Source organism: Liolophura sinensis, chromosome 1 (assembly GCF_032854445.1).
Source record: "Liolophura sinensis isolate JHLJ2023 chromosome 1, CUHK_Ljap_v2, whole genome shotgun sequence".
Classification (NCBI taxonomy): domain Eukaryota; kingdom Metazoa; phylum Mollusca; class Polyplacophora; order Chitonida; family Chitonidae; genus Liolophura; species Liolophura sinensis.
Genome location: NC_088295.1, coordinates 78,558,033 through 78,702,211, shown reverse-complemented (window position 1 = coordinate 78,702,211; position 144,179 = coordinate 78,558,033). Strand labels below are relative to the sequence as shown.

The window sequence follows — 144,179 nt, the reverse complement described above, 5'->3', positions numbered from 1 at the left end:
CAACACTGTCCACAATTAGTATTTGTGTGGACAGTTAACCATCACCTTTTGTTTTCCGGATTAATGGATATGTACATTTTATTGACTTTCTAGATAAACGTGCGCAATGAATCCATCCCTGTGTACAGTTCTCCATATCCGCCGGTCTATTGTTCTATGGATATACAGGTATGTTGTCTCGTCTCTTTCCTAACAATGCGTTTTATAGTTTGATTTGTCTTCTTTAAGTCACGTTTACAATGTTCGATTTGTTGGAGCGATTTTGCACAGTTCATCAAAATTCGTGTGAATTGTCAGTTTTCTTTTTGGCATTTGGCAAGTCGTCTGATGGCAGAGAATTTTGGATCTTATATTAGGTTCTTGAATCAGTGTTTTAATCTGGCATAACCAGTTATGAATGATGTTTCTGAACACTTTTATTAATTCACGAAAATTGTAAGCTTACCTCGGCTAAGACCACTGAAATAATCGCGAACAGTTTTATGACTTTGAAACATGCTCTCAAAGGCTATTCAGCATAAAGGTTCTTCGTTTTCAATTTACATAAATAAGTTAGACGTGGAAATATAAAGCGAGAAATAAAGGCGAGAGAAATTGCATGCATTCAAAGCTTTAGTGGATTTGGTGATCTGGTGTTGAAGTGGTTCATTTATATGTAATTTCATCGTGACTTGAAATTTAGGACACAGAAGACGAGCTGATTTACGAGATGATGTTGCCAAGGACGAACTGGAATGTGAGTCTGGCAGACATGGAAGTGAGCAACACACTCATGACTCAGGGTAACTTTGGAGAGACTCGGCTAGCTCTGTGGAATCACAATGTGGACAAAAGTCTCTGCACTCACGTGGGTCTCAAGCGTTTTCCAGGTAAGATATGAGACATATGAACTGTGTAGACATTTGCGTACCATTGCACTCGGTGTAACCTTCCAGTTTGAACGGAAAATTAATATTTTCGCCAAGCCTGTCATTTTCGAAGAATTTTGTATATACCCTGTCTTTGGTTTGGAGAGATTGTGTTTATCTTTACAAAGACGGAATAATTTATTTACATTTTCTGCTTCATGAATCTGTATAATGGGGAAATGTATGTGGTAAAAGGACATGTTACAATGCTTTAGCAGTTAATTTCGCCAATTAGGGAAACGTTTTGATTTACCGAATGCAGATCTATTTTTTCATTCGTGATGAACGCCGTGCTTGAGAATATTTCACTCACGTGAAGGAGGTAATATTTATGAGTGGTGAAAACCGACGACATTTGCCAGGTGCTTTGCCAATCTCTAAATATGAAGCCGTCGCAGAATCGGCTACAGCTGGATTCGAACACGCGACCTGATAATCGCATTGCGTCAGCGCTTTAACCGTTGGAGTCAACACAGCCATACACAGGGATTGTCACATTGGTGTGGAAATACTTACTCCTGTTGAAAATGTCTTTTGCCGTAAACTTATTCCCTCAAAAGTGAATTCCTTATAGGTTATCAGTAAAAGACATTTAAAAGTGACTTGCCTTCAACAGATCAGAAAATTTATTAAGATACTCTTTGATCATACAACATATTTCACTGGAGATATATCTTAATCTGCTGTCTTATTGTGCATTGAAGGTTTAGAACACATGGATGGGCTGTAAATGTCACGAAGTGGAATTACAAGAATGGTGATGAAATTTGATATTTTCCAGGGAATGGCTCAGACGAACGGAAGAACTTGATAAACGGCCAGTTGGAGAAACTCAGGTCCCTAGATCGTTGTATTAATGTCTTGGCCGTATTAGGGGTTTCTACTGATCCGAACACTGGTAAGACGAAATGAAAGTACGTACACAAATTTATATCGGCCATGTTGGAGGCATATAAATGGTGAATTTCGCGTTAAATAGCGAAGCGGGTACGTCCTACACACGTGAATAGGCAAAGCCATTTGATAATTAAGTCCACTCTAAAATGACTGAAAGGTTTATGCAAATATATACATAAAGTTAAACAAACAAGTGTTAAAACACAAGAATCCAACAGTTTTTGCAGATATGAATTCCGGCAATCACTATTTGCTGATTTAAACCGAGAAAACTGCATTAATTCATACCATCGACGTCAGTGGAACATGGTCTCTGATTCAGATCACCATCCAGATTGGTTCAAGACTTCAGAGTTGTCCAAAATTGTAGATGTAAATTACTTTCAAATTAGCACAGGTTACCAGTTCTGTGCTGAGGCCACGGGATAATTTTACCTTTTTTATCCTCAGTTCCCGGGTCTAGAGCACAAGTATCTTCAGAAATGCGCTAGACGTCTTAATAATCACAACAACGACCCACTGTAATGCTTACTATTGCTAAGAAGTTGACACATTCCCGATTCTATGAGATTTTGGGGAGTTAATTAGTACCTCTTGTTGTATTTTGTAAAGGGGACAGTTTGCTGATTTTGGAGTGTAGTGAGAGAGGGTCTCTGCTGACCTACCTCAAACAAAACCGATTTGAAAGTTCTAAAAAAGAAGAACTGACAGAGAAAAGGCTGACCAAGCTGTGTCAGGACGTGGCTTACGGGATGAAATACATCTCCTCATACTCGGTAAGGCGGAGCATATATCGTCATACTCGGTAAAACGGAGCACATCTCCCCATACTTGGTAAGACGGAACACATCTCTCCAGTCTCGGTAAGATAGAGCACATCTCCTCATATTCGGTAATACTGAGAACGTCTCCTATTACTCGATAAGACAGTGCACATCTCCCCATACTTGGTAAGCCGGCGTACATCTCCTCATATTTGCTAAGACAGCGCACATCTCTTTTGTCTTGGCAAGATGGAGCACATCTCCTCATACTTGGTAAATACAGAGCACATCTCATCATACTTGGTTAGACAGGGGAACATCTCATACTTGGTAAGACAGAGCACATGTCCTCATACGCGGTAATACAGAGTACATCTCCTCATACTCGGTAAGATGGGGCACATCCCCTCATACTTGGTAAGACAGAACACATTCCCCACACTCGCTTAGACGGAGCACATCTCATCATACTCGGTAAGACAGAGCACATCCCCTCATACCCGGAAGGACAGAGTACATCTCCTCATACTCGGTAAGATGGACCACATGTCCTCATACTCAGTAATACAGAGCACATCTCTTCATACTCGATAGGACAGGGCACATTTCCTCATACTGGGTGTGTGCTCCGTCGGCTGGCTTGGTCGAGTTTTTAGATCTCATCCTTTGAAATAGACCATTCACTTAACGAGCGGCCTGAGTGGGAGACTACACGAAACCTGACGACACAAAACCCTACACGGTTGACTGTTTGCGGGATGTCGGAGCTATTGCCAATCATTGCAGTCAAATAAGTCTTACCTGTTGATTGTTTGATGATCTGATGTTAACATTTTAAAGCTCTGTTCCTTTATTTAACGATCTAATTAACTTTAATCGTGCTTAATTCTACAGATTACGAACGTGGACCTGGCTGCAGACACGGTCCTTATGGACAAGTTCCTGAACGCAAAGATCACTGGAATGGTGCATTTTCAGGAAAAAGATCAGACACAAGATCAGGTGAAATTACAATAGGGAGAAGATCTCTATAAAGGAATAGTGTTCTTTATCTATTCATAGATACATTGTAACAGTAAAATGGGAATTATATCTTTGATATCTTTCATTTCGAGATCTTCACTGCCCCTTTTTCTTCTTAGGTCATGGTGTTAAGGTTGGAATTTTTTAAGCATTTATGCTAACAGCTAGAATAAAGCTCTAAATGAGGTAAATTGACAAGAGGTGGGATTTTACCGGTGATGTGTGACTATTTGCCAACATCATCCTTGGATATACATAATTGTGTGTTGTAAAATATCGACTGTAGAAAATCCCATCAACTTAATACATTTCAAAGCTTTTTGGTAGAAGCGTTTTGTTATATATACTTAGGCGTATCTAAACATACCTTTCCAGGTCAGAGAAAGACAACGTTGGGATGCCATGGAGACCCTGGCTTCTGGTCAGCACACTGTACATAGTGATGTGTAAGTGGCCCTTCCTTACCTATCCACACGTATCTCTATGTCGTCTTTACAGTTGCCCACTTACGACATTTTGGTTCTTTCTTTTTTTTGTTAAGTTTCATAAATATTTCATTGGTTTCCAAATGAATTTTGAGTTTCAAGCTATTCTCACTTGGGAGAAAACATAGCTTACCTGCTCCAAAAGGGCTTTTAAATACATCGGCCAAAATACACGAGTAAGAACATGAATTCTGTCTATTAAAACAAGCCCTGACACACATTTTTTCCCAATGTTTTGGACTCTTGTTTCATGCGTGTTTGGAAACCAAAGAAAAAGCTATGGAACTTTGAAAAAAAAAAGGGCCGTATGTAGGCCAATGTACGCCGATGGTGACATACCTCAGAAAATAGTGGTGTGTTTCCACCGGGTTCTGCCGGCTTCCCGCCCACCATAATGTTGATTGCAGTCGTGTAAGTAAAATATTCTTGAGTACGACATGAAACACCAATGAAATAAATAAATAAATCTATAGTATGTGACTGAAGTGACATGATCAGGATCATTCCCGAGTCTGGTCATACTTAAACTTACAAAATTAGCAATCTTGATACATTCGTGCTGATCGGCAAGTTTTCAGATACTGTAACTGGGTGAGGTGTCGTGCTTGGTGTCTTATGGATCAAGAGAGGTGGCGCCATAGATATATCACAATGAGGAGTGGCATTCTATACAATACAGATACACCATGAGATCGGTTATCCATATTCCAACCACCACATCAACATGAAAAGTGTATTCTAAAAGCTAACCTGGGAATAATTGAAGACAGTAAAATCGTTTAATGACCAAAATGGCGTTGAAAGGGACGTTAAAACCACAACTAAACAAACAAACCAAAGGAAGAAACAATCAAACAAATAATGTGCAGCACTAGAAATACATGGATATGCAAGCTGTATACATCTGTTTACATGTATTGGTTGTAATGATATAGCCCTGATAGCCGTAACTGTTAAAATAGCCAGCTTTCCACCGTCTTCTGTTACAAGTGGAGGTACAGGGTTCTTGTCGCCTGACTCTCAATACAGGTATGTCTTGTTACAGGTAGAGGTACACGGTTCTTGTTCCCTGACTCTCTATCCACGTATCCCACTGTTTTCTGTTACAGGTGGAGGTACAGTGTTCTTTTCCTCTCCAGGTATTCTCACTATCCCCTGTTGCAGCTGGAGGTACAGGGTTCTTGTCCTCTCCAGGCATTCTCACTATCTCCTGTTACAGCTGGAGGCACAGATATCTCAATACAAATGTGTCTTGTTACAGGAGTTGGTACAGGCTTCCTGCTCCCTAACTATCCATAAACGTATCCCACTGTTTTCTGTTACAGGTGGTGGTACAGGCTTCTTACTCCCTGACTCTCTATCCACCTATCCAACTGTTTTCTGTTATAGGTGGAGGTACAGTGTTCTTGTCCTCTCCAGGTATTCTCACTATTCCCTGTTACAGCTGGAGGTACAGGGTTCTTGTCCTCTCCAGGTATTATCACAATCTCCTGTTACAGCTGGAGGTACAAGCTTCTTGTCTCCTGACTTGTCCAACTTGTTTTCTGTTACAGGGTTCTTGTCTCCAAACTCTCCCTCAAGGTATTTCATGATTTCATGTTACAGGTACAGGGTTCCTTGACTTTATCTACTGAATCAGTCTCTCCTATTACAGGTGGAAGTACAGGTCTCTTGTTCCCTGAGTTCATCCACTGAATACCCCTGTGTTCTGTTACAGGTGGAGGTACGGGGTTCTGATGTGGGAGGTGTTTAGTCTAGGAGAAACTCCATACTCTGACATCAGTGTCAAGGATCTTCTTCAGAAATTGGAGTCTGGCTGTAGGCTGGGCCATCCTGCAGACACTCGTACCATGACGTAAGTCTTTGATCAATCAAGGTGACTTGCATTTTCGAGTATCCGCTAGTTTCATTTGACAAACGCGTTGTACTGTCATTGCACGCAGGCGTCTTTTCGTTTCCTGTATAATATAGAACGACTATTGAAAGCTAAATCAGCTTGCATCTCTAATATGCATCTCTAAAGTTTCTTCTCTAATATTTTATAGTAACTATAATACGAGTGGTTAAACATTTTGAATGGCAGTGATTGGTATGATTGACGAGTTTGAACCTGATAGATTCAGTGTGTTGAAAAGCATTATCTGGCCTTTCTTATCAAATATCTGTTGGTCGGTTTTGATTATTTAAATTCCTATAGTTTTCTTCTACAGTGTTCTACTCCAGCTCTCGCTACGTTAGTTGAAGCTATATCAGGTACCAGGCGGTTTACCGACCATCGCCATTTACATACGAGGAAATTCTTGATTAGGCAACACTAAGATATAAATAAATAGATAAATGCAAGACGATACGTGTATACACCATAACGCCTATAAGGATACGTCTCTCACACCATGGTACTGGCCAGAGTGGTATAAGTGAAATATTCTTGAGTACGGCGTGAAACACCACTCAAATAAATAATATTTAAAGATAGCATTGACAACAAAAACCTTGTCTTCCCATTCAGATACGTACTGATGACAGAGTGCTGGAACACCGACCCAGCTTCAAGACCATCTTTCGAAACAATATTGTCGCGCCTTCGGGATATCCAAAAAGGCATACCTTTGGTGTGTATTGTTTATGCAACGACTGCATTATTAAGCTAGGAAATATTTTTGAAAATCGAAATGCCTATCATTGTAGGCGCTACTTTCCAAAGATCTCTTAATGTTATGTAATAGATTTGTTTAAATTGGACCAATTATCTAACAAGATCTCAGTATATACCGTGAAGGGTTGAATTTGTCTTTTTGCTTTGCAGTTTTCCCAGTTAAATCAAAGAGAACGATTGACGCTCTGTTCAATTTCAATTTGTGAATGTTTGGGACGCTTCCTTGTGAATGTTGGAACGATTCCTTGTGAATGTTGGATGGATTTCTTGTGACTGTTGGGCGGTTCTTTGTGACTGTTGGGACGGTTCTTTGTGATTTTTGGGACGATTGTTTGTGAATGTTGGGAGATTTTTTGTGAATGTTGGGATGGTTCTTTGTGAATGTTGGGACGGCTCTTTGTGAATGCTGGAACGCGCCTTTGTGACTGCTGGGGCGGTTCTTTGTGAATGACGGCTCTTCCGGTTAAAGGCGGGAAGACTTTCTCCGAGTTCCCCATTCAGATATACCGGGTGTCCCAGAAGTCATGCACCATCCTGATTTTCATTTTTTTTTTTGCTCTGTTTCAGATTTAATAATGATTTTAAATTTTTTCTCTCTTTCACACTTAATTATGGCTAATAAACTAACAGCACAAGAAAGACTTGAATTGGTTTTTATGTTTGGAAGAGCCGGAGCAACACATCGCTCTGTAGCTCAAGCATTCAACCTCAACCTGGATGGTGCACGACTTCTGGGACACCCCATATATTATGTATAAATTTATTACTCCTATATTTATAAGAATACTGCTGTTTACATGATTTTCTCTTCGTCTTCCAGTCACACGATGTGGTCACTCACCAGGATAGTGGCCTATACTGGACAGCTGAATAATATAGGAATAACCATCTATATCGTGTTGTCTGACAGATGCAAAGTATGTCCATATGCATGCAGCTCAAGTTAAAACCCCGAGAACAGATCATTCGGACATACACCTATATGGCAATGACCAACATGTGTCCTCGGATACGGATATGCTCAGCTGTGGTAAAAAACTACGACCCTTTTTTTCCATCTCAGTATATATATTTGTATTTCATTTAGTGTTAGTTCACTTATGTTTGTCATATTACTGAATATTGTTGTGTTCAATGGTTACTTCATGGTTATACGGTAATGACATAATAAAAATGAAATCAAGATATATAAAGGTGTTTGGTAGCTAATCAGTGGAGAACATAGAGTGCTGAAAAAATCGGTTCAAGCGGTCAACTCTTGTTCCTTTTTGTAATACGACACAATTTGTATATTGTTTTGCTCGTATGTAAAAAAAAGAAATAAACAAGAAGTATTAGCGCAACAGCCGAGAACGATTTTCACTTGGAACCTACTTATTTTGACGTGAAATGGTAGTCCCCATACAGTATAAAACCACTCTCTACTGCTCAGGTTATTTGCTCAACAAATATATGATATTAATGTACTCATGTATATCTACTGATCACAAATGTATAAGCCAATACCATCATTATACCATTGAACCAAGAACCGCATGTGCTTGGACACAGAACTGTGCCACGTCTGTGTCATAAAGACATCATGTTGTTTCCAGAAAATTTTGAATATGTATATATATAAAATTATAATATATTTAAGGAACAGGTGCCTAACAAACAAGTTAACAGAGTACTGTTATGTACAGATGTTGATAATGATTAAGATTGTTATACTGCGACATTGTGAATATTTAAACTACATTATAATTTACAATAATAAATTAAACAGAGAAAGCTGCAAAATTATATTAATAAAGTAATCTGAGTTAAATGATGCAGCTGAACGTATATGGTTATCAGAGCGTTGACATTCAGCTTCTCTAGAATCATACAATCTGGATGATTTTAATCTTTCAATCGCGCCTCAGAGTTTTGAAGGTGAATACATTCACAGAAGTCATCTATATATGTGTAACGCATTTGTGAGATAATGTTGGGAACAGTGTATGGATTTGCTTTTCTTATTTATCAACACATGCCTTTTTATAAACTCATATGTAAAATGTTTGTTTACTCAGTATATACCTTCGTGTATACGTGTGCATAATATTACAGACTCGTGAATAAATTCGTGCCCAATAAATGCTTGTTTGTACTGAATATTTTACATAAATCTGTTATTTCTTTATTTCTTTATTTATTTATTGATATTTAACGCCGTACTCAAGGCTTTTTCACTTATATAACGGCCGATCAGGTTTATGGGATGGAAAACAAGAGGATTGGGAGCAAACCACCGCCTCTTGCTAGGTTCCTGGCTTAAAGCTGCAGTCGAAGCAGAGAGAGCTTATGTGGATAGTCGTGGGTTTCCCCCGGGCTTCGCCCGGTTTCCTCCCAGCGTAATGCTGTCCGCCGTCAGACTGGGGATGAGGAGTTTTCTCTCCTTCCGTAAATGGGAAGGGCGTCCAGCAACCTGCGGATGGTGGTAGCTTTCCCCCGGGTTCTGTCCGGTTTCCTCCGCCATAAAGCTGGCTGTCGTCGTGTCAGTAAAATATTCTTGAGTACGACGTAAAACACCAATCAAATACATAAATAAATTATATGACGTCTGAGTCAGTTGATTTAACTATGAAGGAAGGAATTTCGAGGAATATGCATATAAAGAAAACATGCTTGGTCTTCAAAAAGGGCTTAGTGACAGTAAAACAGCGTCTGATTAAAAAACAAACATCCCTTAGATCTTCCAAAGTGACACACTTTCGGTTATCCCGGATTGGCCATTTGAAACCTTGAGTGAAAAACCTTACTTCGCCGGCGATCGATGGGTTAATATTTATCGCCCAGCGTTCAAATCACCGTAAAACCGTCCCAACGCCAGGGTATTCCCTCACTCCTTCTCCCATACAAGTGCTTGCCCATTTTATTAAGACACAATGCATAATGAGTGTACACTGTTACGTGCGTTTTTAAATGAATGGGTAACTATGTTGAACACTGTTTTCATCGGTGAGGTATGGAAGCCGGACAAGGCCATCATCTTACCACCGGCTCGTACCATCGCTTTGTGCCATCGTGCCATCGCTTCGTATCATCATGATATCACCGGGTGATGTAACCACGGTACGGTGGTACGATGATGACTTTATCCGGCTTCCATACTGGCATTTGGCCATGACACATTAAATATTCCAGTTCAATTACCGGATAAATTCCAAATTAAACTACAAATATTAGGGAACAATAAACATATGAAGTAGACGGGAAAATGACGTCATTATGTTTGTGTACCAAGCTGCAGGGTACCAAAAGTGAAAAGTCACGGTTAACAAAACGTACAATCTATTTGTATTGTCTTTGACCATTTTTCAGTATCCTTCCAGTAAGCCCAAATCGTTGTTTATCCGATAAGTAGATAAATAATTACCATTCAAAACTACACGGAAGATTGGCCCTCATTTCTGATTAATAGTTGTCTCCTTTTGGTGCTTCTGAGGACGTACTATGTACGCACCTTTACACCTCATATTTTTTGTGATTTATTTTGAAATTCTTACTTGTATGTACTGGACTATGTTACACGTGATCTTACCGATAACTACATGCGTAATAAACAAAAATTCGAGCTGTTATCAAGTGAGTACGATGGTAACCAGGCTAGAACATGTGCTTCTTTCTTTCTTAAATGTTGTTACGTCATGGATTACCTAAGTCAATATCGTGTGGCAATCGGGACTTGGTATAACTTTGTGTACTGTAAAAGTAGGGTACACCTAATCAAACTTATAAACTTGCTGAATGAATTAACAGTGATTTGTAATGCTACTGACTCTTTACTATTTTGTGTTATTATATGTATTCTTTGTATGTTAAACAACTTGAATTACGTTTTAATTGTCATTATTGCATTACTGCTGCGATGCGGAGATATACATAAAAATCCGGGACCACCAAGCTCGCATAATTTAAGATGTTGTCATTTTAATGCTAGGAGCCTTCTGGCTCAGTCTGATGATCAAATGTCATCATATTCTAAGTTAGACGAAGTCTCAACCGTACTTGTAAATGAACATGATTACGATATTATTTGTGTAACAGAAACTTGGCTTAGTTCTGCCATGCCAGATGAAAGAGTTAATATAGAAGGGTACTACATTATAAGGAAAGACAGAGATAGGCATGGTGGGGGTGTTGCCATTTATTGTAAGTCATCATTGAATATCACACGCAGATTAGATCTTGAAAATGAAAATGAAATGCTATGGATTACAATTGAATTGTTCAATAGAAGTGTATTAGTTGCTGTATGTTACTTCCCTCCTAACCAATCAACGGAATCACGGGATCTTTTTATTGATAACTTTGATTCTACTCTCACTTCTGTTATATCAGAAAACCCACATGCTTTACTAATATTTGGTGATTTTAACGATCGCTGCACTGACTGGAATAAATACCATGATAAGAGTGAATTAAAAATGAAACTTTTCGACCTTTTGGCTGGAAAAAATTTATTTCAAATACTGAATGAGCCGACAAGATATACGGAAGATAGTGCCTATTTATTAGATCTAATAATCACTGACAATATGAGATATGTAATAGATTACGGAGTGGCTTGTCCCATGGCTAATCTTGACCACTGCACGATCTATTGTAAACTGGATGTTCTGTGCAATGATAAACCTAAATCTTTTAAAAGACATGTATGGGACCTTAAATGTGCTGATATAGACCGTCTACGTAACTTACTGTCTGTCTCACCCTGGGATATATGTGACGTTTTCACTGATATAAATGACAAAGTGTATGCATGGTCAAATCTTTTTCTGTCATGCTGTAAGGAAGCTATCCCAAATAAAGAAATTACCGTGAGACCTCGCGACAAGCCCTGGATGACCAATGATGTGCGATATAAGTTACGAATTCGAAATAGATGCTTTAAAAAGTATAAAAGATCTAAAAATGAAAAAGATAAATTTCGCTTCTATATAGCCAGAAGGGAGGCCAACACAGCCAAAAGAGAGGCTATTCGTCGCTATGCTACACGTCTAAAAACCAAACTATCTGACCCAAATCTAGATACCAAGACTTACTGGTCTTCAATGAAATCAATGTTGGGTTCTAAAGCAAAACCTCCAATACCACCACTACTTGTAAATGGTAAAAATGTGTCCAGTGATATTGATAAGGCCAATGCTTTCTGTGCATTCTTTGCATCACATTCTGACCTTCCATGTCCTGTCCCCGACTTGCCGGACTTCTCCTTCGTTACTACAACTCGTTTAAACAGTATACAAATAACTGAAAAGGAAGTCGGTCAGTGTCTCAGTTCGTTAAATACAAAAAAAGGCATCAGGTCCGGATGGGATCAGTAATTTTATGTTGCAGAGTGCAGCAGGAAGTATAGCACCCTCGCTTACTAAACTATTTAACTCTTCATTACAAAACGGCGTCTTTCCGTCCGCGTGGAAAAGGTGCCGCGTTTGCCCAGTATTTAAAAAAGGTGATCGACATTGTATTTCTAACTACAGACCAGTATGTCTTCAACCATCGATATCCAAAGTATTTGAAAAAGTCGTCTATAAACATTTATATCAATATCTTACGATAAACAATATTCTTATTCCTCACAATGCAGGATTCAAAAGTGGTGATTCAACTATCTGTCAACTAACTAAAATCGTCCATAATATTTATAAAGGTTTAGACAACGGTAATGATATGCGTTTGGTATTCTTGGATGTGAGCAAAGCCTTTGACAAGGTTTGGCACACAGCTGAGGCAGATGGGTATTGGAGGAATGTTACTGGCGTGGATAAATGATTACTTATCTGATCGATCAATCTCTGCCTCAACGGTAAAGAATCTAGCTCGAATCCTATGTACTCAGGAGTTCCTCAGGGCTCTGTACTTGGTCCTTTGTTGTTTCTTATCTTCATAAATGATATAAATACTAATATTGAATGTGACATAAATATATTTGCTGACGACACATCCTTGTTAGAAGAAATTAAAGATTTACCAGTCTCAGAAACTAGACTGAACCGTGACCTTAGCAAGTTAGCATCGTGGGCAAATCAATGGTGTGTCACATTCAATGCTCTTAAGACAGTTCATTTACTTGTATCATTAAAGGGAAATCCTTCCTATCCCAAACTGTATCTCAATGGCATGGAGGTGAAGAGCGTTAAGTCCCACAAACACCTTGGGATCGTTTTACAACACAATGGGAAATGGGACGAACACATTAGAAACTTAGTTAATAAATGTAACAAAAAACTGAGTATTCTCAACCGATGTAAGAAATGCCTTACCCAAAAATGTTTGAAAACTCTATACTTCAGTCAAATAAGATCTACCATCGAAAATGGTGACATCCTGTTTGACAATTGCGGTATAGTGTTGTCTCAAAAACTGCTCTTCTCTGTTCTGGGGGCCTACGTCGGACATCGTATAGTAAATTATTAAATGAACTAAGATGGGAATCGCTTTATGTGAGACGTAGATCCCACAGAATTCTTCTTTACCATAAAATTATAAATGGGCTATCGCCTCCTTATTTGAAAAAATTACTACCATGCGGAAATGAAGCTGTCGTCAGTACATACAATCTACGAAATAAGCACAACATCCATCTTCCCAAAGGTCGTATCCAGTTGTACATGTCGTCATTTATTCCCCAAACAATTAAAGATTGGAATTCAATACCTCTCCACTTTCGTCACGACTCTCTAGAAAAGCTTAAATCCTATCTTAAACCTAGTTTTGTTGACAGCATTACTATTTCCGTACTGTACGATTCTTTTGTAACATTTTCCTCGATACTGCATTGTAGGATGCGGATGGGACTGAGCGCTCTTCACGCAGACTTATTTACCAATGGCCTTTCAGATGACCAGTCTTGTCATAAATGTAATTACAAATGTGAAAATTCTCATCATTTTCTTATTGAATGTCCCGCATATGCCGCTCAAAGGAAGCACATGTTCGACAGGTTTACTAAAACGATTTCTCCAAATGCTCACTTATCTATTTTCCTTCCGCATTGCTCAAAACATATCTCAAATATTTTACTTTTTGGATCAAATGACCTTTCTCTTGAAGACAATAAAACCATATTCTGTTCTGTGCACAAATTCATTCAAGATACTCGAAGATTTATCCATCGTACTCACCAAGTAGTTCAAACAAGCTCCTTTTAAGGTACAAAGTGCTAAGACTGAAACCCATTCCTAAATCTGTTATATAATCGGTACTTAATGAAGTATATGAGTGTGTGCAGTATTGGATGCCTATGTGTATTGTAAATATTGTAAATATTTTATTCTTCACTATCAAGTTTTGATTATATAAATGTATGATGTATATAAGTTTGAGGAGACCCCCTAGTGACCCATGGGTTGTGGGATATCCTCAGTAAACAAATAAAGAATTAAATTAAAGCTGCATCTGTGACGAAATCAAACATTTATGGTGTAGTCTATTTCTTTAAGAGAGTCGCCTACACGCTACCAAAATTGCATTTACTCAGTGACAACACAATCTCTACGCATGGATATGCTAGAAGTCCATATTCTTGCAAAAAAAATCAAACTAGAACACTTTTTCTAATTTATAATGTTAAACTGCATAAGCTCAGTTTCGATGCCAAGAACCCACTGCCTAGGGTGAGGCATAATAGCGAATAGAGTACACTACACACTCGCGAATAGAGTACATTGTTTTCTTTATAAGAAAATTGCCTAAGATCCAGCGTTAAAACCATACTGCCTTGAGATCATATACTACAACAGATAATATTAAATTCATTAATTAAAGTTATATTATATTAAAACCTGTATGGTTTCAAATATGGCAGTAAACAGGGTTTAAAGTAAAATCAAGAGCAGTTTTTAAGTAACCGGTATCGCCCTCCATCAAAAGATGTTAAACTCCGCCCAATACCCAGCACGCCTCTGGTTTTTTAATAATTATGACGTCCCCCCATGGTAATGGGTTCTTACGGTCGAAACCGAACTTATGGACTTTAACATTATGAATTAGAAAAAGTGTTCTGGCTTCGATTTTCTTGCAATAAACTGAACTTCAAACATATCAGTGTGCAGAGCTTATGTTGCTACTCGTCACTGACTGAAGGCAATTTTGACAGCGACTATGACTGATTTTACAGACAGTTGAATATAGGCGACTCTGTAAAAGAAACAAACTATAGCTGTGGGGCCATTGCTTTTGGTACCTGCTTAGACAAAAACTGAAACATCGTATGCTGCTGGCTTTATAGAAACTTGAGAAGTTTGGAATTTTACATCACGGAGTGGGCTGTAATCACGAGTTTAAGATGCTTGTCTTTCAATCGGTGGGATACACGAGACTCTGGTTCAAATCTGATCCTTGACAGGAAATTTGTGAAATTTCCGGTTCTCGCTGTTCATACTTTATATAACATGTACACCTCTAAGCCCCTTAGCTGTAATTTTTTGTCATTATGTGTTCTTCGAATGATGTAACTGCATATACCTGACCAAAACATGCCAAATTGGCCTCAAATAGGACAGTACTTCCATGGAAATGCCCTATCAAAGGCATCTGGGCCTCTGACCCAGCTCTTGCGATGTGAATCTAAGTGTCGAGTCCGATATTCATATATCTCATGTAGACCACGATGGGACGATCCGAGACTGGAGACTAGACACGCATTCGGTAAGTTATAGTGTATAAGATGTGTAACTATATTATATAATTTTTGCTGCTGCCAAGCAAAAATATAAGTCGTGCGGTGTTAGTCTCACCCTAGCCCGGGCCCTCTCTCACTGTTCATCTTGGTCCGCTCTCACTGCTCATCTTGGTCCACTCTCACTGTTCATCTTGGTCCGCTCTCACTGTTCATCTTGGTCCGCTCTCACTGTTCATCTTGGTCCGCTCTCACTGTTCATCTTGGTCCGCTCTCACTGTTCATCTTGGCCCTCTCTCACTGTTCATCTTGGTCCGCTCTCACTGTTCATTTTGGTCCGCTCTCACTGTTCATCTTGGTCCGCTCTCACTGTTCATCTTGGTCCGCTTTCACTGTTCATCTTGGTCCACTCTCACTGTTCATCTTGGTCCGCTCTCACTGTTCATCTTGGTCCACTCTCACTGTTCATCTTGGTCCGCTCTCACTGTTCATCTTGGTCCACTCTCACTGTTCATCTTGGTCCGCTCTCACTGTTCATCTTGGTCCGCTCTCACTGTTCATCTTGGTCCGCTCTCACTGTTCATCTTGGCCCTCTCTCACTGTTCATCTTGGTCCGCTCTCACTGCTCATCTTGGTCCGCTCTCACTGTTCATCTTGGTCCGCTCTCACTGTTCATCTTGGTCCGCTCTCACTGTTCATCTTGGTCCGCTCTCACTGTTCATCTTGGTCCGCTCTCACTGTTCATCTTGGTCCGCTCTCACTGTTCATCTTGGTCCGCTCTCACTGTTCATCTTGGCCCGCTCTCATTGTTCATCTTGGTCCGATCTCACTGTTGACCTTGGTCCGCTCTCATTGTTCATCTTGGTCCGATCTCACTGTTCACCTTGGTCCGCTCTCACTGTTCATCTTGGTCCGCTCTCACTGTTCATCTTGGTCCGCTCTCACTGTTCATCTTGGCCCGCTCTCATTGTTCATCTTGGTCCGATCTCACTGTTGACCTTGGTCCGCTCTCACTGTTCATCTTGGTCCGCTCTCACTGTTCATCTTGGTCCGCTCTCACTGTTCATCTTGGTCCGCTCTCATTGTTCATCTTGGTCCGATCTCACTGTTGACCTTGGTCCGCTCTCACTGTTCATCTTGGCCCATTCTCACTGTTCATCTTAGTATGAATGTTCACCCATACTCGTGTATATACATATATATATATATATATATATATATATATATATATATATATATATATATATATACTTGCATATACGTTTTGAAAGAACAACCATCTTACTTGTTTATATAAGAAGAAAACACATAGATGCAAATTATTACAGCAAATTTATGTAGCACAAATTTATATATGAATCACGGACGTGTACGTTATATTTAGGGTTTACCTGAGACATATACAAACCAAATACATATTTACAACTCTATATATAAACAGGCAGGTGTTGACGTTGGAAGATAAAATATATCTAAACACTCTTCCAAGCTTTTCTTTTATCAAGGAAATGCGTTACGCATACATATAGAAGCCTTCTGTTCATTTATTTGCATGCGCATATTACCTTACAGTTGACGATAATAAATGGTTAAACCCAACGTCATAAGGTGATTAAAATAACGATTTTATGTAAGTACTCAACACTTATCTGGAAATATCAGCATATGTTTATGTTTATAAATCAATTTTATCCTCAAATATTTGGAGCCTATTTGCTCAAAGCAAATTGACGTAATTAGTTTACAAATTTGTGAATGTGTTATATTTTATTGGTTAACTTCCAAGTAATACCATTTCGGAATTCATTTTTATTATCACATCACTATGGCACTTCTATATAAAACACAATCTAAGCACATAGGATAAGCCACCGTGTGATATGACTTTTGTAAGTCTAAATGACATTTATGATCTGAGAACAAGGAATATGTACACTGAGACACTAAATGTGTCATGGTTTATTCGGATTGTTCACACAAAGTTCCAATGTTGCCACAGTATATCCGTATCCCGGGATCCATACTGCTCATTTCCATTGCGGTAAATGTCCAAATGATCTGTGTGTGGGATTTTCGTCGGAGATATGACGTCTAGTTTTCTAGTATAGGAAAAGCAGGTAACGCCCGATATACATATTTTCCTGCACTATTCAGCTGTCCAGTATAGGCCACTTTCACGGTGAGAAACCAAATCATGTGACTGCAAGATGAAAAGAACATCGTGTAAACAGCTGTATATTCATTAAAAACAAGTCGAACAATAAATGCATGTATACAATGTATGCCTATATTTCAATGGCGAACTCTGGAAAAAAGCTTTGGCAGAGCCATTAAAAAAACCCTGTGGTGATGGTAAATAATCGGGCGTCTTTCCCCGCGCAGTAGTGACAAGGGTCCAAACTGAATTGGCCAATGCCCGCCTACACTGCCTGAGTAACACTTTGCCAGTTTGTCGACAAAATATCATCATATTAGAGACAAGGATACACAGCTTAGATACGAATAACTACTGTAAGCGGGAAAGTCTGGTCCATTCAATCATGTATGATCCTTCGCATAATCAGCCCGTCAAACTTTCTTATCAATTTCAAAGTTTTCACAATAACCTGAGCAAATATGAACTAGACAAAACATCCCACTTATATTATTAGATATTGCTTATATAATGGTACAATTTAAACAAAGCAAAATAATTGCAATCCCACAAAAGGCATTTAATAATTACTAAAATGTGTTAAATATACAATGACCTTTGAAAAGTAGCGTTATTGTAGACATTTTCCGGGTTTAATGTTTAAAATCTTTCATAGCTTTGTCATTTTGTAGTCAATACACACCAAAGGTACGCCCTTTCTTATATCCCGAATGCGTGACAACACTGCCGTGAAAGACGGCCTCGAAGTTGGGTCGGCGTTCCAGCACTCTGTCATCAGTACATATCTGAGTAGGGAGACAAGGTATATGTAGTACAGAGGTATATTATCATGCATTTTTCAATTTTTGACTGTCATTTAATAGATATACTCAAAGATTTTTCACTTAAATGATGGCGCTCAGTAATCCGCTACATTTCGACATATTCCTGACAAAGCCGCAGCCGAAACAATGAGATCTGGGTTTGAACACGTGACCTCATTGATCAAGGTCCTGGTAGTCAAATCGAAGCAGAGCTTTTTAACCGTCTAAGCCAGCGAAGACCCCATGAACACCATTAATAAGGTGTATATGATCAAACTTTATCTTCGCAGAGAACAGGTACATGTATGTTCACTGTGCACACTGTATCATCATGTCGTATCTTGGTATCTATAGACAGACAAGGTATATGTACCTATATCGTCATGTCTTATCTTGGTATATATAGACAGACAAAGTATATATACCTATATCAGCATGTCGAATCGTTGTATATATAGACACACAAGGTATATGTACCTATATCAGCATGTCGTATATTTGTATATATAGACAGACAAGGTATATGTACTTATATCATCATGTCGTATCTTGGTATATATAGACAGACAAGGTATATGTACCTATATCACCACGTCGTATCTTTTTATATATATACAGACAAGGTATATGTACTTATATCATCATATCGTATCTTGGTATATATAGACAGACAAGGTATATGTACCTATATCATCATGTCGTACCTTCGTATATATAGACAGACAAGGTATATGTGCCTATATCATGTTGTTTGATTTGATTGGATTTTGATTGGTGTTTTACGCCGCACTCATACGAATATTTCAATCATACGACGGCGGTCAGCATTATGGTGGGAGGAAACCGGGCAGAACTCTGAGGAAACCCACGACCATCCGCAGGTTGCTGGAAGACCTTGCCATGCACTCATCATGATATATTTTCGTATATATATACAGACAAGGTATATGTACCCATATCATCATGTCGTATCTTGGTATATATAGACAGACGAGGTGTATGTACCTATATCATCATGTCGTATCTTGGTATATATAGACAGACGAGGTGTATGTACCTATATCATCATGTCGTATCTGCGTATATATATAGACAAACAAGGTATATGTACCTGTATCATCATGTCGTATCTTCGTGTAGATAGAAAAGGGATATATACCTAAATCATCATGTACCTTTTATAAGGACGTAAGGTAATTTATAACATTAATTCGCAGGTTTATAAGAAAAGCATGTATATACAGTATACAGATAGCAATCTGTCACACTAACCTTAAAAATAGGTTCTGTACTAAACTAAATAGTTTAAACCAATAGATATGCTGCCTTTCGGTATTGTTTGGATGATGCATACTAATGTGATTCATGCCTATAAACTTAACAAGTCACACAGGTTGCATTATTCAAAATTCTTGACAACTCCAGTTTGAGAATATAAAATATTAGAGACTGTAGCAACTTCGTGTCTACAGGTAGCGAGAAGATGAAATGACTATAAAGCTCATTTGTCAAATACAATTTGGCGCTAGTTTGACTGTAAAGGTACGTCACTTTGATACGTCACTTACGCCATGGTACTAGTGCACGCAGGATGACCTAGCCTACAGCCAGACTCCAGCTTGTGGTGAAGATCCTGGACACTGATGTCAGAGTATGGAGTTTCTCCTAGACTAAACACCTCCCACATCAGAACCCCGTACCTCCACCTGTAACAGAAGACAGGGGTATTCAGCGAACGGAGTCAGGGTACAAGAACACCTTACCTCCACCTGTAACAGAACACCGTGGGATTCAGTAAACGAACTGAACAATGGGACAAGAACCCCGTACCTCCACCTGTGACAGAACACAGTGGTATTCAGTGAAAGAAGTTAGGGGACAAGAACCCCGTACCTCCACCTGTAACAGAACATTGTGGTATTCAGTGAAAGAAGTCAGGGGACAAGACCCCCGTACCTCCACCTGTAACAGAACACTGTGGTATTCAGTGAAAGAAGTCAGGGGACAAGAACCCCATACCTCCGCCTGTAACAGAACACTGTGGGATTCAGTACGATCCAAGTCAGTGGATGCAGAGTCTGGGGTCTGTTTCACAAAAACTCTAAAAGCTAAGCTTAGACAGCTAATTCAGTTAGCCGACTAGCAATTTTGTCTAACCCGTTTCAGAAACAAAATATCTGGCTAGCGACTAAAGCTTTTCGTCTTAGAGTTTGAAAGATAGCTCAAAATCTTTAGTAACGTTTAAAGGTGGCTAAGAGGAAAAATTTGGCGTTTGAAGTGACATGAGTCCCTTTCTTGAAAGTTAATTTATTCGATTTGAGAAAAATAGGAATAAATCGGCTTCTGTCAACAAATGAAGGTTTTTATAAAGCTCGCAAACCACTAAAACTAATCCGTTATTGTTATTTTCCTTCCAGTGTCTGTTGTGAGAGTTATCGCCCTTCGTTGGTAAACTGTATTAAAAACAAAAATTAAGAAGAAATTATCATCTTTTCCATTTATTTGTAGATAGTAATTTAATTTACTTACATTCTGAAGCCAATTTAACAATAATCATCTTGAACTCTACCAATCAGATTGCTGCAAAGCGGTCACATGGTAAGCTGACTAAGCTTTGGACAGTTTAACGTTAGGGAAACGACTTAGTCACTTTTTCGAAGCCAGCTTACAGTAGTCGGCTAAATGACTGCTTGACCTTAGACTTTAGACGGCTGAAGAAGTTGAAACAGACCGGAAGGCATGGAGAGCCAGTGGATGGGGAGTCAGGGGACAAGAACTCTGCCCCTCCATCTGTGACAGGGAACTGTGGGTTCAGCATCAACGGAAGGAGAGTCATAGAGTCAAGTCACTGGATAGAGACACAGGGGATGGAGAGTCAGGAAACAAAGTCAATAGATGGAGAGTCAAGTACAGAGTTGGAGGATAGGGAGTAATTGATGAGAACTACGCTTCATCTATATAGACATAAAACATTTAATTAATAGCTCTGCAAAGAACACTTACACATCACTGTGGACAGTGTGCTGGCCATCAGCAAGGGTCTCCATGGCATCCCAACGTTGTCTTTCTCTGATCTGGAATAGGTATATAACCAATTACGTGCACCGAAAAGCCTAGAAATATTGTATTGCATTGTATTGTATTGTATTTATTCACCATAAGTATATTTACAGTAAACTCTCATAGGGATATGACTCTCTAAATATTTCACAAAAGCACATATTATCTAACTTGTTTCATTCATATGAAACGCAACCAGCGATATGAAACTATGAGTCGAAACAGACTTTCGCATACCATCCGTCAATCAAAATGGACATTTTTAAGTCAATAATCATAAAATAAAATTTAATGTCAATTTTCGTCTGGGCCTAGAGTATGCTACGCTAATGGGCATCTTCTCCTAGAGGTGACTGTAGCTTGAGATGACTTTACCTTATCTATTGTCTGATCTTCTTCCTGAAAATGTACTATCCCAGTGATCTTTGCATTCAGGTACTTGTCCAGAAGGACCGTCTCCGCAGCCAGGTCCACGTTGGTAATCTGTCATAGATCGCCAAATTAAAAGAAAGGAACAGAACTTTGGAATTGTCAATAACAGTCCCTCAAATATCCACGCTATAGGTTTACTTTAAAGATTATCATCGCATTTGACGATACATCTGCATCAATTTCTTTTTTTTTCATTACTAGAGAAAGTCGAATAAAATGCTGTAGTGCTTAGCGCGTTGTCTTACCCTTAGGCCCCTTAAAACTAGATTGTATGGCGGGTAAAAATAATTCTCAAACTGCAAATACAGTTTTTAAAATCCCCAACCCGGTTTTGATCCCGGTCTTACCGAGTATGAGGAGATGTGCTCCATCCCGTTTGCCACGTCCTGACACAGCTTGGTCAGCCTTTTCTCTGTCAGTTCCTCCTTTTCAGAACTCTCAGATCGATTCTGTTTGAGGTAGGTCAGCAGAGATCCTCTCTCAGTACATTCTAATATCAAGAACCTGTCGCCTTTAAAAATACAAGAAGAGATGGGAATAAACTCCTAAATTCACATAGATGAATAGAGAATGAGTCCTCATCTCAGCAAAAGTGTGCAAAAAGTATGTCGTTGTTGTAACTGTTGATAACTGTTGTGGATATCTGATGATATATTCTCGGCACACGCTGAGCTGTTGACCTAGTGGGCCTGACTACAGTACTGGAAATCAGTGCAAATTTGTACGCCTCGGGTTCAGCCGCGCTTTCCACCTTATTTCGGACATATTATATTACGACGGTGTCTCTTTTTAGCAGGCAAGACCCATTGCAGATAAACGTGTCGCCTCATTGGAGCACAACGCCATAGATACCAGTCACGACGCCGCACCCTGACACAGTTCGCTGACAACATGCCACAACATTAGGCCTACCTTATTCTGAGAGTCGATGCTTTGTATACATCTATTATTTAAATGTCTTCTGAAGTTTTAGGCATGATGCAAACTGGACGGTAGTCTGAAACATTAAAGTATGATCCACACTGGATGGTAATCTGAAACATTCATACATGACCCATTTCGGATTGTAGTCTGAAACATCAAGAAATGGCCCAAATTGGATGGCTGTCTGAAACATTAAAGTATGATCCACACTGGATGGTAATCTGAAACATTCATATATGACCCATCTCGGATTGTAGTCTGAAACATCAAGAAATGGCTCAAATTGAATGGCTGTCTGAAACATTAAGGCATGACCCAAACTGGATGGTAATCTGAAACATTAAGACACGACCCAAACTGGATGGTAGTCTGAAACATTAAAGCATGACTCAAAGTGGATGGCAGTCTGAAACATTAAGACAGGACCCAAACTGGATGGTAGTCTGAAACATTAAGACATTACCAAAACTGGATGGTAGTCTGAAACATTAAGGCATGACCCAAACTGGATGGTAATCTGAAACTGAGACTACGGTGAGCTGTCGGCTGTGTTAGGGACTCGAGTATTAAATTGTTGTGAATGAATTTAAGCAAAAACACAGCTCAGATATTTACAGAATAAAGCCCTGTGATTTAAAACAATTGATACAAAAGTTGGGATTGTCAAGGTTATTTGCATCTGTCGCGTTTACATTTGTTTGTTTAAGTGCGAGCGAAATTCATATTTTACATGGCGCTAATGAACATGGATTGTATGCATACACATGTATGATTATCTGTAGCGTTTTAAGTCCCTGCCAAAATAAATAATTCTTGCGCTAAGAGAAATAACCTGCCTCCATCGTGTACTCAGGCTTTATCTCCAATATGGCCGACATAAGCGATGACAGATAATACTGGTTAATTACTGCGTAATTTGTACATTCTCACAGAAGACGCGAGACCTGAATAGACATGGCATCTCACCAGTGTTCGGATCAGTCGAAGTCCCTAATACGGCCAAGACACTAATACAACGATCCAGGGACCTGAGTTTCTCCAGCTCGCCGTTTATCAAGTTCTTCCGTTGGTCCGAGCCGTTTCCTGGACAAAATCAAAGGTCAAAATCAAATTTAACCTTTTCGTGAGCTTGTAGTCTTTAATACACAGCCAAGACGGTACATTGTCACGTACATGTGTCTCCAGTTAAGTATGTGCCGTTCAATATAAGATAAATGGAATAGCCTAGCACTTTTGATTTCCTGAGGACAACTCAGTGTTAAATTTACTGATAGCCTACATATAATATAATCCATCTTTGACCGCAATAAATAGTAATAAGTGGCTTCCACCTCCCCGTTGTATAAAACAAATCCGGTGATTCTAAACGTTCTACGAATTCATTTTTTTTTCTAACGAAATTAATCACTGGTGCATGGTAGCAGCTCCCTTTATATCACATATTCTTATCAATTAAACAGATTCATGAAGCCGGCAGTGTAAACAAATCCGTGGGCCTTTGCATGGATAAACCAAATACAACGTGTGTACAAAATTATTTGAAAATGCATGATGGTCTTGATGATAGATTAAGTTAACGACATTGTTATTGAAAATGACTACGGAGATCACAGCTTACCTGGAAAACGTTTGAGACCCACGTGAGTGCAGAGACTTTTGTCCACATTGTGATTCCACAGAGCTAGCCGAGACTCACCAAAGTTACCCTGAGTCATCACTGTATTGCTCACGTCCATGTCTGCCAGACTCACATTCCAGTTCGTCCTTGGTAACATCATCTCGTAAATTAGCTCGTCTTCTTCGCCCTAAATTCAAAGTCATCAAAATCATATGCATTTACATATACGTGTACTACTTTAAAAACTCGACCATCAAATCCATTCAGGAAATAAAATACCTGCCTGCATAGTTTATTTCTTACTTCATATTCTCAAGTGTAGCTTTACTTACATAAACTGAAATGATTTAGCCGAATGACCATTAAAACATGTGGGAAGAAATGCCATGAACCTATTCGCTATTATTTCATTTATGTTGGAGGATATAGTCGTACAATATTCGTCAGTTCACGAAGAGTCCAGTAAGATCGGTTATAACTGGATTATGTCAAATCAAAACAAAGAGTTAAGGATTAAAGATTTCAAAAGTGTCGACCTTCTACGCATTCACAGGATTTGCAGCTATTGACTAATTGACAATTCGCGCGATTTCTATAAATTTAGGGGAAGCGTACACTGTGAATGGGGGTTCAACACAGACAAAACACCACTGTATGAACTGGGAATCAACCGAGACAAATCAATACCTCAAAGACAAATAAAAGAGACCAGACAACGTACGTGTAAATCCATAGAGCCAAATGCCGACGGGTCTGGAGAACAGTACACAGGGATGGATTCATTACGGACGCTCAACTAGGAAGGCAATAAAATATACACGTCTTGTCAAACTTCATTAACCATAAGAACACAACACAGTAATAGTAAACTATCATCACATCAACATCAAACTAAGCGTTAAACAGGTACCAAAATGCCTGTTTCATCATTGGAAAAAGAACATATGAGAGGCATTTAAGAATCGCATTCAACCGTGACATATATGGTGAGGGCCAGGAAAAAATCATAGCTGTTTTTAATTTACACTCATTCAAAATTTGTGAAACGTAACACTGTTACATTTCACACACATATTTCAATATAGGGACAACTTTCATGACAATTTTAGCATGATAGATAAAATACTATTAAAAGAGCAACAAATGATAGATAAAATTTTATTAAAAGAGCAATAAATTTAAAGCTGCATGCCTGAAATGTACATTTACAATATCAGACAATGTGCTGCTGAAGTGTTCATGAAAAGGTGACTAATATCTATTAAATAATGATGGTAAAATATAAAAGTCTTATGTTTGAAACTTTTTGATTATTTAAAAAAATATTTAATGTACATTGTCAGAGAGAATGGCCAAAACTTTATCTGACCTCTGATGTAACTCTTCAATTGCCTAATTTACTTTAATTTACCGTAAACATGCGGTACAAACAACTGCTCACCGGAATTTCGTAATCACCAGTTCTATATACATCCGACAACCCACGACTGGGCGCCTTGCCATTCTGTTAAATGGAGACAACCACAGTTTTAATGACAAATGTCTGTAGAAATTCCCATATATGCAATGTAACACACGAAGAAATAAATTGTGACATGTAAATTACTTTTTTGATTGGTGTTTTAAGCCAAAAATTATCAACAAATCATTGTGTGGTCCACAGCAGCTCTGGTGGACTAGCTAGTTGTCTATGTTAGCTCAAATTCTTTACGTAAGATGCAGTAAGACAGTATAGGACAGTTATATAGTATAGGACAGTTATATAGTATAGGACAGGTGTATGGTAGATGACAGGTGTATAGTATAGGACAGGTGTATAGTGCAGGACAGGTGTATTGTATAGGCAGCTGAATAGTATAGAACAGGTGTGTAGTATAGTAGAGTATAGGTCAGGAGTAGGAGGTACACAACAAATGGAGGTACACAACAAGTGGAGGTACACAACAAATGTAGGACAGGTGGGGGTATAGGAAAGGTGCAGGATAGATGTAGGGAGTGTAGAACAGGTGCAGGAGGTATGAGTAGGGTACAGGGCATGAGTAAGGGTACAGAACATATGTAAGACAGGTGGAGGTACAGGACAGGTGTATAGTATAGGACAGTTGTAGGAGGTATAGGGCAGGTGTATAGTACAGCACAGCTGTGGGGGGTATAGGAAAGGTGAAGAACTGGTGGAGGTATAGACAGGTGTAGGACGTAGAGGACATGAGCAGGAGTACAGAACATGTGTAGGACAGGCGGAGGTGTAGGACAGGTGCATAGTATAGGTCACGCTTAGGGTAATAGGACAGGTGAAGGTCAGGTGGAGGTACAGGGCAGGTGTAAGAGATGAAGGGCAGGTGGAGGTACAGGACATGTGTAGGAGGTGAAAGACAGGTGGAGGTATAGGGCATGGGTAGGAGATACCTACCAACACCTGTAGGTGGTGATTCTAATATTTTCAAGACAGAACAGGTGAACTTCAGGTGAAGGACAGGTAAAGAAGGTACAGGACATAAGTAGGGGTATAGTACAGGTGTAGGACAGGTGTAGGAGGTATAGGGCATAAACAGGATAGGTACAGGAAGTATATGACATGTATAGGACAGGTGTAGGAGGTATAGAGCCTTAATAGGCTAGGTTAGGCAGTATAGGGCGTGTAGGAGTTATAGGACAAGTGAAGAATGTACAGGACATGTGTAGGGAATACAGGGCAGGTGTAAGAGGTATAGGAATGTATAGGACCGTGTAGGAGGTATAGGACATGTATAGGACAGGTGCTTGGAGTCTAGGACAGGTGTAGGGGGTATAGGACAGGTGTGGCAGTATTGGACAGGTATAGGAAGTACAGGTGTAGTACAGGAGATGTAGGACAGGTGCGGGTGGTATAGGACAGGTCTAGGTGGTGGAGGACAAGTGCAGGAGGTGTAGGAGGTACAGGTATAGGACAGGGGTGGACAGAAGTAAGAGGCATAGTACAGCTGTAGGACATGAGGTAAAGAACCCGTGTAGGAGGTATGCAGGAGGTACAGGATAGGTATAGGTGGTATAGGACAGTTGTACGTGGTAGAAGACAGGTGTAGAAGAGGTAGGATAGATAATATTTTAGACTTACATTCAAGGCTACAGGACTGAGGTAGCTGTCTCTCCTTGACAGTGCATTCTTTCGGGCTTTTCGCTGGTTACAGTAGAGATAGATCATTGTACAGATCACTATAATGGCCAGGATAAACAGCCCCATGCCAACTCCAATCCCAACAACCGTTGACAGCTCTTGAACACGCAAAAAATAATCGAATCATATATAAAAATTTAAAAGATACACAGAATACCGAAAGACAATAACCCTATGGAATATTACAAACCATTCGTATTAACTGAATTATTCTAAGCTTTTGACTGCGATTTTCTCTTCACAAGCATTACTTCGTTTCAGTTTTTCTTCTGAGGAGGTTATAATGTGTTGGGAGTTCAGGCATAACATTGAAGGAGAAGGAAACATAAAAATGATGCCAAAATGAGATGAAAGAGCGTCAATACTTATTTGCAAATATGATCTTTAATATCTTTTTTGGATTTTTTTTCAAGAGAAAAGGGTATTTGAAAGTATTTTTGTATGGTGGGTCTTTGGGACCAACTTTTGGTATTTATCGTTGTTGCATCATAATGTTCTAAATAAGGATGTGATGCTTATCTAATAAATTTATTTGAATGTAAATTTGTTGATTATATCGAAACATATGCATTTAACCTAAATTATGATAACAGTTATGAACATAATATAAATATAAATATGATCCAAATTGAGGTTAAATACATTTGTTAGCTGAAAAGAACAAATTCTAGTGCAAAAATATTTATTAAACCTGTGGTACATCCTCATCTATGACATTTTAAACAAAGGCTATAAATACCAATATCCACAATACAAAAAAAAAATGCAAGTGTCTTTTTCTCCTTAAGGAAAAATCAGAAAAAATATTGAAGACCACATTTAGGAAGAACTTTTCGCACCCTTTTATCTGAATTTTATGTCATTTTTATTTTTTGTTCTCCACCCTTAAGAGGGACCTCAATTGCTCAGTCGTTTAATGCGTACTTACTCTCGATTGCCATGAGTGACTGAGCAAAGAAGTATACTGATCCAGTTTTTCAGTTTGAGCAGAGTAATATTTTCTTAAAATTTTTTTAGCTCGTTAATGAAGTATGACTGTGAAAGATATGTATATAGGCAATAACTGCTTTTATGAAGTGGATTTTAAAACATTACATTGTGTACATAGGATACTGATTCAGCGTTATTCTTTTATTTCAAGACTAATTGTATGTGACCCAAACGACAAACATTGTCATTGTGTTGAGTGAAACGAAAAACAGAATATTTTCTTAATTTGTGTTAATAGACATCAATACAGCTGTACGTTAAGTTTTAACATCTTTTATTTTTAGTGCAGTGTAAGTCCGTGGCTTTAATCCAGGAGGTTGAAGGTCGGTTGTTTACTAATACAAATAAAATATTCTTAACTATAGAGTTCAACACCAATCGAAAAAACAAGTATATTAAGATGATGAAAGCTTGGTTCATAAATGTAGATGTCAATCGATTAGCACACTTACGCATTGTGGACTGGGCAGGCTCACAGAGGCTCCCATAAAATCCGGGCAGGCAGCCACCGATGCAGGTCCCGTCCCTCCGATCACACTCCTGATCCCCCCGGGCACAGTTATTACTGCAGTTCAGTTGACACTCCTGCCCCCATGTGCCCGCACCACAGGCTGTAATGTGCAAGATAATCTGACCATCAGTTCAGATCCAGATACATATATATGTGTGTGTGTGTGTGTGTGTGTGTGTGTGTGTGTGTGTATGTGTGTGTGTGTGTGTGTGTGTGTCTGTGTCTGTGTCTGTGTGTGATTTATTTACTTTACTCCGTCTTCAAGAATATATCACTTATACGGCGGCGCCCAGCAATATGGTGGGAGAAAACCGCGCAGAGCCCGGAAGAAACCAAAATATTAGATAAAACTTGCTAAAGTCTTCATCCCAAAAGCAAACTGCCGTGCAGCACTGATTTTGTTGCTGGAAAAAATAATGGTAATATTTACCCTTGCACAACGCGCCCGTATGTCCGGGCGTACACCTGGGCTCGGCCTCCGGGCACTCTCCGGTCTGGGGTTTACAAGAGGTCCGCCCGGTCGCACATCCCCCGCATTCCCAGGCGCACCCTGGGCCAAATCTTCCCAGGGGGCAAACTGTGAGAAAAGCATACAGTGTGTCAAGACAAGCACGATACAGCAAGCAAATTTTTACATTCCACAATGTAGAGATTGAAAACTGAGATGGACAACTGCAGATAGGAGCGATCAGACAAAGATGTACTCAAATCGTTATTTATGACATTTTATACATTTATAAATGTGGCCTCCGTGGCTCAGATGGTTAGCGCGCTAGCGCAGCGTAATGACCCAGAAGCCTCTCACCAATGCGGTCGCTGTGAGTTCAAGTCCAGCTCATGCTGGCTTCCTCTCCGACCGTACGTGGGAAGGTCTGTCAGCAACCTGCGGGTGGTCGTGGGTTTCCGCCGGGCTCTGCCCGGTTTCCTTCCACCATAATGCTGGCCGTCGTATAAGTGAAATGTTCTTGAGTACGGTGATGATGAGGTTTTTCCGATACTACTCGAGTGAACTTCTTTTTTAATCACAGCACATTAAATGGTTCTTAACATTCCATTTTGTAATCTACAAGCTAATATCTTCATATTCCACCCAGATGACAGATGTACGTGTGGATTTAGACAGCTGCTGGTACACCTGGATGCCTGGAGATTAATTGATTCATTAGCAAACTGATTTACGTCCTTCTAAAAAACTTTGATGGCGCTAAGAATCGTGGGAGAAAAAATCGAAACCACCGACCCTCGCCTGGTAAAGTCGAAGCTGGGGTTAATCAAGAGCTGGATTCAACCACGTGACTCATTGCTCAAGGGACCGATGCAAGCCATTGTTCTAACCTTTGATCTGAGCCATGCAGCGAGGCCCCTGGGCGTTTAAAGAAACTTTCATAGAGGTTTGTACCGTGTTGGAATTCTAGTGACCCAATCGCTTGATAGTTTGCGTAACGTAGGAGACATTTCTGACAATCATATGCCAATTGCTAAACTCTGGATGGATTTTACGCCTGCCTAAAGGAGTTATCAACCATCTTGTGTTAAACATTTGGGTTTACTTGTCAGTCCACTGGCAACAAAAGTCTTTAAAATTCAAAGTCCACTATAAAGTTCTTCTTTTTTTTTTCTTTTTTTTTGGAAAAATCGGCATGCAAAGGTGCTCTGTGGTCGAGGGAAGTCCATCTAAACAGACGATGTTCCTCTCCTGTGTAAAGAAATCACCTACGTATTGCACCGGTTTCGCCAAAAAAGGCGTGTTACATTTATTTATTTATTTATTTATTTGATTAGTGTTTTACGCCGTTCTCAAGAAAATTTCAAGAAAAAATCAAGAAAAAAGATGGCGGCCAGCATTATGGTCTGAGGAAACCGGGAAGAGCCGGGGGTAAACCCACGACCATCCGCAGGTTGCTGCAAGACCTTCCCACTTACGGCCGGAGAGGTACTCAGCATGAGCTGGACTTGAACTCACAGCGACCGCATTGGTGAGAGGCTCCTGTGTCATTACTATCCGCTGGCGCGTTAACCAACTAAGCCACGGAGGTCCCCGGGTGTTACATGATCGTTGCCCTGATATTAGTAGCTTCCCTTTAAATGTCACTAACATTCCTACACTTTCGTTTAAAATAAACGCTATACGTCTGTCCTCAGGGTGCATGTAAAACAGTTGGGCAAAAGGTATCAGAGAATACATATACAGTCAGTGTCCATCAGGAATCGGAAATAAGGAATGCTTGTACAAATTACTGAGCAGTTATTACTAAACAGAGCAAAAGAGTTAAATTTAAACTGACGGCCAAAAGAATCTTTACGACTCCGTGAGTTCAATTTAACCAGGCTTTTCAGCAAATTAATACGAACTTATTGTAGGAAAACATTGTACGATGCATATTCCCATGTGCGACATGCGTCATACACGCACATACGAATTTGTTTTGAGACAAAGAAGAAAGTTGAAAAATCAGGTGACCCATGGATGGCCGCAACTGTACATGTAATAAGTGTATAAAACCGTTACACGGTGTGCTGGACTTGCACACTGACTAAAAACCACCAACGTAATGCCTCGATTGACTCCAGAACAACGCGAGAGGGCCCTGGGTATGGTATCCATGGGAGCCACCCATGCCCCAAAATTGACCAAGATGGTATGGCTATTTTTCTACCCCTGCTCTGTTTGTTCACTTGTTAAAATGATTTGAGGGCTGCTTTGTCCGTTCTTACACAAGACTTTCAATATCTAAAGTCATTAGTCTTTTCAGTATATTGAACTTCAGTCATCCTGTTTTGGTGAGAGGCTCCTGTGTCACTGAGCCGCGCTGGGACGCTAACTACTACTAAAAGAGCCCCCCCCCCCCCACACACACACACACACTTCTAAACGAATTAAATAAAGAATGATGTCATATATTATCTTACCTTCTTTACACTGATCTCCACTGTAACCAGATTTACACAGAGGTTCGTCCGGTTTGCAAATACCGGTTTGTGGGCTGCATTGACCAGTCGCGCATGCGCCACAGCGCTCGAGACAGTCGGGTCCGAAGAAACCGTCACTACATTCTGTAAACATTCAACATTTTTACATTTAAAATTATTACAAATTTAATTTTTAATAATGTAAATCCTTTAGGCAGTACCTTATTATCAGCGATTAACCGCCTCCCGAAAGGGATGCTCTACCAACTGTGCTATCGGGGCCGGTGAGGAGTGGGAGTTTACAAAGCTTCACCGCGATGACACGATTTCATATTGCACTTTCTATTTGCAGCATGATAACATGAGAGCCCCCACCCCCACCCCCCAACCCCCGCTACCAGTGCTCACATCGTCCCCTTTCCATGTTGGCATCACCTTGAAAAGGATGCATTATATACTACTGTTTTATTATATTATATTATATTATATTATATTATATTATATTATATTATATTATATTATATTATATTATATTATATTATATTATATTATATTATATTATATTATATTATATTATATTATATTATATTATATTATATTATATTATATTATATTATATTATATTATATTATATTATATTATATTATATTATATTATATTATATTATATTATATTATATTATATTATATTATATTATATTATATTATATTATATTATATTATATTATATTATATTATATTATATTATATTATATTATATTATATTATATTATATTATATTATATTATATTATATTATATTATATTATATTATATTATATTATATTATATTATATTATATTATATTATATTATATTATATTATATTATATTATATTATATTATATTATATTATATTATATTATATTATATTATATTATATTATATTATATTATATTATATTATATTATATTATATTATATTATATTATATTATATTATATTATATTATATTATATTATATTATATTATATTATATTATATTATTGTTTCTTGCTTAATTCTGCTTCTGGCGAAATTTCCTTGATCTTATGAAGTTTATTAGTGTAAATCCATGGGAGCTGAGTAACACCTTCATCGCAGCCATCACAACATCGCCAGGGGTTGGGGTGGATATGGGTGGAGGTGACGATGACACAGGAACACCTAGGTGGGGGATGGGCGGCGTGATAGCATACTAGGCGATGTTAAAGTGACCAAATTTAACACTTTAGCACGATGCATGGTTTTCGGTCAAAGAAGATTATATTGGAATACATTTAACTTAATAGAACATTTCCCAATTTAAACACTTATGGGTGTAAAAACCTATGTTCTGTATTACATGCAGAGCATCGCAAAATATCATGACATAATTGATATCATTTATGTACTTCTAGGGATGTATAGCAATTTCTAAAATAAAAGACATCACTATAACAGGCTACATTAATGGCCTCTTTGACCTCCTTCGTAAATCCATGTCTGGAAAATATGTTGAATGAACTTACTTTGCCAGCAGGTATTTCCCTTCCATCCAGGAAGGCATTTTGGAGAATCCATCAAGCAGAATCCTGTGATCACGTTGCACTGAGCGTTTCCACCCGCACATTTTCCACACTCTCCGAAACATGAACGGCCATATTTACCTTCAGGACAAGCTGGAATTTAAATGAAACCGAACTGTAACTGTAACCTCATTAGCACAAAGTTTATTTATTTGTCTATCTATTTGATCAGTGTTATTTCAAAACAATTGCACAAAGAAGAACATTACATTATATATAGTTTTTAAACAGGGTGAATTCACTTCTGGAAACCTCCATTTTATACATTACTACATACTCAATGTGGAATATCAATTCTCATTGAAGGGAGATAACCCCTTACATTATTTTGTGCTATCAGGGTGGTTCCCCCAGATGGGAGCATAAGAAACAACTCTGGATAAAAAGACACGATTGGCCACATTTACATGGGTCAAAATTAATTGATGAAATAAATGTGGGTGGATATTTTCTGATATTGAATGGTGTAGTTTCATTTCCTTGAGACACGTGTACAATGGGACTAGTCATGCAATAATGACAACAACCTTCAGGTTGGGGTTAGATATCGCCAACTAGATTGATCCAGAGAACCGTCTCGGGGGAGGGGAGGGGATGGGTGTAGAGGCACTACCGTCTAGTTTTCGAAGCCATGAATGATATCTGGATTGTTGGCATCAACACAAATTGCACGTCTCCAAACAAAATAAGCAGAAAACTGCAGTGTCAGTTTGTTGACTATCTATCGCTGAAACATGTAACCTAAGTTTGTAACAAAGCGTTGTCAATGTTGAAAGTCCGTTATAAATGAAGTGGGTGAAATAAATACTAAATACAGAGAAATATACAGAGAAATTTTGACTAAAGCACTTCCCTTGCTGATCCCTAACAAGCCTGCACGCTATTCGCCTGGGGGTAAAGAGAGGAGCTTTTTGGTGGAAAGAATATGACGTGCAACAGTGCTTCAGAAAAGGTTGCAATTTTTCTAGCTAAAAGGTTGCAATTTTTCTAGCTGAAAGGTTTAATATATGGCTACCTCAGCAGTGAAATGTTCTTTGCAGCCACGAGTTTTAAGAAAGTTTCTAGTGCCACATGCGATGGCAATAACTTTAAGGAATCTTGTCCTGGAAACCAATGCCCGTGCTGTAGACAATATCATGCAATAGGCATCGGCTCAACTTACACAGACCTTTCTTGGGCCAGTTTAGGTCCCCCACCACCCCAGCGAACATATTGATAACAGGACATCGTTAGCCTCAAGTTTAGCCTTAGGCACTTGCTATTTCATCTTGATGATGCATAATTTTTTTCGTAATTTTGATATCTCACATTATTCATTGGCTGTATGAGGTCTGCCTGAATGTGTAAGTTCGTGAATGGGGTAAGTTACCAAATTCAATGAAAAGACTGTCCCTCTGAATACGATTTTATTATTCACTCATGAAATAGCAATGTAGGGTGACTGTTATATTCGTACTTAACAGACATGTGAGGAATGTAAATACTTTTTAAGTCTGTCTAGTGATTAATATAACTGAAGTGTTTGAGAAACATTAATCATAAGACAGACCAATCAGACTTTAAAAGATATAAATGTGCATATATAAATTAGACATGTTAAACGCCATGGTGAAATAAGCATTTCAGCAGTTTTACCTGAAAGATAGACATACTGCACTATATGTTTGGAACATGCAATCGTGGGAGTGATCGACTGACTATCAGTATTTATCAGTACATATTTATATCCATATCTAATCTGTCTGTTACAGACAAAAGTCAGACAGTTAATACATCGACCGTCATTGTCAGATTTTAAAAGTCATGTAGGTCTTGATTTACTTACAATTGCTACATTTTTCGCCGAAATACCCAGGCAGACACGGAGGGTTGTGTGGTGTACAGACTCCAGTGCTGATGTTACAAGTCCCGGCCGCACACTGACCACAGACCTGGGAACATCCCACTCCATAACGTCCATCCGGACATGCTGTGAATATAGCAAAATCATAACCATCGGAATTTAACCTTAATTATGAAAAAAATGCAGTCGGCTAGGCAAGTGGAAAACTTCGAGTTCCATCCTATCAGTCAGGTCTTCACCAGGCTCTACCCGGTGTCCTCCCACTATTATGCTGGCCGCTGTCGTTAAAGTGAAATATTCTTGAGTACGGCGTAAAACACCAACCAAATAAATAAATATCTGTCAGGTCCAGGCCAATGATTGCAGACTTCACTGGATACTTCATCAGGACAAACACATCAATTAAACATGTTTTCCAGGTTAGATATAGGCATTTTTTTGATTATTGTTTGGTAATTTGTAATTACGCTTTCTTGAGACAGGAACATTTTTAATAAATTGTGTCCTTCGGCCGCCAACGAATCTGGTGTACTGCACATACACAAGCCGTTCAACCATACTTACGATCACAGAAGCGCTCCCTGCAACACTGGCCTTCCGGAATACGATATTGTGGATTTGGACAATCTTCGGACGGAAGTGACACAGACGGAGGACAGGCAGAAACACAGCTTATGGCTCCGAAATTACAAGTGCAGTGTTTCCCACAATCTTTATATGTTTCGCCATGCAGCAACGTACTGTTCTCCAGGATGCACTTAGCCAGCGCTGTGAATAGAGCAGAACGTTAATTTCACACTTGTCCCATACATAAAACACTCTGCTCCAGGTAGTCACACCCAGAATCTTAGAATTATCACTGCTGAGTTGAATTTGGGGAAAGGTACAAAAAATTATCATCCTTACAAGCACTGGACATGTCCATGTAAGTAAAACATTTCTGAAAGATGGCATCATGGAGCAAAAGTTTCGGTTCTGGGGTCCAAAGAGGAGTTTTCGAAAATTGAACGCTTCCAACGAACTCTAGTGTATAAATTATGAAAGACTTCTGAAAGAAGAACGGTATTTTATGGAGGTAACTACCATATTATATGGTCTCTGGACGCTATCGCAGTTACGTGTATATGTAACGCTCATGTGGCCTTTTGAAGCTGACGTCATTGCAGTCTCAAGACATTGAGAATGATACCAAATGACCACACGATCACCCGTCCATTCGCCAAATGACCACACGATCATTCATCCATTTGCAGCATCGTGTCATTGGTTGGTACCTTTATATGGTCTCTTTGCGTCATCATCGGGCAATACTACGATGGTGTTATGGTACGATGGTGGCTTTAACATGCCACATGTAATATATTTAGTCTGCCGGAAACATTGCGCTTTTATACAAATTGATTCAGTAAATATGACTCTGCTCATCACCTTTTCCATTTACACAGAATTATTAGTATCATTTAATACAAGCTTCTCTCTGAAGATTTCTTTCTGAAGAAAGTCATGCAAGTTGATAAACATACGCTCAGTACACATATCTCCAACAAATCCAGGCAGACAGAGGGGCTTGTTTGGGGTACACACTCCACTGCTGATATCACATCTGTCACTAGCACATCGGCCACATTTCTTAGAGCAGTTGTCCCCATACCACCGATCTGCGCACTCTGTCGACAGAGTAAAAGTGTCATATTAACGTGGACTCAAATTATGGTTATAATACTGACGCTGTTCGTCCTCCGTTGTTTAGCATTCGGAATATACCGGCCGACCAAGTACGAGTCGGTCGAGTGATAATATACTGTTACTTGCCAACATTGTGTAATGTAATGTAATGTAATGCTTTATTTGTTTAACGAGGATTCCCCACAACTCAATTGCCACTCGGGGGTCTCCTCGATAACATACAACATATGTAGAGGACAAAACAAGGAATTGGTTACAAACATTAATAAAAGAAATGATACAGATAGATAATAGACCGAAAAGACTATACACATATGTATGTAATATATGCAACAACAATAGTATTTACACGACAAAAGAAGGAATCATACCATATGTAATAAAATGAGGCTATAATGAAAGGACATAATGACTGTTTACTGAAATAATATTTATCATTATCATTTAATATAAGAAGAAATTTCAATGCTACCCATCAGTTTAAAATCTCTTTTATTCTGCAATGAATTAATGTACAGTAACAATTTTTTTTTCATTAGGTTTTAGTTCATAGGATCCAAATAATACGACATTACAAATATATTTTGAACACGAATGAATAAATATTGTGTAGTTTACGTCTTTGTGTGCCATATTTGGGGCATTCAAGGAAATAATGAAGTACATTTTCACATAAATGAGTACAATTCGGGCACGCGCAAACATTGCTTAAGTTGTACTTAAAAAGATCGGCATTCAGAGCGCTAAGTCCCATTCTCATTCGGCAGAGTGGTAGGAATCGAACATACTGTCCAGTTGAGTTAGTTCTTTATTTTTCTTCAAAAACAAAGATTGTTTTATTATTCCAACTGAGGCATTACGGACATGAGACGGTGAAATGTTCCAATTTTTGATAGTTTTGGGAAAGAAAGTGGGGGAAAATAATTGAATGTGAGTTTTAAAAAGTCGAACATTGTAGATAAGGCCATTTGCAATTTTATGGAAGAGTAGAAATCTATGGCATCGACGTCGATTATGTAAAGATTCCCATTTGAATTCATTTAATAAAATATTACACGACTTCTGACGTAATCCTCCAGTGCAGAATAATGCCACGCGTCTTTGGATAGCTTCAGGAGAATTGCCAATTTAAGGGTACAGTTGTCGTACAGAACATTGCCATATTCTGTTAACGACCTTACTAGGCTTTGGACGTGAGTGACAAGACATTTTCTAGTGAGGGCTTTCTTTGCTCTTTAGAAAGTGCTTAATGCCCTGTTTGATTTCTTTACTACAGCTCGAATGTGTTCGTTGTAGGACCGAACGCTTTTTACATTATCACCGTTTAACATACTCTGAGTCACTCAAATTATTGATCTCTTCCAATAGTGACGCGTCGTCAGCAAAATTGTTAATATCACTTTCAATGTTTGTAATAATATCATTTACAAATATTCAGTAAAGTAATGGACCTAGTACAGAGACCTGAGGTAGCCCACAGGAAATAGGTTTGGCATCTGGTTCAGTACCATTAATACAGACCTTGATTTTTCTATCAGTCAGATGGTCATTCAGCCAAGAAAGTAATGGATCTCCAATACCAAATTGCTTTAAATTAAACAGAAGACCTTTACGCCAAGCTTTATCAAATGCTTTACTCACATCAAGAAAGCCAATACACATGCCATTTCCGTTGTCAAGGCTTTGATATATTTTATGTACTATCTTCAGTAACTGATATATGGTAGAGTCCCCTTGTTTGAATCCAGAGTTGTTAGAAGATCGTTACTGATACAGTATTCGTACAGGTGTTTATATACAACTTTTTCCAATACTCTAGAAAGCGAAGGTTGTGGAGATACTGGTCGATCGTTTGAAATGCCATGTCTATCCCCTTTCTTAAATACTGGACTAACACGAGAGTAGTTTAGTTAGAGATGGAGCAATACTTTCAGCACTATGTTTGAGCATGAAGCTAGGCCTACTTATACCATCACAACCAGACGCTTTTCTTGAATATGGCTTTTAAGTAAATAAGTCACCTCCTTCTCACAGGTTTGTGTGCAAAGAATTCGTGAGTTGGTAAGGTATGTAAGACGGGGTAAATCTGGCACTGTTTTCGGTAGAATTGAATGGGAGGTAAAGAAACCGCAGAATTCATAGGCTTTGTCGTTGTTGTTCGACACGTTTTTACCATTAAGATTCAGAGGAGGACATGGGAGCTTTGCTTTGCTTTTTAAAGCATCTGTTTCTGATCCGTAGTTTAAAACGAGCATCAGTCGTCATCCACGGTTTGTCACGAGGGCGAATTGTGGCAGTTTTGTTTGGTATACATTCGTTACAATATGATAGGCATAATTTATTCCAAACATAAACTTTGTCAATAATGTCAGCAAAGATGTCATCAATTATATCCCATGGCGTAACAGATAGGAGATGACATAAACCAACAAAGTCGGTACATTTGTAGTCCCAGATATGCCTTTTGCAAGTCTTAGGTCAGTCATATCGGGTCATTTGTAATGTATAGTAGATAGTACAGTGGTCAAGATTGGCAAGTGGTGCCGCCACACCATAGTCATCTATATATCCAATACTGTCAGTAATAACTAGGTCTAATATATAACCACTTTCGTCGGTATACCTAGTGGGTTCATCGATAAGTTGAAGAGGTTGTTTCATGTGATCAAGTCATACAAACTAATTTTTAGTTCACTCTTAACTTGGAAGTCAGCCCATTTGTCATTGAAGTCTCCCAAAATTGATAGTATAGTCTGGATTTTCTGTTAAAACAGATGTAATAGAATCATGTAGGTTATTAATGAAGAGCTCCCGTTCATTAGCAGACTGATTGGGCGGGTGATAACAGACAGCAATTAAAACATGTTTTTCAGTACAATCCGCATTGATCCACACCATTTCGTTTTCATTTTCCAAATCTTTTCGTCGAGTGACATTAAGACATGTTTTACAGTAAATAGCTACTCCTCCTCCATGCCTATTCCTACCTTTTATTTCTACAAAATATCCATCACTATTTATTAAGTCATCTGAAATTTCACAACTTATCCAGGTTTCACTAACAGAGCAAGTAACTCCTTGCATTAATGTGACAACACGACAAGTTATTTCGATGGGAAAGCCCTGGGTTACTGTCTACATCACCACATTTCAGCAAAAGGATCATATATAGAGTCAGCGAGTAGTTACAATTAGACAGGGCACTTAAAACACATAGTGCCAGAATACCAGAGTAAGAAGTTAATACAAAGAAGATAGATTTCATATCAGCAAGTAATTTAAAATACTTAAATAGATGTTGATACTGCTTAAAACATAAAAAATTGAACCAGGCCCCAATAGCCACCCTATACTAGCTTAAGTTACCCATCTTTGGCATGGCGTTGCAGAGAGTTACATGTAGTAGGGATTTCTCTATAAATGTGTCACGGGCCTTTTACAAGACACCGTCGTGGTCTTAGGGGAATGCTATTGACGACCATTACAATGAAACTGTCTCTTTGCTTTGGGCATTCAATATTTATTTCTATCACGATGATATACCTTTAACACTAGCCTGCCCAAGCGCCATCATATATTGTGGAGCTGACTCACTGAAACAGTATGCTAAATATACCAAACACGACACATCATAGAATTATAACATATTGACACCTGGCCCAGCCATCCTTGTGCTGTTACAAGTACCACCTTAGTGTTTTATATGTCAAAAGCCTCAATGATTGAATGACGAAATTAGTCTGAGGTCATAGGGAATAATGGTAACTCCAAAGAAAGTCAACGCTTTCATTGTTCTAGGTCTATATTTCGATATACACTTGTGCTATCGTCAGGAAATACAGGGCGTACAATTCAGACAACAATCAAATTTTAGGCTAACAAGAACAAGCTAGCTCTTAAAAAATATATTTCATATAATAAAGTGCACCACAATCGAGGAGAAATATATCATAACGTCTATTCATGAAGTCACATTAAACTTGCAGCCTTCAACAGCCAAATGAAAGGAAATCAGATATAGCTTTTGAAAGTCAAAAGGCAAGTATGAAGTGTACCTCCACTGTGGGAAAAGAAATATAATTATGGCATCGAGATGAATTTGGAAACAAAGCAATGTTAACCACGATCAAAGATCAGCACCATGTAATGGATGTATTGTTTGCATATATAAAGTAGCAATTACAGAGTTAGCATCAATTAAAGGAGCCTCCATGGCTCAGTTGGTTAGCGCTCTAGCGCAGTGTAATGACCCAAGAACCTCTCACCAATGCGGTCGCTGTGAGTTCAAATCCAGCTCATGCCGGCTTCCTCTCCGGCCGTAGGTCTGGCAACAACCTGCGGAGGAGCAATGGTTTCCCCCGGGCTCTGCCCGGTTTCCTCCCACCATAATGTTGGGCGCCATCGTATAAATGAGATATTCTTGAGTACGGCGTAAAACACCAATCAAATGAATAAGTAACAATTAATAGATCAGTATAAAGTAAGGCTGTAGTTGCTTGTCTAAAGGGTCAATAGACCACTGTGAAAGAATCATAGATGTCTATACATAGATGCCTATATATTGTACTCTGAACATTTCCCTGTCATTGAAGGTTGCAGTAACGTATTAAATACGGAGACCAGTAACTTAACCTCACAGACACGTTAAAATATGGAGACTGGTAACTTAACCTCAAAGATACATTAAATTTTGAGACCAGTAGCTTAACCTCACAGACACATTAAATTTTGAGACCAGTAACTTAACCTCACAGACACGTTAATATATGTAGACAAGTAACTTAACTTCAAGGAGACATTAAAATATGTAGACAAGTAACTTAACCTCTCAGACACATAAAATACGTAGACAAGTAACTTAACCTCACAATGACATTAAAATATGGAGACCACTAACTCAAACTCACATACACATTAAAATCGAAAGTACAGTAACTTGCCCTTACAAACGCATCTAAATACGGAGACCGACTTACTTTCGCAGAAGGGGACAGGACAACACTGACCCTCAGATACACGTGTGTTGTATTGTAGGCATCGGCTAGTAGGCAACAACTGTGCTGAAGGACACTTAGGCGGCTCTTTTGGTTGACAGCTCAGACTACCGTACGCACACCCACACTTCTGTGTACAGTTCTCAAACTGTTCTCCCTCCTTCAATGTCCGCTCCTTTAGTTTACATTCAGATGCGGCTGGGAAAATTGATAGATAATACAACTGAAACAACTACAACCACAGATTCAGTAGGGCATTTTTCCCCGTGCAGTGGCAACACCCACCTCGAGAACTTAAAGATTTCGCCATGTTATAAATTTTAATCAATCTTGCGCGAGTTATTTACACAATCCAAGAATGCAGTTGTTTCCACTGATAAGTCTTTTAACCTTATGAGCACGGGGTACGAGTGACGCGACATGCTATCTCTGGTTTCTCTGACCTCATGGCGTACCTCATGTCCCCCTCAATTCAAGATTAAAAGTTGATTTATAGGGTTACCAAGCAGGTCAGATGGAAATGTCCGTGGTCATTCAGGCTTTTCCCCTCTTATTCCCTGAAATAACTATAGGATTAAATTATTGGCGTTATTAACATGTTCCATAGGTGAATAACAGGCACTTAAATACATGTATACTGCCAGGTTTTGGCTATGGTTACAACATCATGCAGGTTATGGCTATAGGTACAACGTCATGCATTTTATGGCTATAGTTACAACATCATGCAGGTTATGGCTATAGGTACAACGTCATGCATTTTATGGCCAGAGGTACAACATCATGCAGGTTATGGCTATAGGTACAACGTCATGCATCTTATGGCTATAGGTACAACATCATGCAGGTTATGCCTTTTTGGCTACATATGTATATCTATGAAATATTAATTGCATGCATGATGCTATAGGTGAGCTAGAATAACTTTGTAAACACTGAACTGATTATCATGAGAATTCAGAAAGCACAAGATTAGTTTATAGGAAGATACACGTATACACACGTATCCATCATGAGGATTTGTATCAAGAGGTGTGCAAATTTTCACGGAAATCGGCACAGTACTTTAGGAATTGAGTGTGCAAAAGCCTGTTTACGCACACGGCCGACGGACAGACGGACGCATACAAATTCTTGAAATCTTTTTTTGCCGGATTTGATATAAAAGCAAAGAAATATGTGACTTACAACGTGAATTTTATTATGACGTTAGATCAACTCTCTTATGGCTTTATATTATATTATATATGTTCATACATTGATGTATATTTTGCAACGTAAAACTACAGTAGGTTTTTTTATATATATATATACTTGGTAAAAATAAATCTAGCTATCGAGCTTGTAATATGGCCGCTGTGCTCCACCTTAGTATTGTGTGATGACTTACGTTTTTCCGACTAAAGGAAAAAGAATTTACGGACACATTTTCAAAATATTTTCAGATAAGGAGTATGCATATACTTAAATTTCACTTGAATGTTATGAATGTCGCCTTACAGAATTATAAATTCCTTAAATTCACGGTTCGGGATGACAACAATAAGATTGAGCGTTTAGTATTTTAGTAAATTGCTTTACTGGAAAATAAAGACCACCAGAATCACCACTCCCACCCCCATCCACCACACACAGTCTTATAAAGAGATGTTACATAGTTATATACAGGGTATTAGTTAATACAAGGTATGTAGTAGAGAGTCTTTATCTTGCCATGCCCGTGTTCATGTGTACATATTGATTTTGTATAATAAAAATAAAATCTTTGATTTGAATTTAAAGATCGTAAGATCCGGTTCAGCGTATTTGTTGTCAGCATCATATGTTAGACTTTCTACAAAGAGGACCAGACAAAACAATACTCGTGTACATGTATGAACTGATGCAGAACAAGTGGAATGCATTTTTTTTATATACAGAGACATCTAGACAGAACCTGAATTCTACTTTAATTAAATCTTGTTAAATATCGCTGTATAGCCGGCCAGAATATAATTTTTAACGCCGGTGTTTATGCGAGTTTTCACATTAATCAACCCTCAAGAAGAAAATTTTTTTGCCATATATACACATTCAGGAATGTAGGTTTCTTGCAAGTAATGTATTGTTTCAACCGTAGTAAAACGCGTGCTCATCATACAAGCCTACGCAATATATATTGGCTTACAACTGTGTGTTAAAGTAACAAAAAATTAAACAGAAATTTAACAGAAGGTCTGTTGTCTGAGTGATGCTAGAATCTATTCTGTTATTGCAGCAGATTGCTCTGGTAAATATAACACACATCTGTTAAAATTAACAGACTGATTCTTTGAGTGAAGCACACGTACAAACAGTGTCAAATATACTTCATTCTTTTTATTGTGTGCATTGTACTTTGCGAAACATTCTTTTGCATATTTATACATATTTGAAGTGAATCATGGCATCATGTACAACAGACTTACCTGGTTTGACCAGTATACAGGACACAAGTACTAGTAGGTAAGGAAAGGTAGGTTCCATGGTGTTGTCTAGGCTACGACGCAGCTTCTATCCTCACTGGTCTCTTCGTCGCGTCGGGCTTCTTCTGGCATTGTATCTCCCTACTTCGGTCTATAAGTAAAACCTCGAATGGACTTTCGTCAGCGAGTTACTCAGGTGTATGTTTCGTCCCATTTCCTCTTCAGATGGATGATGAAGTAGACAGGGTGTCAGTAATTGTACGTACACTGCGGCACCAAAATCCCATCGAACTGGTTCCGCTTCGATAAGCTTCTAGTAGGTTTTAAAAACTCAAGCCAACCGCCTGAGGCTGTTAGACAAAATGACACAGCTGTTTTGTGTTAAATCTTGACAATATATCCGTGTTGAGACAAACAGAGCGACAAGTGCTAAACCACACACGACTCGGAGGTACACTCAAATCTGCAAAATCAGAACAGCTATTTCACATAACGTAGTTTTGTATACACTCTTGTGTAAATTTATTTCCGTGCCGAAATTTATTTCCGTCAACATCCATCACTTTGCCACTCAACTCTTATTTTTCTGTAAGTAGGTTTCATCTAGTTACACCTCTCATTAAAGTCTTTCTTTTTCTCCATCAAAGTCATCCTTCGTCCTCTTTCGTCAGTGTCTTTCTTCGCAAAAATCATCCTTCGTCAAGTTTCATCTCCAAGAATCATTTAGAAGAAACAACGTTCATCTTTTATAACAGATTATGTACTACTTTTTTTAAATCTCCCGGATTTAATTGTACAGATGCAGATATACAGTGGTAGTTGGCTGTAGTGTTCTGTGGATACAGATCAATGTGCGATCCGAATTAACACTTAAAGAGCGTGCTTCATTAGACTGCTTATTTCTAACCACGCACACATATTGTTACAACAGGGGGCCTCCGTGGATCAGTTGGTTAGCGCGCTAGCACAGCGTAATGACCCAGGAGCCTCTCACCAATGCGGGTCGCTGTGAATCCAGCTCATGCAGTCTTCCTCTGCGGGCCGTACGTGGAAGGTCTGCCAGCAACCTGCTTAAGGTCGTGGGTTTCCCCCGGTTTCCTCCTACCATAAAGGTGACCGCCGTTATGTTTGTGAATACTCTTGAATATGGTTAAAACACCAATGAAATGAATAAATAAACATCGTTTTTTTTTCACCTCGTGTATAGCGTGTTCCATGAACAGTGACTCAGATGTTCAATACAGTCACTTCACAAACATAACCATATCTAACATGGCCGAATCAGCCGTCTCACCCCGCGGGACGTCATGCTCAGCCACGTGTGACACGTCATTCAACTAAAAACTGCTTCTCTACCACTTGCGACCATTTGCATTAAAATAGCGAGGTCGTTACTGTTCAGTCAGCTATATATCATTATATCCGAAGGCAAATAAACTAATAATAATAGCTAAAAATTCGCCATGCAAATTTACTTTATTCATATAAACTGTTAAACTTTTAACAGTACAGTTATAGGCCTACAGTGAAATTTAAACTCGAGTGTAGAAAACAAAAATTTATGTTTATAAAAGAATGTTCAGGACCTGTCCAAAAGCTAGTGAACGAAATACACACGGCTAATAAGCAGTAGCTTTAAGAACGAATGGATGTTTACAGCTTATAGCTGCGCCCTCCCTTTCCAAAATAACCTTCAACAGCTGTCAGGTAATAGTCCTTATATATTTCCCTGTGTGACCTTCCATCTAAAATAAACCTTCAACAACTTTCAGATAATACTCTTTATATATTTTTCTGTGCGACCTTCTCCAAAATAACCTTCAGCAACTGTGAGATAATGCTCTGTATATATACTCCACTGCGCCCTTCCGTCAAAATAACCTTCATCAACTGTTAGATAATACTCTGTATATACTGCGTCCTTCCGTCCAAAATAACCTCATCAACTGTTAGATAATACTCTGTATATATTTCCTCTGCACCTTTCCACCAAAACAGTTGTCAACAACTCACCATACTAGCTATGTTCTGTCTATGCCTATGCTCCACCTCAAGTCTCAAACAGGCCTATTCCAGTCCTCCACCGCTGAGGACGAGTGGATAGCCAACACCCTCTGCTAATGGTAAGCACGTGTTACAAGATAACGGGATTGTTCAAGATGGAGGTAGATACTGGCTGGGACGTGAGGCCGGATTCTATTTGTTCTGTTGAATACTCAGAGATTAGTAACAAAATCTACTGATAAAACCCTACCCACAGAATAACAGGATGTGTTCAGTCATAATGATATTGTGCTATTTACATAAACTGGTCAAATGTATATGTGCCCCTTGATATACCAGATTATTTATTTATTTATTTATTTATTTGATTGGTGTTTCGCCCTACTCAAGAATATTCACTTATACGACGGCGGCCAGCATTATGGTGGGAGGAAGCCGTGCAGAGCCCGGCGGAAACCAACGACCATCCGCACTTTGACAAACCTTCCATGTACGGTGTGCGTGTATTATGTCTTATCGGGATCAACAGCCAGGCATCCGTTGTTCCTACAGACAGTATTTGACAGAATTAGTCGTATGATGGCGGTTATTCAGCGTGGCACATGTTGTACTTTTAATAATTTTTGCGGGACGTGAATGCCAAGACAAATAATCTTCCTGACTATGTTAGCGAGGAGCTCACTCAGTGGCACCATCACCTCATAATTACATTCCTGGTGTGCCGATTGAAAGATCGACACAAAATTTGTGAATGTCATTGCTAACTTCTGTTGGATTTGTGAAAAAAAATCATCGCTTAGAATTGCAAACAGCCGATGTGGGGAGGATAAAAGTATAGGGTAGTGCACATACATTAGTATTCAGACATTAGCCTTGTAGACTACGTTTTAATGTCTGCTTACAAAATTTAGAAAATCTGACATATGATGTGAATTTTATAGAGTTAAGTTATGTTGGGATAGTTCTGAATGTGATGACTTTAGGCAATTGCTATCAAGTGACAACTCTAGATCGAGACTAATGCTGGCACAAGATAGCCTATTAACGGATACATACCCCACTCCATAGAAGACGCTCTCTTGGCCATTGACAATGTCTTGGGGTACTGTTGTAGGGCCTTCAGCAGAATTAAAAATCCAACCCTTACTAGAACTTGGCTGGTCAAGCCCTCGTCACAATGGTTCACTGATGAATGTGATATTAAGCCAGAAATTTTTTTATAAGAGATTAAAGTGTTTTAGGGAAGAAAACAGTTAATATAACAGAACTGCTCAAGTGGCTGCTCGCTCTGAGTATAAGAGAGTTATTCGGAAAGTTAGACGCCGTTTCAAGAGTACCGAAACTATCAAGAAAGTTTAAGATTTTCAAATGGGAAAGGATATTGGAAGCTTCTAAAAAGTATGGTCCCTACGCGCTTAGCAGCTATCCCAATGTCTAATTGCGTGAGATATTTCAATGCCATTAATAACTCTGATAGTAATTTTTTTTATACCAGACGAGGATGTTGAACATGTGAGTAATTTTATGCAGGGAGTAATACAAATAATAAAACAAATAAGTCTAGAGGTGCTGATCGGTTACTTAATGAATATTTTATTTATGGCATAGATTTTCTTCAACTTGTAGTATTAGCGTTATTCAATGCGGTTCTGTCCGGTGGTTATTTTCCTCATTCATGGTCTGAAGGTTTCATTCTTCCTCTGCATAAGAGAAGTATTGTAACCGATATAGAGAATTTTCCCGGCATACCCCTTTTAAGTAATCTTGGTAAACTTTTTACACGCTTAATAAACAACCGTCTTGACGCATGGGCAGATAAATATAGTGTATATGCGGAGGCACAGATAGCATATAGGACCGGAATGGGTACAATTAATACTGTTTTTATTTTGAATTGTTTGATCAATCGAATATAGAATAATAAGGAAACATTATATTCGGCTTTTGTAGATCTTACAAAAGCTTTTGATGATATTGTTAGAGATCTACTATTGTTGAAGTTACTGAAATTTGGCATTCGAGATAAAATATTAAATATTTTGAAATCGATGTATGCATCTTTTAAAATCATGCGTTAAAATAAACAATAATATTAGCTAGCCTTTTTTCTGTGCTCGAGGAGTGCGACAAGGAAAGTGTTTGTCTCGGTTTTTTTTTTTTTTGGCGATGTATCTGAATGATCTTGAAGATAAATTGTTTCTTAAGGAGCTGCCGGTATAGGTGTTAATATGATGAAGCTGTTTTTACTTTAACATGCTGATGACATTTTTCTTTTTGCGGACACGGCCGTTGGGTTGCAGACGGCTTTACATATATTACAAAATTATTGCGACAGGTTGCAAATGATAGTAAATGTGAATAAATCTAAAGTTATGATATTCGGAAAAGGACAGATACATGCAGCCAATGATTTTTATTATGATCAAACAGGATTAGAAATTGTGAATAAATTTAACTAGGTATCACATTTATAACATGAGGCTCTTTCAGTGAGGCAACTAATGTTTTATCTGGTCAAGCCTTGACGGCTATATTCAGTTTGAATAAAATGCTGTTTAAATTTGACAACGTAACAGTTGTAATCTAAACTACAGCTATATGATAAACTTGTGCTTCCGGTTTGGAATCACGGGGCTGAAGTTTAGGGTTTCTCTAAAGGTGAAAGACTAGAAACTGTTCACTTTCAATTCTGTAACTCTGTTCTCGAGGTAAAGCGCCTACACAAAATGACTTTATCTATGGTGAACTCGGAAGGATTGATCTATTCAAAAGACATATGTTCATTACACTTAAATTCTGGACGAAATTGTTATTTCGTGTATGACCACCGCTCCGGCCGTACGTCGAAAGCTCCTTCAGCAACGAGCGGATGGTCGTGGGTTTCCCCTGGGCACTGCCCGGTTTCCTTCCTCCAGTAAAACACCAATCAAATAAATAAAATAAATGAACCAAATAAATTTTGGCAGTTGACAAAGTAGAACGACCTGGGATCAAACTCGGGTTGGGTTAAACCGAAGACTTTAAAAATAGTACTTGTTGATGCCTCGCTTTATTGGCGCTCAACACTGAGAGGTTAGGGCCAGGAAACAGGACTGGTCGGCTCGGTATCCATGTAATGTGATCGGGTGGAATGTCTTCGTCTGGAGCACTTTGACGGCATGCATACATTCGCCTTGCCACAAGAAGAGTGTATGTACACGCACCTATGACTCCTCGCCGTCCTATGAATACGACGTAAAACACAAAGCATATGAATGCATATACAAGATTTTCAAGCATACACTCCTTACTGCTCTCTACATTCGCAAGACATCACTGTCACCACCAGCAAACATTACCATAAGTGTGTACAACATGATTCTAACCAAAACCTGAAACAACTATTGATGAAAGCGGATGAACTACTTCAAAATGCATAAGGTTAAGTCTAAACAAGCCCGCGTGCGCCCAAACGCTTCAAAGGTTAGGCTTAAGTGGCAGTGATGTAAAGCGAGCGTATCTTCCTGTCAGCAAGGTTGATACTGTGCCACAGGCGTCGTAATCACGAATGATGACGGACATCGCTAGCCTGATTAAATGGAAGATGAGCGAGCGTAGAGAGCTTGACTATCAAGATGATATAATCAAGTGTACAAAGCGCATGCGCGCCCTGCCATCTTCGTAAGTCGATATAGATGTTAGACGTCATTCGTTAGTGTTTAGGTTTCATTCTGTGCAATCGTATATATATACTCCGAGTTGACAGTCTCGCTTATACTGCATACCAGGCTGGGAAAGTCACTAGATGCACATCCCAAGCACTTCTTTTCTCATTCGCGGATCTCTAAAACCACCTTCTTAAAGCATGTGCACAGTGGTTTGTGTCGATAATGCTGCATCCGGTATGCGTATGTAAAAACATAGTTTTCCCGTATACTTTTTCAGATCCTTGGAAGGAAATGCGCATTTCTTCGACTGGGAATTTTTTTCAGTTAACACGTGTAGCCATGCCATGCTCTGACATTTGTAGACCCACATCATCCATTGATAGAAGTTTATATATATATATATATATATTTGTATGTTTGGGACAAGTTTTCTTCAAAAAATATACGAAATGTGTACGATATAACGCTTATCAACTGGCACACCCGTGTAGTATGCCCTTAAGAAAATAGGCCTATACTGCGCCTCTTGACTTGTTCGCCATTATCTGTATGCTGATGAAATTGTCATCTTTTAGGTGGTAGAATCCGGGCTGGCCGTAGTAAATCCGTTTTTGGTAAGTTACTGACAACCTTTCTCCACTCAACATGTTTAACTATTGCTTATCTCCACCGTGCCTGTTTAACCTCTGTGGTAATAAACGAGTGGACATAGCAAAAGTGGCACAGACTGGTAAAAGACCACGTAAGTGGTCTTAAACGAACGCAGGACTCTGCGAACGGCCCTAAGCGCCTTAACCTCTTTACAATCTCCAAAATGGTGTCGGGACGGTACCCGATTTCCCCCGATTATACCATATAGTCTAACTTTGGCAATTCACTGGCGCACTTGCACACGCACTAATACACTTGCCACAATGGTATTCGACATCATTGCCACACGCATCCCCTACCCAAGGCCGGGTTTAAATCACTGACCTAACTAAATGCCCACAGTAAAACTGAATACGCTCTACGAATGCCACAAGTTCTACAGCGTTCAGGAGTTTTCACAAATTTAGGCCAACAGGAGACGCATAGGTCCTAAACGTATTTTGAACAGCTTGTCAGCCAAGTTACACGATTAGAACGTTCTTATAAGAGAGTATACTAGTATCCTGGCCGATCATCGGCAGATTGTGAAGAAAAACTACGCGACTTGTCGAGTTGGTGATTCAGAAAAGTGCTTTTTTTCAGGCTCTTAAGCACCATTAAGCTTTGCCGAACTTTGGAGGGAGACTTAAGTCATTCACTGCACGAGCGTCGTCCAATGCTTGTCACCAATGCTCGTGCGATCAATGGGAGCGTAGGAAACCACAAACTCCATGCTCAGGGAGAGGTTTGAACCCGCACCCATTGTGTAATCGAAAGGTGAGAATCCTAAACCCACCATTCACTTCACACCCTACCCAGTCACTGTTTGCATGACTGTCAATATGTCGTTCAAGATCGAAGCAATAGACCATCGATGTACTTACTTGATTGGTGTTTTACGCTGTACTCAAGAATATTTCACTTATACCACGGAGGCGAGCATTATGGTGGGAGAAAATTTGGCAGAACATGGGGGAAACCCACGGCTATCCTCAGTTTGCAGCAAGACTACTGATGTCGGGAATTTGAACACTAATCACACTATTAAACTGTACAGAGCACTTAAGGGTTTTGAAATATATTTAATGTGAAAATTGAGGACAGTTAATGACAAATAGCACAGTTATACATAAAACTTGATAGGATAGAGTCAGGACATCACACACATCGCCAGGGCTACATCGTTAATTCCTGTTAAAAGAAAAAACACAAGAGCTTTTGAACATGTTTAACACGTTTGCACTTTTGAGACACTACCTACACAGGTTTACAAATGCCTGTCTTTATTAATAACAGCTCAGAATAAAAGTTCTTCTGATTTCTATCAATGAAATAAGGAAAACAATGAATGTGCAGGATTTTTTTTTCTCAACTTACCTATAGGTTTGAATGAACACTAGAGAAGCCACTGATCTCAGATTTGGTTTGGCTTAATATTTCACGATTCTCAGCATTTATCGATAAGCCGGGGAAATGAAAGGTCATCACTGATCAAGGCTTGGTCGGAATGAACTTCAACCATGAACTAGCATGTTGGCTTTGCTATTAGAACTTTGGTCTTCACAATTTGACCTCTGTATGAACATTTCATGCAGTAACCATATATTCAAACTTACCATAATAGCATTTACAATATCATTGTTGTTATTTTTAAGGGCCTTGATTGCTTTTGCTTTTGAAACATTTGCTTGTGACTGGACTAGTTCAATGTCCTTGGCTTCTAGGCCTGTCTCGTCCACCTGCAATGACACAATCATACTTGTAAGTCAACCATTCAAACAAATTCTGCACAGATGATAATTTTTTTTTTTTTTTACAATGATCTCAGGATTGGTTTGGCTTGATATAGCAAATCTATCAGCATTTGTCGATAAGCTGGGGAAATGAAATGTCATCACTGATCATTGAGCAGAAAAAGACAAAAATACCAGCCACTCATCCCCTACCACAGGAATGAGAGAAGTATGCTCCACAGTAGGGCAAAGAAAAGCCACACTACCAAGACTGCCCAGCTTCTATGATAATAAAATGTGTAAACATGGTATAAAAAGTATACTAAGTAAAGAGCACCCAAACTGACAACTGATGACAAACAGGCAAGCATAGTGCAAGTTGTTGCATTTGTCCCCTTCATGTCAAAAGTTCATCTAATATTACCAGATAACCCACCTCCTCCTCTTCCTCAGACTCTTCCATTATAGGCTGCGACTTTGTGCTCGGTACTTCCACACCAGCTGGGTTTTCCTGGTTCTTAAACTTCTCCATCGCAGCCATTTGTGCCTGCTGGCTCAAATCTTCAATCTGTAAATCAGAGTTAGCTCCCTTGTCAACCAATTCTCATTCATATGGGTTCGAAGGTACCACTGATCCCAGATTTTACATGCCTATGGATCTAGTGTTTGAAATATATGTTGAGTAAGGTGCAGGATAAACCATTGATCTCAGATTTGGTTTGGCTTGGAATTTCACGATTCTCAGCATTTATCGATAAGCCGGGGAAATGAAAGGTCATCACTGATCATAAGGCTCCTGCTTTTCTGATAGACCCATGTCCAACATTACAAGTATTTCTGGAACTGAATGAAAACCTGCACATAGGACCTGCATAAGCAGCATTTTTGACATCAGAACACTAGGTATCAATTATCAAACATCTGACAAGTGTAGGTCCTTTATAGTCTGCACTATATTTTGAACATAATCGGTACTGAAAGAAGCTTGAAGGTATGGAGAAAGGAGAACAGATTTAAACTGCCCAGAGATCAAATGATTAGATTCAGGCCTATCTATTAACACCAGTCTCTTTCTGTTAGAAATAAAATGAAAAACCAGCAATTGAGTTAAGCACCCTATTGGCCTTGAGTTAATAAGTACTGTACCTTTGCCTCGCCGAATACTATGTGAGTATCTGATGCAGGACTTTTGTACACATCCGGCCTATTTATCACAAACAAGATGTTCTTTGATTTACGAATGGTTACTCTTGAAACTCCAGCCACAAGCTTTAACCCTGTCAAGGACAAACAGTTGAGGTAAAATAGATGACCAACAGTCAAATAAATGCATGGAGCAATATTTAGAGTGAAACTGACATCTACTTCACTTACATTATCTATATTCAATCTTTATTACCTCGACCTCAACCTTTTCACATGTGAAAGGGCATCTAAGTGCAATTTATGCATGTTTTTAATTTGACAAAACTACATTAGTTGGATTGGCCATTTTTAGGGCATTACAATGAGCACTATTTTATCAACCTACACAGAATAATGCCCATGGAATTTGCTGGAATAAACACCTTGCTCTACACTGCCATATGTAGCTAGAACCAAACACTGACCTAATTTCAAGATGGCTTTTCTGGCTTTCTTCTCACTTCTGCTCTGTTTAGCTTTACTGACCAGTTCCTCCTGAATGCCTGCAGCCTGGGCCACCTGTGTCAAACAATAGGAATCTTCGTCAATTTAAGAAACAAGGACACAAAAAAAGATCATTTTTTCAAGGGCAGACACACTCGTTCAAGCTCCCTGAAATACCTACGCCTTTGAATCATTAATAAACTGACGCTATACAGGTATGAAGAGAGGCAGAATTAACTGATCTCAGATTTGGTTTGGCTTGATATTCCAGCTTTGTCAGCATTTATCGATAAGCCGGGGAAATGAAAAGTCATCACTGATCACTGCCATGTCAAATTGTCAATTCAACCTGCGCAAACCAAAAAAATATCCATGCTGCTGTCAGAAAACCTGTCATTGCAGCTTTTTGTAATGGTAATCCAATAAAGTGTCGCTTAATGCATCAAATGCCTCCAGGTGGTACTGTTGTTTTTAAGACGGCCGCCATGTATTTAAAATGGGTGAATCCAATTTTAGGAACGTGCCCTAAAGCGGACGTTTTCAATATACTTTTTTCTACAAGTGATTCGGTTGGTCTTGTGCAATACTTGTGCAAACCACTATCTTGAAGTCCAGGAGTTGGCCTGTTGGTGATGATTTAAGTTTTCACGTGATCCGGTCAAATGACAAGGCAAATGGCGCTTGTGTCACTGACAACAGTACAGCCTAGAAGTACTTTATGAGTGAATGGATACTTTATTGTATTATAATAAAAGTTTTGTGACAACTGGAAGGGCATATGTTTCAATGTGGATTTGACCAGCTAGAGTTAGATGAAGTTGTTATTGGGGCCGCTACCCGTGCCACACCATTGAGAGAAATTTGCTTGACTGACTGTGGTTCAGCAACCATGAATATGCCTATCCAAATATTTCTCAACCCACAGTCAGGGTACTCTGACTAGGATGAGTTACTTCTTTTGTCAGTGAGTTCAATAGATCTAAGAATAGTTCCTTGAGGTTTGTATGGAAAGTAGAATATAATACTGGAAAAAAATGTACAATTAAGCCCCAAGTAAAGATCTTTATTTACATGTACTTCTAATAGTTCAGTATTTTCAGGAAAATTTTAGGGCAAAAATCAGTAATCAACTTTTCTTAGGCATAACAATAATGTGTATATCACCGATCTGACAGCTGCCAAGAGTTCTGCAGGCTTTGCGTTGCCATCTGCCTTTACCTGGCTCTGTTGTAGTGTGTCCTGATCTTCCAAGTCTGGCATGGAGTCACTGTCAGACTCTGTCCCTGACCCCGACACAGCCTCATCAGGCTTTGTCTCCTCCACAGGCTTCTCTACAGCGTCTGTTGGCATTCTGAAGCAAACAGAAATGAAAAAGGTGCTCTGTATAAATACATGCTAGAATTGCCAAGAATTGTGGGCTGCGATCATTTTATTTGGAACTGTCATCACACCAAAGAACACATCCATACTAAGTAAAAAACTGCTCAATTTTACAGTTGTCATTTTCACATGCTGATAATCGCTGAACAATAAATGTCCTTGTTAGCATGCCATGGCAGTATGCCATTAGTGCAACACCTACCTTACTCACATATGCACCTAAATGCTATTCCCTACTCTTTAATATATGCATGAATGAGTGTATGCTTGGCGTTTAACATGGTAGTGCTAGGACAATGAGGTGTCATTAGGTGTGTGTACACGCATGGTTTTTTCTTGCGGCAGAGTACGTTCATGCCTTTTAAATGTTGCCACCACTGAAGTATCATGCCAACACACCAAGCATGACATTCCACCAAGTCACATTATATGGACACGTGGCCAAGCAGTCCCCTTTTCCACGCTCTAACCTCTCAGCGATGAGAGCCAAGCGCCGAGCAACAAGTACCATTTTCACTTCTTTCTTCCAGCCAGCGAAGTACCCTGGTTCGGTTTGACGATACACACTTGTATGCTAAATTTTCTGATTAACTTTTGGAGGTGAATGTGTTAACCAGTGCAGTTCATATATTTTAAGAGTTGTGAACTCTAGGGTATTATTTACGTGTTGATTTCCAAATGCATTCGGATGTCATTCCCCCCAATTGAAAATTGAAAGGGGAGATGTTCAATTTGCACACAGAGAAAAACAGAGTATATAAGATCTTAATCTAGTTTCTGGCAAGTTTGTCATATGTGAGATTTCTGAGCAGTATTATGTGCCAGGGATGTCGTTTTCAGACATCTTTTAAGCCAGGCGAACATTGTGAGGATTGAATGTGAATGTGTGTGAGTCACATGCTTTTGTCACCTGGACAACATCTGAAAAGTGTCTCGTCAGGGAAACATGAATGAATCAACCTGAGTAATGATGTAGAACGCTGCACATAAATATTACCCTGGTCTTTATAACTGCCAATATTTTGAACAATCTCAAATTTTTGCTATTAATGACGGCTACAGTTTAGGTATGTGCTGAAGGACTTATCATGCTGGGGTTAGTTCACAGGAAACTGAGTTCCATGCACAGTATTTATCACAAGCTTTCCATGCTGTCCGACTTGGCTTTTTCAAAACAAAGGATTTCATAAGCTTCAAAGAGCTGTGCATAACAGAAGAAAAGTTTGACGGGGATCGATGTCTTCGACTTATAATGGTTGCAACGGCAGTTTTCCCTCAGCTACAATAAGCTGGAGGTAAAACTGTGTACAATCAAAACTATACAACACAGAACCATATCATTTGTATAAGACTAGTAGTATGTCAGTTCACAAAATACCTTTTCGCAATGAGCTTCTGACAAAGAGTTTAACCACTGTCAATGGAAACATCAAAGCAGCCTCTGCTTTACAACACCCTCAGAAAACTGCTGATAACTAGAGTAGTGGAAACATGCCTGATGAACTTCCCGCCTCCGTGACACACAACACGTGGGATTTACGATGCCATTACTTCTACATCGAGGGGTCTGATAAACTCGTTTGGTAAACACAGTGTTTTATCTTGAGTAAGTACGAACACTCGTTTTCAATACAAGAGAAAACACAACCCTCTCGAGAAACAGACATCTTGTTTGGATCACAACGTGGTTATTTGAAGTACCGGATGTTGCTCCCGTGTTTTCTCTGCCAGTCGACTTATATTGTTGGTTCAGATAACAACCTGTTTTTAAAAAATCCTTTTCTACAAGAAACACGATTCTTTGGCGGTAGATGGCTTCAAAATTATGTGATATTCACACACTTTTTTCTCACCTGTAAGCTGTCCGCTTGAGTCAGAAACCCCAATGAGATGGGAAAAGGAATTTCCAGACGTCACTTCCGTTAACATCCACGCGTGCGCATATTGAGAACTGAAGGAAGATGGCCACTTGACGACAACGTAAACAGTGCTGTTTGCTGTGGATGTTAGACATTTCTTTCGTGCTAAGGTGTTATATATCTCAACACGATTGGGCTTCCGGTAAGTGAAGAAGGATTAACATAAGTCTTGTAGTTTATCAGCTTTATTCTCTTCACTGAAATGAGTATCAGCAAAAGAATTGTATTTGTTGAGACGGGCACTGACTGGAGTCTCACCTGCAGGAGCTAAGGGGTGAGGCATGGAAGAGTATTTGCATGTATGCCATTATCGGTGGCTCCAAATTTTCATTACCTTTTAAGTTATTTTAGTGTGATAAATTTTCATACTTAATGTGAATTTTAAACAAATGTAAATAAGTAAATAAACAAATTCTTATCCGCTCAACAGATAATGTAGATACTGAGGTTCATCATTGTGTTTTATATACAGAAAAAAAAATAATGTGTGAAATTGAACCCTGTCAGAACCCTGCTTTGCCATTGAACAGCCGTGATTATATGCAGTGTTTCCAAATATGTCTCAACCAAGTATAGTCAATGTACTCGGACTGTAGGTTTGACAGAATGAGATAAACCCGTTATCAGTTTGATTAAATTGCATTTTGATAAACAATTAACTGAACAGATAGTAGACATATAGTACATAAATTTATAATTGGCAAAAAGTAAGAGTATTTAAGAGTAAGTAAGTATTTTTGTTAACTCTGAAAGTGCACTGAAGCTAAAGACTAAAGGGCAGAAATAGAACTTAATTTAAATGAACTCATATTTCGAGATATTTATCTATAAATTTATATATTTGATAGGTGTTTTACACTGCACTCGTGAACATTTCACTTATACGACAGCGGTCAGCATTATGATGGGAGGAAACGGGCATAGCTCGGGGGAAACCCACAACCATCTGCAGGTTGGTGGAAGGCCTTCCCACATAGGGCCAGAGAGGAAGCCAGCACAAACTGGACTTGAGCTCACATTGACGGCAGTGGTAAGAGGCTTCTGGTTCATCGTGCCATGCTGGCATGCAACCCCACTCACCCTATCTATAAATTAATCACACGGTGGCTGGCATTGTTGAAATGGAAGACTTATGTTAAAGGAAAGTTTTCACATTTTTACTGTTTTTCTTTTCTGTTCTCTTTCTTTCTTTTTCAGATGTTGATGTGAATTTTTAGGTAGAATTCACTGAGAGATTCAAAATGCCCAGTGCAGGAGCGATCTGTCCTCCACAAATCATACCTCTGAGGGAACCATACCCAGGTTTAGCCTCAAACAGAGTTGATTCTTCAACTTTCTTAGAGCTTTACTCAGGTAATTGCATTTGTAACCTATGCATCTCTAGTAACACCCTTTAGTTCTTAATTTTTTTATGATACAGATACATGTATACTATATATCTAGCTGTACATACGTATATATGAGGAAATATTTAGTCCTAAACAGAGACCAAACATATCCCAAGTTTAGCCGCTTTAACTATAACCTGATTCACAGATATATTTCATTATAAAGTGTCATATTATTCTTTGAAGAGGTTTAAGTTTGTCTCTTCAATTTCAGAGTCTCCCGGTGCTAAGATATATTTCACAACAGATGGAACCAAGCCTAGTCCATTTCAAAGGATAATTACAGGCAGAGAAGTTACCTTCAAATACATTGCCCCATTCACTCTTAAACCTGGAAAGAGGACCTTAAAATGTGTAGCAGTTTCCAGGTTGGCATTCGTTTCCTGTCTTGCAGACTTCATAACATACACATATATGAGAAAGTTATATTTCACAGCCTCATATATCTAGCAGTTATTTTTGTAGAGTTCGCTGAATTCTCTGTTTAGTCAGACCACCAGTTGGTCATATTTTGTAGTTAATGTAAATATGATGGGCTTGAAGGGTGATATTTCATCATCAGATTGTCAGACAGTGTCAGGCTGAAATAACAATTACACTTCATTCATATCCCTGCAAGGTATTTTGTGTTGTTACCACTTATTGAATTTCTGACCTTTGCCTGAACAGAGATGGAATGCGAGAAAGTGATGTGGTGACAAAGACACTGACAGTTGATGACATAGGATTTACAACCACAACATATACTTCTACCTCAGAATATGATTCCACTTCCACATGTGTTGAATCGGATGATGATAAACCTAGGTCTAGAAGTCGAACAAAACCTAGGAAAAAGGTACTGATACAATTCTGTGACACGGGAAACAATTCCATACTGTTGGATCCATGCATTGTATCTTCCCTTCCAAGCAACTTGCCTGCTCATAATTTAATTTTGCAATGTGAACATTTACAACACATATTTTTCAAATATGCTTTTCATCTGCATAACATAATTATATTGTAAGTAATATTTGGTGTTATTTGGTTTATGCTTTTGTAAGATGTGTGTTCTGGCCTGCTGGAGACTTCTTGACTCTACCAGTATTATACATTTTACTAACACAGGGCATGTTACAAATATTTGGATACCTTGTGTTTCTATCAAAAAATCAACGAGAGGTGATTTGTTTACAATTTGGTTTGTACGTCGCCAATAAGCTGAACATTGTCTGAATGTATCTGTTCGGTTTTCAGGGGTCACCCAGCCGCCGACCTTTGCAAACTACCCCAAGAGAGGCCTGGGCTGCCAGCAACACTCAAATAGACAGGGTGGCAGGCACTTCAGGATATGACAGCACAGGTAACTACTGGGTTTAGTTGTTCAAAAGCGTATTAATGTTGTCCTACTTAACTGCAATTACAAGTGGAATTTAAACCTATTTTGTTCATTTATTAACATTTGTTTAATGCTATACTGAAGAATTTTTGACTTATATGAAGGTTTATGGGTGCTCGGAATGCATGGAGTAAACACTGAGTTTTGGAATATTACTGGTGAACTTTCCCATAATACTTTCTCCCTGGCTCTGCCTGGTTTCCAACTGCCATAGTGTTGACAGCCATCGTATAAGGGGAATATTCTTGAGTATGGCGTTAAACTCCAATCAAATAAATAAATGAATCCCATGAATGCATGTGTTCTGCAGCATTCACATGTGCATTTTGTACATCAACAAAGACAACACATTACTTGCTGTGGGCCATGTGCCGCTATACTGGTGGAAGACGAGTGTTAGATCGCGTCAACAACCACATGAGTGTGATCAACTGCTTGTTGTTACTGAGACCCCACAAGCAGTGAGAACAGGGGAAAAGTCCATTTTGAACCTCATGTTTCTCATTGATTGGAAGGCCAGCACCTTTAGTTACTAGACCATGGCCCATTCTGTAAAGATGCTTTGTAAAAAAAACTTTTGTACCCACCGCTGAGATATGCAATGCTTACAGTGTGAAACATTATGTACTGGACCTTACTATGTTACTTGTGACATAACAAATATATGGATCAAAACTTCTATTTACTCAGTAAGCGACACATCAGTATAGGTACTAATACCGTTAACGAGCATAATGATCAATTGGTGACAACAATGGATATTTAAAGAGAGCGCTAAATTGCTGATTTCAGTATGTGAAGAATAGAAGAAACATACAACAGATTCACAAGATTGATGGTACAATGTTGATTAAGAAAATGAACAACAGATGAAGCATACAATAGACGAAACATACATAAGATAAACAATAGACAGTACCTATACCGAATTGTTGCTCACTGAGTAAATTGAGAAGTTGTGATCCATATATTTGTTATGTTATCCAACTCAACTTCTAAATGCCATTGAAAGAAGTTATTATACATGTGTTGTCATACTCTGTTCATATCCTGTTTCGTTGCAGCTGTGCCAGAAGGACCTTTCAATCCCACAAATTACTCTGGCACCCAGATAAATGTGTGGGGCTCGACATCTGGGCAGAGCATGCAGGTAAACCCCAATGGTACTGTCACCATGGGACCTGGCAACCCAACAGGGGCATCCCATCCCAACACCCAGTATGGATTCCTCACTGAGCAGATGATAAAGGTACTCTTTTTGTAGCAATAATAATACAAGTGTGTATTAAAAGTCAGTTAATTTTGATGATGAATTTTTCACCAGTGACATTCCTTCTAGGGGAAGAAGGGGTAGGTTTTCAGTTCATGTTTAGCTGAGGCTGCAGTGTAAGAAAATTGTGTTTTACATTACATTTTCTTGTTTACTTTTGTATTTGTTCCTTTCCTGAATTTAAAAACAATAACTTTCCCTGACCCCTTTTTAATTTTTATAGATTTAGAGAACAATCATTGTTGATACTGCTGATTAGCATTACAGTAACAAATTCAGTGAAACAGATTAAACTGAATTTAAAATCACAATGAATTGTCTAATCACTGTCATTGGGGCTGGTACAGTACCTCACAATTAGTTGTGATCTTTCGTGCCATTCACCATTTTGGTACCTATATTTGATTTTTTCCTGAATCTTGAAATACATACATGTATGTATATGCTCAACATACTGGTTAGGTTGTAAATGTCTTGTCATGGCTTCATATTGTCCTATATCAGAACTGCAAGCCTACAGATAAGTGCTTGACGGTGGGTGACCTGAGGAAAGCCTTGGAGGACCAGAAACCTAAAGAGCCTCCCCCATCTCCTGTCAAGGCCATTGAGTACCCTGTGTATAAGGATCCACCTGTGAATGCTATCAGTCCGGGCAAGGGTAAGTCATGCGTGCACTTACTATATGTACTGTACCTTCTCAATAATTACAGATGGATTTTCAGAAACTGTATACCATAGTGCCGTGCGAGGGCTGTTGTCTTAAGTAGTGGAGGAGTAGTGGATCAGTGACCGCTGCCCACACCTCTGTCAGGCCTCAGTGAGCCTCACCATCTTGGCAAGATGGGTAGGGGCCGAGAAACACACTTCCGGTTTTTTAAAGATTCACATTTTTCCTTTGAATGATTGCAAGAGGCAGGGATGGACTCAGTGTTGTTATGAATGTGAAGACGTAAAACAAAACAAAAAATGCCGAGTCCGTGTAGAGGGACTAAGCACATGCTCGTAATTACTGGTACTGTCCCAGCAAACAGTACGATTATGAGTACTTTGAAAGATGAAATCCTGCTCCCACCTGTATTTCGGCCTGCATTGTCGTAGGCCTACAGATCCTGCATTTGACACGATCAACATTCGGACTCTTGGATGAGTATGTAAAATAGCTAGCGAATAACCACCTTTTAAGTCTTTCCCTTACAGTTCTTTCAATTTTAAGGCCATTTCTATCACAACAACATGTGGTGTGAGTTGGCTGCAAGATCCTTTCATCTATGCCTCAAAACAGACATTCGTAGACCAGCCGTCATCCAATAAGGACGTTCCAGGTCAATCATCGCGCGGCCAGTTCCCAAAATGACCTGTAACCCAGCTGAAAGTTGGGGGTGACAGCCAGAAAGTACATACATGTAGTCTCATAAAGAGAACTAGAAATTTACATGTGGTTCAATTTACTACAAGAAAAATACTGACATACTTTGCAAATGTCAACTGCAGTAAGAAGACGAAATTTTGGACAGAAATTTCTTCTATATAGAGAAGGTACATGGTATTTGGGTAGAAAACATATATACCCAGAGATCGATATTCTCTCAAGGTCGTCTGGTTCATAATAATAGTATAAAGCCCAGTTTAGCTAATTTAATGACTTATATACATGAATGTACATGCAGTACTAACTTTTTCTTGAAATACCTGTGGTAATACACGTGGTCACTAATAAACGGGAAGTCTACCTACAAGTCGGACACGCACGTTTCCTGTATTTATTCTGATTCGTGATGCAGCATATTTAATTCAATGATCAAACGCCAGTCATCCATATTCCATTCTTTAATGGGCCTCAAACACGAGTCTGTAAGTATTGAGAAGGTACAGTATATACTGGTATAAATGATGATGAAGTGTAACACAGGACTAATCCGAATACTTTAGCTAATCATGAATTAAAATATTAAAGAACGGTACCTGAAACAACCTATTCAACAAAAACAAGAGTATGGCATAAAACACCAATCAAACAAAGAAATAAATCAAGAAAAAAAAATTGTTACAAATTACCTCCTGTGCCTGACTGATTTTAGAATTCAAACAAAATAGCAGTCAAAAATAATAACCGGTGTCATTGAAAAATTTTATCAAATCATGGTGATGGTTGCCTCTTGCAACAGCCAGGACTTATAACCATACCACTGCCATGATGATTGTAGTAATTATGTCCTTGAATATACTTACCAAAATTGTATGTCATTTGTTTATTTGTTTAACATTTCCACCCCTGATTTATAATGTTTCCACAACTTGGACCTAAACCTATTTGTTAACTTATTTCAACAGGAGAATGGAAGGAGCAAATACTGCACATTTATTCCCACATGCTTGAATATGCAAAAGGCCATACTGACTTCAAGATTAAAGTTTCTGAGCCCAAAATGGGAAAGGTGAGTTTTACTAATTTTGAGTCAGGTAAGGGACTTGTCACCTGGTTAATATGTTGTAGTCGTATATGCCACAAAAAGGGCGCTCAAACACTTTATCGGGAATGTGATTCATGTGCATGGCTACAGTGATGCAGAAGTCTCTTTTCTGCATCCCAGCAAAGGAGGGAAGTTCATTTCTCCTGATAAAATTGATTTGGTAGATGTTGAGTGGAGTCAGATTGTTGGTGTCCTTCCAAATCGTGAGGAATTACTCCAGGAAAGATTTTCATTTAGTGCAGACTTTGGCTGTAGATCTTGCAGACATGCACCAGCAGGCTTATTGTTGAGATGACATTTTTAAGTTACCATTGATAGTTTCATGGTGCACAAAGTTAAGTTTAATGTTGTGAGCATTATCTATCCAATTTCTTCTGAAGAAGGTTGGGATCTTCGTATTTCGAATGAAACATTGTGTTGCAGAGTTTATTGTAAAACTATTTTTTCATTTTTGTATTTCTCCTTATTTAAAGACCTAATAAATGGGCAAAGCCAACCTAGTTTCTTCTTGTAATCACTATTGGCAATAAAACTATACTACGGGCAGAGTCTCTCCATGATGGGGTGGCTTTGCCCACACAACACTTTTTAAAAAATAATCTATAAGATAAGGGTTATGAACTACATGTTATATTCGGCCTAAAAGTAGGCTTGTCCATTAGGATTGTCAGTCAGTAACTGATTGGTTGGAGCTAGACAGGTGGAATATTATGAGCTTTGAAATAAAAAAAATGGGCAGTTACCCTGGTCTTTGGTACTCATTATTCTTCATTCTGAGAGTTTCATTCATCTTTGCACAGGAATATAGGATGATATTCTACCAGAAAAATGTAAGTTTGTGCACCAAAAGTAGTGATTTATGACATTTTTTGCCTGTAATAATACACTGTTTGGAAAGAAATTGGGTCATTAACAGATTATGAATTTTACGTGTTTCAGATGTTGTCAGCTGAGATGGTTGATGAAGGCGATGGCTACAGAGTGTCCGTGGTTCTTGCCAAGCCAGGAGTTCCAAGTACGCCCTCTGATACAGAAATAACAGATGTGCACTCTGATGACTAATGTTAACAATTTTACTGAGCTGATACAAACACTGTGATATGCCAGACTATATTGTGATTTTTTTTTGATGTTAGAAAATGCATCATCCACACAAAGATTTGAGCCTATTTGTATGAACTAAGTTGATTTTACATTTTACATTTTATCACAAAATCATTAAGCACAAATATTCTGAATTCAACAGATAAGAGGCCATTAGATAGCCCTATTTATCAACGTGGTCATTTGGTATTAATGCCAACATTGAGTATGCAAATTTCTCAAGGAGCTAGCAACCAGGGCTGATCTTTCACCCACAGCATGGGTTGTTCGTGTAAATAAATGTGGTTGATTTAAAGGTGATAAAAAAATATTGCAGTTTTAACGATTGTACTAAATGACTAAATGTGAAAAACAAGAGATTCAGCTTTCGTCCAAGTAATGTTTGGTGCTGGGTCTTCTCAGGAGGAGCTGTGCGTAAACCACCCAAAGTTAAGGAGGCACCACCTCCGTCCACGACAAAGAGGAAACCATCAACATCATCGACTAAAGAAACCAAACCTAAGCCCAAACCCAAGGCTGATCCTTACTTTGACATGGAGACTGAAAACTTGAATGTGAGAAATAATTTAGATTAGAATTATAATACATCGCTTATGTGATATTTTTCCTTAATTTATATTCCCTCCTCACTAACATGAATCTCATTCCTTCGCATTTTAGTGTATACATGGATGTATACATGGACATAACAATGTCAGACTGAACAAGTGTAGGCATATAGCCCATAGAATATACTAGTATTCATTTGTTATTTGTTTTTGAAATAAACTTCACCTGACGAGATTGTTTGAGTTTTTGTGTCATAAATCATGATTTTGTATAATTGTGGTCATACAGTAGAGAAAAGGCTATAAGCAGTACTTTGTGGTAAGTGTAATAAACAGAAGTACGGTAGTCCCACAGTACAACTCCAAATTCACAAGCATTTGTCGGTTTATGTTAAGGAAAATCAGTGTAATATGTATTATTCTGATTTTAGACTGAAGGAACTGTCAAGCCTTACCCGAACTTTAATGCTGAACAAGATTGTGAGGTATTGCGGAGTGCTATGAAAGGAATTGGTGAGTTGCCGTGAAAAACTCAGGAGAAGACAACTAAGGAAGTTTTATTTGGTGTGTGCTTTCCTTTCAAGAATAATTCACTTTTATGTCCACACGTGAGCAGACACCTGCACACCTGCAGATGATCGATCGTGGGTTCCCCCGGGCTAAGCGTGGTTCCCTCCCACCATAATGCTGGCCGCTGTCATACAAGTGAAATATTCTTGAATACGGTGTAAAAGACCACTGAAATAAATAAATTACTTTTTATTTAATGAAAACCAGGGGGTGAGAAAAAAGGAGTGTGAAAGTCTTTAGTATATATAGTACCAAGTATAAAATTAACCTTCATGGCCACCTTGGAGATGACCTTCCCAAGGATGTTTCATGCAGCACACATGGTATGGATTGTGTAGCAGTACTTTGAGAGAGTGGTGTCCAAAACAGTTCTAAATAAATATTCAGCAGGGTTTTTTTTCCTCCCCAGGAACTGATGAAGAGGCAATAATTAACATTATGGCTTACAGATCCAGTCCTCAAAGGGTAGAAATTGTCAGCACGTACAAGACCCTGTTTGGGAAGGTAAGGTTGGCATCATTAAAATTGTCATGCACTTTACAGTGCAGCTTGGGTTTTTATTTAAAAAATATCTACTTTTGGCACAGTAGCTATGTTTTGGATATTGTACATTTAGTTCCCATATGAAGGTGCATAATTATGCCACACATGGTTTCTGCTCTTGGAGTTTACATCCTATTTTTGTTTATCTCTGCTTTACACATTTTACATGATCCATGTAGTATATACGTGTGTATCCGTAGATGCATCATGCTAATAAATTAAATCAAACAAGATTGAAATTTTATTCATGAGAAAAATATTACTTTACAGATATTAATTGATGTTATTTTGGACATAAGTTAGACTGTCTTGTTTAGCTAATATATCATATTTTTCAGGATTTAATTGAGGATTTTAAGAGTGAGCTGAGTGGCAACCTGCTGGAGACTGTGAAGAGACTGTGTCTGGGACCTGCAGCGTTTGACGCTAAGGAGCTCAGGAATGCCATCAAGGTAGGTCATAGTTTAGATGTACTTGGAACATACTACATACTTCCTAAAGAACACAGACATTTTAGCTCGTCTGTATACAAGACAGGCGTAGCTTATGTGTTACCCAGAGAATTGGTGTCGGTGTCCAATAATACAGACAGCAATGTTAAACAAAACGTTGAAAAATATTGCAGGTATTTAGCTCAGGGTTTGCACAGATGTGGAGCACAATAGCATGAGGGCAATATTCCATCGTTGATTGGATGTTTGCCTATTAAATACTGTATACTACCTTATTCTTAACTTAGTATATTGTGTATAAGAATCATTCTTTAGCAAAGTGTTAGGGTGGTTTTCAAAAAGTACTGCATTTATTGAGCCCAGGGTTTGCTCACATGTAGAGCACAATAGCGGGAGGGTGATATTACATTGTTGGTTAGTTGTGTGCATATTAAATACTATAAATTACTGAATTCCTGACTTAGTGTATTGTGTATTAGAGACTCTGTTAAACAAAATGTTGGGGCTGGTATCTTAAAAAGTATTGTATGTATTGACCTGAAGTATTACATATAAAGCACAGATGCAATGTTCCATCACTGATCCTCTCTGAGCATATTACCATAAATTATCAAATTCATGATTTCAGTTCTTTGTTCATTGAGCTGAAGATTTGCATTCATGCGTTTCACACGGGTGAGCTCTTTGGTCACCTTGCTATCAATTCTCAGACCACCTGAGATCAGGCCCTGGGGTCAGATGGCGATCTTAGACTTTAGTCAAAATTTTAATCATTAGATTTGGTACATTCCTTTCTGTTATGTAAGCTTAAATTTGTTGTGCAGTGACATCACATCAGACTGATATGTTAGATTTTTTTATTCATTGATCACAGTGTTTTACTCCATGTCTAGCATTCTGCGCAATGAGGCTATTCCACATCAGTAATCACAAAATGTTCCATGTATGTATACAGTTGTATATGTGAAGTACTTATGTGAAGTTGTATATGTGAAATACATATACAACTTTTTTTTTAGTAATCTTATTTTGTACTCTGCAAGCAACTCACAGAAACTATTACACAACCAAATTAGAAGATTGTCAATTAGAACCACATTCCATACCTTCATATGTATGAAAACCTGACACTTGTCTGAGTACCTAGAGTTCATATTCTGATATAGGTATCCTGGCCTGAAACATTTATGTACCCTTATAGCAGGGCTACATGTGAGTGGAATGGACTGAACACTACACAGATGTAGCTTTGTTGTGTCATTCATTTCAGGGATTGGGAACAGATGAAGATGTCCTCATTGAAATTCTCTGCACTCGATCAAATGCACAGATAAAAGAAATCATCAAGAAATACAAAGAAAGCAAGTTACTTGTTTCCTTTTTTGTTTTGTCATATTTAGTACATAATGTAGATAAAGTAATAATGTACATAATGATGTATGCTCCAAAAGTACAGGTATAGGTGCAATCTAATTTTCAAGTGAATTACATGTATTACATTACTTTATGATGATAAAACATCATCTCGCCTGTCAGCAACCTTCAGAGGGTCAGAGAGTTTTCCCCTGTTCTCTGCCCGGTTTCCTCCCACCTTAATGCTGGCTGCCGTCGTGTGAGTGAAATATTGTTGAGTACAGCATAAGGCACCAATCAAATAAAATAGAGTAATACACTACACTGTCCTATATATAGTAGTGTAGCAGCTGTAAACCTAGAGCAGTTGCCATCTTCATCTGACTTGTGATGTGAAATCAGCAGAAACTGTATATTTTTTGTGTTTATGTCCTATTTCAATGTGATCTTGTGAGGCCATCTGTCTTACTTTTCTAAAAAAAAAAGCACTTGTGTGTTTGTTATTCAGTGTTTAACAAAGACCTGGAGAAGGATATTGTATCAGACACGTCTGGACATTTGAAGCGATTGCTGGTGGGCTTGGTTCAGGCTAATCGCTCAGACAGCAGTGAGATTGACAGAAACAAGGCACACCAAGATGCCAAAGCTATGTATGAGGCTGGAGAGAAGAAATGGGGAACAGATGAATCTCGTTTTAATGTCATTCTTGTGTCTCGTAGTTACGCTCAACTCCGAGCCACGTTTGAGGAATATCGCAAGATTTCCAAGAAGGAAATAGAGGAAGTACTGAAGAGCGAGTTGTCAGGAGATTTGTTAAGGGGAATGCTAACTATAGGTAGGTACAGAGACTTACAGAAGGTCAAATATACCTGGAGAATTGTGTGATGTGACATTTGGAGAAAGATATTAAATACATATACCAGTGTTAAGGAACCCTTGAAATGAGAATGACCTGGAGATTTGGGCTTTAATACGCATACTCAACAAAATTACCTGTATAATTTGATACTTCAAAATACATGTACATACCCTAATTCTGTAACCCGTTCAACTGCCTCAGTAACCAGTATTTTGAAACATTCTGAGAGAAGTATGAGGTGTAGGGAAATAATTTGCACAATTTTGTGAAGCTTGCACCTTTAGTGACACAAACATAATATATTAGCGTCATTTTCATTTTAATTGTATGCATAAATGTCACTGAAAAAGGCCTTAGAGGTCAAAAAGATTGAAGATTTACAGTTTTGTAAAGGTTTGGTCATTTTAACAGTTTCCATGAACTAAATATCATTATGTCTGGGTTTCAGTACGCTGTGTGAAGAACAAAGCAGCTCACTTTGCCCGTCAGCTACAGAAGACGATGAAGGGGCTAGGGACGGACGATGACACACTACTACGAGTGGTCATCTCACGCTGCGAAATTGATATGGTCCAGATCAAAGAGGAATTTGAGAAACTCACCGGTCAAACCTTGGAACAGTTTATAGCTGTGAGTATCTTCCAGCAATATGTTATGTAGTCAGTGCCTTCATTTAAATGAATTCAGAATCGTTTCTGATTAACTGGCAATGGGAACAAGGTTTCCAGGGTTAAATCTGCAGCCGTGGTCAGACTTGCATAAATGTATCATACCTAAAATTCAGCTTAGACACGGCACAACCTGGACTTATCTAACTACCTGTCTCTCACACCAGCCAGTCAGAATTGATTCTGTGTCCCTTTAAGTTTTATACCCACATGTGCGTGTATTATAAAAGGGCCCATATTGTTTAGTATGGCATTCAGCAACTACAAAACAAGATATTAAAACAAATTATTACAGGGCCCAGTTGTAACAGTGACATTGAAGTGAACCTAATGTAAATTAACATGCCTGCCATGCTTGTTTCTACTGCTTTGCTTCAAGTTCTGATGATAAGAAACTTACGCTGAGTTTTGCCTCTCTTCAGGATGACTTATCAGGAGACTATCGTAAGATTATCCTGTCCCTGGTTGTTGGAGGCCCTCCCCCAGAGAGCAGTGCCAAATGTGAGTTATTACATCTTTATATCCCAATATCCAACAAAAAAACAACTTGTCTGAGCTTACATATTTTCTTTATACACGAGCCAAGATTCATAAAGGTGTGGCTATAAAATTCAGTCATATAGCTTATGATAACAAGAATACTAGTATACTACAAAGTACTATTAAGGTATTTTTAACTCCCTGTTTCAACATCGATTCTCTCTTCGGCATATGTAATGATAATAGGTGCACTAAGGGGAGGGAACTCACTCACCTGTGTCAACGGACTAAACTTTTGTTCCCATATCTTACAGAACAGTAGTGGACACACTATTTATAGGAGGGAGCAAATTCCTTGATATGAATTATATGAAGTAAGCTTGTAAAAACATGGAAATGTTTCATTGATTGTCGTCACCACCATATAACAGATGATCTTAAATTCTAAAGTAATTGACATAATGGGTAAATGAAAAATTTAGAGAAAACTCTGTGTTAATATCTCTTGGTTTGCCATTTCTTCTCAGCTGGTAAAGCCTTTGTACAGGCCACAAGGAGTAAGACGGATGAGCAGCTGGACGAGGAAGTGAAAATGGAGTCAGAGCCAGTCCAGGTAGTGCTTGAACATTCTACAGAAAAAATGAGAGCTTGTATGATAAGATGGATAATTTTCTATGTTATAAACTTTATGTACCAAGACCCAAACCTGCATCTCTCTCCCTACAGATAACAACATACACTAACCAAGGATCTCAGCTGTGATCTTTTAATACCGGGCTAGGCATGGATCACACAAGAGGAGTCTTCTCAGTTGAAATATTGTTATTTAAGAACAGCTTAGCGCAGAGAAAGCCTGTGCTATAAAAATCCGTGCAAAATGATCAATGCTTGCATTAACCAGGCAAAACTCCAATAAATTATGTTCACCAGGACATTCTCTGTTCCTCTGCCAAGTTTTTCTACATTCTGTAACCTTTATGAGCAGCAAATCCAAGATAGTTCAGATTTGTGATTTACTCTTCCATACCTATGGACAGCATGCCTGCCATCCATAGGTGGCATTGGGACATATTAAATTGGGTCATTGCTCCCCGCACATACATGGTTGACCTTTCACGACGTTTTGATAAGCTGGCTCTCAGTTCTGCGAATTTGCAATTGGCTAAATGCTATGGAGCAGAATGACGGGACTCCACAGTTGGTGTAAACTGTCAAATAAAGTTTGCAGTAAAAAGGGGGGTTATTTTCGACATCCTTTCCATTCTTAATTTCATGTAAAGGTCAACTGCTGCTGTGCATTCGTGCCTCACTGACCCAGATTTTAGTAACATTGCAGAGCATAGTGACCTGGTAAATGTGAGCCTATTTTCGACTTTGTCTAACATTTACATGAAAATGGTGATGTAAAAGCAAGTAGCAATTGAGGCAAAATGTGCATAAATATTTTATCTTTCAGAATTGCTCTGCTTGATATGTATTTAGGACGAATCTAATGTGCATGCATCAGAATTGAACGAGGGGGTAGCTCTTTGTAAGCATTAGTCCACATAGTTTTCGGGCAAAGAGTGGCCAGCAGTCCCCACATATCAATATATGTAAGCTGCTAAGCACACACATGCTTTTGTACAGTCAGGTATGAACTTTTTGAAAGGTCTGCTTTGAATCCTTGAATCTTAACGGAGCGTAATTCTGCTTGGCCTTGTTTTACAGGAAGATCCAACTGTTACACCAGCTGAAAATTTCAATGCAGAAACAGATGCTGAGGTACTGAGGAAGGCCATGAAAGGTCTAGGTAAGTCACGTCTTAGGTTCATCTTCAGGCCTGAGGATCACTCATTATTGTATTAAGTTCAACGCGAGATTTGTTTCTTCTCATCTACAGCCTTACTTACGTTGTTAAAAATACTACAGCCATATGGTACAGAAAACTCACCCTGAATGTATTGTGTATTATGTTGAGATTAACGAGTTAGTAAAGGTATATGATTTTGACTGTTTTTTGCGATGACAGTTAGATCAGTTTTTGAGTGGTTTACCTGCGAATCTAATATTTCTTGGTAATGAGGATCAGTGGCTTTTACAGACAGACATAAACATGTAACTATCAGCCAGAATATTAGGGTCAACATACTGTATATGAAATGGGATTTTTTTTTGATAAAACTTCACATGACAAATCAATGTGTTAACTAACTGTGACATTTACTTTACAGGGACAGATGAGGATGCCATTATTGGTGTGTTGGCATACAGATCAAATGAGCAAAGGCAGGAGATTGTGAAAACCTTCAAGACCATGTTTGGCAAGGTAACATGTTGATATAATATGTTTTTGGAATATGCAGATATCCCCGGGAGCCATTTAAGATATTTTTGTGGTGTACATTGGTATTCAGTTTTATAATATATGCTGACAATTAAGGTGTTTACCTCCCCTCCAACTCTCCACACACACATAGTGTTGAGTTATATGCATGTCATTTTTTCTGCACTGAGGATAGGACTTGTTCTGTCTGTGGCCTAATGTATAGATCTGTCACTTGAGAAGCTAATAATTCCTTAACCAGTGAAGTGGGATGTTCAAGTCCAACCACCAGTAGCCAGGATGAGCCCATACACCTGAAAGTCTCTCGGGTACCGGGTGGGGTGGTTTTCTGGTGCTTTTCCTCTGACGTGTCTGATCTGTATCCTGTGCATGTTTTCAGGACCTTATCAAGGAGCTGAAGGGAGAGTTGAGTGGAGGCTTGTGTAAGCTGGCCACAGGGCTCTGTCTGTCCTCTGCAGATTTTGATGCCACCATGGTGAAGAAAGCCATCCGGGTAAGTTTTCAAACATCAGCAAAACCATGGAAACCATGGAATGAATTAAAGATTATTTGTAAGCAGCATATTTACATCAAATGCGGTTAAAAATTTTAAATAAGCCCTGTACTTGAACATTCTACTGACAGTTACTGATTAATCTCTACCTCTGTACAATTAAGGATATTCATTCTCTGTTTAGCACCTCAGATTCTTATTTTCTTTATCAGTATCAACAGTGCTATGTTCTGTGATGTTTGTGTCACATGTCCACTCTTGCTCATTTTAATAATGTCTGTCAGGTTTTTAACACCTGGTAAGTTGCATAAGATGAGGTGTTCGTTTACCTTGTCTCATATGCCCGAAAGTTAAGTTTTACATTTATATATGCAACATGTACACGTTAATATTTCACACTGATTCTTCATTTTGCTTTACAGGGATTAGGCACAGATGAGAAGGTCCTTGTTGAAATGATCTGTACTAGGAGCAATGCTCAGCTGACAGCTATGAAGGAAGCATACAAAACATGTGAGTAGAGGCAAACGATATACAGTGGGTTTGTTCAGGGTACAAGGTCTATAAAATATATGTTTTTGAAACAGGCCTAATACCTTTAATGCTGACAACTGTTCATCTCCAACTTCATCTGTTTCTGTTCGTCAGGCAAAGTGGTTAGTTTGAAAAAGGAGGAAGTGTAGGTTTTTACAGGCTTAAAATGTAATGGCCTCCTGACTTTGATTTTTTTTTTTTTTTTTTTTTTTTTGATTGGTGTTTTACGCCGTACTCAAGAATATTTCACTTATACGACGGCGGCCAGCATTATGGTGGGTGGAAACCGGGTACAGCCCGGGGGAAACCCACGACCATCCGCAGGTTGCTGGAAGACCTTCCCACTTACGGCCGGAGAGCATGAGCTGGACTTGAACTCACAGCAACCGCATTAGTGAGAGGCTCCTGGGTCATTACGCTGCGCTAGCGCGCTAACCGACTGAGCCACGGAGGCCCCCTCCTGACTTTGAGAGATGGCAAAGCAATTTGTATAAAGTAGTTGTGATGGTGGAAAAATGTAGGATCTTCATTGCTTTCATTAGTCGACGAATTGGGCATGGTGTATATTGAGATGGTTTTTTGTGTGTGTTACAGTGTTTGGCAAGGATATGGAGAATGAAGTAGGCTCTGACACATCCGGCCACTTCAAACGTCTTCTCATTGGACTGCTTCAAGCCACTCGGGATGAGAGCAAGGAATTTGACAGAAACAAAGCTAAGCAAGATGCCCAGGCCTTATTGGATGCCGGTGAGAAGAAATGGGGGACGGATGAGTCTCGCTTTCACACCATTCTGGTCTCCAGAAGCTATGCACAGCTCAGGGCGACATTCCAGGAGTATGCCAAGATATGTAACAATGACATAGAGGATACCATAAGTTCAGAGATGTCAGGGGATCTCAAGGCAGGCATGCTGTCCATAGGTAAGTCATCCCATTGTTTGGGGATCTGAGGCTGATAATAAATTTCTATTTTTAAGGTAATCTGTTGCTTTTGGGATGTTGAAATTGAAAGTGGAAACATTTATATTTATTTATTTGATTTGTGTTTTACGCCATACTCAAGAATATTTCACTTATAAGACGACAGCCAGCTTTCCGGTGGGAGGAAACCGAGCAGAGCCAGCATGAGGTGGGAAAAATTTATAAATGCTGCAAGTAGATATATACTTACACAAAAACATCAAAATTGGAACTTTTGGGAACATGAAATGTGTATTGTATTGAGTTAAATTTGAGTTATTAAATTTCTCTGGCCTCAAATCACATTAAAATTGTTATTTTCATAACAATGTCAAAATATTACTTGACCAATGTGAATTTCAGCTAAAGTAATGGAAAAGAACATACCAAGTTTAAGGATTGAAATTTTGACTTAAGTCTAAGATCGCTTTGTGATCCCTGCCCTGGCTTCCTTCCAACAAGTGATATATTTTTAAGTGTAACATGAAACACAGAAAAAAAGGTAATGTTAGAGTATTCTTTTCACAAGTTGTTGCCACATTTACATATAGGGCTTTCAAGATTTCCTCCAGAACACCTGCAGATTTGTTTTTTCTGCGTACTCACTATTGCGTCTTTTATCCTCACTTCTAATACTTAGACACCTGATATTTTGCCTGCAGTGCGTTGTATCAGGAACAAAGCTGCCCACTTTGCCAATGAGCTGCATGGTGCTATGAAAGGGTTGGGCACAGATGATGACACAGTCTGCCGTGTTCTTGTGTCACGCTGTGAAGTTGACATGGTCCAGATAAAGGAGCAATTCCAACGACTTTACAAACAAACACTTGGCATGTTTATAAAGGTATTGTTTTACAATGTGTATCCCAAACATGTGCTATTTTTAAGACAGTACATCTGCGTGTAACACTTTAAATGCTGTTGAATGACTCCATGTGCCTATTGCAAGCACATTTCTAGTGCATTCCACAATTCGTATACATGTATCGATTGTAGACATCAAGCAAATGGTTTGCCCATGCTCTGTGGGTACAATCATTTTATACCTACTGTAATTCTTCAACCCTTTGTTTTAACTGATAAAATTATATTTTTTGTGAAGCCCTGGGACTGGCAAATCCAACAAATGTGGTCTCCAAAATCAAATTAAAAATACGCATGAATTGCACTGAAAGTTGCTCTTTCACATGCGAAAAGGTTGAGAAATTAGAGTAACTCTATTTGTGTATTAAGTGGACTGATCATTAGACAATGGAAAAACAGAATGCACTTCCACAGAACTTGGTAAATGAACTTTCTCCAGCCTTTTTGTGTTCCACAGTAAATCACTTTGTCTTCTGGCATTAAAGTCTGCATGTCAGTTCCAAAAAATTAGAAATTAAATTCAGTAGTTCTGTGAAAATATCCTTAGTGTTTCATATAATGTGCAGTCTTGGTAAATGATGTGAACTTTATAGAATTATGATATATTTTCAACCTGTTTGTCCATTACAGGATGATATTTCAGGGGATTACCGTAAGTTGTGCTTGGCCTTGATCAGAGACGAGAATGCTGCGAAGAAGAAATAGATATATATTCTCTTACTGGCAAGACGGTGCACAAAAATGCCCAAAATAGATGTATTCATAAATATAGATACGTATTAAAACATTTAATGTTATTTATTAATTTAGAACATTTTAAGAGATCTTTCAAATAGTGAAGAATTGAATCTGTCAAGTTTACATATTAATGTATGGAGTTAAATTTTTACAATTTTATTCAGAAATTCCTGTCAGGTGGCTTATATTTATTTTAAAAATAGAGCAAGTGTTTATGTGGCTTTGTACTTACTAGAGAGGTATACCTGTAAGTGGCCATACTTTTGTAGTCTCAGGTGATGTATTCTATTTTGAGAGTATTGTGCATATTGCTGGTGATATACATGTAAAATGATGTATGTATCAGGGCTTCAACAGTGCATTCTGTTCTTGACTGTAGCTTTACTTGACTTTCATGGCTAGTGTGTGTTTTTTACACATTGGATCAACCAGACATTTATCCCTAGTTCATGTGATGCACATCTGTCTTGCTATTTTAGCTATTGTCGATTTGTACTTGTTAATTTATTTGATAAATCATGTGCTTAAATAATATTACGCGTCAGCATGTTGTTTTGTTTTAACACGCTGTGATGCTAACAGTTGTGATAAAGTATTCGTATTTAGAGCGTGACAGCCATAGCTGGCACTGCATCTATTCTTGAGGATGCAGTTGTTACATTAGTATGATCTGAGTTTATAATCTGATACAGACTATTAATGTTGGAATGGAGAAACGGATACAGCCTGCCATATGTTGTATATGAAATACATGTGCGCTTAGTCCAGAATACAAATGTTATGTAGACAATTCTCTTCACAGCTTTAGGGTCTCTTGTGTCATATTTTAACATTCCCGTACCATAACATGTTGGTAGTTTTCCATGGAATGTATATGTAACCAGGGCTATATCTAGAAAAACATGTTAGCTTCTGATCCCAAACTTTAATGATGACATTGTGACTGTGCATAAAGAAATTTTAAAAATGCATCTCAAAATGATGTTTTCTAAGAGCTTTTAAATCTTTTTCATTTATATGAAAACTTAACTGTTTATAGGTAAACCATCATATTTTTGTTTTAATTACCTGTTAGTTTTAATACAGCTTGTTTAGTTTGGGCAGGCAGCAGTCTGGGAGCTTAAATGTTTTCCAGAACCAAAGTGACTATATAAGGCGCTGGTAACTAAAGTCGGATTGTACGTAAACTGCTGCACAGCAATGTTTTAACCTGCTCACACTATCCAGCATATACAATAGGTGATGCCACTGTAGCCAATCAGTAAAGCTCAGCCTGGGGAATCCCCTTTTGCAGATGAAACTTTTGTGTTGATTGGTCAGTTGTGGAGGTGTCCTCTCAAGGCTTCCGTCATTGCATGTCACCTGAGGTTAATTCACTGATTTCAGATCATGGATATCTATGGTGCAGTTTACATCCAATCTCACTTTAATTAAATTGAAATCACACATTAATATGAAAGATATGTATGTATGTTAAACTTTACATTCTGATTCACTTGTAATCACAGCACAAGATGAAAAGTTCACAAAACTTCGAAAGTATTCCGTTGCAGATAACATATTCATAACTTAATTATCTTTAAAACCTCTACACACTTTGAAACCATTTTTAAAATTTGTACTTATTATAATGGCCTTTCTCACCTAGAGTCAGGTTAACAGCTTGTATCACAATCAACATGGTATCAATAAAAAATATGCATCCTTATAAACGTGGATAAAATCTTTTTTCAATAAAGAAGTTAAGCAGAGAGTTGTGGAATGGTTTCTGCCAGGTACTTGTCCACAGCCTTCGTCAGGTAAGTTTTGGCAAATGGATAAAAGCATGTAAACTCCTTTGCACCGACTTTTCCCGGTTTAAAAGCGATGAGTGCAGCAGTTTTACCTGGTTCTATGACAGCCTCTATCTCACAGGTAAACTGGAGGACAGGTTTCTTAGCAGGTATGTCAGCCTTAAGCAAACCCTCTGTGACTTTCCTCTCCAGCTCCAGGCTGTCACAAGCTCCATTGCTGACCAGGTGTCTACGCACAGGTTTCCTGCCATTCCAAGTTCGGTACACAGAACTGCACTGAAGCCTTAGACATGGCAGGCGACCACTTGACCTCGTCAGTGCCAGGTCATGCTGCTCACGTCTGTCAGTTTTGGAGCAGCCAGCCTCTACCTTCTGCATGTCACTCACCTCTCCTGTACTCACGCTGGTCTCATTTTTGCACCTTTTCACTGAATCTGAAGAGATTTCATCCTCCTTCCTGCATCTTTTATTTGTGTCAGCTCGCTGAGCCGCTGAGTCACCTGGAAGACGTTGAGACACCTGTGCAGATGGATTTTCTGGGGACTCATTTCCACTGTCTGTTACAGCCATGGGTGTCTCACTACTTGGTCTTTCCACTCTATCAGCAGCAACAACACTAGTGGAGGATGCTTTGGGTGATCTCCCTTTGTCTGACTGAGATGTGGGTATCCCTCCTGAGTCTGCCTGCAGTTTGACGCTGTTCATAGCCTGGCTGCACACAGTCTCGGGTAACACTGCCTGGCCGTCCCATTCTACCGTACAGTCAAACAATAAGATGTCTGTGAGCATGATCTGTAGAAATCTACACACAGCTAACACCCACTCTACCCTGTAATCAGGGCAGCTGTTCAGGTATTTCACCATGCTTTCAGACATCTGAGACATCTTCAGGACAACACAGAAGGCATTTTGGATGGACTTCCCTTCAGATTTAGAGCCAGAAGTGTTCAGCTCTCCAGTAGCACCCTCTGGTGAGGAGTCAAACAGTAATAGCAGGCCCCATAACTCCTGCTTATCTGCAGGAGGCGAAAAAGACTCCTGACAAATCTGCCGGGCGTTGTTGAGCTCATCCACCAGTTTCAGTCGCACTTTGTCGTTGACATTCAGGGTGATGTTGTGGTCAAGGACAAATGGATCTTGCACTGATATTGGTCCTGTCTGAGAAAAGAAGAACATAAAATGGTGTAGAAGGCTGTGAAGAATGCGCTGTAAGTATTGAGGAAAGAAAATAATTGGGTTACATTTACTGTATCAATAACTAGCAGTGTGAATGGTTTGAATATTTGGGGAAGTAGATTCCAGTGCTCGGCACATGCCCAGAATGTAGAGAGATCCTCTTTATAGAACAGGCAAAACTGTGGATACCATTATGAAATAACAACACAGTGGCCGATTCCATAGCGTCATCTCGATTTTACTCATTCAAATGCTCAAATTTTGGTACTGGAAATCTAAAGTTTTACCCATTGGTTAGTTGTTTTTCACTTTAATTCCCAGGATTAAAAAAATACAGTTGTGTTTAAATCAGTTATATACAGCTTTTTGGAAACAGTCAGCCAGACCTACACGCAGTTCAAAAGCTGTGTTCAAACACAAAATAGATTAAGTTTGACTCCCTGGCACAGCCTTCACAAAACATCTATCAAGATCATTTATGCATTGGTTTCCATCAGAGATAAAAGCTTACCTTGAAGTATTTAGCTCTATCGTTCTTGCTTAAAGATTCATAAAATTCAGACACTGGAATGATCCGGCCTGTTCGTGTTGATAACACCACATTACTGAAGTCAATACTGCAGTAAAACTGGAAAAACTGCACCAGCAAGTCTTCTGGAATTTAAACAACATGTACACTTTCAATACAAATCTATATTAAACTACAAATTGAAGACTGTGAAACGTATGTATTCAGATCTCGCCTACTTTTACACTTTCATTACAAATCCATAATAAACTACAAATTAAAGACTGTGAAATGTATGTATTCAGATCTCGCCTACTTTTACACTTTCATTACAAATCCATAATAAACTACAAATTAAAGACTGTGAAACGTATGTATTCAGATCTCGCCTACTTTTACACTTTCATTACAAATCCATAATAAACTACAAATTAAAGACTGTGAGACGTATGTATTCAGATCTCGCCTACTTTTACACTTTCATTACAAATCCATAATAAACTACAAATTAAAGACTGTGAAACGTATGTATTCAGATCTCGCCTACTTTTACACTTTCATTACAAATCCATAATAAACTACAAATTAAAGACTGTGAAACGTATGTATTCAGATCTCGCCTACTTTTACACTTTCATTACAAATCCATAATAAACTACAAATTAAAGACTGTGAGACGTATGTATTCAGATCTCGCCTACTTTTACACTTTCATTACAAATCCATAATAAACTACAAATTAAAGACTGTGAAACGTATGTATTCAGATCTCGCCTACTTTTACACTTTCATTACAAATCCATAATAAACTACAAATTAAAGATTGTGAAACGTATGTATTCAGATCTCGCCTACTTTTACACTTTCATTACAAATCCATAATAAACTACAAATTAAAGACTGTGAAACGTATGTATTCAGACCTGGCATCATTTTGACAAATTCTCGACACTGTCATCCATAATGCACTTGACATAAATGTCACATCCCATGATCATGACTGGCCTCAGTACAGAGAACCGAAGCAACATTTAAACTGGTGGTAAATTTTCATGTTCCATTCGCCATCATTATGAAAGTGCCTTTTCAGTTTGAATCCTAGAAATGTGCATTCTGGGAACATAACTTTGATATGGTGGTGAATAACGCCGAAAAATTTTCAGCTGGCATTCATTTTCCATACCTGTGGAACTCAATACTGTGCAATTTCGGATGAGTTGAGATGAGATCTGTGTTTGAGATTTGTTTTTCGAGTCTTCTGGTGCTTGTTTATATACCATATTCCCAAACCATGTCTGACTTAATCCAAATATCAGCCTTTTTTCATCAAGTGAAAAGCTTGGAATAATTAAACAGCCTAATCTGCATGAAGAAAGAAGGGTTTAGTATCAGCAATTGAATTCTGGCTGTTCAACTTTCTCTCTTCATACCAGCAGACTGACCTGCTGAACTCTTGTTCTCCTCTCTCCCCTCAGGCTTTTGGCCTTGGAATGAACAGTCCCATCCATCTATCATTGTCCTCGAGGTATTTTCTAAAACACAGGTGTGTCAGCTACATGTAAGTATGGACTTGAATAAGTATGAGTATAACCCCACAGATATCTGCAAGCCTGCTGTGGAACTGTTCTTCTGGTGCAGGCTTGGTGATGGCATGACAGTCTGTTTTCAATCAACACAAAATGGGCACACATCCAAAATGTTTTTATTCTGAGCATGGATTGGCATTTTTGTTCATAACCTTTGAATAGTTTGGAATCAAACTAAGGACATTTATTAACTGTTAACTACATGTGGGAAAAGTCAAGTATGTTTTATGTATAATGTTTATCACACACCAATTGTGATTGCCATGGAAACCTGCGTGTTAGTGAGGTGAATAAATGCGGTATTGCCTGGTGAGGCTGATAAAGGCAGTTTTACTTGGTAAGGTTGATAAAGGCAATGTTACCTGGTAACACTTCTAACTCAGCCATAGTGGGTAATACGGGTGGCTGTGTGTTCTGCAGGAAGAAAACCACAAGGAGACTCAAAGCATAGTTTGTAAGACGTGGTCCAGACACAGGATTAGTCGATACTTCCTTGAGCTTCCCCCAATACCTCAGGGCGAACACAAGAGGGCGAACTCGGGGGTCAACGTTACAGAAAAACTTCAGAAGTTTGGTGTTTTGCAGCCCAAGTCTAAAAGGAAAAGGCAGTTGAGCTTATTATTTTGATGACAATTCTATGGTGAAATAAGTACATTGTACACATCTGATCAATTTTTGATGACACTTCTGTGGTGAAATAAGTACATTGTACACATCTGATCAATTTTTGATGACACTTCTATGGTGAAATAAGAACACTGTACACATCTGATCACTTTAATAAAAATAACACTGAACAATAATCGCCTACAGACAATCATGAGTGAAAAGAGAAGGCTTTTTGCTGCCAATTATTTGTCTGTCTTTCCGCAAACTTGTGGAAACACAAGGAATTAGATGAAATTTTGTGCACTCGTTGGCCTAAGGCTAAGGACCAGCCTATTACATTTTGGTGGTGATCCATGAATATTTTAAACCATTCTTCCCTATTTATAGAGAGGACAGAGTACTGTCCCTTTGGTTGCAATGAGTGGATTTGTACATTTAGCTGCGGAAAAGGTTTGTGCCTTTGTGGTGCCATCTAGATCATTTATGAGACTGGAGTTTCACAACGAACTTAAGAAATTTCCACTCTCGCGTTCATGACTTATTTAGAGATATAAGGGTAATCTGAGTTACCCTGATTCTTCAACCTTTTCTTCTGCCACTACAACCAATATTTTAAACATTCTGAAAGAGCTTTGGGGTGCAGAGAAAGAATTTACACATTTTTATGCACCTTGCATCTGTAGTTATACAAACAAATAATTATGGAGTCATTTTTGTAGTAATTGTATGCATAGATTTCACTGAAAAAAAGTGCTTTAGAGAAAGTAGGTGAACTGTGTGAAATAGAGGAAGTATTGTACCTGTTATTAACAGAGAGGTCACACTTGATCCCCGTTGGGGCATGACTGAATCGCACAACTGGACAGCGGATGCTTGGAATGACGTGAGCATCACTACACCCAGGGTGGAACTGAGTCAGAATTCGTCCCACCAATTTGACCTTGTCGAATAACGTGACCTCTGACAGACTTTTCGCAGACACAGGAAACTCTTTTCCTTCCAAAGACTTTATACCTCTTAGATGCAGTTGTGAATACTTGGGCTCAACATCTTCTTTACACTTTGGCTGAAAAAATCAATTCAACATGTTGTCCGCATTCACGTATCATGATGTTTGAATCATAAGGATATTGGTAACAGAATTTTTTCATTAAAATCATATCTGACTGCATCATCATTTTATGATGACCATCAGGCTCTTTCAAAACCTTACTTAATGAGGTCACATGGAGGTCTAAATGTCTGGTCAATCACTAGTCTTTAAAAGCTTAAAACAAAAATGACCTCACATTTATCCCCGGTCATCAAAATGATGACTTTGCATCATGCCTCACATTGAGCCCCGGTCATCAAAATGATGACTTTACCTCATGCAGTCAGACGCCTGACTGACTGACTCGGAAGAACTCAAAGTATCAAACATTTTGACCCGTCATAGGATCGAATAAAGCGTTTCTTCCACCTGTAAACCTGGCGATGATTGTACAAGTCAACCTTTCTTGAGTACGGTACAAGATTAAACAGCACTCTAGTATATAATCATTCTGGATTTAATTGTTACAATGTGTAGCCATTGACAAGAGGATACCAAATATATGTATCATAACAATACTCTTCTTACTTTTAAGATGGGAGGCTCCTGAGACATTAGATGCATACTCACACAATTACAGGAGGTGAGATTGATGACATGCACTGGATACTGGACTTTTCCAGACTTCTCCTTTTCCAGCCTCTCTGCAGTCCTCAAGTCAAGAAACAGGTCCATGTCACAACCCTTTGTGCCAAAACCATTGTCAGAGGAGCCAAATATATCTAACCTACAAGCTAATAAACAATGATCCATTGTCATAACTCCTTGTACTAAAGACACTGACAAGAAGAACCAAATATATGTATCCTTCAACCTAATAAACAATGGTCCTTTGTCATAACTCACTGTCCTGTAGCCATTGACAAGAGGATACCAAATGTATGTATCCTACAGCCTAATAGACAACGCTCCTTTGTCATAACTCACTGTCCTGTAGCCATTGACAAGAGGATACCAAATATATGTATCCTACAACCTAATAAACAACGGTCCTTTGTAATAACTCACTGTCCTGTAGCCATTGACAAGAGGATACCAAATATATGTATCCTACAACCTAATAAACAATGGTCCTTTGTCATAACTCACTGTCCTGTAGCCATTGACAAGAGGATACCAAATATATGTATCATACAACCTAATAAACAACGGTCCTTTGTCATAACTCACTGTCCTGTAGCCATTGACAAGAGGATACCAAATATATGTATCCTACAACCTAATAAACAACGGTCCTTTGTCATAACTCACTGTCCTGTAGCCATTGACAAGAGGATACCAAATATATGTATCATACAACCTAATAAACAACGGTCCTTTGTCATAACTCTATGTCCTGTAGCCAGTTACAAGAGGATACCAAATATATGTATCCTACAACCTAATAAACAACGGTCCTTTGTCATAACTCACTGTCCTGTAGTCATTGACAAGAGGTTACCAAATGTATGTATCCTACAGCCTAATAAAGAACGGTCCTTTGTCATAACTCACTGTCCTGTAGCCATTGACAAGAGGATACCAAATATATGTATCCTACAACTTAATAGACAACGCTCCTTTGTCATAACTCACTGTCCTGTAGCCATTGACAAGAGGATACCAAATATATGTATCCTACAACCTAATAAACAACGGTCCTTTGTAATAACTCACTGTCCTGTAGCCATTGACAAGAGGATACCAAATATATGTATCCTACAACCTAATAAACAACGGTCCTTTGTCATAACTCACTGTCTTGTAGCCATTGACAAGAGGATACCAAATATATGTATCATACAACCTAATAAACAATGGTCCTTTGTCATAACTCACTGTCTTGTAGCCATTGACAAGAGGATACCAAATATATGTATCTTACAACCTAATAAACAACGGTCCTTTGTCATAACTCACTGTCCTGTAACCAGTTACAAGAGAATACCAAATATATGTATCCTACAACCTAATAAACAATGGTCCTTTGTCATAACTCACTGTTCGAAAGTCACTGTCAAAGGAGTCAAATATGTGTAACCAACAACCTAGTACACAATGGTCCTTTGTCATAACTCACTGTTCGAAAGTCACTGTCAAAGGAGTCAAATATGTGTAACCAACAACCTAGTACACAATGGTACATGTACTGTCATGTCTTAACTCTTATTACTTCAACTATTATCAGAGGAAACAAAACTGCACACAGCAAATTGCAGAAGACCTCACCAGCAAAAAACTGTTCAAAGAGCTCATTCAACGTGGAAACAATCTTGGATCTGGCTTTAAGATCGTCCCGCTCCAGTTCCAACTCCTCACACAGAACCTTCATCTGGCCCTCCACCTAGGCGAGTAGAGGAAACAATTATATGTAAATTCATTTTGCCTTCATTTTTTCCTCAGAAAAATGTGAGCTAATAAATTTTGAAGAAAATAAACGTTTTGACAGCACAACCCAGCCCCTCCTATTTTATTTTCAAAATGAGACCGTCCAAAGCTCTGTGATGAGGACGGCAACTGTGCATAGATGATAAATTTGGGCACACTTCACTCAACATTGCTTTCAGAGTTAACCTTTTTCAAAGTATGTTAGAATTTACAATAAACTGACCTCACTTTTTGTGAGAAACTGAGAACCAAACAGTAAAAATATGCGGCCCCTACAGCAGCCACACAGCACTGCGCAGTAGCCTTGTGGTACTTTACAGCAGCCACACAGCACTGCACAGTAACCCTACGGTACCCTCCAGCAGCCACACAGCACTGCGCAGTAGCCTTGCGGTCCCTAAAGCAGCCACACAGCACTGTGCAGTAGCCTTGCCATACCCTACAGCAGCCACACAGCACTGCGCAGTAGCCTTGCAGTACCCTACAGCAGCCACACAGCACAGCACAGTAGCCTTGCTGTACCCTACAGCAGCCACACAGCACAGCACAGCACAGTAGCCTTGCTGTACCCTACAGCAGCCACACAGCAATGCACAGTAGCCTTGTGGTACTTTACAGCAGCCACACAGCACTGCACAGTAATCCTACGGTACCCTCCAGCAGCCACACAGCACTGCGCAGTAGCCTTGCCGTACCCTACAGCAGCCACACAGCACTGTGCAGTAGCCTTGCCGTACCCTACAGCAGCCACACAGCACTGCACAGTAGCCTTGCGGGATCCTACAGCAGCCACACAGCAATGCACAGTAGCTTTGGGGTACCTTACAGCAGCCACACAGCACTGCGCAGGATGACCGGACTGGACACTGGTTAAGTGCTGACCTTGTGCTAGGACTGGAGGCCCTTAAGTATTAACCATGGGACAGGACTAGAGATTCATAAGTATTGACTGTGTGACAGGACTGGATGCCCCTAAGCACTGACTGTGGGAAGGACTGGACACCCCTAAGCACTGGCTGTGGGAAGGACTAGACACCCCTAAGCACTGGCTGTGGGACAGGACTGGATGCCCCTGAGTACTGGCTGTGGGACAGGACTGGACAACCCTGAGTAGTAGCCTTGCCGTACCCTACAGCAGCCACACAGCACTGCACAGGATGACCGGACTGGACACTGTTAAGTGCTGACCTTGTGCTAGGACTGGAGGCCCTTAAGTATTAACCATGGGACAGGATTAGAGATTCATAAGTATTGACTGTGTGACAGGACTGGATGCCCCTAAGCACTGACTGTGGGAAGGACTGGACACCCCTAAGCACTGGCTGTGGGAAAGACTGGACACCCCTAAGCACTGGCTGTGGGACAGGACTAGACGTCGCAGAGTACTGACTGTGGGACAGGACTGGACAACCCTGAGTAGTAGCCTTGCCGTACCCTACAGCAGCCACACAGCACTGCACAGGATGACCGGACTGGACACTGTTAAGTGCTGACCTTGTGCTAGGACTGGAGGCCCTTAAGTATTAACCATGGGACAGGATTAGAGATTCATAAGTATTGACTGTGTGACAGGACTGGATGCCCCTAAGCACTGACTGTGGGAAAGGCTGGACACCCCTAAGCACTGGCTGTGGGACAGGACTAGACATCACTGAGTACTGACTGTGTGACAGGACTGGACACCCCTAAGCACTGGCTGTGGGAAAGACTGGACACCCCTAAGCACTGGCTGTGGGAAAGACTGGACACCCCTAAGCACTGGCTGTGGGACAGGACTAGACATCACTGAGTACTGACTGTGTGACAGGACTGGACACCCCTAAGCACTGGCTGTGGGAAAGACTGGACACCCCTAAGCACTGGCTGTGGGACAGGACTAGACATCACTGAGTACTGACTGTGTGACAGGACTGGACACCCCTAAGCACTGGCTGTGGGAAAGACTGGACACCCCTAAGCACTGGCTGTGGGACAGGACTAGACATCACTGAGTACTGACTGTGTGACAGGACTGGACACCCCTAAGCACTGGCTGTGGGAAAGACTGGACACCCCTAAGCACTGGCTGTGGGACAGGACTAGACATCACTGAGTACTGACTGTGTGACAGGACTGGACACCCCTAAGCACTGGCTGTGGGAAAGACTGGACACCCCTAAGCACTGGCTGTGGGACAGGACTAGACATCACTGAGTACTGACTGTGGGACAGGACTGGATACCCCTAAGTACTGACTGTGGGACAGGACTTGACATCCCTAAGTACTGACTGTGGGACAGGACTGGACATCCCTAAGTACTGACTGTGGGACAGGGCTGGACACCCCTAAGTACTGACTGTGGGACAGGACTGAATGCCCCTCAGTACTGACTATGGGACAGGACTGGAAATCCTAAAATACTGACTGAATGACAGGACTGGAGACCCTTAAATACTAACCGTGTGACAGGACTGGAGAACTCTCCTCAAACTCTCTGGCTCTGGCAAACAGTCCACCCTGAAGTCAAAGTCTGTCAGTAACGCATGACTTTCCCGCATCTTGCAAGCCACCGGCTGGAACACCCCTTGTCTCTTCTGTGGGACACGGGCCCCTGGGTCAGACGGCTTGGCCACAGGGGGCTTGAACTCCCGTGGCTTGATCACAATTTTATGTCCAGATATTACGTGATGTTTTTCCATGAAAATCTTTGACAAGGCATCCCCATTTGTGAACTCAATAATGGCATATACACCCTACAAAACAACCAGGACATTCTCACTTAAATAATGTATATAAAACAACAATTAAAAGTTAAAAAAATAAATGACAAGTTAACACTGTTATTAAAATGTTTTATGAACTAGGTTGCACTTGTACTCCTTTTTCATTTCATGAATGCAGGTTATTCTTATTGATTCCCAATGTCATTCTTTTTAGAACACAGGAAATAAATAGCATAGAGTGTGATATGTTGATATGAACCAGTGCACCCTTCAGGCATGCACTCTACATGTAACTGTAGTGAGGCATATTGAGCTGACAGCAGAGTTCACATCCCATCTGTAGCTCACACCAACATGTTGATCATTCACAGGCTGCAGCCATTTTGAGTCATTTACTTGAATTTTATGCCATACTCATGAATAATGCATTTACACAAAAGCAGCTGAATTTATGGGAGGAGAAAATCAGTGTAAATTCTATGTACCCTACATATCCTCCTGATGGTGTAGCCCAACAAGTAAAAGGTTCACTACAATTTTGAGCCTGCCCACACATTGCTTTTTGTCCACGGTTTGGTTTGAAAATTGATCTTTTTTTTCATTTTTGTGTTTTCATGGTTTTGTTTTTAACTGAACAATTTCCTTTTTGTAGGCGGGATCAATGGCCGGCTATCTGTGGAAGACAAATTACCATATTTCACCTAAAATTTAGTATTTTTCAATGGACACATTTTGCTTGAATCTGTTTGATTCATTTGCCTTAATGAGATTTATGAACAATTTGATTAATTTTCAGAACAACTTCTGAAAAAGCATTTGGCATACCAAATTTTAGGTAAACAACACTAAACTTCCATGAAGAGGAAACTGTCACATGGGAACAAGCTACAGACCACATATCCAGTCCTCACCTACAGGTTTAAATACTTCCTCTAGCCACAGAGGGACAGATTTACTAAACTGCTGAGGAATAAATGACGAACGAATACAAAAAAGAAAAAGTCATCTTACTCTGTCCTTGTCCTGAAGGATTCTCTGGACTTCTCCATATTTAGAGAAATATTCCTTCAGCGTGCTCTCTTCTGTTTTGGGGGGGAAGCCCCTTGTGAATACACTCCTGTCTGCAAGGTCTTTACGTCTGTCATACAAAATCTGGTTTCGCTTATGTTTCTTCCTTGACAATGTTCTTTCATCACAGAGTCTGAAAGTAAACAAACGTCATCTAGTTCACAAGTAATCATAACAAACTTCTATATGAACTAATAAAAGGAAACACCAAACCAACATAGACCACAAGCTTAAATACCTACTGATTGATTTATTTATTTATTTGATTGGTGATTTGATTTAAAACGTACCCAAGAATATTTCACTTATAAGATGGCGACCCACATTATGGCGGGTAGAAACCGAGCACAGCCAGGGGGAAACCCACAACCATTCGCAGGTTGCTGACAGACCCCTACTGATTGATTTGTATGATAAAAATAATTTTGAAGAATTATTTCACTTTCTATCACACTTGTATGATTAACATGAATAATGTTTCAGTCATATGAGAAGTGACTAGGAGTGATCTCCAGAAAAGCTTACTTACCACAACACTGTACTGAAAATAAATGTGCAGCCTACCACTTGCTGTCACTAAACAAGGCCCCTAAGAATCAAAAAATTATATCTGCCTGAGGCTGGAACTGAACCAGTGACTTGTGCGTCTGAATCAAAGACAAACGCCTGATCTCACCTGTAGGCCCACTCCTACATACTTAACATATATACAAGCTAAAACTGAAAAAGTGCTTTGTACGTGCTTGTTATCTTTTAATACACCCTCCTAAATGTTGGGTTGTTATCTGGAACCTTAATTTAATATCAAAATGGAAATAATTTATTTATTTATATTTGACTGGTATTCTAGGCCATAGTCAAGAATATTTCACTCATACAATGGCAGCCAGCATTTTGGACGAAGAAAACCGGGCAAAGCCTTGGGAAAGACCATCCACCGGTTTGCAGACCTTCCCACGCATGACTGGAGAGGAAGCCCCTCATGACATAGACTTCAACTCACAGCGACTGTATTGGTGAGAGGCTCCTGGGTCATAGCGCCGCACCGGCATGTTAACCGCTACATCCATGATGGCCCACCAAAGCGTTACGCCATATTTCAGCCATACTGTGGCGGCAAAACGTGAAAGAGGGCACTCTGATAATTGTCGGCTAACCTGAGTTGAAGTAATGTGTCAATAATACTAATACTGTTTGTCACTAGTTCCACTGAAGGCCTTTTATTCAAATTATAAGTCTACAAGTAATTTATTTGGCCGAAGTTTAACAATGACATGACAAAACATGTCCTCTGTGGCCAAATCCAAAACGAAAATGAAAGTAATGGAATAAAAAATTTCCATAACATTCATTCTCAGGCCTAAATGATGTTATGTTGAATGAAACAGCCAGCTTGTAATTGTACCATTTGTGCTCCAAGACACAGGTCACACTAGCTAAAGGTTAAGTTTAAATGTGTAACAACCAATAGCAAAGACGTACCAGAATGCACAGTTATGTTACAAACTTCGCAAGACAGACTCATCGTTATGGTCGATTCGCGCCGTAGTGACACTGGAGTAGCTTATCCACGAGTCACATTTACCCACGGCCTAACTGTGCACACTGTGATTGTACACTGAAACAAAGACATCAGCAGCCAATCATACGTGACGGAGCATTGCTACTACACGACATTCGGGCTGATATGGGGTCATTTTAGATATTTCGACGCTAACATTTTCCCCCCACACAATCAAACAGTTACATTTTTTTCTACAAACTTATGTACTACAGCCGTTCGGAAGCAATATTAGACCTTGCCGTGGAAACGCTGACGTCACAAAATTGTAATATACAACATTCATCATATCTTTCCACGGGTAATATTTAAGTGCTCCCATTTGCAATATGGCGGCCCCCATGGCCCAAGTCGGGCACATGATGTGTAGCAAAACCCTACGTTGTTTTCGGCGTTTTTCCAGCGGCAAAGGGGTCAAACGAAAAATTCAGAAATCATCATCCAAAGGTAGTTTCGTTTCTCCATTCGCAAACGTCTGTGATACAGCTCTCACTAAATTGTCAGACTACATTTCGCCGATGGCTGTCGAGCTGACAACAACAACCTGAAAATTCACAAGCTCAAATCAAACCCATGGCATCATCTTAACTGTACATAGCTAATTAGTGATTTAGACAGTTTGTTTAGGATCATGACTATCTGTGTCACAGTTTAATCACAAGAAATGTTGTGGTTTTGTATTTCAGTGCAGAGACCAATTGATGAAATCATACAGAATATTACCAGCCCTCGCCCTGTATCCTTCCAGCAGATGTATCATCTTCGTCGTCAGGAAGCTCACCGGAGTATCCTTGTGCAGATCCCGTCCAAGAAACACATCAGTTCTGTATACAACCAAGTAAAACCTTTAGGAAAAGTGATGAATATATTCCATTTTTCTCATATTCGGGTAAGTTAAAAGTAACGTACCTGGTAGCCTTGCAGTGTCTTGTAGACGTGGTAATGTAGTGAAGGCCTGTAACTAGACTAGAATTTATTGACAAACAAAGTCAGATGGATCGCTGACATATAAATTTAATCAGACCTTTCAGTATCACATTGATCAGGTCAGACTGGATTACAGTGTTACAGGTCTGTTAATTGCTAATAATGATATCCTTTCTGAAAAAAAAACTGTCAAAGATAGGGAAACCTGCACTGCGACTGTTTAATGATCTAATTTGCCTGTTGATGAGGGTAGTCCAGTGAGGCCATTAGATGACCTGTTGATGAGTGTAGTCAGTGAGACCATTAGATGACCTGTTGATGAGGGTAGTCAGTGAGACCATTAGATGACCTGTTGATGAGGGTAGTCAGTAAGACCATTAGATGACCTGTTGATGAGGGTAGTCAGTGAGACCATTATGACATATTGATGAGGGTAGTCAGTGAGACCATTAGATGACCTGTTGATGAGGGTAGTCAGTGAGACCATTAGCTGACCTATTGATGTGGGTAGTCAGTGAGACCATTAGATGACCTGTTGATGAGGGTAGTCAGTGAGACCATTAGATGACCTGCTGATGAGGGTAGTCAGTGAGACCATTAGATGACCTGTTGATGAGGGTAGTCAGTGAGACCATTAGCTGACCTATTGATGTGGGTAGTCAGTGTCTCCATATCTAAATTATTTGCAGTGTAATTTTATATTTATTATTATTTGACAGTGAAAGGTGTGAAGAGTTTTATCAGAATGTTTTGTGTGTTCGTAGGACTATGCCCTGATTGAGTTAGAAAGCAGAGCTGCTGTACAGCGTGTCCTAAGATCAGCTTCTCACTTCTCCAATGATGAGAAGATTCCTGTGGAGTCTAGAGTTTTACTGCTGACAGGAGGCTTCGAGTCGGTTGGAAAACAGACGATCCCGTTACCTGTTCAGTCTGACCCTAAGGAGAAATTTGAGATCTCAGACTGCTACAATGCCACTGGGGTAAATGATATAAGAAGAACTGCTGTTCATTTCAGTTGTCACATATCAGGAGGTTCTGAATTATAGATGTTTATTTTAAGCATCACATCAGATGGAGAGGTATCATTACTGTGTGGATCAAACCTGAGTCAGGTCCTACCAAGGACATTAAAAATGGTACTTGTTGCTGCCTCGCTTAACACTAAGAGGTTAGAGCAAGGAAACAGGACTGGTTGGATCATTGTCTGTCAGTATAACGTGACTGGGTGGGGTGTCATGTCTGGCGTCTTCAGCATGATACTTCAGTGGCGACATTGGCTTACCCTGCCACAAGAAGACACAGTATACTTACACACACCTAATACTAGTAACTGCTAAATTGTTAAGTATGACTAAAAACCCCAAGTACGCATATATGTACTTATATACTTTCCATTATTGTCATAGTTTCATATTCCTTTATCATAGCTGTTCATATCAGATGGAAACATTGTAACACAACTTTTTTATTTCAGTTATCACATCAGATAGAGATCCTGTATCACAGAAATCATCTCACAGATCTGGGATGTCGTCTGAGGTTCTTTGTCTGCTCAAAGCTAGAGGACATGTTGTCTGGTCTTTTTCCCCATTGTGCTGTCCTACCTTTTGGCTCAACAGTGAATGGGTTTGGAAAACATGACTGTGACCTTGATATGACCTTGTCTCTCCTCCAGTCAGAGCACCAGGTGAGAAGTACTTATTATGAATATGTATACAGTACATAATGAAAATATTTTGACTGATTAATATGGTAAATATTATTTCTTTGAATTTTGATCTTCAATCACCATGCCCTAAATACTTACATATTATTTTACCCGTTCAGCAAATTTTTAGTTTAACATTTAAAGTGTACCCTTTTCATGGAGAAGGAACAAATAAAGGTTTAGATATTATTGAAGAAAATTTTAATTAGGTGTTATGTTTTATGCAGATTTATATTGTTTCATTTGTTTAACTGAATGCCTTTAGAATACAGACCTTTAAATTCAGTTTTTTGTACTGTATACAGGTGGGAAAAAATCCAAACCTTAAATTTATGACAAAGAAGAGGACAGATAATGAGCGAGGCTTTACTCAGAGGAGTTTACAGACAGTTGCTGATATCATTGAGCAGTTTGTTCCTCTGTGTTTGGGTGTTCACAGAATCCTTAATGCCAGAGTTCCTATCATCAAGTTCAGAAATGATGCTTGCAATATTGAGTGTGATCTCTCCTTCAGCCATATGTGAGTGTTGTCAAGGGGAATAACTCTTGCTATCGAGAAAAACAAAAAAATGCACTGTTTACATCCTCACTAGAAATTGATAAATCTTGGAAAATGGAGCAAATCAAATTGCCCCTATTATACTGTTTTGACTTTCTTTTTCGAGCCGTTTACCCAGATTTATGTTATTACAGTTAAAACTTATAAAGATAGATGTAATTTTTTCGGAATCATCCACATTATTCCAGTTAAAAACATAGCTTTGATTTCAATTAAAGGCATTTAATTGATAAATTATATCTGTCTTAAATAAATGTGTTCTTTTGGTTTTACATCATACTTAACGATTATTGAGTCCTATGATGACAATATCAGTCTTAAAGAATAGTATTCTCCAAATAGGCCTAAATGGGGATATTGTAAGCATGTAGCATATCATTTAATATACTGACTAATGTGCAGCTGTTTTGATGTTTGTGAGGATTTATATTGTCATTTAGGTTGTCATGTTTTGATTTAATGTTGTGATTTGTGTCGAAATTGACATTGTGATTTATGTTGTGGTTTGCCTGGCAGATCTGGTCACCGTATGTCAGAAGTCCTGTGGGTGCTGAGTGAGTTGGACCCTCGTGTCGCCCCTCTGGTCTTTTGTGTCAGACACTGGGCACGGGTTAACGAGGTGAATCGTAAACACCCCGGCCCGTGGGTGTCCAATTTCATGCTGACAGCTCTTGTGGTGTTCTTCTTACAGAGCCACCCCCAGCCTGTCATACCCAAACTACGCACACTGTATCATCCAGTCAGTAAGTCTTACGCTGAGAAAGTTTGAGATTCCTTCAGAGTGTTTTTTTTCCCCATTGTCTTCATGTTAGTAAATCAGCAGCTATGAAAGGTGGACTAATTTTGTGGTTATTTTATTGATATAAAAGAACTTAAACACACTTGAGTGTGGCGCAAGACACCAATCAAATAAATGAATAATTAGATATTATATCACTAATAAACTTGTTTGAAATGCCTTAAACTCATTTGGGTTCGATTAGTAGATTAACCGTTATAAGACACATAAATGTCGGTTTCTCACCTCAGATCGGTGACTGCAGTTTGTTGTGAAAATTCCTGTGAATAAAATTTATTAATTCCCTCTGAATAGTTTAACATAGGAGACCAGGGTGACTGCTCTGAAAATGACTAACACTGCATGATCATGGACAAAGCAGAGCTATACATAAGCGGTACATGTATTTATAAATACACCGACACAGTATGTATTGATATAGAAGTGATATGACTATAAAGGCATGAAAGTAGAACATTTTTTTTTTCTTTCAGATCCACATGATGATTTTAGTGCACCATTCATGTCAGATTATACCAAAGTGCCAAAAACCAAAAATACAGATGATTTAGGTAAGTGCAAACAGGGGAAGACAACTCTTAATAGGCCACTAGTGCAGTGATTTGATGAGTGATTTGGCAGCAGGAAGGAATGGGAAGTCCTGATGTTTATATAAATAGTATTTTATTTAATTATATGTATTTGAATGTTATTCGATTTATTATTTAGGTTTTATATAAAGAATTTTATATAAAACACTTTTCATTTCATGGGAACCCATGCTGACATTTGGCTAAAGCATAGCTTTTGTTGCAGCTGATTGGCTGTTGATGAGTCATTGAAGAGGTTGATTGTTCAGACTCAGCTCTGATTGGTTGAGATGAGAGTTTATGTCAAAAATATCCTAGACTATTGTGGTAAAGTCGAATCAGATAAAGTGTTTGTTAATGTTTTTTGGGGAGGAGGGAGAGGGGGGGTTGTGGAGAAAGCTACTGTTTTGACATACGATAGCGTATTCAAATTCTAAGTGTGTATTTGTTTTAGGTGAACTGCTGAAGGGTTTTTTTGCCTTTTACTCATCGTTTGATTTTCAATCACGGGGCATGTCTGTGATAGAAGGGACGACGTTCAGTAAGCCGGATTTCTCACCTGTCTACCTAGAAAACCCTCTGGATGTTAACCTAAATGTCTGCAAGAACATCAATATTCCTGAGTTTGAGAGACTGAAGAAGGCTTTTGAGACAGCCCTCTGGAACTTGGAGACAAATGGGGAGAAGAAACAGCGGGCTTGGGGGTTAATGAGTATTCTGCTGCCAAATGGCAATGGGAATAATGGTAAACTGCATGTTCATGTCGGTGACTTGTTCTCACAGAGATCAGAATCTGGCAATCAAGATGGTAACCAGGACGGTAACGTAGATGATCACCAGGTTGATAACCAGGGTGGTAACCAGGACGGTAACCAGGACAATGTCAGTGATATGAGGACTAAAGCAGAGCCATCACATTGATGATTTCAACATCATAACACAGGACAAAATTCTCACATGTGAAAGTGACAGTGCTATTTTATGCATATCAATTAAAAGGAAGTGTGTTTATAATTGCAAAGGTATTGTATTTTGTCTCTTGGCATATAAGTAGTTAGATACATAGTTACGGCTGTACCTCTTCTGCCTAAAATCCATTAGTCCAGTGCAGTATTAGTGTTGTACTGAACAAACAGAGGAAGGAGCAGGGCAAATTAGACCTTAATTTACAGCATTCAGTACATAATGCATATACAACTGTATATGGGTTACCAGCACAATGGCATGTAAGATACATGGACAATGACATGGAGAGGCTAAGGTACTTGGACATTTCCTGTACAGCTACAGTGTTTGGGCCAGAAAGTAGAGATAAATATATTTATTTATTTATTTATTTGACTGGTGTTTTATGCCTTACTCAAGAATATTTCACTTATACGACGGCGGCCAGCATTATGGTGGGAGGGAACCAGGCAGTGCACGGCAGAAACCCACGACCATCTGCAGGTTGCTGCCAGACCTTCCCACTTACACCTGGAGAGGAAACCAGCATGAACTGGTCTTGAACTCACTGGGACTGCATTCTTGAGAGGCTCCTGGGTCATTACGCTTCGCTAGCGCGCTAACTAACTGAGCCACGGAGGCCCTCAGATAAATATAGGAAGAAAGAATTTCCTCCAAGTGACAGAGCCAAACGAAACACCTGTTTGGGCACAAATGTTTGGTTCTGGCACCTTGTCTGTAGCATGTGTTCCAGCATTAACACATTTTACTCTGTAAGGTGCTAGGGGTAAGTAAATACAATTTAAAATGACAATAACTCATATTGCGTCTGAAGCATGATTATCTTATAGAGAGACAAACTAGGCCATGATCAATAGGCAAGTCTGCTACGAGGACACGCGTATTATTGTCTGTATGTAAGATAACGCTGACGTCAGATTTAATGGTCGCCGAAGCAACTTTGAGAAGGATGCACTGGGGTAAATCAACCACAATGATATACGTAAAAAACCCGGACAGAGTTTACAGGAAACCACGATGTCAGGTATACCTATGACACCTCCAAGGGCCTCCGTGGCGAAGCGGTTAGCGTGCAAGCGAGGCGTAATGACCGTCACACCAATGTGGTCGCTGTGAGTTCAAGTCTAGCTCTTACTGGTTTGCTCTCCAGTAGTACAGAGAGGGGCCTGCAACAACCTGTGGATGGTCGTGAGTTTCCTCGGGCTCTGCCCGGCTTCCTCTCACCATAATTATGGCCACCGTCGTATAAGTGAAATATTCTTAACGTAAAATACCACTCAAATAAATACGTTAAGACACATGCGTTGTCATAGCATTATTGCTTAATATAGATTATTTAGACTTGGAAACGGAAGTATCCCTATGTATATTTATTGGAAACAGCTTGAGTCTAGGCACGTGTGAAAACCTGGACTAGCTGGTATTTCTTAAGGAAAAATTGACGAAATAAAGTGGATATGCTTACCATCAAGGTTACACGATTTTGTTAACTTAACTGCGAGCATGTGTTGACGATAATAACGATATCAGTGTAAATCATCCGGTTCCGGATGACTTCCCCAGTCATACTGGACCACGCATTCAGGAAGTGTTCTTGAATGGACCACGACTAATAGTATCTATTCGGCTATAACATAAGTACTAACGATTGGATAGCTAGCAGTGATTGCTAAGTTTGGAGAGAGTAGTTATTAAGGCCCGGACAATGTGTTATCATGTGAGGTGTGGTTTGCTTTGATAATAACTGCATCACCAGGTTTGCGGCGCTGTATAGTGCAAATATTTTGCGTCAGACAAACACAGACAATAGAACGTTGCACGCGATTGCAAGGAGACGTAATATTAGTGAATGAGATTTAAAATCGATAACAATGCCAACCGAAGAATTGCACGGACAAACTTATAAACCAACGGATCAATCAGTTAGACCTACATAGTTACGGTCACACCAAAGCTTTGTTCTTAGTCGCATCAGTGTGTGTGACTGTTAGTATGGCAACGTACTTGTTTCACACCGCTTGACAATGCCCATCCTCGACACCCTTGAATTATGCATGTCTTGTCATTGTGTTTTACAGAACCGTCAACAACCGTTTCACACGACACGTCAACAGCGAGCTGTACCAGTTGCTATAACAACACGTCGATTTGTTTGTCCATACAGTCTAACTGTTGTACAAGTTTTCTCATCGATTTAGTCTACGTCAGATAGCGACGCTTAAGGCTTTAACCAAGCAGTAGAACGAAACCATGTTGTGATGGGTAGAACCAAAGAGGTCTATGAGAGATTTCTGTGATCCGTCGAGCTAAATTTGTCTCATCTTTGATATAGTTACATAGAGTGTTTTTATCATGATAAATACAAGTCTGCTTTTTCCGTTTAATTTGTCGCACTGACGTGATTCGGGATAAAAGACAAACGAGCAGAATACAGAAGTGCCTTATTAAACCTGTTATGATTGACATCTCAAATAAGCACGGCGTATAGTCGCAGGTATAATTTATTCTCAAAGAGTCTTTTTATATATTAATAGGCGGACGATAGAACATCCAGCAGAGGTGGTCTGACAGACGATATTTACTACGTTCTCTGGAATAAATCCATATGTCACGAAGACTTCGATGGTTTGTTGATGATAGTAATGTATGGGTATGACGATCATGATGGGGGCGTTGGCCTGACATTAAGTCCTATATTGTATTTAGGTCGAGTTTTGCATATTTCCCAGGTCATGACATCGACACGACGTCGTACAGTCATTATACTGCAAATACATGTATGTAGAAACGCCGATTTCTAAGTACTATATCGTCAAGATGTAAACTCACGCCCTATATCATGGACTATAAACCCACTGTAAATAAAGTTTTACAGTTTTAAGCTCGGCTTCACATCCACATGTAGTCAAGCCAATCATTCGATGACATCACGATTCACGCGCAATACGTCGTGAATGTAGATAAATCAATGGTTAATATGTTCTGAATGTGTGTTCGAGATTCAGCCAAGTTTTGATTTTGAGGCTTGCAGTCCGGACTCAAGATGGTGGTGTTGGAGGAAAGTCTACATATGAATTGTTACAAACCTAATCTAGGCATAATTTTTTGGAGTCTATTGGTGAGAATCGCCAGAGGTCCATTATAGAGGCATGAAAAAATGTGAAGAAATTGCCAGAAGTAGTTTCATCCAAGTACGACGTGTCATTGCGCTTAACGAAATAGACCGTGTGTTATGGTCAAATATTACCTTAGGGATTTATATGTTATGATTAGGCCTATGCATTGAATGAAAAGTTTAATTATGTTTGGAGTCGTGCTTTCGTTTATTTTTTTGTTTAGGATCGTGATTGCCTGTGATAGCGAATATGGCGAAACATTACACCATATAAGGTGGCCTACGTTCATGTATTTAAAAGCTCCTAGTAATATTTAGGCCTTACCTTACGGCAATCGAGCGTTCTGTTAGTCACCAAAATTGTGAAAATAAAGAATGTGGAAGCCATGAGACGGCGAGTATGCCATTTGACCTTGACCCCAGGGCTACAGATAACGGGCGTGCAGGTGTAAAAGCGTTCAAAATTAGAGCGCTATCAAAACAAAATGAAAAGGTAAAGTTGTCAGGTAGTGAGTTATTGGAATAAACCCAGTAGGCCTGCAACTTGAAGTGTAATAAATAAATGTTATGACAAGTCGTAATTCTGGGCAATCAACATGTACATACATGCACTTGTAGTCCTACATGTAACTACGAGAATCTCTGTGCTGGTAGGTCTATGTAGACCTATACATGTATGCACATGTATGTCTTTCAATTTTCTCAACTCACTTCACTCAATCACTTTCCACGTGCATTGCTGGGAACCCAAAATAGTGAAGTGTTGACTACTTTCAAAAAATGAATACTTGGGTAGGCTTACCCAGTGCTCCCTCTCTTGGAAAAGTAAGGAGTACCGCACTACCTCTGAAAATTATCTGTAGCACTGCTTGACCCCTTGGGTTACTGCCCAATAGTTGGTCTTCCTAATTAGTAAATGCCAACAAACTCACAATACCAAGTTTTTCATGGTCGGTTGAAGAAATTATCTGTGAAATTGTGGAATGAACTATTAATTACATTTACTATATGTGATGAACATTTGGATATAATCCTGTAAAGATAGAAAGAAATATTGACAGAACGTACATGTATTTTATTTGTCCTTGCCATATTTGTGTTGTTGAGATACGACTATGCAATGTAAGGACCAAAATATGTATTACGAAATGTTGACTTGATTTTGTTGACTGTTTCTGGGATTTTTGGCATTTATGTTTTCAATATAGGGTTGTCCCACCCTATCCCCTATTTACACATATATCGGACCTGGACAATACGTACATAACGACCGTCAGCCGAGAATTGTAATCGTCACCCGGACCTATGGTCACCCGGTGATGTATCTTAAGAAAGTGGGTAATATGCAGTGAGAAGGTTAAAAGTACACGTCTTAGTGTTTTTTGACAGCTAAGAGCCTCAACAAGGGTGGTGTTTTAAACGACGTCACATTGGTATCTGGGAAATTTGTTTTGCCGGCAGAAGGCAGGATGTAATTGATTCTCGTAGCTAAGGGATAGAATGCAGAGATAACTACTTTCGGTATCGATCTATAGAAGTGACAACACAAATGGAAATAACTTACAGTAAGCGCATATCATTTTGTTGTATAAGTCAAAAGTACATACTGCATGTATAATTTGTCATTTACAAATCTGTACATACAGGTTTTTGTAGTGTTTAAAGAAGCAAACTGTTGAAATGTCAAATCCCTCATCTTGTGTCCAATAACGCGTTTTTATGCCCAAAACTTTGCTGATATTTGATGATCATACTGCCAATCAATGATATCAAAGTGTTAAACCCAAGCATTCGCTATCAAATGATGCATATTAAGTTTACATCCTTTGCTGACCTCGATAATGGGCCAACAGATTAAACCTTTGTTTGTTTCGGTTGACCTAATTCAGTATAATTTGCAAATCTGGGTGCAGCATGCATTAAAACCGAAACCGTAGGTGGAGGTCGCGCGCTCGTCTCTAAGGCAACACCTGATCGAACGCGCAGCTTTGGAGTTAGTCTCCTTTTGAGAAGAGTAAATCAATTAATAATCCATTCTTTCGTGGTCCTTGCCCATTAGTGGAACAATTTAACAGGGTTTGTTAGCGGATACATTAACTATTTCCGTGCATGGGTGCCGATTTTAACACCTTGCGAACTCATTCGAATTGTCACTACAGTGGAATTACCGGTATACTGCACTCATCAGCGTAAATCGTGCTTTCCTGCGCCTATAATTTTGTTATAAAATTACACATATCACGTCCATAGCAAGATGCTGTCAGTTTTGGCAATACTGGTTGAGCTACTGAATAAATAAAAAAATATATAAGGTATATGTGACGAGTGTACTTAGCTTCCGGGGCAGATCGACGTAACACCATATATGGACTATGACAAACCGTGGTGGTGTGCACATTTGGGATTTTGTACACACTTTGGAAGTAGGTTTAGGAACCCATAAATCTATATGCCCTACCGATACGTTTCATGTAAGTTTTAAGCCACAGATTCATAAGAAAAAACTTCATTTCAACATGCCATAGAACGAGACAAATCAACGTTAATAGAAAAAAAAAAAGAAAAAGAAAGCGTTCCTTTTTCTAGATAAGCTGACTTTGTGTTCGGAGCTGACCAATGAAATACCAGATTGTCGAGTTCAGATTTTAAATTAGCATTGGAACGTCTTAGATTGCCATGTAAAATTTTGAAGTAACCATGTCAACCCAGGTCAGGAAAATAAAAACTAACATCAAAATAAGTCAAAAAATGAAACGTTGTGCCAAGTAACAATAATCTCAGGGCACGAAGAAAGTTTACCATGCATGTATACAGCGAGATCAAGCGAATTAAGAAAGATTACTATGCATATAGCGAGGTCATTGGACAGAATTAGAGACCTGATAAAAGATTAAGACGAAGACTTATACGTGTACATTCAGGGTGGTCATGGTACATTGCACCTAAAAGAATGCGCAAGCTGATGAGATCGAGGCATAAAGAAGATTCTGGGGTCTTCGCTGAAATGTGTCATCGCGTAGAACAAACTAGGAAATGAAAGAGGTTATGAAACACGTAACAACGTCAGGGGATGAAGGAAATTACCAGACTACAAGGTCAGGGGATGAAGGAAATTACAACATAACACGCTTGGGAAATGGAAGAAAGTACCACACAAAATGACGAAGTGGGTGACCACACACACAAGGTTGCAGGAGGAAGGAAATTACCACGCATCAAGGCCTGGGGATAGAGGTGTTACCCCACAAAAGACCTATGAATGGAGGGTGTTACTGTACACCAAGGTTGGGAAGGGGGGGGGGGAAATTACCACATACCAAGGTTGGAAGACGAAGTCGCTTCTACCCACGCAGAGGTGGATGGGAGACATGTGACAACATACATATTGGGCCAAAAGATGGATATTACATGGTGTCTTTTCTTAGGAGTGTTTAATTTTTTAACGTACATAATTTATACGGAACTGGTCAAGATGTTTGGTTAGGAGTCTTGTATATTTTCACTGAGCCCCTAGTAACTGGAAAATCGGTTAAAATGTGTATACCGATTCATATGCAAATTTACTCGATCACGAGACAGTTAGGGTATAATTTAATTTGCATATTTCATAAGATTTTAATTCCAAGATTACCATTATTCGTAGATGGATACGCCTGAAGTAATCAGTGAGAGTTCTTTAATTTCCTTACCTGTTATTTGGTTAAATTGGTGGTATTAACGATCACACGGCATGCTATTGTGTATCAGCCGACTGTTGTCGCCTTTGTCGTGCTTGTCTCATACAACGGGAAAAACATCGCTGTGTTTCCAAGAGATGTCGATCGATATGTTATACATTTACCAATCAGAATCGATAAAATCCGGTTTCCGTTAACACCGATCATCATTAGAGCCCATTCACGTGCAGCGGTAAAACGCATGCGCGGACTGTATAGCCGTGAGATAGGACAGGTCTGTGTTGACATGAAACAGAGCGAAGAGGTCCAGGAAGGAATTTAGACATGGATACTCTCCGGTAGGTAAAGCTTGTGTTTACATTTCTAAAATTTTGTCTTTCTGATATCGTACCTATGTGAACAAGTTCTACTCGAGTCTATTTTAAACAATGCGACACGCAACCATTAGTCATGTTTAAGTCGACTACATACAACGAATTGTTTCACATTGTGGATAAGCAAAGGTTAAAATATATAATGACCAATGGATCTATTAATTATAAATTTAAATTTAATATCACCCTTCTGTCAGGGTGTTATTTCCGTAAGAAAGTTCGCACTAACGTTTTATAGTTATAATAATTCTCAAAACCTAGAAAGTATATATTAGACTTATAGAAATATCGTCGTTGATGTTGTCAGTGGCGTGAAAGATGCAAATGTTTTAGCATCAGTATGAGGGTACACTGGTTTACCGTCATGCTACACACCTTGATACACAACTGGAGACCTTGATAAACAAGCAGGGAACAGGGTCTGGCGAGGACTAAGACAATTCAGTAGCATATGCCCCTGGAGTGACAGGTGCGCTCTACAAAGTTCCTCTTATAGGCCTATGGTTGTGAAGGCCGCTTGGATTTGTCAGGTAAACCAGGAATCGAGTAAATACAGGGACTTGGAATTCCGGAGTGAGTTTACGCTAGTCTCGTATTGATTAATCCATCAGCTGGCCGACACTTCTATATGTCGATGATTTCAGAGAACAAACAGTGCACTTTGCCCGAACGTGGGAGATTTAAGGTTGGCAGTTAGTGGACAACACTACAGAGGGACATCAACGATCCGTGATGGAAACAATATCCGGGAACTGGACGATAGCATAAGGCAATACATGTCATGCATGGGGTTTACTTTAAAAGACCATACGAAATCGGGATGAAAGAAAAGCCGAGTCAAGTAAAAGGACTTTGATAGGCGTAAGATGTTGGTTATAACTGTAACGATGAAGACAATAGCCGTTGTCATGGCAATGAAGATGACTTCACTTAATGAAGCTCACCGCAATGACCATTAACTTATCTAAAGTTTCCAATCGGAATAAAAAATAAGCATATTTTCCCATACACTGTACGGCTACATCTCTGCCAATCAAATGCTGTTAAACTTTAGCCAGTGATAACATTCCTGTTGTCTGTTTTCGGCACACAGAACAATTCTCAATGTCTGAGAGACATCACTAAACCGTGAATTATTAGTTAGCAGTTTTTGACTTTTGATAAACTATGATGAACTTTAAACACTATATCGAGGTCAGTTTGAATTATGAAGCAATCATTGCAAATGTATTGGAGTATATTAATATCTGTCAATCAATACACATTGATGTTATTAATTGGCATCCTCATATGATAAACTATGCTAAACTTTAAACGCTGTAACGAAAACAGCTGGATTAGTGAAGTAACACTGTCATTATAAAGGCAACGGTATTATAAAATATGATCCTTCAGCTATTTACATTCCTTAAGACCGCTGTCATATTTCTTGACTGCATTTACATATGTGTGGTTTTATAAACGTTTACATATTTACAAGCATGCCTGATGAAGTAAAGGGTTTACTGTATCATTTCTTCTATCATAGAAATTTAATAAGAAGCCGTTCAACTTCTAGACGAGGTGGTTTTTAAACTATTATTTGTGTCAGAACTGAAGAATGGATTTCTTTACACAATGTTAAATGTGATTTCCGTAAGTATTGTCAAAATGGATTTCCGACGGCGGTGTCAAATACAGTTAACCATAGACAGTGTCAAATATATACGAAAACACCAAACATAACTTATCCATGGATTCCACTTTGTTGAGATTAACGTTATTTAGAGAGTCGGCTCAGTACATTTGCACAACTTAGTACTGTTCACAGATGGGTTCTTTGGTGCAACATTACTGGCTAGGGCCTACGGGTTTACAATGATTTACTTTCAATACATAAAAAGGGCTAAAACACTGTTACAAGACATTCAACATTTTCAGCGCTGTTGTTGCGTGCTTTATCTATTTTTAGACAAAACTAATGAGATATCATTTGTAGTTCGTACCATTCTGACTTAACGCAAAGCACACTGGCATTGGCGTCGGCATTATGTCGCCAGTGAAGGTATTCAAGCTACACGAGGATTATGGTGTGTTACTCGACCAACACCCAAGTGTGTGCGACCCAAAACAATTTTGTCATGCACATTCAGCCTGACTGACTCCAATGTCCCTCAGAGGTCCGGCCTCCCTAATGATCGTTTTTTGTTGGCCTTATGGATATAGTATCCTAGGATCGTACCTGTTAACGTTTAATCGAAACATTACCCTTGTGTAAAATGGATTATAAGCATGCAGTCCGTATGGCCCATTGTTGAATCCATATTCCCCTGACCACGTTATCATAAGGCTTTGTCAGGCCACTACACTGCAGTTATGTATTGACTTCGGTTTACTTGCCCATATCAATAGTTGTTTGTACGTGGTGTCGCTCTGCTTAGACGACGTCGTCTTTCGCCCACATCACGTTTTATCGCTCATTCACAGTGTTTCTGCAGACTGGATTGCTGGAAACATTAGAGCGGGATCCTTGGAACACCTGAAAAATTCTCATCAGGAGACAAAACACTTAATTCCACGACGATAATTCTCCTTCAGTTGTTTGATGACATCTCTTTTTTTTCAACTGAAATAACAAGATTATTATTCTTGTGGCACAGTCATTTCAGGATAATGTATAAGCAATATATATATGATACAGTCAAGCATCTCTTTCTGTGTACCTGTTTCGAATAACTAACTATTTTCTGACAGGTTTTAAACTAAAACATATTAACTTCCTTTAGATAATCAATCTTACCAAAGCCATAACTGAAATCATATGCTTTTTTTGAAACTAAAATGTGCAGAATAAACCTTACGTATAACATGTATCAATGAAAAACAGTCATTAATTCATATGAAGACTGTGTATTTTGTTATTAAACTCTAATGAGATATGGCATCTTTTGTGTATGGTTTCACTAGTTCACAGTTCCAGACTTGCATTATGAAAGCATCTATACGAGTGCTGCGTGTCATATATGTGAGTTTCAACACATCTAAAACCTTTCTCATTTCCCAATGTTTCTTGGTTGCTTCCGTTATTTCATGACGTCAAAATAAGCTAACATGGGATGTTTCATGATTCCCCGTTCTGGCTGTTCGTAGGCGTCTTGGTAAGATGGGATGTATCATGATACCCCGTTCTCGCTGTTTGTAGGCGTCTTGGTAACATAGGATGTTTCATGATTCCCCGTTCTGGCTGTTCGTAGGCGTCTTGGTAACATGGGATGTTTCATGATTCCCCGTTCTCGCTGTTTGTAACCGTCTTGGTAACATAACAAGTTTCATGATTCCCCGTTCTGGCTGTTCGTAAGCGTCTTGGTAACATGGGATGTTTCATGATTCCCCGTTCTGGCTGTTCGTGGGCGCCTTGGTAACATGGGATGTTTCATGATTCCCCGTTCTGGCTGTTCGTAGGCGTCTTGGTAACATGGGATGTTTCATGATGGCGCGTTTTGGCTGTTCGTAGGTGCCTTGGTCACAATAAGCTGTCGAAGAATAATGCTGGTCGAGTATGTTAAAGTCACCTTTACAAGTCTGTACGACACGTTTATAAAAGTCACTTGCCAAAAGTCTGCCCACACTGGTTTCCTGCACCAGTAATACTGATCGTCATCGTGAAAGTGATTAATTCATGAGTATACCGTTAGCAGTTAATCAATCATTATGGCTACAGTTACGCCTTTTTCAACACAACGCATAATACGTTGTACACACACTTGTGTTGAAATCTAACACAACAACTTGTGTTGTTTTAATTCAACACGGAAATGTGTTACCCCAACACACACACATGTGTTTAATAAATGTGAAGTTCACATTTTTGTGTTACAAAATAATAAAACACAAACTTGTGTTAAACCAAAATGAGATAATTTATGCACATCAATGCAAGACCTTGTGTTACTTCAACACAAGATGGAGTTGTTCAAATATGAAACAAGAGTTTTGTTATAAAGAACACAAGTTTGTATTCATACAACACTAGTGGTTTTTGTATGCAAGACTATATTGACTATGTCAACATTGGCGTATGCCTTTCATGCACTTTGAAAACTAATTTAACGTTGATTATAAAATTTATCTTTCCTTCCTTCCTCTTGTTGTCTTCCAGACAATCCAGCTCCTGTCAACTCATAAAAGAACAGTGAAGAACCTATGCGGAATTAATAAGAAGGGGATGATTTTTTGTTAAACGAAACTGCTTCTTTATTATTTGAGATGCGCGTGGATGTTTCTTCAGCTAGATACTAACCGCGAAACTATCATTTCAAACCCGTGAAGTGTTTTCCTTCTCACGACTGTTAGCATATTAGCGGACAGAAAGAGTTCTTAGACATTCAAGATGGGAGACACAGCAAACGAACAACATGGTCGTACATCTGGTAAGTAATAACTACACAACTGTAAGTGCAAAAGTGGTCCTCACGATCCTTTGATGGTTGGTACCGGTTCCCTTCATTCAAGCTGTTGTTTGTGTACCTGGAGTTTAACTTCAGTCATTTCACAACGATGTCTGTTATTAACCGACCTGCCTCAATGCGAATCTGTTTTCAGTAACAATGCTGCTTCACTGGAATGCCTAATCTCGGACAGTCAGGCAGCATAACCGTTAAAAAGTTTCCAAAACACCAAAAAAATTCAGCTTTTCAAAACGATTGTGTAAGTGAAGTATGATTGGCTGACTGATTTCCGTGCGTGATCTAGTTTACACTGGAGAGCGGGAAAACGTCTGTGCGCGGAACGTCAGATATGATGCCCCACGCATGTATTCACAATATGCTGCAATTTTCGACGACATTTGAACAAATTCTCACAATCAAGGATGGCTTTTGTAACAGTTTATCCATCACTTTCTTAGGATTGTATCACAAAAGTTTGCCCCAGATTTTTGCTTATCTGGATCCGCTACGTAGTAATGACGTTGTTCAGTGCGAGTTACCATTGTTTGTCAACAACACAGCTTTTAATTATTCACTGATTTGCTAGCATTCGATCAATCCACTGGTTTAGATACTGACGGCTGCAATCACGACTCGGTTTTGACCCCGTTGGGAAACAGGTCGTGCGATGATTGCTGATAAGATCGTTCGTCATGCGGAACATTAGCTCTTCTAATGGGAATAACGACTGGGAGTAAACATTTACAGGTATAAATAGTTTATATATCTATCTTTCCCGCAATGGTTGCGAATCAGTTTATCATCACGAACTGTTTCTCCAGAGAAGGTTCTTGAAATGCCGTTGTACTCACTTCACATCGGGTACATTTGAACACATTGATAATTTATTAGATGATGGATTTATGGTGTATGGTGGTTTTTGATGAAAACCATGGACCTATTTATTGGACATGTATATCATGATTCTTGTCCATTTCGGCTGATTTACAATGAGACATGACTGTCCTTTGTGGATGCAAAAAATGTGAAAATACCAGGCGTTCATATTCAGCCCAACTGTCGGATTTGAACTGTCACATTATAGCTGATTATATCTTGAACTATTCCTCAGTATCGGTCTCAAAGATGTTCCTGCAAGGCAGAGGCTCAAACCTTTATGTTTTTCGTGTTGCCCAATAATCCATAGAGTTTTTGTCCTTTTTGTCCTTTCTAATTATCTTGAAAATATAAGGCGCCAAAACGTCAATGTCTAAACATATGTTCCTCACGGTGTTTCATTGAGGCAAATGTTGGCATTAAGATGAAAACAATGTGGAAATCAAATTAAACTCAAAACCGTTAAAACAACCAACAAACAAACGTGAATCAGTTGCTCGTAATGTGGATCCTGGTGGAAGTAAATGGAGAAAAACAACTTTCGTACACAAAATGCAATTCCTAATATGCACCCATCTGTATTTTTACAAAAAATTCTACCGATTGCAGGTGCGCAAATTGAGTACTGAAACCAATATTATAGCTTTGGCCTTCTTCTGTTCAAACTGATACAGAAGTATGGTCGTGTACAATAGTACCACAAGGTACTGACGATATAATACGTCAGAGTAGCGAATGGAATGCCCATACATACAATAGAGATCCATCAAAGGCCTGCGAAATACAATGGTCGCCCGGCGCCGTTATCCAGAAAAAGGAAAAGCGAACGCGAATCATGTTGGGAAGATCCGTGATTTGAACAAACCTTGTAGTGGAGATTGAGATTATGGATTTTTGTTATATCTGGCAGCCAGGAGCGACGTGGTAAAGGCTATGGCCCACTATATGGTCTCCGCGTGCCTTTCGTAATTTTCGTAGAACGTAATCATCAAATACCACAGTTTTGGCCATAACTGGATAACCAGGTGAGTTTACCAGTGACGATTATCCTGACAGAGTAGGTGGGTAAGTGTTACGCTTAGCTAAGCACGGTAAATTGTGCTGGATGAATCTTGATCGTATACCATTATGGTGACATTACGGTGATGACAGCCATGTAACGACGTTGCAGGACCGCTCTGGCTTTGTGGAAATCTTGACTTTGTACTGGGTTTCTACCACTTGCTTATTGTGCGTCTGCCTCAAGATTAGACTAATAAACTAAGCCTTTATTATTTTCGAGCCTTTAATATTTTTGGTTATTTGTCTTTACGAATGTGTTCTTAGGGCAATGAACGACGTTTTACTGTCCCAGTTTGGTCGTAGTATCGCGTGAATCTGCGACAGGCTATATGGAACACCATTTTCCCAGTATCGACCAGGCAGGTAGTGTTTAGAATCAGCGTTTTATAGGCACCATTGGTAACGGTTGTGTGGTTGCCGAGTACATCAGCAGTACCCTTGTATCATGTGGGCCGGCCAGGGTTCTCAGACAGATCAGCTAACCAGTTTGAGCAATGCGTTATGCCTATAGTGGGAAATCCACAACCTCTTGTATTGTACAATCCATTTCAAAGGCTTTTTGGTATATTGTGCTTTGGAAACCACTATAACTTTACCCGTATTCTGTCCAAAGCCATGGAGGTATATTGTGTTTGCAAAAACACTACAGCTTTACCCCTGTTCTGTTCAAAATGATGAAGATATATTGTGGTGGGAAAACACCACCGCTGTTCTGTCTAAAGCCATGAAGTTACCCCTGTTCTGTCCAAAGTGATGAAGATATATTGTGGTTGGAAAAACCACTATGGTGACATGTATATGATGTAGTGTTCCTCTCTGTTTTGCAGCAAACAATTTGGATGATGGAATATCGCGTCTGGACAAGACATTAAATAAAATCTACCTCCCAGAAATCATGGCAGCCAGACGGGTTATTCATTCCCGCATGCGCAAAAAGCGGGAAAGGCAAATGGCGGGTGGTCCCCGAAACGGCCCTACATTGTACGACTACATCATGGAGAGCAGGAGACGGAAAGGTGGTGGACAGTCAGTCGGTATGGGAGAGGTGAGTATGTTCTCATTTAGACATGAATCTGCGCAGGCGCTGATTATAAACTCACACTTAAGTGTACCTCAAATGCCAGCGTGTGGTACATTGGTGAATGAAGGTGTGTTGTCTGTGAAGCATATGGAGAAGTGAGTGTGTTCTCACTGAGACATGAATCTGCGCAGGCGCTGATTATAAACCCACAACTCAGCTGACCTGAAAGGGAACCGTGTGCTAGATGGGTGAATGAAGGTGTGTTGTCTGTGAAGCATACATTTGATTCCCTCATAATGGTCTATAAATGCCATATACTGTTATCACCGGTGCCTCATCGGTGATTAGCCCCGCTAAATCCAGTCAAAATCGTATGTTTAGAGACAGAATACTGGAATGTAATATGTTCTCAGGCACAAATATATCATTTTCAACAACTATCTGTTGCGTGGAGTGTTTTTACATTCTTACAAAAATCTGAATTAGAATTTGACTAGATGTTAAACAGCTCTAGTCAGAAGCTCATTAAGATTAACTCGCTGACTTATACCTTCATAAAGTGGCAGTTAAAGAAGTTAAACATGAGCTACACATGGTATGATTTGTGAAAGTCAAAATAATAATGTGGCGGGCTGCCTCACCCGCCTGGATGTCATTTGCCTTTAATTTTTAAGTTGGTTTTGTAAAACTCTTGTTGAAGTAGAAACGTCAACAGAATCTGTTAAGCTATTTCTCATATTTTACTGTTGTTCTCTTGTATTTCAGCAACAACCGCTCGAAGACGTTCCAGAGGTAAGCAGGCATATAACAGTATATCAGTACATATTTTATCGAAAATTATTCTCGACATAGATATGACTTGTCAAACACACCGAATAAAGGAAATCATGACTATAACACAAAACTGTTTAGTGCTGGCAGGTGGGAACTGTGTTATAGACAATGTCATAAGTTTGTTACTGGGAGGTATTCAGATTCTGGTCTCTTCGGAATGGAATCTTAGTTTGAAAGCTATTTGGCCTCGCTTGGCAAGAGTCTGTGACGCAAGTGTTTCCTCCAGGTCTAAGAAGAGGTAACAGGAGATAATTATTGATGATAGGAGGCAGACATTTATCTCAGGATATATGTCGTTGAAACTTCAACATGTGGACCAATTTGGTTTTAGGAAATATGGCTATTTTTATTTAATTTATGTACTTGTATTTATTTCATTAATCCTCAAAATAAATAACTTTGCTGTTTCCCATTATGAAATTATTATTCAGTTTTGTTAAAAAGGAAATGTGTTGAAACATTACAACTTAATTTTGTAACCTGAACTATTTTTATGGTTTTCGACAATAATCTGAAGTACTGTTCACATTTCAGGGCGACGAAAAGCGCGAACACCAAGCTCCTACCCGACAGGACAGTGCCTTCCAGAGCGTGGATCTGTCAGAGATAGCGGGGCTCCGGGAGGACCCCAATCGGACCCCAACTCCTCAGCCCACTTTCACGGACGGCCCCCAACAGGTTCGCCAGGAACGTCAGACAGACAGGACGGAGGCTGTGGCCGCACTTGCCACGGTATCGGAGAAAACTCCGAATTCCCGGTCGTCATCAGGTCAGTCGTCCACTAAGTCCGAAGAGCTTCACGAACGTTACGAGCTCCAGGTGAAACCAGGCTACGCGGACGCTCAGCAGGTAGAAATGGCAACAGCGGCGTGCAGAGTCAATGATCAGCGGAGAAACTCGTACCATAGCACCACAGATCGAAAAGTTAACTACAGACAAAATTCAGCGTCTTCGGATCCGGGGGAAGTGAGAGAGAAGTCTGTGAAGAAAAAGCAACAACAGCGGCAGGCGAATGACCTTGACCTCGCCCAGAAGATCATTCTTAAGCGGAAGGTTGAGGAGTACATAGACAGACAGGAACCGGAGGTAAGCTCAATTTATTGCCGTGTTTTCTGATGACTTAGGGAGCTAAAGGCAAGATATACATAGAGTTTATCAGTATCCAGCAAGCCTGGGAATAATTAAATATAGTTCCGTCAGTTTCTTTCAACGAAAATAACATATAGACAGTTTTATGTTTGGCATGTGTTGTCTTGGATCGCTTCTCTATGTATTGCAGACGACCATTGATGAAGTCGCTGAATCCAGCACCAAGGAAGCGGCCTGGGCAGAGGAATCGGAGGTCAAAGAGGATGTAGTGAAGGAGTCGACTGAGAAGACAAAACACCACGGACGTGAATCCATCCAGACAGTGGTCTCTCATAGATCTGAATCCTCATCTGGGAATTCCCCAGTAACGAGCCGCGATGAGGTGTCGTCTGCCATATCCACCAAATCACCCGATGGAGTTATAAGTGAGAATTTCGAGAGACCGGAAAGCGGGACTAAATCCCGTCCTTCCATGGCGGGATCTGACCTGAATCCCCACCCTGTTCTACCGGGCATCGGTACCCCTCCGGTCACGGATGACAGTGGGTCCCTTCAACAAGAGGAATCAGAGGAAGACGATAACTTCCCTGTGGCTGAAGCTGTAACGGCGGGGGCAGTGGCGGCGGGGGCAGGAACCGCGGCGGCTGTTGCCATCAAAGCGAACAATTCGGAGAAAACCAAAAAAGAGAAAACCAAAGAGAACAAGAAACAAAGAAAGGACAGAAAGTTGTCTGCTAAAGTGGCAGAGGAAGCCAGTAAAGCTGACAAGCCGAAAGTTAAAGGGCCGAAAGCGGATGCAGCAAGAGAAAATGCGCCACAGAAGCCGGAGAAAAAGGAAAAATCGAAAGAGGACAAGAAACCTTTGTCTTTGATTGACATGAGTCCAGGTGAAATGAAATCTACAATAGATGCATTAGACAAAATGGTGGACGCCAATATTCAAGATGTTATAGACAATACGAAAGGCAAGAAACCAATAAAATCGACAGACTCAGAAAATGACCGCCGAATGGTGAAGGCTGTTATGAACCCAGCCTTTCAAGCGGAAATTAACAATTTCCTGGCACAGACGTAGATCAACAAGTTGTTTTCTTTCCTCAAAATCGTTGGATGCATTTTATTGTTGGATGGGTATTCAAGAGTGAAAGTAAGCACTTGGGTATGATGAAACCTATATGATATTGACATTTCAAGAGATATTTCACTTTGTATAACATCATCGATGGATATTTTTCACTTAACACAAATGTTGATCTTCTGCATATAAATGTAATGTTGTTGACATGGGGATGTTCTCAGTATTGGATATTATAGCTAACAAATGCCTTTCTCTTGGGCACAACCAATATCAACCCTACAAAGGGCGTCCACCTGAATGTTTGCTATTGTTGGTGATGCGGTCTAAATGATATTGATAATTAACTACCATTTAGGTGTCAGTTAATAATGACAACAACAATGTTGTAGGTACACCTGAGAGATGCTGCAAGCTGTAGACCACCCTACATGACCACATACTGTCATTTCCTTGCCGCACATCAGAAGCAAACACACAAATACTGAGAACTGTTTTTCCTTACATCTGTTATATACTGACACTTTTCCCTCACTTGCTCATTCAAGAATACATTAATGTAAAAAACGCGTTTCATCATTCTGTGATACGGATCATTACTGTGATATACTATCGTCTTTTTGATGTGCATGTGTAGGCCTAGGGCTGTGTGTTGAATGTGCACACTCTTCCATGTTTATGAGCACCTTCGTTATTCCCAGTTTTATGTATATTTATTGACTGTCTAACTCATTGTTCTAGTACGTGGTGTTGTACTAATAAACTCTTACTTACATGTTGTCTTTTCTAACATTTGTACAATAATACTCTCAGATCACCGATTTTCCCCACAGCTAGGATTGCTTGCTTTTAATATCTGTTTCAAATAAACGAAGGATCTAAATCACAGTTCAGGTCGTCAAACAGTGAACGGAAGATTGTTATTTGGAAGTAGAAGAAGTTTTCTATGAAAGGCATTCGTGTGTAATAACCGATGCTTCAAACCATGTACCTAGTCGATAACACTTGCTTAAAACATTAACAAGGTCATTATTTGTATTATACAAAATATCATGCTATGAATCAAGAAAAAGTGTAAAGGTATCTTTGTTACGCTTTTATTGTAACTGCTTTTACTATAAACACAGCTTATGCTCAAAAATCATTGCATTTTGAGCATATGACTCCCTGGCTGGCAAGGTTTTAAGAAGACGAGAGTTTACGGTATTAAGAATAAAACGTTAAGTGGTTGTGATAACTGCATTCTTGATATACGTTGATCATTAAGCATGTGCATTTGCAATTTTTCCTGTCAATGACTTTATCCCGACATTTAAAGCGGAAAACATTTAAATTGTCGCACGAAACTGGTTCGTTTTAACAGAACTAGGTCAAATGAAATCAACAAATTACCCATATGAAATATAGCATTTGCTTACGGAGACGTTTAATAGTACACAGACCAATAATTAAGCCAATGGCCTAAAATAGAAACCTGTCTTTGACAGTATCTGTAATCTTGTGTCGTTAAGTTCAAAGGGGGAAAACAGAGCGACAATCCGGTGGCTGGAAAGCACGCTATTGGCGGATTAACACTGATGGACTTGGAACAGGCATAAAGAGTATAGGTGGGGAATTTCTCAATGGATCTTACCTGTAAAATCAATGTGACCCTACCTTCAATTAATCTTGGTCTAATGACCTGAAATGATTTTATGGTTCATTTCTGTTCAGAAAATTAATGAAGAAAAAAGCATTAGTAATTATAAAATTGAAAGCTAGAACAGGTGAAAGGGTGGTTAAACTACGAATATCAGATATTGCACAAGACGTGAATGAAGTATATCCAAGCATTAACTAAGAAAAATAAAAGATGACCTCAGCGGAGTTGGAAATGGACATGATGTTGACTTCCGAGCATTTTCTCATTTCATAATCAACAAGACAATGGGAACAGAAAACAATCGTAACGATAATGCGTGAATCGAAAATAGTTGTGCATAAAATAAGGGCCTCGTGTATAATGACAAACAAATGAATGTGACTAGCCAGATTAACGCTATAAAGTTTTATATACTTGCGAGGTTTGAGAGCAGCCATTGTGTCTGAGAGTTACCGAACATGGGCCTTCAGTCTTCGAATGCATTGAGTAAATCAAGTGAGTTGGGGCCAAATACTCAAAATGGGAAATAGTCGACTCAAGTTACACTCGAAAAATTAATCTGTTGATTTAAACAGAAAATCTGTTATCTGAGTAGTGTCAGAATGTATTCTGCTATTGCAACAGATTATTCTGTTAAATATAACACACATATTCTATTAATTCAACCTAAAGATTCTATTAGACTAACAGGATATTATGTTGAATATGGCACAGCAGAATAGTTATACAGTGAGAGTATAATAACAGAACACATTCCAGACAACAGACATTCTCTTGAAATTAACAGGTTAATTTTTTGAGTGTATCTTCTGAAAGATTGAAACTTGAGGCAAAGTGAATTATCAAGCAAAATGTCAACTAAGATATGGCAATTTACATACGACTCTTTTATACACATTTTTATTATTTAAAAAAAATTGATTATACTGTGTCATACTGAGTATATGAAGATTCCGCTTTTCACAAATAGTAAACTATATGTTCTTGTTTAACAATATGTAGGTTAAACCCTTGAGTTATCTTTTCCTCAAATGAAATAATGTACGGCTTAGACAGAGAAGCTAGCAGCCGTCACGACGTTATAATCAGGACCGGTTTAGTCACTTGCCCATATTACATGTATAATTTTAGGCTTGAAAATTCAATGTTTTCCACCGCATTCAATACAGCACGGTTTTAATCGATACAATAAAAGATGACACAATGCAATGCCCACACAATGTTGTTTTATTACACATGGAGGACAAAAAAGCAAGTCCAGATGAAAGTAAACTTAGGTAAAGGGTACATATTGATATCTGTGTAAAAATGCCTCGCTCCGTAAACACGAGGTCGTGATGACAAATGATCCTCTGTAAGTGTTTGTGTGATACGTGCGATTAAGAGGCTAATTAACTGCTGCTTCATGTGAATTCTAATTATGTTCGTAGCAACTAGCCACAAATTCATTATATCCTGGATTGATAAAGTCAAATTAAGTGTGCGGAAAGATATAGCTTCATGGATTATAGAAGATAACACAGACGGCGAATGTTCACTGAGGATAGATTAGATTAGACTTAGATTTCGTGTTATAAGCTTTCAAGGAGTCAAATTTTATAAAATTAAAGTATCGATTGTAAGCCGCAATTTTAGCGTTCGAAACTGATGGACAAGTATATAAACCATTGTCCTAATGAATAAAAATGATGAAACATGTCGCCAGCACCATGTAAACTAAGTATCGATATGAATAACGCTGAATGGGGTAAATGTTTATATTAGTTACAAATTTCAGACACGGTTACAATAAATATATTAAAATTAAAAATATATTTACAACAAACATCCTTCGCGAAATAGATAAGCGTAAAATTATCTCCAAAAATGTTCATACGGAAAGACGCAGCAAAACTAAAACAGTCATTATCCACAAATAACTCCTGTTTTTCTCAGCGCCATTTTCAGCGTCCTCGATGACTCCCTTGAGCAATCCCATAATGCCGTCGTTACAGAAATCTTCCGCGCATGTGTGGTAGCAAATCTCGTAGGGGCCGTGTTCTTCACATCGATCCTCTCCGTTATCAAAACCACACATCCGGTTAAACGAACGAATCTCCATAGTTTCTGAAACAGTTTGTTAAAAAACGAAAGTTTCATCTTTGCAGTTAATGATAAACTGAATGCCACGCGCGTTGTTGGTGGATGTCAGCTTAGACATGGAATGTCCACGGTAATATGATGAGTACATAATGTAGAGAGTTTTACATGATGAACACATTTACTGGATTAAAGACAATGGGATAAACCTGCGGAAGTTGATCACCAAATCGTCCACCGTTAACTAAATCAAATATTTGCTGCGGGAAGACGCTGTGTATAACATATATGATTTTGATTTATACCAAATCCCTATACACGTGGAATGATGACGATGAGGAGGATAATTGTGATGGTGAGAAATATGACTGTGAGCCAGGCTGTTGGAGTGAATGATGAGGGCTTGACATCACTTTGCCAGGGCTGAAACCACATCGTGGAGACCAAACAGTTTGACAGCACTCTTCAACACCCCACCCTATCCAAACTCCAACACAAATGAACTCTTCACCCCAACTACAGTTCTAGAGAGGCACGTTTTGTGTGTCTGCAATACGGATACTGTGCAATTTTCCTAGCAAAATAATATGACTTTTTGCACACCGAATACATAATGAACATCACTCATTTCCGTTTTAATGGTGGACCGCACCCTGAAAACATCAGTTCTTTCAGTAATGGCGATTTGCGGGATCAACAGAAACCGTAACACTGGCGTGTGCTCGACTTGTCTAGTTTAAATACTTACTGAACATTGTTTGATGAAGTTAACTCTTTTCCAATCTAATGTTTGCTTCTTTCCGCAACAATATTTTCTTGCAGCTGGCCGCTAAATAGATTCGGAAGTGGGGTTTTGGACAAATCTTTGTAAAAGATTTCACAAGGCCAAAACGATTCTGCCTCCATGGCGACCGGTCGGTCTTTTCTTATCAAACAAACCACGTGGTATTTTCTTGGCGGATGATGTTGACATGCACCGATCACAAACTCATGTAAACATTTCACACATGTTAAAATGAGTGTACAGAGAGATTTCCATTTTGCAGAATGTTTAAAAACAATGCCTAAGCCAAAGCAGAATGTATCGGAGTACGGTTCTCATGTGGAAATGGTAACACGCCAACCGATGAAAATGTCCTATGAGGGCTCCACAACTATCCCATAGGCTCGCCTGAGGTAAATCATTGGTAGACTAATGACACGCTACAGGTATGGGGATGGATCTATACTATAAATTGACAGTTTCATTCTTTAAAATAAAGTTGCGTTCACACGTTGCGAATTGGTCGTATGACACGAATTGTCGTACCAACTGCACGATTCAGGAACATTGAAACTTGAGCTTATCCCATTTTTATTCGGCTATTGATATATAACGAGCCGCTACGACAAATCGAATAGTGAAAGCGACTTACGCTTGATTGTTTCATTGATTTATTCATTTATTTGATTGCTGTTTTACGCCGTACTCAAGAATATTTCATATCTATGACGGCGGCCAGCATTATGACGGAAGGAAACTGGAGAGAGGTCAGGGAAAGCCCACGACCATCCGCAGGATGCTGCAAGACCTTCCCACACACAGCTTGAGAAGTACATGTAGTCAGCATGGGCTGGATTTAAACTCACAGCAACCACGTTGGAGAGACGTTCTTGTGTTATTTTTCTCTGCTCGCGCTCTAACCACTCGGTCATTCGGCCCTCAGCATGTAGTCAGCATGGGCTGGATTTAAACTCACAGCAACCACGTTGGAGAGACGTTCTTGTGTTATTTTTCTCTGCTCGCGCTCTAACCACTCGGTCATTCGGCCCTCAGTCGGCTTGATTTATTTATTTACTTGATTTGTGTTTTACTCCGCTAGAAACGCTTTGAATTAGGCCTAAATCATGTCATGCAACGCACCCCTTTCCCTCCACTTTCCTGGCACTCCATTTACATTAGCAAATCCAGTATTACATGAACAATGAAACGACATGAAACGATGGAATCCAAAAACCAAGACAATTAAAACGGTTCACGAAATTATTAGCAAATTAGCAAAAGATTGGCGCACCTACCGATGGTAATCTCGCTGGTAATGAGGCATTTATACGGACACTGACTTGCCCACTGTCCGATCGTCACGTTTTTAGGCGCGTGAACACACTCGATGCCTTGTTTTAGGGAGTTGATCGTGTAACTACATGTGTAGCACATCTCTCGACATTCTGAAAGAAAACCCGTCAAGAATTTCAATTTTGAAAACAGATGGTATGATATATGTGAATGTAAACTATGTTTAAATATAATATAAATTTTCTATCCAGAAATGAGACGGAACACACATCTCAAGTGACCTAACGATTAAAAAGCACTCATCTTTATCCCGATGATATGCAAGGATGATGCCGTCCTCATTTTTAAATTTAGCCTAAATAATACCAACTATTAGAGCATTATAATAAATAAGAAACGTAATTTTATTGTATGTTGGATTGTAATTTATTTTTCACCAAAAAATGTCCATGAAATAAAAACGTTCACGTTTGTTTCTTCCAACAGAACGTTAGCCTTGTAAATAGATACGTGAAAGGTCGATGACGACGTTTCCAGTTCGGACATCTAGTATTAAAGCAAAATCGTGCCTTCACATAATACGAACTAAAATGACAGCAGCTCACCTGATAATGTTGTTATCAATAGCAATATTGCCACAATAACATCCCACGATTTGACGGAAACCATCCTCAAAGAGGAACAGATAATCCAACCAAGTAGCTACTCCCAGAGTCTTCGTAAATGTCTTCAGTTAATAACTCCCTCAATTATCCTGAAAGAAATGAGGAACTTTAACCACTGATGCGTTCATCAGCACCTCAAGAAACAAATTCCAGCTCCTCTATGTTTCGTCGCAGATCTGCGCGATGTAACGACGCATCACACTTCTCCCAAAGTTTTAGAAATATATATATATATTGTCGCCTATCGCTTGTCTGTTCACAGATCTCCAGGTAAATGTACGCGACACTTTCCCAGGTGCCCCCACCTAAGGAAGATACAGTGGGGCGAATATAGGCTTGTTGGCTGCCGTAAAACTGAAGGAGGAAATAAATAGGTCTGACAAAACGATTGTGAAGGAAGCTTTGTTTACCTGTGATTAGGAACGCTGGGGTTAGCGGAATTCTCCTCAAAGCACGGGGCTCTCGAGGGGCCAAGCGTTTTTTGTTTTTGCTGACAAATGTAGGCCTCAAAGATAACTTCAGCTGAAACACGTCGAAGGAAAATAGGCTAAGCTGTTCCATATGAGTTGTACCTTCCAGATTAGCTGGATTAAGATTTCATGTTTCAATTTTGTCAAATTGTCCTTACGACAAACCACTCCTTTAACAAACAGATCAATCGGCCAATCAGTATATTAGTCAGTCAGATATCTTTTTATGTAAATTGTCTCCGAATTTTAGATAACTTGCAATATCAAGGATTGTGTATGGAGGTAAAGAGACGAACAAAGGGAAATTTGGCCCTCGCTACCATAATGGCCCAAGGAGTTCCTCACTACTGACAGATCACAAATCAGGTCTCGTTATCCAGTCCAGCTCTCTCGCTAGCTCAGCTGCGGCTTCACGCCAGGGGTTTTGTCAGATACTTGTAACTGACAAGTTGGGACAGTTTCCTCAGGGCTACCAGTCATATGGACCCTCTCACTTTAGTGGCATGTACTTGACTATATGAGGCCGTTCTTATTTTCTGATGGTAAATCATTCTACTCAAAGCGTCCAGTTTATAGTAAATGAATTTTCCTTTTTAAGTTCAAAGTTTAACTGTTTGTATGCAATATCATTTTGTGCTTGGAATTTTAAAGAAAACAATATTGTAATCTTTGTCTTTGTTTTGTGAAGATTTTTTGTCAAACGTGATGATGAGTTCAGGAGTTGTTATGGAGACTGAATCAGATTTTTGTAAACCAGTACGTCGCGTAACTCATATACACGATAGGACAGGAAGGCCATCAGAGCACTGAGCATGACAATTGTATACTCCATCTCATTACATTCTGGTCATGTGTGCACCAACGCGTCTGACAATGGCACATATTTGTAAACCGGTATATTTATTTGTTTCATTTATGTTTAAAGCTGCACTCAAGAGTGTTTTTAGGTAAAGGAAACCGGGGTGACCATTGCCAGATATCTAACAACCTTAAATCCGCATACGATCAACTGTTATAACATGTGGCCACTTATAGCACATATGCTCGTAAAATCATCACAGCGCTTTCATCACAATAAAACGTTTGTTTAGAGGAGATATGTTGCATCACAGAGGAAAAGATTACACTCTCATGTCAACACCCTGCGGATGGTCGTGGGTATCCTTTAGGCTCTGCCACCATAATGCTGGCCGCCGTCGTATAAGTGAAATATTCTTGAGTACGGCGTAAAACACCAAAGAAATAAATAAATAAACACTCTCATGAAGTTACTCTATATTTCACTTTAATTCTCATGGAGTTATTTATATTTCACTTTCACTCCCATGGAGTTACTTTATGCTTCACTTTCACTCTCATGGAGTTACTTTATATTTCACTTTCATTCCCATGTAGTTACGTTATATTTCACTTTCACTCTCATGGAGTTATTTTATATTTCACTTTCCGGCCGTACGTGGGAAGGTCTGCCAGCAACCTGCGGATAGTCATGGGTTTTCCCGGCTCCGCCCGATTTCCTCCCACCATAATGCTGGCCGCCGTCGTATAAGTGAAATATTCTTGAGTACGGTGTAAAACACCAATCAAATAAATAAATAAATATTTCACTTTCACTCCCATGGAGTTACTTTATATTTCACTTTCACTCTCAGACAGTTACTTTATACTTCACTTTCACTCTCATGGAGTTACGTTACATTTCACTTTCACATATACACTCCTTGCTACTTGTGTCATGTTAAATTTTAAAGTAAATGTGCTCATTGATCTGGTCGCTAACGGACACAATCACAGTATCAAGGATGGCTATATATGTCTACCGTATACTACGTGATTTAAAGAAACCTAAAAAAAAACAGTGCTCCTGAAAGCATCTTTTTGCGAACGGGGTACCTTTGAGAGCCTCTGTCTAACAAAGTTTGTTGTTTGACCTTCCAAATGACACAGACGGCCTGAACGCGCTGAGCAAACATCAGGATAGCACAAATACGGATAAATCCCGCTGTGGATTTCATGTGAGGGTTGAGGGGATATGTGAGCACAGGAAAATGCCTTCAGCAGGATGGTTACTTTCTGGGTGGAGTTGGACGGCCGACACGTCCACTGGTTGTAACAGTAATTGTATGTGGGTAGTGGGAGGGGGGGGGAGGTTGGAATAACTTGCCAAATTACGTAAGGAGCCCTAAGCAGCGAGTAAAAGGTATGTCTATACATTATCCTATGGAAATCCCCGTTCTTAAAGAAGCTATACCGGGGATTACTGGGATAAAACCCATCTCCGCTAATAAATCGACCAAGAAAGCTCAAATTGTTTTCTTTCAGTAAATATCAGACTCAGACCTGTACTGTTTATAGTGTTGAAATGATTTTAAAGTTTGGAAAAGTAACTATATAAGCGATTTTAAAAGGCAACGCATGGAGACGTGATATTTTATTGGGAGTATTCTAAAACTATAGCAAAATTCCATTGGAGTTGCACTGGTCGGTTTTTGCCAAAATTCTGGTACAGCCTCTTTGTTCATATTGTACATATACAGCTGTACACCAAGGATATTTCCCTATATTATTAGTTTGATCTCTCCATCGTGTTAAGCCCAAAGTAGTAAATTCAAGTCAGTTCTTACCGCTGCTGGTTTTCTGTTTTTACTAGACCATTGCTGTCAAGTACTGTATATAATTATATAGTTTTACTCTCCTTAAATACGTCGTATCCCTTAATAGAGCGAGTTCGAAACTGCAGGAATACAACAATGTAGAAAATGGACGTTTTTCTTATATATATATATATATATATATATATATATATATATATATATATATATATATATATATATATATATATATATAAGAAAAACGTCCATTTTATATATATATATATATCATCGATGTCATTTGCGCATGCATGTTAATTTCTATTGCCGCATGCATTCCCCTTCCTCGTGTATACTGACGAAATTAACATTATTGTGTCTCCCTCTAAATCACAACCAAACATTAGCATAGCTGATATCAGCTCAAAATGGAGAATATTGCAGCTTATTCCTTCACTTCGTCCACGTGTCATGTAAAACATCTCACAACAGCGTTTATTTTCTAATCTTGCGTAAGCATTTGCAAGTGCTGTTGATTGTTTGTATGTATCTGGCCACTGGGTCACCTACAACTGACCATGATACGGGTTCATTATAAGCAGACCAATGAGCAAAGCAATGGCGGATGACGTCAGATGACTGAAGTAGCTGACGTGTTGTCTCGCGCTGTTCGGGTCTCCTGTCTCCACCAGCACCCCGCTAAGTCCACCATTGCACAGATCAGTAGAGCAGGAATAGATACACATCTCACGCAGCCCGACTATGTTACAACTGGTGGGGCCGATGTTACCACAGCCTCTATTGATCGACAACAACTGCATAGCACCTGGTAGAGGAAGAAAAAGATATTCATTGATAATCACTGATTTTATTAGTCAATCAATCTATAAAGATTTGTTTATTTATTTGATTGGTGTTTTACGCCGTACTCAAGAATATTTCACTTATACGACGGCGGCCAGCATTATGGTGGGTGAAAACCTGGCAGAGCCCGGCGGAAACCCACGACCATCCGCAGGTTGCTGCAGACCTTCCCACGTACGGCCGGAGAGGAAGCCAGCATGACCTGGACTTGAACTCACAGCGACCGCATTGGTGAGAGACTCCTCGGTCATTACGCTGCGCTAGCGCAATCTATAAAGAACAACAGCTACAGTAGAGAGTATATATGGTATGGTAGTTTCTTTCGTCCGACGTTTTTTAAAACACGTTTGTAACTGGAGTTTAACCAGTTAAAATAAAATTTAAAACTTAATTTAATCAGCCTATACTGGACAACCAGACAGCTTCTAACAACTAACAACTAACTAACTAACTAACAAGCGAAGATTGAAAAAATTGTCTCTCACATGCGCCCAACTCTTATTCTACATATGTACAAATATTTGTACATATATCTAAAGCTTGGCTTTATTTGGACATATGTAGAAACCTTACGTAACATAGAAATCTTTCTTACATATGTACAAAGATTTGTACATCTGTATAATAAGAACTTGATGCATGTACAATTCTTTGGCACCAGACAACAATATCAAAACTGAGGGACAACGTTTCAAATTTCCCTTGTTAGCTAGTTAGTTAGTTAGTTAGTAGAGAAGTTGTTGGGTTACCAGGTATATGCTGCTTAAATTAAGGTTTCAAATTCAGTTTACAAACGTTTTTATGAAAAAGGTCGGACAAAAGGAACTACTATACCAGAAGCTACTCTACTGTCATCTCCTGTGTCTGACATGTGCAATGCTTTTTCTGTATACACTGTCCTTGTGAAGTAGTAATCCCTTAAGCCTGAGCAGTGTTTTCACTGTGGTTGTGTAATAGCAGTCGCTAGGGCTTGGCCAGCGCAGTAATTTACCTGTGTGTACTGCGGTGGTATATTGGTAGTCAAAGGGTCTGAACAACGCACCGGTTTACCTGTATTTGTTGTGGTTGTGTAATAGCAGTCAGTTGGGTCTGGACAACGCGGTGGTATACCTGTGCATATTTATTTATTTGGTTGGTGTTATACGACGGCGGCCAGCATTATGGTGGAATGAAACCTGGTGTATAGCTGTGTGTTGTGTAATAGCCACACACAGGGATCTGGACAGTTTAGAGGTTTACCTATATCCACTGTGGTTGTGTAATAGCACACACAGGGATCTGAACAGTTTAGTGGTTTACCTATATCCACTGTGGTTGTGTAATAGCAGTCATAGGGGTCTGGACAACGCACCGCCCACTCAACGGAGGCATTCTGAGGACTGTGCACGCACTCAATTCCTCGCTTCTCTGTCGCGTGGTTGTTAAACGCACAGCTATAACATTTCTGACGACACACTGCAAATAAAACATGTTCTTGAGTACACCCTTATCCATCAGTCCTGCTACTCATAAAGTAAAAATATCTTGAGTACGCCCTTATCCACCAGTCCTGCTACTCATAAAGTAAAATATTCTTGAGTACGCCCTTATCCACCAGTCCTGCTACTCATAAAGCAAAATATTCTTGAGCACGGCCTTATCCACCAGTCCTGCTACTCATAAAGCAAAATACTCTTGAGCACGGCCTTATCCAATATTTCTGTTACTCATAAAGTAAAACATATTTGAGTACGGCTTTATCCAACATTTCTGTTACTTATAAAGTAAAATATTCTTGAGTACAACTTCATCCAGTATATATGTTACTTATAAAGTGAGTGAGTGAGTGAGTGCTTGGGGTTTAACGTCGTACTCAACAATTTTTCAAGTCATATGACGACGAAGGAATCATTAGGGTGCATGCACGTGTAATGTGCCTCCTTGTTGCAGGACGGATTTCCACCGCTCTTTTATTTAGTGCTGCATCACTGAGACGACTTACGAAGGCAAGTAAGCCGCCCGCCCGAGCATTATACTGATACGGGTCAACCAGTCGTTGCACTATCCCCTTCATGCTGAACGCCAAGCGAGGAAGTTACAACTTCCTCTTTTAAAGTCTTAGTGTGACTCGACCAAGGATTGATCCTGGATCTACCGGTCCCGTACTTATAAAGTAACAATACTAATTAGGGCCTTATCCAACATTTCTGCTACTCATAAAGTAAAATATTCTTGAGTACAACTTCATCCAACTTATATGTTACTGATAAAGTAAAACTATTGATTAGGGCCTTATCCTACATCTCTGCTACTCATAAAATAAAATATCTTTGAGTATGGCCTTATTCAACACACACACATACACATACATAATTATATACATACATACCTACTTACTTACCTACTTGACTGGAAACAAAAGTAAACGCCATACTTACGGGCAATGGTTACTAGTGTGAGAATGGTAACGCTTTGTAGAGCAGCCGCCGAGGCCATGATAGTGAAAGTGGGGCCGCCCTTGTGTACAGGTTCTCGCCAGTTGTTACGAAACTCGCTGATTATCTCATCCTACTCCGATCTTGACAGGTATAGGATATGTGACTAGTGATCGTAAGATAGTCACAACTGTATAAAGTAATACACCACAACATGCGGATCCAGCCCAAGTGGGCAGTCTCCACGACAGCCACACCTTACTGTGTATTAAGCCCTCGCAAACACATGCTGTTATGCATGGAAGGTGGGACATGCTCCACTCTCTTTTATTCAGTTCGTTCTTTTCATTTTAAACCGGTCTGAGTTCGCGGACAAAAGAAAGGTCCGTGACGGTATTTATACCCGTTGTGTTCTTTCACAGCGGTGGTAGGGGTAGGCCGTTATAGCTGAATTTCAGTATGACTGTAGCAGTACACTGTATATACTGAAACGTTTTGAACGTGTGTACATAGCCAGTATTAAATGGCTACGACTGAATAGCTTATGCCTGTCTCGCCTGTGCTTTTGATTGTCAGTAAATAATGACGAACTTGTCTTGTATAACATGATACAGCCTCGTCAGTTCTCAGTGTGATGGTATGAAACTATGATATTGGTGCACTTTGCTATTATTGCAAAACTTTCGTTTGTTGATTGACTGTTTGTTTTCCAAATTAATGACGTCTCCATTCCAGTTAGCTGCCTTTGCATTCCTTTATATTTAATTTTGCTATCTAAGAACTTTCTTTAAGCATAATACATTTTTTTGTTTTCTATTGTCCTCAAGACAGAAATAATTCTTTTCTTGAGGAGTCAAAATCTGTGGTCTTTTGTGCGCACATAATGCCTAATTAGGCGTATAAACCATATAATCTGAGCTATATATTGTATAAATCATATAATGTATGCAACATACTGTATAAATCATATAATCTGAGCTATATATTGTATAAATCATATAATGTAAGCAACATACTGTATAAATCATATAATCTGAGCTATATATTGTAAATCACAATTTACCGTTCTTATATTTTATAAATGTTTGTTTATTGGTGTGATTTTTGTTTAACTCTATTTTCAAAAATTTTTCACTTATATAATACGACGGCCAGAAAACCGGAGTACCGGGTGTAAACCACTGACTTTCAGCGAATTACTTGCAAATTTTCCCACCAAAGCCCCAGGAACAATGGAGGAAGGGCAATCAAGAAAATTCCAGTCCGAGATCGGAATAGAACACGTCTCATGGATTCTAGAGATGGAAAGGTAAGCGCTTTAACCGGGCCACAGCGGTCCATTCCCAATAATATAAACAATAACACCTTGGCGTTGTGAAAAAGGAAGATAAAGGAACACAAAAATGCAAATGTGACGTCATGCAAAGATGCTGACGTGAATATAATTCACTATAGTCGAATTATACTCAGCTTTGTGGTAAATTGTATTTTGTCAAAAAATATGAATCATAGAAAGCGGCAACATTCAAGTTGGCGCACAAATATGAAGAACATAACGACATGTTCTTAAGAGATATACCCACTACTTAGGCACCGAGTTCCAGGTCATCCTAGCTTACTCTTCGGTCGTATACGTGGAAAGATCTGCCAGCAACTTGTGGATGACCGTGGATTTCCCCTGTGCTCTATCCGGTTCCCTCGTGCATAATGCTGACCGGAGACATATTAGTGAAACATAGTTCTCTGAATAATGGGTAAAACACCAATCAAATAAATATATCAACCAAATACATCATTATGTATATTTCTGGACAGTATTATCTGTAGCCCATACAGTTACTTTGCTGATATCATCATGGAAATTTCGAAGAATTATAAGCAGATTATGTTTGAAAAATGTGTCTGGTTTCCTCCCACCATAATGCCGACCGCCGTCGTATAAGTGAAATACTCTTGAGTACGGCGTAAAACCCCAAATAAATAAATAAATAAAAAATTTGAAATAAATGCCTTTAATCCATGATTAATATTTGAAGAATATGTCTGATCACACAAATTACTACTCATCTTGGAAAACTTTTTTTGCTACTCAGGTTTGGTTAGAAAACCTTTATCTCAGTCCGATTTTCGTTAGTAACATATGGACGGGCATTCATTAGACATTTCACTCTTAGACACGTTAAATACAAAACCATCTTTTTTTTCAGGAAGGGGCGTCCGTGGCTCAGTTGGTTAGCGCGCTAGCACAGCCTAATGACCCAGGAGCCTCTCACGGTCGCCGTGAGTCCAGCTCATGCTGGCTTCCTCTGCGGCCGTACGTGGGAAGGTCTTTCAGCAACCTGCGGATGGTCATGGGTTTTCCCCGCGCTCTGCCCGGTTTCCTCCCACCGTAATGCTGGCCGCCGTCGTAAAACTGAAATATTCTTGAGTACGACATAAAAAAAAACATTCAAATTGGTAAATTTTTAAGTGATGGCAAGGGAAACAACTCTTTTCTCAAACTGTTTTACCAACCTATTGGAGAAGCTTTTGATAACAAAACCAGAATTGCAGATAAAACCGCGTGTAAATCTCGGTACCGAGCAACATATAGCGAGATATATATATGTAAGGTAATTTGCTTTTACCTTTATTAAATAGCATACCAAAGGGCTGAAGAACATGTCTATACCTCGTACCGGTACAGGATTGACCATACTTTAATCGGTCAAAGTAACAATGTATGAGAGATTTCTACTGCCAGATTTCTTTTTCTTCAACTACCAGCTTCCAACTCATCATTTTACGTACAGTTCCAATGTTTTCAGATAGTTACTAAATATGTATAATCTTTTACTTAATTCTGAATAAGCTATGCGTGAGCTTAGAGATGTATAAGCCGCTACTGTTTAAGCATTTCGAATAAAATCCAAACTGAGGTAAATTGATAAAAGGCCAGTTTCACTCTCTATGCTGCCGTCTATTTATCCGACAAATCGACAGACTTGCCATACGCTCAATAAACCGTCATTCAAACAACCGGCAACCGGTCAAATCAAACGCCTGATCGCCAGGCTGACCCTATGTTCATAACCGACCGTTCATTTAAACGGCGTCAACCTATCGGGACAGATCAACGGACTAACCGGATGTTCAATAACCGACCAGTCATTTAAATGACGTCAACCTACCGGACAGATTAACACACTGACCGAATAAGAAGTAAATCGACCAGTCATTCAAACAATCGATTGAACTGGACTATGAATCACCCTACCTGTCGTTCGATGCATTCGAGATGTAAGCCTTCCAGCTAACCTACAAACCGATTATACAAAGCCGACCAATTTACCAATCGATTCATTGCTCTCGCCACCAACCAGTCAATCATTTGACCAACTGATCACTCAGTCGACCACATATGTGAAAACAAATCACGTAGTGGAACTCTAAGGATTGCAGTTTGGAGCGTAGACCCTAAATATAGGTGAATAGATTGTAACCCTCTTCACAGCTTTGAATTATCCAAAACAAAAAACAAAAATTCTCTTCCATAACACCTTTACTATTGGCTGCAAGTTACATGATAATCTTATCCCTCGTCACATAAAGATCACTCCATAGGAAATGGAATTAAATATTCAAGAAATGAATGTTATGCTAAAACTCAAGCAAACTTGCAAATAAACAAATACGTAAACAAATGCATAAATTAATGAACAATGATTGTTTTATTAACATAATTCCATCTACAATGATTTAGAACATAGCCATAGCACAGGGAAACATAACTAAGAATATATAGATATATACAAAGAGAAATGATAACCTGTTACATGTATGGGTTAATTGATCAGCCTCTACTTGAACGACGCAAATCAATATGATACAACTAACTTCTGAGCAGAATCAAATTGAATCAAACAACCGTAAATTTTTGCATACTCTAGGTATACTATTTATGAACACATGAAGAGATAAAAAAATAAATATATAAAACAAATAAATATATAAATAAATAAATAAAGGATCACGTCCCCAGCTGTGAGAAATTAGATGGTTGATAATGTTTGCTCTGCTTGAAAATGCGACAATCTACACTGGGAAACATTTGCATATTTTCACCAATTAGTCAACACAAAGCAGTTTAATTTCAATACCATTTCACCTGAAAGCATCAAAGCAAAACTGGTTATGGTTAATACCCATATATGCACAGACTGCTCCCTGTTCACTCCTAGTTCGTGGCACAGGGACCAGGCTTCTGGGTACGATTGTTAACAACTGGTTTAAGCTTTAATAACAGATTTAACTTCTAAGTCTTCAGTTCTGCACATAGCCGAAAAAATGTGTAACAGTGTGTTAAATATGAACTAAAGTTGCTGCTGTTATACTTTGACTTTGCAGAAGTGCATCGGCTGCTGAGTTTGAGTTTGTAAAATTAAAATAAAATTTTAAATATTAAATATCAGTATTAGCTGATACACATTCGAACTGCTGGACCCTGGGTTGTATTTACGGTGCCAATAATTCACTACCACAAGCCTGGTATTTACTGTCTACGATGTAGTTTTTTGTATTATATTCCTGCTTAAGTTAGGATTCTGCTGGTGTGCTCTGCATCCCCTGTATAAATCAGGATTCTGCTGGTGTGCTATGCATCCTGTAAACCTGTTCCCTGTGCGTTGTTTTCCTGTGATTGTTTATTAAATGAGATGACTTTACAACATTTTGAGTAATTTTAGACCAGTGCATAAATTGCAGTGAAAATAAATGAATATACTTACCTCATCTTGCTTAGACTATGGAGTTAGTGAGCGTGTAAGTTGCTACAAATTAAGCCTTTAGACGAACAGTCAGAATAAAACACTAACTAAGGTAAACTGACACGAGGTCGGATTTCGCCGATTACGTGTAGCCATTTGCGAGCTATCACTTAGTGGTCACTGCTCTGGACTTACTCTCTGTGCCTCTGTTTTTGACACAGACCTATTTAAATTCACATATACCGCTCACTAATCGGGCAATTCACAGCCTGCTTTCATAACTTGTGTTATACGTTGTTGGTATGTATCGCTCATTCAATGACAGGATCCACATAAAGCGGTCATTACCATTGTTTACAAAGCTGACGTCACAAGACTCGACTCCACGTGCCAGTTTAAGAAATACGAATATATTTGAAATATAATTCTGACCGAAAGAAAATCTCCGCTGTTCTTGGGAAACGTGAATAAAGAAAATATGTCCAATATCCTCCTAAGGGAGAGCAAAACTTACAAATACATCATACATTATGCATAATAAGGTATGTTCGAAAAAACGATCAATATGAATGTTTTAGTTAAAATCTTTCTCTTTAATTATATAGGGAAGAATCTCTTTGCCGTATGTCTATTACCGTCTGAGCGACATCACGCTTGTCAGGCGTATTGCTGAATACCCAAACAAAGTACATCGTCGGGTATCCAAAAAGTTCTTAAGCAAATTACGCAATGATAAAGTTAGAAATCTTTTCAACGGGAAACAAAAGCCTGCATTTCTTATATCTCCAAAAATTACAGTATAAAGTAGTATCTGACATATAGGCCACTTCTCTAGTATACAGGAAAGACACCAACATAATAATGTGTTTTCTGAGTGATAATTTATATGGGTAATGCATGCTTCAGATGTCAGACTCATCAACTCAAATGTCACAAATATCTGTTCGGCTGCGGCCTAGTGTGAGGAGGTCTGCTAGATACCTGGTAAGGTGCGGTGGTCCATGGGGCAGTATACCATTTATTTAATTTATTTGAGTTTTGCTCCACTCAATAATGTTTCGCTTATATCAGTCTCATGGGTGGAGAAAGCCGGAGTACCCGGTGGGAACCACCGACCCTTGGCAAGTTACTTATGAACTTTCCCACATATGAGGTGCAGATATTGGTGGAAGACAAGTGGCCTTCAAATAAACGATCGCTTGATGGCACCAAGGTTCCACAAGCAGTGTATGCAAATTCCCAGCTCGATACCATACCATATGTTATAATAGACAGACAAATAAAAAAACGCGTACATATGTATAGCGTCCTATTCCTGCTCCTAGACAAAACATAGTGGAGTTATCACAACTTTTCTCTTTGCAGTGTTAAGGAATAACCCAATTAAGCGCAATACGCCGGACTAACAGGACTAGCAAATATTTCATAAGTTCGACAGCAGTAATATTTATTGGTATATAGAGCTAGAATTGGGCTTGACGTCATATACCAGCCCGTTACGCCTGACTATACTACATATAGTATTTGAAATGTGTTCCAGCCTTTCTCTTCTCCCATGCTGACAGATGCCATCGCCACGAGATCATTGTATATGTGGCAGGTTGAGGTAGCCTTCCGGATGGAGACACCAATACACTGTGGTGTCTGCGTACACGCTTGGATGCAGTTTAGCGTGTTGCTTACATAGAAGGTGTTCATTGGAGGGAACGTTATATTCTTTCTGTGTAGCCGTTTAGTACCTGGAACCAAAGTTAAAATACAAAACTTGTAAAAAACATGTTTATTACAATAATAACAAAAGAGTAACACTGAAGATTTATGTAGCAGTCTATGCTACCAAAGAATTGTTCCGCAAAGAACTGGAAGAGAACGGAGACAGATCATCTTCACAGCTAATGTTAATTATAGCGACGTTTCTTTATTGAAAATTGGGTTTGATAAAAGCAACGTATTACTGAAATTCCAGTTGATTGAAATTCCAAGGAGCAGATATGTTATTTCTGGAACTAAAAATTGTGTCATGAACAGTTAAAACTAAACCCTAGCGGGGTTAAAATGACAAGAGGCCATACTTCAGTGGTTACCTGAAATATCACACTCTTGTCGCTGACATTTATGTGTCATAAATCTTTCATTATATTCCCCATTCTCAAACTGGCATGAGAAAGCAACCCGTCGATATTTTATGTACAAAGTGGCGCGTTCCTGTTAAATGCAAATCAAAGACGACGAAGTGATTGGGCGACGAAAATGTTGAGTGCTGCTCGACGAAACGATCGAACGATGGTCACAATGGGCTTCCATGCTTGTGCTGTTTTTGGTGGCCATGTTAGCCAGATTTTCTATCGCAGGATCTTTCAAACCTATGTTCCCTGTGTATTGAAGTAGATTTCTGTTTCTCTGTATAGCTCAGCGCTGAATAAAATGACTTTATCAACGAAAACATAAAAAGCGTAAATTGCACTAAATAAGCTGATTTTGCGTCCGGAGCAATAAACTGTAAGATTATGCAATTCAAAATTGAAATATTGGACTATACAGATGGGCCTAACTCCTTATGTGGAGAAATAAAATTACAATGCAAAACTGAGGGTCGATCCTAGCTTATGGCCAATAACAATTAATTTGAGGCAAAAGCAAGCATTTTCTTCAAATAAATCTTTTAAGAACTTTCTTACTGAAGTGTTTTTGCATAACCGTCTTCTGTCGTTCAGTTGTGGTTTGTGCGGGCGTTGTTGTTGATACAATTGTTGTAGGGTACGGCGTTGCTGTAGTCTTTAGTGGTATAGTTGTGAGGATCGTTGTCTGCATAGTTGTTGTACTAGTTGTTGTTGTAATCCTTGTTGACGTAGCCTCTTGTGTAGTTGTCGACAAATCATCGTCTGCGTTTGAGGAAAAAAGTAGGCTATTATTGGCTATTTGAGATATTTCATTTCGAAAGTCAATTTGACTTAAAGATCTGTTACCAAGTGCTGTGGGTGAATCAAGTTGGTCAAGACCTTTGACATAATTTGAAGGTATTATAATGGTTTGAGGAAGAAAGGTACCGGTATACATTTCGACCTAGTTTACAGACCCGGAAGCAGACATTTTTCAAAGATTTGTTAAACGGTAACATCTATATAGGAAGCTCATTAATTTGCTCACCACGCTGGCCCATCCAAAATATTTCGGGCTGCCTAATTTATTTATATTAGGGGTCTCTGTGGCCTATTGGTTAGCATGCTAGTGCACCAGTGCTACTGCTGTAAGTTCAAGTCCAGCTCATTCTGATTTCCTCTCTGGCCGTAGGTGAGAAGGTCTGCCAGCAAAATGTGGATGGTTGTGGGTTTCCCAAGGCTCTGTCCAGTTTCTTCCCACCGTAATGTTGGCCACCGTCGTATAATTGAAAGATTCTTGAGTACGTCGTAAAAAGCCGATCAAATAAATAAATAATTTAGTTTATATACTTCATCTGTGGTTTGGCACCGGTGTCCTTTTCGAAAATATTTCATTTATACACACCACGGAGGTCAGGTTTACCTAATCTTACTGAAGTGAGGACTAGTAGCCGTCCCGTGGAGCTCTGTTGACATGTAACTATCGGCCTAAATAAATCTGAAGTAACACCGGGTTACTTCTCTATGACTGAAGTGGTTAAAGTTTAGCACTGCTATGATCACCAATCAAAACCGTAGCCCTGCATTCAATACACAGATGACTAAAAGAACCTAATTGTGTTCTTAAAATGCGCAGGTACATATCTGGGTAGACGATCAGCGGACGGACCGGGTATATGTTTTACTTCCGGTATATTAAACGACAAGAGAGTACCATTTATAGGGCGCGGGTACTTAAATTGACTATTTGACTTCAGTGGGTTCGGATGACCTCTCATCTACCCCCCCCCCCCCCCCCCCCCCCCCCCCTCTCTCCCCACTCTACTCACCACCACTGGAGCATCCTAAATTAAAAAGCTTCCCTGATCGCTGATAGCTGAGGTGGAAATCCAAAATATCGAGGTTAACTGACCTTTTATATCCTTGCAGAATAATTGAATGATATACCGTCCCACAGTTGTCATGGTGAAATTGGTTATGTTTTTGTACACCTTATGTGCTCTATTTAAGTTATACTAGATGCATTTTGTTTTTTGTGTTTTCAGTCAAAATATGCTTGATTATTGACCTATATATATTTGTTGTGAAAAAGTTTGGCGAAATTCGCGACATGAAAACTAGGCTATGCAGTGGAAACCTTTAAATCTGCTCAGTATTAACGAGTGATGACACTAGTTCTTTGAGATCAGGACATTGGCAAAGTAAAAAAATCTTACGACATAAGCACATTTCAACAATAACGAGTAATCCTGCCAGCTGATAGTTACAATAACGAGTCACACCTCTTTACAGCTTTGGCTCAGTACCTTGTCGTTTTATTGTTATACGTCGCCTGCCATCATGAAAAAGTCATCAAGATTAATGGAAATATGTTGCATATATGGATTTGTACATAGGCCTACAAGTAGGTCAGGAGGAGCCCTACTCTGAAATAATGAGCATGTATTTTTTTTAAAAATTAATAAAAAAAAATCCGGCCGGACGTGGTAAGGTCTTCCAGCAACCTGCGGATGGTCGTGGGTCTTTCAACGGGCTCTGCCCGGTTCCCTCTCACCATAATGCTGGCCGCCGTCGTATAAGTGAAATATTTTTGAGTACGGTGTAAAACACCCATCAAGTAAATAAATAAATAAATGAATAAATAAATAAATAAATAAAATTAGTGTGCAGGGTTAGCAATGAAGGTCAGCAGCTATTGTTTCCTCGCAGACCAAGGCAATGTCTTCATTCCATGCTAATACAACACGTTCGTAGCCATAGACCATAGACTTAACATGGGCTTTTTAATTATTATCTTTCTTGTCTTACCTCCGTATATCGACGGGAACTTTATTCCAGGAGGGGGTGTATAGGCTGAAAGAATAATATAACAACTGTTTACTCACTATTAGCTATATCGGGTGGCATAAAAAAATGGGCCGTATTTTGACACCCAATACCTCCGAAGCCCTTTTACGTCAGCTTCTAAAATTTACGCACTCAAAAGCCATTATGTTCTTAGTATACAGACCAAATTTCAATTTCATCTGTTCATGGGATCAAAATAAAAAAAAAGTCCAAAACGCATGTTCCGGACATTTCAAAATGACGTTCTACCTTGTTTTACTTGAAAAGGCGATCTATTCCTTGTCCGCCGCAGAGAAAACCATCTTGATTCAGCAAAAACTTGTGCCTGTCTGGCAGAAGGGTTTCTCTGACACTAGAGCCAGACAATTTTTCCAGATGACCCTTTATTGACGCGCGTCACACAGGTGCAGCGCTCGCTCTACTCATGATACCTGACAGGTGATGCAATGTGTGTCACCGGAACGTGCGTTTTTGAGGTTATGTTTTCATTTTGACCCTGTGCACAGACTACTCAAGCTATGACCTTGAAAACTGGTCAGTGTATTAACAATTTGAGTGTCTAAAGTTTGAAAGGGTTTGAACAAAGGATAATGGAGCACTGCAGCATCAAAGTACGGCCCATTTTTTTATGCCCACCCGATATATCAAACATGTCAAGAGACGAACAATTATAGCTGTAGCAGTAAGTTTAAATACTGTCGATGTGAAGTACAGCATAATCGTTCAAGCATTTGTCGAATTACAAAACCAAATTTATGAGATTTGACATATAAAACAGGACAAGAAGTAAAAAAAATATAGCACCTATTGTGGCTATAGCACTTCTCATGAATGCCCTCGGGCTCTCCTGATCATAAATGTACTGGCAAACGAAGCGACTCTTTTTCCTCAGGCTCTCCTTATCAGAAATGTACTGGCAAACGAAGCGACTCTTTTTCCTCAGGCTCTCCTGATCAGAAATGTACTGGCAAACGAAGCGACTCTTTTTCCTCGGGCTCTCCTGATCATAAATGTACTGGCAAACGAAGCGACTCTTTTTCCTCAGGCTCTCCTGATCATAAATGTGCTGGCAAACGAAGCGGCTCTTTTTCCTCAGGCTCTTCTGATCATAAATGTACTGTCAAACGAAGCGACTCTTTTTCCTCAGGCTCTTCTGATCATAAATGTACTGTCAAACGAAGCGACTCTTTTTCCTCAGGCTCTCCTGATCATAAATGTACTGGCAAACAAAGCGACTCTTTTTCCTCAGGCTCTTCTGATCATAAATGTGCTGGCAAACGAAGCGACTCTTTTTCTTCGGGCTCTCCTGATCATAAATGTACTGGCAAACGAAGCGACTCTTTTTCTTCGGGCTCTCCTGATCATAAATGTACTGGCAAACGAAGCGACTCTTTTTCCTCAGGCTCTTCTGATCATAAATGTACTGGCAAACAAAGCGACTCTTTTTCCTCAGGCTCTCCTGATCATAAATGTACTGGCAAACGAAGCGACTCTTTTTCTTCGGGCTCTCCTGATCATAAATGTACTGGCAAAGGAAGCGACTCTTTTTCTTCGGGCTCTCCTGATCATAAATGTACTGGCAAACGAAGCGACTCTTTTTCTTCGGGCTCTCCTGATCATAAATGTACTGTCAAACGAAGCGACTCTTTTTCCTCAGGCTCTCCTGATCATAAATGTACTGGCAAACAAAGCGACTCTTTTTCCTCAGGCTCTTCTGATCATAAATGTGCTGGCAAACGAAGCGACTCTTTTTCTTCGGGCTCTCCTGATCATAAATGTGCTGTCAAACGAAGCGACTCTTTTTCCTCAGGCTCTCCTGATCAGAAATGTACTGGCAAACGAAGCGACTCTTTTTCTTCGGGCTCTCCTGATCATAAATGTACTGTCAAACGAAGCGACTCTTTTTCCTCAGGCTCTTCTGATCAGAAATGTACTGGCAAAGGAAGCGACTCTTTTTCTTCGGGCTCTCCTGATCATAAATGTACTGTCAAACGAAGCGACTCTTTTTCCTCAGGCTCTTCTGATCATAAATGTACTGGCAAACGAAGCGACTCTTTTTCCCCAGGCTCTTCTGTTCAGAAATGGTTATGATAATTACTGTATTCGCAAATGAGGTGACTCTTGTCATCAGCTTCTTTAATCAGAAATGCTGGTGATATTTTACTGACCTGGAAAATGAAGCATCTCTTGTCCTCATACTCCTCTAATCAGAAATGGTAGGCATACTTACTTTATTGGCAAATGAAGCGCCTCATGTCCTCAGACTCCTCTAATTAGAAATGGCAGGGAAATTTACTGCGGTGGCAAATAAAGCGTGTTTTGTGCTCAAGCTCCTGGGATCAGACATGGTCGGGATACTTTAATACTGTACTTTCAAACAAGCATCTCTTGTCCCCAAGTTCTTGTGATCAGAAATGGTAGGGAGGCTTACTGTACTGGCAAATGGAGCGTCTCTTGTCCTCAAACTCTTGTGATGGGAAATGGTAGGGATCCTTATTGTACTGACAAATAGAGCGTCCTCAAACCCTTGTGATAAGAAATTGTAGGGATACTTACTGTGCACTGGCAAATGAAACCTCTCTTGACCTCAAAACTGTTGTGAATAGAAATGGTAGGGATACTTACTGTACTGGCAAATGGAGCGTCCTCAAACCCTTGTGATAAGAAATTGTAGGGATACTTACTTTATTGGCAAATGAAGCGTCTCTTGTCCTCAAACCCTTGTGATAAGAAATGGTAGGGATACTTACTTTATTGGCAAATGAAGCGTCTCTTGTCCTCAAACCCTTGTGATAAGAAATGGTAGGGATACTTACTTTATTGGCAAATGAAGCGTCTCTTGTCCTCAAACCCTTGTGATAAGAAATGGTAGGGATACTTACTGTACTGGCAAATGGAGCGTCCTCAAACCCTTGTGATAAGAAATGGTAGGGATACTTACTGTACTGGCAAATGGAGCGTCCTCAAACCCTTGTGATAAGAAATGGTAGGGATACTTACTGTACTGGCAAATGAAGCGTCTCGTATCCCCAGGTTCTGCCTTATGCCAGGGACAAGTCTCCAGCTCTTTCCACACGACCATGTACAAAACATGAACCACGGTAGTCTCCATGTAATTTGGTGGGTCATTCAGCAGACTGAAAACAGCTTTCTCCTCTGCAAGATAGGTGAAATATAATTCCTTACTATGACTCGATTTAAGACACTTTTCAGTCAAGACAATTTTCATTAAAGGGAGATTTATTTATTTATTTGATTGGTGTTTTACGCCGTACTCAAGAATATTTCACTTATACGACGGCGGCCAGCATTATGGTGGGAGAAAACCGGGCAGATCCCGGGGAAAACCCACGGCCATTTGCAGGTTGCTGACAGACCTTCCCACGTAAGGCCGGAGAGGAAGCCAGCATAAGCTGGGCTTGAACTCACAGCGACCACATTAGTGAGAGGCTCCTGGGCAAGCGCGCTAACTAAATGAGCCAACGAGGCCCCTCATTAAAGGGAGATAATCACACTCACAAAAACGACTGTATAGTTGGCGATATGCCTGGAAAATATAGTTTTTCAGTCGTTACTAGCGGCAATAAACTGATAATCTTAAACACGGGTTTATGGAGTTTAACATTATGTATTCTAACTTGTCTTTCTGCTTATTAATATGGTGACCCATCATGTCACTATGTAGAGATAGTGGTATCACGTGTCCCGCGCAAAAGGCAATTCTGATAGTGGTCATGAGTTATTTAACAGATAGCTGAATATTAACTGCCTTTTAGAAGAATACATTTCCATCATAAAATCATATGGAGGATTTTTTGTGAATATGATAAAATATTGATTTTAGAAATAAAATAAGCGCAGAAGATATCCAAGGTTAAAATTCTATGATTAAGATGGAAAGACAAATGTTTTAAGCTCGACTTCCCATTGGCCAATATGAGTTCTTTTATTAATAAATTGGCCTAAATGCGCTATATAGGACGCCTAACCCTGCATTTTCATCTTTGGATCATTAGCAAGACGACTGACCACTCAACGTTCAAGCAGTTCATTTCATGATTATAAACAATATACAACTGATCATTTAGTGTGTAAACAGTTCAAGCATGATCATAAATAATATATAACTGACCATTTAGTGTGTAAACAGTTCAAGCATGGTCATAAGTAATATATAGCTGACCATTTAGTGTGTAAAACAGTTCAAGCATGGTCATAAGTAATATATAACCAACCATTTAGTGTGCAAACAGTTCAAACATGACCATTCAGCGTGCAAAAAGTTCGTGACACAATTGTCAGTAATAGATAAATCCATTCAGCTTTCAAACATGCAATTCATTATACGATCCTCTTACTATCGGTGTAGACCCATTCGTAGCCACTTGACCCCTCAGCCGGCCGTCTCGAAACACCAATCCAAAATTCTTCCCCATCTTCCAGGTTCTGTGAGAGATAAATGTCTGTCTCAGAATTTTTAATTTTCGCCAGCAGGCCGCCAAACTTCTCACAGTGCCGTTGCGCGTCTTCCCAGCTCAGCTTTATGGATTTGGAGTAGACGAGGTAACACGTGTCCAGGACAGGGAGGACTTTTTCGGTAAGCGATGGCTCCCAGGCACTGCACTCTAAACCTGGCGCAAACAAAAAACATCATTCACCAACGCGAGAGTACAACCCATTCATACATACAAAAAAAGTATACTGTTTAAAAATTACTGATTTGATTGACTGTAACTTTGGTTTAATAACAGACCGATGTTGAGTGTTTCAGACATCATCAGGGTGAGTGTGGTTCACTACCAGGGTGCGCCTAGTTCAGTTATAGGACATGACTGGTTCAGGATGGGGTCGTGACTAGTTCACTACCAGGGCGTGACAAGTTCAGTAAGAGGAAATGACTGGATCACTAAGAGTAAGAGAACATGACTGGTTCGCTAATGTTCAGGGTGTCACTAGTTCAGAAAGAGGACATTCCTGGATCACTAACAGTAAGAGGGCATGACTGGTTCGCTAACAGGGTGTGACTAGTTCAGTATTAGGGCGTGACTAGTTCAGTAAGAGGGCGTGACTAGTTCAGTAAGAGGGCGTGAATAGTTCGCTAACAGGACGGGAACTAGTTCAGTAAGAGGACATGGCTGGATCACTAACAGTAAGAGGACATGACTGGTTCGCTAACAGGGTGTGACTAGTTCAGTAATAGGGCGTGACTAGTTCAGTAAGAGGGCTTGACTAGTTCAGTAAGAGGGCTTGACTAGTTCAGTAAGAGGGCTTGACTAGTTCACTAACAGGGCTTGACTAGTTCAGCAAGACGACTCGACTTGTTCACTAACATAACGTGACTAGTTCAGTAAGAGGACAAGACTGGTTCACTAACACGGCGTGACTAGTTCAGTAAGAGGACACGACTGGATCATTGACAGGGCTTGACTAGTTCAGTTAGCGGACATGACAGGTTCACTAACAGGGTGTTACTAGTTCAGTAACAGGTCATGACTGGCTCACTAACACGGCTTGACTAGTTCAGTAAGAGGGCGTGACTAGTTCACTAACAGGGCTTGACTAGTTCAGCAAGACGACACGACTTGTTCACTAACACAACGTGACTAGTTCAGTTAGAGGACAAGACTGGTTCACTAACACGGCGTAACTAGTTCAGTAAGAGGACACGACTGGATCACTGACAGGGCTTGACTAGTTCAGTTAGCGGACATGACAGGTTCAATAACAGGGAGTTATTAGTTAGTAACAGGGCATGACTGGTTCAGTAAGAGAACATGAAAGATTCACTAACGGGACGTAGCTAGTTTAATGAGATCCAGGGGGCTCCATGCCTCGGTTAGCACGCTAGCCCCAGGAGCCGTACTTACCCAGGAGCCTCTCACCAATGCGGTCGCTGTGAGTTCAATCCCAGCTCATGCTGGCTGTCTCTCCGGCCGTAAGTGTTAAGGTCTGCCAGCAACCTGCGGATGGTCGTGGGTTTCCACCGGGCTCTGCTCGGTTTCCACCTACTATATATTTCTGGCCGCCGTCGTATGAGTGAAATATTCTTGAGTACTGCGTAAAACACCAATCAATAAAACCAATGAGAAGCAGTAAGATGGTGTGACTGGTTCAGTAAAAGGGCGTGATTGGTACGGTAACAGGGCATGACTGGTTCAGCAGCAGAGCATGACTGATTCAGCAACAAGACGTGACTGATTCAGTAATCAGGGTGTCACTGGTTGATTAACAGAGCGTGACTGATTCATCAACAGAGCGTGACTGGTTCAGCAGCAGAGCATGACTGGTTTAGCAACAAGACGTGACTGGTTCGGCAACAAGGCGTGATTGGCTCAGCAACAGGGCGTGACTGGTTTAGTAACAGTCTGGTCATGATTATGCGAAGATGGGTAAGGATTAGGCAGTTGTTGGTTCACTAACAGATATGTATGTTTGGTTCAGTAACAGTCATAGTAATGCTATTTAAACCGGAAGGCACGTCAAGCTCAAACCTCCGCCACAGTTTAATGTGCAAATCCCTTATTACAGACAATATTTTCACATTTCTGTCGTATTTCGCAATGGTGAAAAATCGTTTAAAAATTCAAGGGCCAACCTGCGCGGAAAATTGTAGCAAAATCCAGGGGCCGGTTTCATGAAGCTCATTTCAAAAATTGCCAAAACTGACAATGGATACCTCCAGAGGTCGAGCACAAGAACAGAGTAAGCATGAAACACATACTCACTATTTGGCAAGGGTACAAAAAGGCCTGGCTTGGCCACAGTTTTTTTTTCTTTTATAAAATCTAGTTCAGACAACAAAACCGAAAAATCAGTTTTACAGAAAACAGAATATGCCACACTGCAGAAAACAGAAAATTTCCACCGTCTAATTTTAGGGTAACAACAACAACAATAAGTGATAAAATTCGCATTAACTTTTGAACCAGGGCCTTTCTGAGATCTCAGCTTTGGTTGGCAAAATTACATTGCTGCCTAAACCAGTTTCGAAGCTCGTCTTCTCGAGCAATTTAATTTCCTTTAAGTCATCTCCACTAGTGCCAGGCCGTCTGACATGCAATAATCAAGCTAAGCACGCCTGATTACACCATGATATAACTTGGTTTGTGGCAGTTTGACGGTACATGCACTCGACACTATCCCTACCATTCACGATTTAAAATAGCCTTAGTTCTTTCCTCTCCGGCCGTACGTGGGAAGGTCTATCATCAACCTGCTGATGGTCGTGGGTTTCCTCCAGGTTCTGCACGCTTTCCTCCCACCATAATGCTGGCGGCCGTTGTATACGTGAAATATTCTTGAGTACGGCGTAAAACACCAATCACATAAATAAATAAATAAATCTTAGTTCTTTCAGTAGTAGATGTTTAGTAGATGTTTTATTTTAACGAAACCCAAGAACATTGAGCTTTTATAATGGTGGCCCATGCGAAGAGAGTGCATTGGCAGATAAACAACCAACTTTTGTGACGTAATTTAGTCTTACTCTAATTGTGAAGAATCGATGGTATTTTTTGCAATCAGCATTGTGATTACTGTTTCCTCGAGAGGGCTGGAAATGTGTATTTAGCTGGGAAAAAAGAGATAATATGCCTTTGCTGTTAGAATTCCATACATTATTACTATAAGACGGATGATGTTTACAGTTTACTAACTACGGACTATTTATCCAGTATTGAAAAATATGCCGAAAATGAGTATGAAGAAGGAAATTAGAATGTCCACTGCGCCC

The 144,179-nt window shown here is 39.4% G+C and overlaps 8 protein-coding genes and 1 long non-coding RNA gene across 9 annotated transcripts in view; 4 read left to right on the top strand and 5 right to left on the bottom strand.

The window, feature by feature from the left end:
- LOC135464427 (fibroblast growth factor receptor 2-like) overlaps window positions 1–5,936 on the top strand; it is a 26,138-nt gene extending 20,202 nt beyond the window's left edge. Inside the window, exons 7-13 of the mRNA XM_064741856.1 lie at window positions 94–168; window positions 683–869; window positions 1,690–1,806; window positions 2,418–2,581; window positions 3,464–3,571; window positions 5,403–5,527; window positions 5,795–5,936. Coding sequence (XP_064597926.1) covers window positions 94–168; window positions 683–869; window positions 1,690–1,806; window positions 2,418–2,581; window positions 3,464–3,571; window positions 5,403–5,527; window positions 5,795–5,936 — 918 coding nt within the window. The remainder of the gene's footprint in view (window positions 1–93; window positions 169–682; window positions 870–1,689; window positions 1,807–2,417; window positions 2,582–3,463; window positions 3,572–5,402; window positions 5,528–5,794) is intronic.
- Window positions 5,937–21,722: 15,786 nt separating this feature from the next.
- LOC135464416 (inactive tyrosine-protein kinase 7-like) lies at window positions 21,723–30,381 on the bottom strand. Its single transcript, XM_064741846.1, has 9 exons — window positions 30,366–30,381; window positions 29,461–29,607; window positions 28,972–29,130; window positions 27,470–27,627; window positions 25,817–25,879; window positions 24,376–24,562; window positions 23,724–23,840; window positions 22,181–22,344; window positions 21,723–21,884 (listed from the first exon to the last, which is right to left on the bottom strand). The coding sequence occupies exons 1-9, from the start codon at window positions 30,379–30,381 to the stop codon at window positions 21,723–21,725; spliced, it is 1,173 nt and encodes a 390-aa protein (XP_064597916.1).
- A 21,455-nt stretch (window positions 30,382–51,836) lies between these two features.
- LOC135473952 (nascent polypeptide-associated complex subunit alpha-like) lies at window positions 51,837–57,422 on the bottom strand. Its single transcript, XM_064753915.1, has 7 exons — window positions 57,366–57,422; window positions 55,351–55,483; window positions 54,114–54,207; window positions 53,650–53,780; window positions 52,940–53,071; window positions 52,387–52,509; window positions 51,837–51,961 (listed from the first exon to the last, which is right to left on the bottom strand). The coding sequence occupies exons 2-7, from the start codon at window positions 55,480–55,482 to the stop codon at window positions 51,947–51,949; spliced, it is 627 nt and encodes a 208-aa protein (XP_064609985.1). The 5' UTR covers window position 55,483; window positions 57,366–57,422; the 3' UTR covers window positions 51,837–51,946.
- A 41-nt stretch (window positions 57,423–57,463) lies between these two features.
- LOC135461620 (annexin A6-like) lies at window positions 57,464–76,452 on the top strand. The gene is made up of 25 exons (XM_064738797.1): window positions 57,464–57,573; window positions 58,629–58,784; window positions 59,034–59,187; window positions 59,489–59,657; window positions 60,059–60,164; window positions 61,265–61,449; window positions 61,975–62,128; window positions 63,802–63,905; window positions 64,881–64,956; window positions 65,448–65,599; window positions 66,025–66,106; window positions 66,573–66,667; window positions 67,045–67,158; window positions 68,429–68,519; window positions 69,020–69,346; window positions 69,819–70,000; window positions 70,461–70,539; window positions 71,046–71,131; window positions 72,229–72,310; window positions 72,732–72,826; window positions 73,224–73,337; window positions 73,760–73,850; window positions 74,466–74,792; window positions 75,494–75,675; window positions 76,326–76,452. Exons 2-25 carry the CDS (start codon window positions 58,673–58,675, stop codon window positions 76,398–76,400), a joined length of 3,234 nt encoding a protein of 1,077 aa, XP_064594867.1. The 5' UTR covers window positions 57,464–57,573; window positions 58,629–58,672; the 3' UTR covers window positions 76,401–76,452.
- Window positions 76,453–78,162: 1,710 nt separating this feature from the next.
- Window positions 78,163–90,901, bottom strand: LOC135461621 (speckle targeted PIP5K1A-regulated poly(A) polymerase-like). Its single transcript, XM_064738798.1, has 10 exons — window positions 90,819–90,901; window positions 89,280–89,469; window positions 88,005–88,298; window positions 85,407–85,521; window positions 83,769–83,932; window positions 82,906–83,171; window positions 81,859–82,088; window positions 81,353–81,442; window positions 79,914–80,056; window positions 78,163–79,384 (listed from the first exon to the last, which is right to left on the bottom strand). Exons 3-10 carry the CDS (start codon window positions 88,242–88,244, stop codon window positions 78,176–78,178), a joined length of 2,457 nt encoding a protein of 818 aa, XP_064594868.1. The 5' UTR covers window positions 88,245–88,298; window positions 89,280–89,469; window positions 90,819–90,901; the 3' UTR covers window positions 78,163–78,175.
- A 325-nt stretch (window positions 90,902–91,226) lies between these two features.
- On the top strand, window positions 91,227–97,060 carry LOC135464406 (poly(A) RNA polymerase, mitochondrial-like). Its single transcript, XM_064741835.1, has 8 exons — window positions 91,227–91,344; window positions 91,584–91,786; window positions 92,589–92,804; window positions 93,299–93,511; window positions 93,838–94,052; window positions 94,608–94,834; window positions 95,364–95,441; window positions 95,914–97,060. The coding sequence occupies exons 1-8, from the start codon at window positions 91,227–91,229 to the stop codon at window positions 96,378–96,380; spliced, it is 1,737 nt and encodes a 578-aa protein (XP_064597905.1). The 3' UTR covers window positions 96,381–97,060.
- Window positions 97,061–107,769: 10,709 nt separating this feature from the next.
- Window positions 107,770–115,054, top strand: LOC135473937 (uncharacterized). The gene is made up of 5 exons (XM_064753897.1): window positions 107,770–108,000; window positions 110,784–111,001; window positions 111,743–111,769; window positions 112,346–112,897; window positions 113,091–115,054. Exons 1-5 carry the CDS (start codon window positions 107,961–107,963, stop codon window positions 113,973–113,975), a joined length of 1,722 nt encoding a protein of 573 aa, XP_064609967.1. The 5' UTR covers window positions 107,770–107,960; the 3' UTR covers window positions 113,976–115,054.
- Window positions 115,055–116,576: 1,522 nt separating this feature from the next.
- Window positions 116,577–123,644, bottom strand: LOC135473947 (uncharacterized). The gene is made up of 4 exons (XR_010444607.1): window positions 120,828–123,644; window positions 120,358–120,506; window positions 119,755–119,904; window positions 116,577–117,723 (listed from the first exon to the last, which is right to left on the bottom strand). It is a non-coding gene; the product is annotated as an uncharacterized LOC135473947 (long non-coding RNA).
- Window positions 123,645–123,773: 129 nt separating this feature from the next.
- On the bottom strand, window positions 123,774–127,033 carry LOC135461809 (uncharacterized). Its single transcript, XM_064739052.1, has 3 exons — window positions 126,760–127,033; window positions 125,642–125,797; window positions 123,774–124,304 (listed from the first exon to the last, which is right to left on the bottom strand). The coding sequence occupies exons 1-3, from the start codon at window positions 126,815–126,817 to the stop codon at window positions 124,045–124,047; spliced, it is 474 nt and encodes a 157-aa protein (XP_064595122.1). The 5' UTR covers window positions 126,818–127,033; the 3' UTR covers window positions 123,774–124,044.
- Window positions 127,034–144,179: the final 17,146 nt, after the last annotated feature.

Coding starts and splice junctions, on each gene's coding strand:
- LOC135473937 (XM_064753897.1), top strand. CDS start 107,961: ATGGGAGACACAGCAAACGAACAACATGGTCGTACATCTG. Junction 108,001..110,783: donor ACAACATGGTCGTACATCTG/GTAAGTAATAAC, acceptor TCTGTTTTGCAG/CAAACAATTTGGATGATGGA. Junction 111,770..112,345: donor CGCTCGAAGACGTTCCAGAG/GTAAGCAGGCAT, acceptor TTCACATTTCAG/GGCGACGAAAAGCGCGAACA.
- LOC135461621 (XM_064738798.1), bottom strand. CDS start 88,244: ATGGAAAAACATCACGTAATATCTGGACATAAAATTGTGATCAAGCCA. Junction 82,089..82,905: donor GACCTCTCTGTTAATAACAG/GTACAATACTTC, acceptor TTTTCCTTTTAG/ACTTGGGCTGCAAAACACCA. Junction 79,385..79,913: donor ATAGAGCTAAATACTTCAAG/GTAAGCTTTTAT, acceptor TTCTTTTCTCAG/ACAGGACCAATATCAGTGCA.
- LOC135473952 (XM_064753915.1), bottom strand. CDS start 55,482: ATGCCAACAGACGCTGTAGAGAAGCCTGTGGAGGAGACAAAGCCTGAT. Junction 53,072..53,649: donor TAGTATTCGGCGAGGCAAAG/GTACAGTACTTA, acceptor TCTGATTTACAG/ATTGAAGATTTGAGCCAGCA. Junction 52,510..52,939: donor AGTCTGAGGAAGAGGAGGAG/GTGGGTTATCTG, acceptor GTGTCATTGCAG/GTGGACGAGACAGGCCTAGA.
- LOC135464406 (XM_064741835.1), top strand. CDS start 91,227: ATGGCGGCCCCCATGGCCCAAGTCGGGCACATGATGTGTAGCAAAACC. Junction 93,512..93,837: donor TCCTCCAGTCAGAGCACCAG/GTGAGAAGTACT, acceptor TACTGTATACAG/GTGGGAAAAAATCCAAACCT. Junction 94,053..94,607: donor GATCTCTCCTTCAGCCATAT/GTGAGTGTTGTC, acceptor TTTGCCTGGCAG/ATCTGGTCACCGTATGTCAG.
- LOC135461809 (XM_064739052.1), bottom strand. CDS start 126,817: ATGGCCTCGGCGGCTGCTCTACAAAGCGTTACCATTCTCACACTAGTA. Junction 125,798..126,759: donor CACACTAGTAACCATTGCCC/GTAAGTATGGCG, acceptor TTTTATTTGCAG/TGTGTCGTCAGAAATGTTAT. Junction 124,305..125,641: donor CACAACCACAGTGGATATAG/GTAAACCACTAA, acceptor TTCCTCTACCAG/GTGCTATGCAGTTGTTGTCG.
- LOC135461620 (XM_064738797.1), top strand. CDS start 58,673: ATGCCCAGTGCAGGAGCGATCTGTCCTCCACAAATCATACCTCTGAGG. Junction 64,957..65,447: donor TGCCAAGCCAGGAGTTCCAA/GTACGCCCTCTG, acceptor GGGTCTTCTCAG/GAGGAGCTGTGCGTAAACCA. Junction 67,159..68,428: donor AGCTCAGGAATGCCATCAAG/GTAGGTCATAGT, acceptor CATTCATTTCAG/GGATTGGGAACAGATGAAGA.
- LOC135464416 (XM_064741846.1), bottom strand. Junction 25,880..27,469: donor TCAGTCCTGTAGCCTTGAAT/GTAAGTCTAAAA, acceptor TCCATTTAACAG/AATGGCAAGGCGCCCAGTCG. Junction 21,885..22,180: donor AGCACATCTCCTCATACTCG/GTAAGACCGGGA, acceptor GATCTATGACAG/ATTACCAACGTGGACCTGGC.